Genomic DNA, 138,646 nt, shown 5'->3' with positions numbered 1-138,646 from the left:
TTGAACTGTACTTTCATGCCTCATACACTGAGGCTAGCTATGTTGGCTGAGGTGGATGGTGGGCAAGGGTTACCCCCTTTGGGTCTTGGTCCTAGTGGCACCAGGCGCCATGCCTCGGCAGCTGGGGGACCCCCTGGGAAGTCCCGTAAGGTCGACATCTTGGCAAACCAAGTGGATACGCTTTCGGATGAGGTTGCTCAGATTAAAGCCCTCCTACAGAACCTCAAACCAGCTCAGGGTGTACCAGCCGCGGCCCCTGCAGCTGCGCAACCTCCTTATCCAGAGGACGACATGCTGTCTACAACTGCGTCCTGTAGTCTCTTCACAGAGGAGGAAGAACGAGGGGTCGACGAGGTAGCGTCCATTTCCTCTCAGGCTTTCTCTCAAGGGTCTCTGGGCGGCTCGGCTAGAGGGTCAGTGTCCGGCCGCGACACTGTTAGACCAGCCGTGCGAATGGCCCTGGCAAGACTGGGGTTAGATGAAGCTCCTGTTTCATCTGCACCTGTGAATGCCTTTTTTCCACAGGCCACTCAACCTTCCGTTTTCTCTTTGCCCCCCTCTGAGCCGTACATCGCAGAGCTTCATAGATGCTGGCCAGATTCAAGGGCTCTCTCCCATCACACTAGAGTTCTGGCAACTATGGCCAGCGCTGATACATATGGCTTGGAGCGGTTAGCTCTGATTGAGCCTGCTATCGCATCCCTGATTGTCTCCCCAGACGAGGCTCTGAGAGCCGATGCGCCCTGCCCTCGGCCCCAGTGCCGGATTACAGATGACCTAATTACCAGGAGTTACAACATTGCTGCCCGTGTGGGACGTCTTGGGAATTTGCTTTCTCACATCGTTCTTGCACTGTCTCAAACTATATGGGGGTCAGGTGCTGATCCTCCAGCACAGACCCTCAGTGATGCTTCACTGCAGACTTTTGGGTACATGACTAGGGAAAATGTGCTGGAACTCCTTGTGGTGTTTTTAGCTCTCAGGCACTTCCTTCCAGTTCTGAGGAACCAACATGTTCTTGTACAGACAGACAACACCTCCACAGTCTACCACGTCAACCATCAGGGGGGCACCAGATCGAGGTAGAGCCTGCGGGTCACGCAAAGGCTCCTTACTCCTTTCTAAGCCTGAGGGCTGTCCATGTTCCAGGTGTCCGGAACACAGCGGTAGACCTTCTCTCTCGCCAAGGGCCACCCCCCGGAGAGTGGAGACTCCAACTGGAGGTGGTGGGCATGATTTGCGACAGGTATGGCAGGGCAGTGGCAGATCTCTTTGCTTCCGAAGAGACGACCCCCTGTCCCCTTTGGTTCTCCCTGACGGAGAGGGCCAGTCTCCTAGGACAGGACGCTCTGGCTCATGCTTGGCCAGACAGCCTGCTTTATGCATTTCCTCCAATTCCCCTTTTACTGGCAAAGCTGGACAGGGTCCAGCGTGGCAGTCACAGCCTACTTCTGGCGGCTCCACATTGGCCAGGAAGGCCATGGTTCCCACTATTGCTGAAACTCCTCAATGGAGAGCCTTGGTGCCTCCCAGAGAGACAGGACCTTCTGTCTCAGGTAGGCGGACGCATATGGCACACGAATCCGGTGCGCATGCGATTGTGCGTTTGGCCCCTGAGAGCCAGGACCCGCTGCTGACGTCTTGCGACCAGTCAGTGGTCCGTACCATTTGTAGTTCAAGGGCACCCTCCACTAGGTTGCTCTATGCAAACAGGTAGAAGTTGTTTTCACAGTGGTGCATGGCACGGGGCGAAGTCCCAGAGACTTGCTCAGTGGTAGTGATACTACACTTTCTGCAGTCTGTGTTGGACAACAGGAGAGCTGCTTCTACCCTGCCCATTTATATGGCCGCGATCTCGACCACACATGCAAGGGTTGATAACCAGATGGTAGGGTCCCACTACCTAGTCAGGCAGTTTCTGAAGGGAGCCCAGAGGCTTCAACCGCCACGGTCCCTGAGGGCACCATCATGGGACTTGCGAGTAGCTATGAGGTCCTTATGTCTACCCCCATTTGAGCCGCTAAGTCAGGCAGACCTGACACGGCTGTCCATGAAGACGGCATTCCTCCTTGCCATTGCGACTGCAAAACGGGTGGGTGAACTCCATGCCTTGTTAGTGAGCCAGGCGTGTTTGCACTGGCACGCAGATTGATCAGGAGTGCTGCTCTGGCCGAATCCATCCTTCCTACCCAAAAGATTGTCTCCCCATCATGCAAACCAATCAATCGAGTTGGCTGCTTTCAATCCCCCAGGCGCTCCAGGGGGTGCAGAGAGAATGTCAGACCTGTTGTGCCCGGTGCGGGCACTTAGGTTATATGTTGAAGCGACAACCAGCTTCAGCAAGACGGATAGCCTCTTTGTCTGTTACGGGGGCTGCAGGAAGAGGGCTGCCCTGTCAAAACAGAGGCTCTCCCACTGGATTGTGGATGTGGTCTTCAATGCATATAGAGCACAGGGGCTCCCTGTGCCCTTGGTCATTAAGTGCACTCTACCAGGAGTATGGCTACATCATGGGCTGCCTTGAAGGGGGTTCCACTTCAGGACATTAGCTCTGCGGCTACATGGTCCTCATCATGTTCGTTTGCCCGATTCTACAGGGTTAATGTTGCTGCTCCTCATCCTGTGGTGACGGCTGTCATGTCGACGGCTTCGAGCCCTTAATTGGTGAGCACTCTTCGTGACCTTTTTGGTATTAGTCATCCAGTGCTAAAGCACCGCCTCTGGCGGTCAGTAGGAATGAAATAGAACAATAGTTACGTATGTAACTACGGTTCAAAGAATTCCGGATGACCGCCAGAGCTCTCTGTCACTCAGACTTCTCAGATTCCGCGAAAAGATCCAGTTGGAACAGATCCTCGGGTGACTTCCGGAATATATAGACATTCTCGGGTCACCCAGGTGTCACAGTTGACTTTGTTGGTATAATTACTCGACCTGCGCATGTGCGAGATGGAACATCCAGTGCTAAAGCACCGCCTCTGGCAGTCATCCGGAATTCATAGAACCGTAGTTATATACGTAACTATCATTTTGTATTCAAGCCCTTGTCTTTCCTTTGTTCCTTGTTGTATCAGTGTGGTTTGTGGTGAGTTGTGTCCTGTCTGTTACCTGTGTTACCTGTGTTACCTGTGTTCTCAGTGTTCTCGGTGTTCCTTGCCTTTTTGCCTTTTTGGAGCTAATAAATTGTCCTTTACCTGAACTGTCTGCATTTTGGTCCTACCTGCCTGCCTGCACCCGCTAACTCCTAACTCTTTCACTGTTAAAAGATTATACAGAGAACACAGGAATCCATGCAACCCAAGAGACGTCTTCAAGATGGGTCTCCGCTGGTGTGTGTCTTTGTGTTACGATGTGTGTGTTATTGTGTCACAGCACCATTTGATCAAAGCAGGGATTCACGGTTCAATGACACTGCACCAACAATTGGTATAATAGAAAGTAGTCAATGACAATCAATTGCTGGTCTGAATTACAATAATGATAACCGTTAGAAAGAAAGGTCCTAGGCTGAGCCATTTCTTAAAGTGCATCAGATGAGTGTTTGATAGCTTTCAGTGGATGGTGAGAGCTCAACTGAACGCTTGATTCGCGTCTTGGTTCTACATCTTAGAGACAACTGACTGCATCTGGGAAACCAATGGAAACACATTAATTATGGAATGTACGAACACTTAAAACGCTCGGTACGCATTGTTCCGAACATATTTTTTCACCTCCTCTTGGCACCATGGAAGTGCCCCGAGAAAGGTTTCCACTCCGTGCTTTCTCCCCCCCCCTTCCAGCACAGCTGGAGCTGCGTCACCCCCTCTCGATGTGAAGGCCAGACAGGCACAATCCCATGAAGCCCACCACCGAAAGATCAGGGGTCAACCACACAATGTCCTCAACACTTGGCCCAAAGATCAGGGTCTTTGGTGGCACGTTGGTGATGTCAAAACATCCAGCCGGTCATCTGAGACTGCAGGAGATGGGAGTCCCTGGGGCATGCCCTGACACATCAAAGGTATGGTCCCCGGTTGTGTAGATGTCAGTAAATCCATAGAGCTACAGACCATACTAGATGTGTGCTTGTCAAATAATCAAACCAGGAAATGTTTCCAGTAAAGGCAAAAAAGACAAAAGAGAAAAGGTTTTTCCAGCATGGAAAAAAGTTACAAAATTAAAACGTGTAGCTCAGCAGAATAAATTCACATAACAATGAACCGGGGACAAAAGATGAGCTGGGCCTAATTAATTTGTGCTAATTTGCAATTTCAATACGGAGTGGAATAAGAAGATCAGGCCTGTTTAAAATACCTTTGTCCGACCCCCATAGCCCTCAATCCTTACGAGACCGCTAGCTTTGTGTGCTGGCCATTAGCTCCAGCGTGGGTGTCTAGACTGCGTGCATTAGATGGTTTGCCCCAATGTAATCCACCCCTGTCTTTATTCATTAGAGCCTCCTTCTCTCTTACCTCTAATAAGTGATGAGTCAGGATGGTTAGAGTGGAACGTGTTGTTTTTCTTATTGTCATTATAAATGCACCATCTCTTAAAATCGCCCCCCTTCCTGTTTTCCCCCAGTTGTCTTGTGATCTGCCTCCCCCTGACTGCCTCCTACACACACACTAACAGTGACACACACATACACCCCTGTTGAATAAGTAATTGAATAAGTAAACAAATATGTTTTTATATAGTATATAGTCCATTCAAATAACAATTGTTGTTGTTTTTCGTTAACTTAGAATGAACCAGTTTTGGAAGTACCTACTGGCTCATCACAGGCCAGTACAGGCCACTATAGCTTCTACTACATTTCTCGAAATGGAGGGGAGAGGGGAGGTAAGGGGGGTAGTAAGTTGCTAAATGCCATCCTACACAGTGCACCTTTAAAAAAATATGAAAGTCTTTGTTGTTCCCATCCCTCAGCGACGGGCACACAACAACCCGCTGAGGCAAAACAAGCTCTCTACCTCTCTGGACATAACATTTATATGGGCTACATGTTTCACCAGTATTTTCAAATACCAATCATTAAATATTAATTTATGACTATTATGTTTTCTATATCAAGTTCCATTTCTATATCAAGTTCCATTTTCAATTGCTATGTCTATGTTTGTCATTCTAGCCATACAGTGGCAAGTGCACGGTATAATTTTGTATTTCAGCATCAGTATATTATTAAATAGAAATCACTCAGAAGGACAACTGCTCATTCTGGTTCAGGACCACCCCATTGGGGGCCATTCCATAATAATAATGGCGTCGCTTCAACACGTCCCGGTCTGCTGGATGCATGCCTGCTGCCTGATCGTCACACAGATCAAAATATACAAGAATGTTTTCTTTTAAAAGCTCAGGGTATTTTAAGGTATTTTATCATTGCACCGCTCTGAAATTATTCACACATACATATCGAACAAAGCTTGTGAGGCTGGGAAGGAACAGGCATGGAGTCACAGTATGGTACGTGGGAGGGTATGTCGTCACGCCACTACTTATAGACGAAAGATCTTCACATTTCCCCCCCACCGCATAGCCAGTAGCTAGCTACACATGCAATAAAAGACACTTGTGTATGTGTGGCCTACATTGGCTTCTAGTGACGGCACTTGGAGCCTCATGTAATACATCACTACTCGTGTTTGTTCATTCAGTAGACACTTTTCTGTCCAAAAAGACTAACACTTGTGTTTTTTATAGATACATTGTAAAGTGCCTTGAAAAGCACTAAATAAATGCCATGAAAGGTAATGTACAAATGGCATGAATTATTATGATAATGATTCTTCAGAAGGTAAAGGGTGAGGCATCTTCCGAAGGGAAGCCTAGGGGTCATCTGCGTACACGGGTGATGGAACCCAGCACCCTTTCCAACGCCCGGAAATAGACCACTGAACAATAGTTTTGCATGAATACTGCCAGATTATTTCTTTCTCTCTTACTTCATAGAGGACCTTGCCCTGAAACAGTGTGTACTGTGATAACTCTGATAATCAAAGTTGTGACCTCGCCGGCGAGAACAACGGTGCTGCCATGCGCTTTTGGTAATAATCTTTGTTAAATAGCCTGGAAACATATTGCATTCAGAAGTATTTACTGCGACAAACCAAATGAAAACACACACAGGGCTGGGACCCCCCCCCCCCCCCCCACCAGACACCACAGCATTGTGTGGTGGCTGGCTTTTTTCATTATTTTGAGAAAAGCCAGGCCGAATGAGAGAAAACGGAAAGTTGGAAGTGAATAAAATAACTTTTATGAAATATGACACAGAATCATGCATCACTCTCGCTACTATAACGAGGGCGATTATGGGACAAAGGCCTCTGAAACCCCACTCCCAGCGGTCCGGAGGTGAACCAGCAACCCCTTGGATTGGGAAACAGTTAGAGTCCACCGCTGGGCCAAATGAGGGTTGGTGGACACGGTGATCTACAGGCGTCAGGGACGGACGTCCACCCGTCTATCTAATGAGTTCCCCCCTTCACTGTAAAGTGTCTTTGAGGGTCCGGAAAAGCGCTATATAAATTCATTCATTTATTATTATTATTACTACCCTGGAGGACACTCTGATACCAAACGCATGATCTGAGTTGGATTCACGGCTGCTAAATGCAGAATTATGCCATGAGTCTACTTACTACATGTATATAACTAAAAGGCTTTGTATGAAGTGGAAAAAGGGCTGCACGTGTCAATTGTTCATCTTTATATCTAGCAAAGTAGGCAGCTTAGTCAGTGTTGCCTTATGAATCTTGGCATTTCTCATACAGACCCTCAAAGCCATTTGCGTCATCCTCGTAGGGACTTGTGTGTGGCAATGTGACCACTTGTAGGATAACCAGAGCACTATAAATGTTCCCTTAGGCCCGTTGTATGTAAATCCAGTACTTATATAACACCCAAAACAAGTCAAGTGCCATTATAATGGCTGGTAACGTTTGGCAACACCACCCTCAAATCAGAGCCAGATCGTTTTGCGATGCGTCCTAAAGTGTCATCAGAGAAATGTTGGATGCATTGCATTTGTAAGCACTCCTCATAAATATGTATGAGTCTGTAAATGAGCAGAACATGTTTTCAGATAGTTAAATAAGGCATTAGTTTGGTTTCATAAACAACAGCAGTAGGAATGGGAATTAGGCAATATGAAAAAAAGATGAGGAAAGTTTTGCTTTGGTTTATCAAACTCTGAGTTGTGTACTCCTTTGTTACTGAGGTCAGAGCAGAGTTTGTTTAAAATCTGCATGTGTTTTAAAACAGTTTGAACATTTGTACCTATTTGTACATATTTGTCACCTGCTAAAAACTAGAGAGAAAAATATAAAGTATATAAAACGGTTTAATATTAGGTTAAACAGTAATATTCTGCCACAAGAGACGTCTAGCTTAGGGTGGTACTTGATAGGTTTCCCACAAGATAGTGAAGCTAGCCAGGGTACTACTGGGGCAATAGCGTAGCTAGCCAGGGTGCTACTGGCTAGAGAGTAGAGCTAGCCAAGGTGCTACTGTGTAGAGAGTAGAGCTAGTGTAGCTAGCCAGGGTGCTACTGGCTAGAGAGTAGAGCTAGCCAAGGTGCTACTGTGTAGAGAGTAGAGCTGGTGTAGCTAGCCAGGCTGCTACTGGGGAGTTAGTGGAGCTAGCCAGGGTGCTACTGGGGAGTTAGTTGAACTAGCCAGGCTGCTACTGGGAAGTAGTGGAGCTAGCCAGGGTGCTGATATTCCTGCTCTCTGAGGAAGCCCTTCTAGCCCAAACTCTATATATTCACCAGTGTCAAGGAAAAATAATACATGAGTGATACATGTTCACTGCATACTACTTATTTTTATCTGTTCCCTCGTGCAATAGATGAAATGGATGAATGCCAGTGTTGTGGGCTGATCCAACTCTGGCCTCTTGCATACTATTTCTTCCCCTCATCACCAAGAGCAATGTGAATACATTCTAAACATTTGCGTGGGGCCATATTTGCTTCCTTTTGAGGGAATCCGACTCCCCGGCTGGCAGCGATGGAGCCTAGCCATGCAGACGGTGAGGGGGGGGGGGAGGGGGGGGGGGGGGGGAGGGGGGGGGGGGGGGGGGGGGGTTGACAGAAAATCATGTCAACAGAGAACGCATTGATGTGTGTGCTCAGTCATGCTCAGTCGTCGTGCCCTTTGGCGGATTCTCCGGCTCCGACTCCGGGGAGTGGATTACCTATTCCTCAGCCATCTGGGTTTGTGAAGCCATCATCTGAGGCCACATTTGTGAAGGTATCGGTGGTGAGAGCGGCACATGCAGTAATAACCTCGACTAGAGAAAAGGGATGCTGCTCAACAAAGCTGTACAAACACACTGTGTACTGACTGAGATATGGACAAGATGTTAATTGTTTTTTTCCTGGGGGCAGCAGTCATTGCAACAAACAATGTGAGAATGGTTGATTAATAGCACAATTAGTGTCACCTCATTTCTTGTTTTGTGATTTGGGCCTTTTCTATGTTTTGTAATTTGGGCCTCTACTATAATCAAAGTAGTTTATATAACATTGCTGCTGTTTCAACCTCAAGGCAATCCCGAATCCCCCAGGCTTCAGGGTTTTCTCCAAGCCTCTCTCTGCTCCACTGACCGCCTGAGGGCTCTTACAAAAAAATCTAATTTCAGGGCCGTTATTCAGAAGTACTAATTTTGACCGTTTATTATTCCATCTAAGAACCCCATTAACTTTTTGGGAAATAGTTTGGATTTAAAGAGGCTGTTCAAAAGCCAGATGGCTTTTCAACTTGAAATAAAATCCACGCATTGATGCTTTCCATCTGGATTGAGATTTAGAAGCAATCTCAAAAGCATCAGTGTTTGGATTCCCTCTTCGAGGGAGGTGTCTTGGAAAGCACATTCAAAAGAAAAACCGAGTTGTCAAGTACGAAGTCCCAGTATTATTTTGAGAAAGGTAATGTCCACGAGCACAGCTAACTGAACTTCACCGAATGTGGAACAGAGCAGCTCTAGGAATTCTTTTCTGAATAGGCTTAATAGCGAGACTTTTGAAGTCAAGTGATAAAAGTGTACCATCCAGAATGCATTGCAGCGGCACTTTGCCAATGCTACACAGAAAATGAAACTTAAGGATTGCTGTCGAAGGGATTTTTGAGAAGTTTCCAAATCCCTTTCATCCCTTTAACCTCTCTTTTACCTTTTTCTTAATATATTTTCATAATATAGATACCATAGCCCTGTACACAAATTGCACTCCAATATTTGAATAAATTGAATGGGTTCACTGCTAATCCAAGAGACATATGCATGATTAATACAAATGAATAGATTTTAGCTTGAAATTCTAGCTACATTTTCAAAAGACGGTCTATTCCAAGAATACAGTCCATGAGTAAAAGTTAAACAAACAACATTACAGTTACGTTTGTTAATGGCAGCAAGGAGTCAGAGGTTTTTGAAAAACTTTCTACAGAGTTTGATGAAGAGACACATCACAGTGACAGTTCAGTGAGGAGGCCTTTTGTGTCCTTCAGAAAACAAAACATCCTCTGCCTGAGGTTTTCCCATTCAAATTATGATTTATGCAAAATCTGCAAACAATTATATGGTGAGGCATGGCGGTTTTGCCCCTCTTTGCCTGAGTCAGAGTCTAATTCATCACAGTGCCATTGTTCTGGTTGTTGGTTGTGTTGTTACTTTCTTGTCTTGCCAATTCTTAAAATAGAATAATAATACAGTAGTGTTGTTTATATGCCTCTGAAGGCTTTGTCTAGAAATAACATTTAATGGCACATTTATTTTAATCAGCCTCCGTTGAAAAGAGGTGGAAACGTAGGGCTGTAGGAGTGGGGAAGAGGGTTGGATGTGGGGTTGAATTTAGGATTGCAGACAATACCCACATTTAATGAAAATGCGTAGGCGGTATTCACGTCTGTGTCATCCACTATAGCCTTCTCAAAATATCTTGCAACATATCCAACCGGAGAGTACGCAAAGATTGTAATGACCGCATCAACGTTCACACACCTTCGCCATTGCCTAGGTTCCCAAACCTGCCGTTATGCATTCCCTGTTGTTCTTTACGTACTGGAGGGATTCTGTAAAACCATTAGAATAAGCCAGCCAAGAGTCCATTCCAGCCATGTCCCTGCGGTGTGTCATCTTTAATGCCTTTTCCCCCATACAAGGGCTGGGCTAGGGTGGAAGGGAGTTGAGATGTGTAACAAACTCGCCTCGTTGAGATCCATTAGGCTACCAAAACAGTGTGCTTCTGAAAATAGCTCCATGGGGAGTGGTTAGGATGGGGTATTTATATCAGATGGACACCACCGGATGCAAAAAGAATGAAAAGAGAAAAAATAGAATAACTGGAAGGTGGGATGGAGGTAACAGGGATATTGCGAACTGAGTCACTTTTATTTTTGTTCACGAGATTTCTTTACTGTACTGATCATATCACGGTCAGCATGTAGTTGATATGTGCGAGAGATCTGAGTACTGTTGAGTTATACAGTATGGTCAAGTTTAAGACCACAAGCGAATGTAAAAAAGTGTGATAATTAGTTTTGGGCAGTGTCACGGTATTGCAGTATTTAGAATAACCCAAGGTATGATTTTCAAGGCCGCCAAAAATACAGACGCTCCTCTCTCCATTAAACTTATTTACGACATCTTATGAATACATTTATGAATATGTTGGCATGAATTTTGACCATGTTGCGAAGCAGTGTTCATAATTAAATGGTTAAAAAAGTTTGTTTTGCACTAATCACTATCTTTATGTTTGGCAACGCCAAGACAAATGAGAAAGCTCTGGCATGCATGAACTGAAATATGGACTTCAACACATTCTTCATACATTCGTGGAAAACCTCTCATCATAAGGTGAATTGGCTAGAGAATAGCAGCACACAGTGTGAGGTTATGCTTTTGTTTCTTCCCAAACAGTGGTGCATCTCAAACACCTTTTTAAACCTGTTGATTTAGCTTTGATGACTTCGGGAGGTCCTAATTTTCTGAACATATGGCCTAGAATGGTTGACTTAATGCATGCAGCATAATTAATACAGAAAGGGCATATATGTCTCTGTATGACCTACTGTGGAGTGTGTGTGGATGATAGCTCGTGGTTTAAGCAGCCTCACCTGGCCCGAAACAGACTTAATGGACTGGGTGAGGCTGCACACCAGTGAGAAATCAAAGTGCACAGGTTAAACCCTCCTTTACCACGCACACTCGGGGAGATCTCCTGATTGGCAGCATGTTACACCATCCGTCAATATCATTATACTCAACTTCTACAATAAACCGGTTACCAACATCACCACCCTGCATCCTTGGTCTGAGGAGCCCAGGGAAGCCACCTATGTGGAGTGTGGCAGCAGGTGAGCCAACTAGGCCACCTATGTAACACGGACATTGTCACACCTATCATTTCTGCGACACCAATACGTTAGGCCATATGCAACACTGATAGGCTACGAGTAACACACCTCATGCTGCACACACAATATCTATCTTGATCCTGGCAACTTCTTGTTGCTTCAGGCGATGGTAGAGATATGCTGCATGTGCATTGCATTCCATTGAATGGAATCCAATCTATAATCAGTCCCCTTTTCAGTGTGGGTGATTATTAGCATGCATGTGAGTGGCGTAACCTGCTGTCTGTAAGGGCCCCTATAATGCAACGTTGATGTGTTATGGGGGAATGATTACATCCACGGTTGAAAACCACTCCGACTCACGCACAAACACATTTGGTCTGCCTGCTGATCCAGAGGACTAACTAACTAACTAAAGAAGAGAAGGTTCGGGGGGGGGGGGGGGGGGGGGAGGGAATGAGAGAAAGGAATTTCTAAATGGAAGACGAGAGAGTGTGCAGTGAGAGATAAGTCCATGATGAGATTCTGTCCTTAAACCCTAATAATCACCTCGAGTATCGCTTAAGTGAAGGCAGCTGAGGGAGACCAACCAGAGAGCGGGTTAGGCGAGAGTGCTCGAGAGTCAGAAAGGAGAGAGAGAGAGAGAGAGAGAGAAATGTAGAGAGAGAAGGAGAGAGAGAGTCAGGTAAGGAGTAGCCCACGGGCACGAGCGGACGTGGTGGGCGAGAGGAGATCTGTAGAGAGCGGAGAGACCCGGGGAGATAATATGGGTTGTATGAGAGAGAGAGGGAGAGATGCAGAGTACCACGTGGGGCAGCGGAACAAAGAGAGTATCAGGGACGAGTGATCAGCCTTTCAGGCGACGGGGCTTTACGCCGGGGCTGTCTCTGATCGGGCACCAAGGGTGGACTCACAATGCACATTTTTCCATATCCACTTGCTGCTGTCCAGGTCAATATCCAATGCAACACACACTACTTGTATGCATCGCAGAATGCAATGGGGAAACCTGACGAAGAAGCACTTAGGTACATAAAGGCATTGTTCTGAAACAACCTTGCATCGAAATTGGTTGATCTCCCCCTGAAAAGTCATGGCCCAACCTTTTTCAAAAAAACATCTTGGTTTGGACAAATTCGTAAAGGTTTCCTGTATTCTACTGATGGTTAGGGGAATAATGAACTGTAAATGAAGGAGATTGCATTGTTTCCAGGCTTGCAAGCATGTGTGCATGTATGCATGTGTAAATGCACGCATGCATGTGTAAATACATGTATGCATGTGTAAATACATGTATGCATGTAGGTATGTATTTGTATAATGCATATGTATAAATGCATATACGCATGCATGCATGTATGTATGCATTTATGCATGCATGCATGTAAGTATTTATGCATGCATGAATGTATGTTTGCATGCATGCGTGCATGTAGGTGAATGGATTAATGTAGTAGGTATGATGTCTGCTGTGTTTATGTTTACATGGTGGGCCGTTTGTATGTACTGTATGTATGGGATGCAAAAAGTCAAGCATATAGCCTGAGGGAGCTTTTGTTTCCTCGGTTTTTCTCTCTCATCCGTCCATCTTTTCTATTGCTCATATCCCTCCCAGATGATGCGGTTTCCACAGCGACAACAAGGGAGCACACTGGGGAGAGTGACGTCGTATTCTCAAGGACTCTGAATGAGCTGTGGGGTCTCTACTTCTGACAGCTTGACAGACCCTGGCAGGGGGAAGGGCTGCCCAAACAGGAGGGGGGAGAGAGAGAGAGAGAGAGAGAGAGAGAGAGAGAGAGAGAGAGAGAGAGCGAGAGAGAGAGAGAGAGAGAGAGAGAGAGAGAGAGAGCGAGAGAGAGAGAGAGAGACACACACACACACAGTAAAACAGAGAGATACAGAAAGAGAGAGATCAAGAGAGGGCAAGACAGGGTGCAACAAAAAATAACCTAGTTGATTGCCTGATGCTGAGTAAGTTCTTGAAGGAAGTCAACATATTTCCTGTGCCATAGCTTGTGACGGCAGCTGCCAGGCACTAAACCTCATGGAGTGAGATGACTGCTGCCTTCTATTTTAAAGCAGCCTGCCTAACAAGTGCGTGTTAAGTCCTGATTCATCAACAAAAGGTCATTCAATATGATAACATATTGGTACGGGGACAACGTTACCCTTCATTACAGGGTCCCAGGTGCAATATCCCCTGGTGGCTTGACCAGCCGATGTGCCTATGAGCCAAGCAAGATTTTTTTTCTTCGGGATTGGAATCTGAACAAATATCTGCCTTGGAGGTTGACCGTGAACTTTTCAGCATAGAATAATTTTCCAGCTGAATCAAAGCGCATGAAATTACTCTGGGTAAACAAGAGGGAAACATTGCCAGAAGGAGATAATTGTCAAGATATTGTAGAAATTAGTCGATGGTGTTCGTCATCTGCCTTTCATTTCTTCTTACCTCAAGGATGCTAATGAATGCGGTGGTACAGTGCTACTAGTCGATCAGACGAGACTGGGCTGATCTGACAAAACACTTTGCCTTTTACAAATATCTCCGCCTTACACTAACCCTACTGTCACCACCACCATCCTCTTATTTGAGTTTTACAGATGCACAATGTGCTCTGAATTGAATTGAGAAGTCAGAAGTGCAGTCGTACTGTGGAGAAATGTGTTGAGCTGGTGCCAGCACTCACCCATCTCTTTTCATCATCACAAATACACATAACTGAACTCTTCTACATTAGCATTGTACATTACCTATGTGATCAAACATAATGTTTTTTATCATGCCAAATCATTTTCCAGGGCAAACACTGTAGAGAAAACTATAACTGTGAAAGGTCATTTGATTCTCTAATGCATGCAGCCTAAGAAGGTGTTGAGTATGAAAAGAGGAAATCAATGATGAAGATACAATTCCTCTATGCACAGGAGGAAAACATGATGTTTGTTTAACGCTTTTGTATATCTTAAATCCGAGAGGGCCTTTAAGGCTAATGAAAGCTCAGGACTCAGCTCAGCTCAGGAGAAGTGCGGGTACATGTCTACCGCCCACCGGTGCCCCGCATTGCATGCAACATAAAAATGATTACAAAATAAATGATGGTTTCTGGATAGTTGGTTTTCATGGCCAAGGCTAGAGTCAACAGGCTATAAAAGCACAACACCATTAGTAAAAAATATACTCCAATTTAAAAGCCAAGGCTTATATTGGAGGTTTTCTCTCTTAAATGACTTCTTATCAGGGAAAACAGCCCGGTCTTTGAGGTAAATATGCTATTCAGGTTATTTTTTGCCCTGAAAATGTTAAACCGCACCAAATTGGCTTCATGGATAGTGCCAGGATAAATGTGGCACAATTGATTGTGTGCGGCAAATTGACATAGAAAGTGGTGCCCCTAATTCATGTATTATTTTGGAACAAGTCATCTTACCCAGAATATAGACACACAAAAACAATGATTTGTGGGAATTGGTAGCCTTCTGCAAATGGTAGAATACGCCTAATCTTGTTTTTCTTAGATGTTGTTATGTAATATATAATTTATAACGTAGACACATCTCACATTTAGTGTTTCATAAATTAACGATCAAGGCTTTTTCCAATTTTAGGCATACCATTGACATAATAACAGGAAAGCAGATCTTCAGAAATGTTATACTTTGAGGTTACTGCTATTACATTTACATTTAGGGCATTTAGACGCTTTTATCAAACACGAATAGCGAAAGAGAAACAACAATCTATCGCTACCAAGCGCTTACAATTGATAGGTTAACCATTCCCCCGTAGACAACAAAGATAGCTAGGATAAGGTGCTACACAATGCTAAGTACTATTTTTATGTGCCATTAATACAATATAACGTATACACCATGTTCAATAAAAAATGGCATATATATATATATATATATATATATATATATATATATATATAAATACTGTTTTCTCAACACACAGTGCAGTGACCAGTCACATCTTTTTCAGATTGTTAGACGGTTGATTACTTCTTTATGTCCTGAGAGGCAGTCAGTCAGTGCTGACAATTGTGTTTTTGTTTTTTTTTAGCAATGGCTATAGTTTATGAAGCTGGGCCTAACTCTGCTGATCGGGCCTAAATAAAACAATATTAATATTCTAAATTATAAGGCTTAAGCACAAAACTCAATATAGATTGCAGCCTATTTTTGACAACACAGTATTGCAGTGTCAATAATGTTGAATACCTAAGCAACACATACAATAAAATGTGTATATAATGCCAAAAGCAAAAAATCATTCTCATATACTGAATATGTTCATTTCAAATAATTCCAAGGGACAGAATTGATAAACAACCTATTCTTGAACCTAGTCGTCTAGGTCAGAGTTCACGTTGAGCATACCTACTCTTCTTCAACCTGCTCTTTTATCTGTGTTGTTTGCTTCCCAGTTCAGTCAAAGTTCAGTCTCAGTAGAGGACGTCTCTAATTGGAGCGTATAGTCACCAAACAATTAGGATAGCCAGCAGATGCTGCTGCCAGAACGCTATGCTCCACTGCCGCCTTTGTCTTTCCCTCAGCACACCGTCAGCTCACTCCTGCCTACTGACACAACACCCAGACTCCCAGATAATAACTTAACAGCCCCCTGTGCAACTTAACCCATTTCGGGGGCATGAACAGAGAAATCACACCTGTGACTTACCTCTAGGTACTCCAGTAATCTTTGTTTGTTAGGCATATAGTCTAGTTAGTTGATGGGGTGTTCAGCTCCCGGACAGAAGGTATTGGGTGTGATCCCCTTCAAAGGTCCAAAGGCTGGAAGCATCCTTCAGCAGGATTATTATCAACCTTACCAGTTCCTTAATAGCATGCCTTTTGGTTTACTGCAATTGGATTTGAATGACTAAAATGAAAATTAGTTGTCTTCAATGACTCATTTCCTGTAAGCTTAACATGACATTTACCTAACTTTTATTTAGCTGGTGTTTTGACCCAAAGCAACTTACAATGAGTGAGATAAACTAAGGGAATACCACCCAGAAATGCATTAGATTCAATAAATGAGCAAACTGATTCAAGTGCCAAAAACTGATATCAGTGCTCAAGAGAGGAGCTCAATTCAGTATTGTGGAACAAGACAGAAAGCAGTCTTGATTCTGTTAAGCGACAGCTGTCTGGGGCCCCCTAGAAGTAAGCGGTTAGCAAGCCATTTGGTAGTGTCAGACCGTTGTGGACGGGCTGGAATACATGGTTTGACAATGGTCTGGAAGTAAAATGGGCCTGAGCCATTTGCAGCCCGATGGGCAGGGATCAGTGACTTAAGTCTGATTAGAGCAGCCACCGGTAGCCAGTGAAGGATGGGGAGGGGAAGAGTAGAGTAGGAAACTTGGGTAGAGTGAGGGCCAGCTGTTGCAGTAGTCTAGACACGAGAGAACAAGAGCCTTTACCAGCAGTACCTGCGTGGCCTGCTGACGTATGGTCCTGATGTTGTGGCTCGTGCCTCTGCAGGAGTGGGTTGCCACGGTGATGTTGGCAGCAACTGACGACTGGTCATCTGGTTTCACGCCGGCTCCTCGCAGTCTGAGCCACAGACACCTGTTCATGTACATACATATTCTAACTGGTCTCGTAGCACTGGGGTGTGGCAATTGTATAAGAAACACTTTTTGCATCGGTGTCTACAGGAGAATGTTCCTTTTTCCAACACTTAAACACTTTCCTCCATGCATCGCATATTACTATGAATCAAAAGAGATCCTACGGCATGGCTTTGTCGTCCTTGAGAATGTAAGAGACGGGAGTCATGTGTTGTCCGGCTTGGATTGTATTGAAAATAAATCAATCAATGATTAAGTAAGTAAAGTTCAAATCTCAGGAAGCAGATGTCTTCGATGTTGTTGTCCATCTGTTTTGCTCCTGGCGAATGCCCAGGGGGTGCAGTCTGAGCGGACGCCTGATGTTCTCTCAATGTGTCAGAGCGTTAATAGCATGCCCTCGTCCGGATTAAGTGTGCAGCACTGGGGCATGAACGACTGGAGGGATGTCAGTCTTTTTAGAAAGACTTTAGGGCAATTTCTACAGAACACATAAACAGCCAAGGGACTAAGGTAGCCATGAGTTTCAGTTTATGCTGCACGCTTAAAAAGTATGATTTGCTTTTGAACATTGGAGAACATTCTGTCTCTGATCTGTGTTTGCGAGAGCTGAACTGGTGAAATACCCCGGTGAAACCTCTGAAGCCTTTTCAGCTGATCAGCCAGAGCCACGGATCTGCAGACTTTGTAAGCTCTGTACTGCCTCCTTCAGGTGAAGTTAACAACAGCAGCACTTCCGGTTGTCCTCAGTGTTCTCTTATTGCTCCTGATGGTCTCTCTCTCTCTCTCTCTCTCTCTCTCTCTCTCTCTCTGTCTCGCAATCAGCCGTGCAAAAACGTTTTTTGCTTGCTATTACTAATTATGTTGAGTAACCCAAATGCTATTTGCTATATGAAAAAATACATATATCATTGGTTCCCCCTACTGCACCCCCTCAATTCATACATTGCTATTTTCATTGGAGAAATATTATGGAGAAATACAGAAGTAAGGAGTAAACTACTGTGCATAGAAGAATAAGAAACATGATGATACATTAGCTTGTGATTGGTTTTAGAGTAACTATAGGAGGAATAACGGCAAAGTTACTTAATAATTAAAAGTGAGTTAATAATATAAAGTAGCCTTCATATTTGATTGTGTAGATGAGCAGCCAGAGTTTTATGATCCCAGACTATGTGATGGCTACAAATTGAAGACTGAAAACTATTATTTGCGATAACATTTCTGCAAAGCAAAATTGCAATGCTTGCATGCTATTTGTTCTTATGTTATGTTGTTATATCATTTCTGTTTTAATGAAGGCACCAGGGGACTACGGGTATTACACAGTGAAACCTCTCTGTGCCTGCACACATCAGCACCGTACCCGAGAACATCCAGATAGTGCTCTTCACAACTCAGCCCCATTGCTGAAAAAAACCCTCCTACCTGCCTCTCTCTCGCCGCAGCTTCCTCCAAATGAACCAAAATGAATGTCATTTTCCACTTGAGCATGACATTTGCATCGTCATTTTGAGTTAGTTTCTTTAGCTTTACGCCAACAGATTGAAGTCTGAGTATGTTTTAAACCTCCTCTGTCTTTTGTGTTGTAAAGTGTTGGAAATAAACTTTCAGAAGACTAAAGGTGTGGGCGCTCAGAGGCTCTGTCAGCATGCATCAAAGCATGCATCAAAGAATTCAGCCCCCCCCCCCCCCATTCAGTACTTCAGAGTGCATGTTCAACCTGTCCTACCAAATTTCACTTAAGGTGAACTTTCAAAGGACATAGTCAGCAGCTACTTATTTCTGTCCTTCCCATTGTAATTGGTTCTGTAAAATGTCATGAAAACTTCTTAAATTGAGTAAACAAAACAATTAAGAAGAGGGGGGGTAGTGGGGTGTGGGGTGCAGCTTTGGGGAGCGCAGAGGCATATTTCTGATGTCATGCAGGGCTATTGGGCTGCCAGGTTTTCTAATGGCTGGAAATACCAGCTCGGTTTGACATTTTTATTATAATGGAGATTCCCAGGCTGGTGGTTTCTGAGGCCATGTGCTCTACCTGGAGAAACGCCGCAGCACATAACCTGCCAGCCAGGGTCAGGGTTTGAGGCGGTGGGGGTAAAGTGGATCTTCTGAACGCTTTCTCTGCTAGTGACGTCTAAAGACTTGCCACACGTCAGAACCTCCCACGAGACTTCTCCGCCCTCCATGACTTTGCTTCACATGCTGGCCATTAGCACTACAACTTTCACTTTCACTGTATACGATGGTAGCCCACCCACAGAGTGACTCATAACACTGTTGTTATCTTAAAAACACATTCATACCCTGAACGTGAGTTTGCTTGCAACACCGCAGGATTTCTTGGGAATGGTGCACTTCTTAAGTTTCAGCACAAAAACACTAAAGCATCCATTTACTCAGAATAATGCGTGGTTTGTGCATCGTCTGTTGCGGTCACCTGCTTCTCTCTATACTGCCATGTTGGTGAAGAGAAAACCAAGTTGATTAGTAACTCACCGCACTCACTCCCCTTTCTTCTGCGGGGAGCCAGTCTCTTTATCCTAGCTCTATCTCCTAGACACTAGACCACCTCCTAGCTCTGTCTCCTAGACACTAGACCACCTCCTAGCTCTCTCTCTCCTAGACACTAGACCACCTCCTAGCTCTCTCTCCTAGACACTAGACCACCTCCTAGCTCACTCTCTCCTAGACACTAGACCACCTCCTAGCTCTCTCTCCTAGACACTAGACCACCTCCTAGCTCACTCTCTCCTAGACACTAGACCACCTCCTAGCTCACTCTCTCCTAGACACTAGACCACCTCCTAGCTCTCTCCTAGACACTAAACCACCTCCTAGCTCACTCTCTCCTAGACCACCTCCTAGCTCACTCTCTCCTAGACCACCTCCTAGCTCACTCTCTCCTAGACACTAGACCACCTCCTAGCTCACTCTCTCCTAGACACTAGACCACCTCCTAGCTCTCTCTCCTAGACACTAAACCACCTCCTAGCTCACTCTCTCCTAGACCACCTCCTAGCTCACTCTCTCCTAGACACTAGACCACCTCCTAGCTCACTCTCTCCTAGACACTAGACCACCTCCTAGCTCACTCTCTCCTAGACACTAGACCACCTCCTAGCTCTCTCTCCTAGACACTAGACCACCTCCTAGCTCTCTCCTAGACACTAGACCACCTCCTAGCTCACTCTCTCCTAGACACTAGACCACCTCCTAGCTCTCTCTCCTAGACACTAGACCACCTCCTAGCTCTCTCTTCTAGACACTAGACCACCTCCTAGCTCTATCTCCTAGACACTAGACCACCTCCTAGCTCACTCTCTCCTAGACACTAGACCACCTCCTAGCTCTCTCTCTCCTAGACACTAGACCACCTCCTAGCTCTCTCTCCTAGACACTAGACCACCTCCTAGCTCTCTCTCCTAGACACTAGACCACCTCCTAGCTCACTCTCTCCTAGACACTAGACCACCTCCTAGCTCACTCTCTCCTAGACACTAGACCACCTCCTAGCTCTCTCTCTCCTAGACACTAGACCACCTCCTAGCTCACTCTCTCCTAGACACTAGACCACCTCCTAGCTCTCTCTCTCCTAGACACTAGACCACCTCCTAGCTCTCTCTCTCTTTGACCGCTCCAGCTGCTTCACACTATCAAATTCTATACCTTGCAAACTCTGTTTTAGTTTGTTCATAACATAATCTTATTTTGTGAAGTAAAGCGGAGAGGCAAAAGCCTTATTAAGCACATCCTGAAAAGAAATAGAATGCTGAATATGATATAGTCTTGTTTATAAAGAGGTGTCGGCACGGATGAAAGTATTCTACTTTGAGGACACAAGCTTGTGCACTGTCCAGGTGATACCGGCCTCTACAGGCTGGTTGTTTTGTAGCCTGAAATGCTCCGCACTCCATGACTCAAGGGCAGAGCGCAAGTGGAAAGTGAACCTTTTTGCGCATTCGTTTCCAATACGGAGAATGATGAAATCCTGCCCAGACGCACCAATCAAGGTCATTTTATTTAATCAGCTGAACAATTAAGCATAAAAAGTGCCGGTTGATCCTCGAAAAACTTTGGCAACGTTTTGAAACATATATTCTTACATATACTCACCTGAAGATTGCTTATTAGCAACATAGGGCCGATAAACTTATGTTTTATACACATGCATATAAACAGATTACACACAAACATACAAATTAGTCTTTACAATACTTTTAGGGCCTGTGAACCCAAAAGAGTACAAATGATTGGTTTTAAACGTTGTGATACGTCGTATATAATCGTTAACACAGTAATTTATGCCATTTTGTCACAAAATAATAGCATCATTTGGCGAAGTAATATCTGGAGGCTTTCTTTTTGGGAAGTGCCTCTACCAAGGGAAAAACACTTAGACTCCACTAAACACTAAATTGAGGGTTAATCCTCTGTTAATTCTGAAAAAAATACACGATAGTGAGCGCCTCATTTGTAGGGTTTAACTTTAATCTTTCAGCAGATCTTATCAGCAGAGGACATGCATATAAAAGGATCCTAAGTTCTTTTCTCTACATTTAACGTCTTGAAAAGCCATACATGCTACCAACACACACCGTTTGCTCTATGGAGATGCGGGTGATTGCCCACTGGTAGATCATGAGAAAACAAGTTAAGGAAGTGTCAAAAAAGAAAAAGGGCTATGAAATCACTTCAAGTGCAGCGGAAACCCCTTCAAGTGCAGCCGAACACATTCTACGTGCAGCAGAACACACTTCATGTGCAGCGACACCGCAAAAAGCATCGGGGGGGCTTATCTGCCCCGTTGGTCATGTACCTCAGCCCCGGCGCCGCTCAGCTGAAGCAGATGATGATGGATAAATGGGAGCAGCCCCCTTCACCCTTCAGCCATACATTTTTGAGCCCCCAGTACGTCAGCCAGATCATCAAGGAGGACGTTGGGATGTCTGATTGAAGCCTGGTGTGCGTCCATACGAAATGAGTCTGATTAAAACTAAAAGACGGGGAGGTGGGGGGGAATGAATTATCCTGTACAGTTGAACCCGGTGAATTGAGTTGTTTAAAACACTTATTTTATTTTTCTCGTTGCTTCGTTTTCCATTGTTGAAGAACAATACCTATGATGGTCTATTATGAAAGCATGGGAACTGGCTTTACTTAAACAGTTAGCAATTTCAAATCCAAATCACTTTGTGGTGCCAATACTGCCTTAGACAGAATGGAATAGAGCCTTTCACATGACCCCTCCTGCCACAAAGGGAAACCAGTGCAGTAGCACTTTTGACTATGTGAGAAGACACTTTGTAGTGTCAAGCAAAAAAAAACCCAGTTTTTTCTTGTTCACAAACTCCACACTAATGTGACGTGCATGGATTCCTAAAGACAAAGCAGTACAAGGAGGCTATTTCGTCCAATAATATTGGTAATGGATGTTTAAGTGAACTCTTTGATTACTGACCATCCTTTGAGCACTTTTTCTTATATTTCCAAGACAAGGCTATTTCAATGTTGTTTTGCTGCTGGAAATGTGATGTAGCGGGAATTTAGCTTATATTGTCTGAAACCTATGTGTCTCAAAGTGCATCTGAAATGTAGACAACGGTTGTAGTAATAATTCCAAATTGTTCCCTTTCAGGCCTACAGTCTTGTAACCAATTTACCCTTGCAAATTTAATTCCGCCTTGAACTCAACCATTCATTGCTACAGGGATTTGGTTGTTATTGGGAAATCATTCCACTAGAACCTACCAATTTAACACAAGCAAAACACCTCAAACCTCTTCATGTAATTGGAGAAGATGGTGCAAGGAATGTACTGATTTAGGGAAATGATGTTGCACCTCATCTGGTCTGTCAGGGACAATGCATCATATGCCATGTGCATCACAACTGCTGTCCTCTTAAAAGTCAAATCAAAACGGATGAATATTTTACACTCACACACACATACTCACAAACACATACATACACGACACACACCTCAAGTGATTCACAGAAGAAGAAAACCCATAAGAACTTAAACAAAAAAAATAATGCTAGGCAGGTTAGATTCAAATTTTAAAGACACATCGGTTCAAAATATTAATATTGTAAATATCTACAGGTTGAATAAAGGTTTTTGATGGTTTAAATATGAAAGTTTAAGGTTGGTTTTAAATTCACTAAGTCCATAACCTCTGACTCACAGGTGACTAACAGCCATTTGACCAAATATAGATTACACTCATTGAATGGTACAGAGACTGAATCATACGTCAAAGGCTTTTGGGAGATGTAGTGTCAAGTGTCAATACTAGTATTGTAGACCCAAAGGAAGGGTACAACAATGCTGGCTTGATGCAACCAGGAACACAGTGTGTTCAGACTAGAGTCAGAGTTATTAAGCTAGATAACAGACTTATTATGAATCATAATGACATTGACACCCTGTAGCACATTCTCCAATTGGAGAATTTAACCTAATATCAATCAAACCACCATTTCCTATTTACTTTATCAAACAAGAGTCACAGCAGGTTTCACGACGTGCCTCTCAATGAATCTTGAATGATTTTATCCTCATTATAGTGGCATAAGCCAACAAGAGATGAGAAAGTGTTGCTTGGCTAACCACAGTAAGTAATTCAGCGAGCTCTGACGGCGCAATTCAGGACATTAATTACTGTTGACAGTCTCTGCGTGTTCTCCACAGCTTTCCAGAGAGTAGCAAATGTCAAAGTGGCACCAATTGCAGTGTTAAGACACAATATATCATTGATAAAATATATATCAATCAATGATGATATATCATCATTGATTGATATATATTTTTCAGGACACTGTGAGATGCCTTTGCACATGATGAGGGTCAGGACCAATAGGTGTGACAGGAGTGAGGCGGCCCCGTCAATGTGAGAACTTCAAGAAATGTTTGTCTTAAAGAAGGAGGAGCTACATGTTACCATACTGCTGGTGAAGCTAACTCAAACTTTTGTGTTTAGCATTTCAGGTGGCAGAGCTAATTATAACTCTCTGTTGTTAGAAGGTGGGCAATTAAACCAGTTTTGACCCCCATGTTTGGTCAGTATATTTGATTGTAGGAGCTGAGGCTGCCTGAGCTGTGCCTCTGCACTTTAAGGTAACATATTATACCACCAGGTGCGAGTGTGATTAGCTGTTACAAGCCGTTTTGAAAATGTGCCTCTTCTGACATCACAAGTGGGCGTGTCCACCTAGATGTCTGACGGAGAGATGAGCAACGACTTGTAACAGCTAAACAAACTCACACCTGGTGGTATAATATGTCACCTTTAAGGGCTTATCATTCTTAGTGTCAGCTGTAGCATCAGGCCCCTGCAAAGGAAGGACTTACTCCTCCCCCCTTTGCCCTGGGTCACCATTCCTGGGGCCTTACAGAGACTTGGATCCTGCCAGAGAACACTGTCACTCCAGCTTTCCTCTCAACCGCCTACTCGTTGTCACACACCCCTACCTCAAAAATGCTCAAGTGGTCCTACCAGGTCCTTCCCCTGGAGCACTTGACCAGATCTGCATTCAAACTCCACAATGTCGCTGTCACCCTTCCTATCAAGGTCTACATTACGGTGATCTATCGTCCACCAGGTCCCTTCCGCGACTTCTTCGATGAGATCCTCCTGCCTACCTTTAAGCTCGCCTGACACCGCCACTGCTAAGTTATATTGTTGTTTCTCTTTCTTCTGGTAAATGTACTTATTGTAAGACACTTTGGATAAAAGCGTCTGCTAAATGCCCTAAATGTAAATGTAAATTAGTACTCCCTGTTATCCCGACTGTGGTAGCGTTTGAACTCTGTGTCAAACGGTTTCAAAAATATAATGCTATGTCAATCATGTCAGGTGACATTGTGGTGTGTGTGTATGTGTGTGTGTGTGTGTGTGTGTGTGTGTGTGTGTGTGCGTCTGTGTGTGTGTGTGTCTGTGTGTGTATGTCTGTGTGTGTGAGACAACATTATACTGCATGTAGTTCATTAAATCAGCTGCGGTAATATACGAAGGGTGTTAAGGCCGCAGCTTAAAGCATTAACTTGTAGTGACTTGATGATTACTCTGTAAGAAAGCCTGTAAGAAGAGTTCTGTAGGAACTGTTCCTTGATGTCATTGGTCACAGACAAACAGACACAAGCTTGCTAAGTGGCAGGAAGTAGGTGGAGGAGATTTGGAAGTGTTGTTCAATTACCAGCACCTCTTTATTAACCAAGGAAACAATGATATACCACAGGGTGAGGCAAGGGAAACACACATCCAGATGAGGTTCTGAATAAACTTGTCGTAAAACTCAGTTAGCCTTTGAACAGAAACAAATATTTTTTTTTATCAGGTAGGTCATTCAAGGGTCTCTCACCTCTTCCAAAACAGAATACAACCTGTTGAGCCAAAATTGGGAACGTTCGTTTTGTTCAAACACAAAAACAAAAAAGAAAGTAAGAACAATATCCAGAGGTGCGGTAAACCCGAAGGTTACATGTTCAAACATATCTGCAGTTTGATACACAAGAGATTCATTCTCAAACTTCAACATGAATTGATGCCAATACATGTTGTACTGAATCTCCAAGTTCCACTTGTGAGTAATTTGGGCCACTTGGAGATGTCTGAGATGAAACTCCGACAAGCCATGTTCACAGAATAGGTAGCTAGGGAAAGATCTGTTCCTAAGCGTAGCATAAAAACAAACTAGTCAGAGTCTGTGACTCACAGTTTTCTATGGCCAGTTAGTTTTGAAACAAATTGTACTTCTTTGTAAGTGTAATTGTTAATTTTGGATCTTCAGTATAATGGGAGTGGGAGCAGACGTCATTGACCAAATAAAAAAGTAATCTTCCATACACCATGGGATAATAAGCAATATCAACTCCTCTTACACATACCCCCCAAACTTTGTTATACTGCAAGTGCCCGATAAAAATCACACCAATTGATAAATACTTTCCATTATTACACACACACACACACAAACACACACACACACACACACACACACACACACACACACACACACACACACACACACACACACACACACACACACACACCAGTTTCAGTACAGAGTGCAAACCCAAAAAATAGCTCTATGGCTGATCAATGATTAGATTATTCTCCAAAACCTTTTTTAATTACATTCATACTGAAAGTGCTTCAGTATTGTTCTCTGAATCAATACAACACCAGACTTGGAATGTGGCTGGTCATCTCTGCCAGTTAATAAACGTTGTGCCAGTAAATACATTTCAAAGAAGAACATGACTCTCCTGAACCAGATATTGTGGCAAATATCCTCTGTGATGATTTATCTTGGTCAATTATGTTTCAAAGCTATTACCTAAGCTATTACTGTATCTTGCATCTCATCTTAGGATCATAAATTCTGAAAAACACAAATTCAATTAATTATATTTTATTTTTACGTGAAAACAATGAATATTTGTTACAGCAAGAACACATAATCTGTGTCCACATTTTAATTCCTTTTGCTAACTATTGTTTTAAGATTCATTCATAATTACAATTCTGGTTACACATTTTTGATAGCCTCCTCACAAATCGACGAAATTGGTAACCAAGACCAAGTAAACTATTTAATTAAACGATGAATCAACAGCAAGCTCTGCAATTAAAACAGTGTATTATTAGAACCGCGCTGGTAGATGTGTTTATTTTTATACAGTACCTATAAGACCGAACAAAGACTTCTTGACGTCACTCACAAACGCTGCCGTCAATCGTCCGTGCCCTCCTACATGACCACATCTGTCACTCTGATTCAAACGGCTCTTGTCACCAAGTCACACTAGAAATCATCACACAATCCAGTGTGTGTGTGTGTGTGTGTGTGTGTGTGTATGTATCTTTTTCTGAATGACTTCTGAATCATCTTATAGCTATTCAAGGAATGTGGAGGAGGATGAAAAGCCTTGTGCGTTTTATGTGTGGGCCCAAATCTTTGGATTGTCATACGATTTACATTTGTAAACCGGGGATGAAGAGCGGGGGGTGGTATAAACAACACCGATTTTGTTTTGCACTGACTGTCAATCAGCTGGTGACCGAAAAGAGTCAAGTTGACGGACAGGGCATGGTGATGTTTGAGGATATTGAGGACAGGGCAGGGTGATGTTTGAGGATATTGAGGACAGGGCAGGGTGATGTTTGAGGATATTGAGGACATGGCAGGGTGATGTTTGAGGATATTGAGGACAGGGCATGGTGATGTTTGAGGATATTGAGGACAGGGCAGGGTGATGTTTGAGGATATTGAGGACAGGGCATGGTGATGTTTGAGGATATTGAGGACAGGGCATGGTGATGTTTGAGGATATTGAGGACAGGGCAGGGTGATGTTTGAGGATATTGAGGACAGGGCAGGGTGATGTTTGAGGATATTGAGGACAGGGCAGGGTGATGTTTGAGGATATTGAGGACAGGGCATGGTGATGTTTGAGGATATTGAGGACAGGGCATGGTGATGTTTGAGGATATTGAGGACAGGGCAGGGTGATGTTTGAGGATATTGAGGACAGGGCATGGTGATGTTTGAGGATATTGAGGACAGGGCATGGTGATGTTTGAGGATATTGAGGACAGGGCATGGTGATGTTTGAGGATATAGAGGACAGGGCAGGGTGATGTTTGAGGATATTGAGGACAGGGCAGGGTGATGTTTGAGGATATTGAGGACAGGGCAGGGTGATGTTTGAGGATATTGAGGACAGGGCAGGGTGATGTTTTAGGTTTTTGAGGACAGGGCAGGGTGATGTTTTAGGTTTTTGAGGACAGGGCAGGGTGATGTTGTAGGTTTATGAGGACAGGGCATTGTGAAGCTGAAGCCTGGCTGGTTGGGAGGGGAGTCAATATTTACTTACATTTTAAGATAAACAAATACATATATTGAGCACAGTTCGTTGGTGTTAAAGGAAAACTTTCAACCTTGATCCTATTTTCCAATCATTTTGTGTGGCATTATGCGGACAACCTTTTTTAAATTGGTCCAGTATTGAGCAAGAACGTTGCAGTCGTAAGCTGTGAAAACAGGCTGCAATGTAAGCCTTTTGGGCCATCGTCTGTGTCAGTGTACGTCCTCTATAAGGGCTTGTACTTGCCATTGACAGGCTAAGATTGCATTCCAACATTAGGGAAAGGATCCCTGCAGATAACTAAAACTTGTAGCTTTATCTTTTGCATAGTCATGATCAGTTTGCTATTGCATCTAACAAAGTCTGGTTGAATTGTATAGTTGTTGCAGGAAGGGAATGGTGGTTGAGTGAGGAGAGTTTGTTTTGAGGCGGGGTGGTTGATGGCTGACAATGGGTGTAGTTGATGGCAGGAATAAGCAGCCTCACTTGGCCTGAGTCAGACGATTGGAATCTGGGGCTGGGTCGGGCTGAACACCTGTTGCACTTTGAGTACTTATGTGCACAGGCAAGCAAGGCGGTGGCAGAGGCTGTAGTATTGTTTTCTCGCACTAGCTCGCCGCGCGGATCCACGAAGATAATGTTTCACAACAACTTGCCGATAGATCGTTTTCCACAGTGCCCGACGCAAACTGTTGATTTCTACACAGATCACAATCAATGTACAAAGAATTAGGTCATCATTTAGAGGGAAAGGGGTGAGTTGATTGAATTTGTTGATTCAATGCCTGCCAGTTTACCATCGAGAACGGCAGCTCTGAGATTTTGTAATGTAGCCGGAGCCAGACACCACTGGGGTGACGGAAATGTTTTCATTTGGTGGTTGTCGTGGTTTGCCAGTGCTTCCAAACCAAATTAAAAGTTGAACGAAGGCTTATCTATCGCAACACTTTATGGCTCAGCAGGAGCCGAGGGGTAAGGTCTTTTTCGAATTGTTCCACGTGTTCTCTGCTCTTTTACGCAACTGTGGGCGCACAATGGGGAATGTTGTTTTGAGTAATTGTGGGAAAGGATTGAAGAATAAACACTAAATCTGAATATCTCCCCAAACGCCAATCTTTAAATCAAAGATGTCTTGATTCTCTGCTGTCTGCCTCCTTTTTTATATTCCAGTTTAATTAGTTTAATTAAAGTTTCTTTAAAGGAACTTTAATCAGTCCCACACATACACACACACACACACACACACACACACACACACACTCACACACACTCACACTGGGTGAGTGGCTGGACTCATCTTGCACGCTGCATTGTACAGCGTAGGCAAACACAAAAAGGCTGAGGGGCACTAGATCAGTTATGTAAAGATGCCACTGCAGAGAGAACACAACACAGCAGCGATAGTAGAATTGTAAAAATGTTACAGGGAATACAGAGCCGAGGGTTCATTTACAACAAGTAATACTTCTTTGGCAGCAACAACAAAGGACCCTAAGGTATTCACGCACATGGCAAAGCAAAGACCGAGCGACAGACGTAAAAACCGCCCACACTCGCAGCCCGACCGACGTCAGCGCGTGGAAGGGGCCGAGATGCTCGAGGGGCCCTTCTCTTACTGCGTGACGCACACACCGCAGTGGGAGCCACGGGTAGAGGGCTTCTGCTGCCTCTTACCCGACACACCCGTCAAGAGGGGGAGCTATGGGTCACGGGCGACGCCGGTGAATCACCGGCCTCCCTCGTCATTAGCCTTTGAAAGTCAAGGGGAAGTGGATCGTTTGTTTGATGCCATTAAAAAGCATGGCCAATCGTTTGGTCTTTTTCCTCCAGGTTCAGTTTGTGGTCTGTGCTTTCTTTGTTTTTTCGGTTTCATCTTTTGGTTCCTCGGTGTCCCAGGCTTTTGTAATGGCTCCAGGCTTAGTGCTCAATGTGGGTGACACAGTATGTGTACACGCTTTCAAAAGCAACGCAGCTCTAATGACTAAGAGGTTATGCACAGAGGTTGCAAAACAAATGGTTGTACTATAAGTCAGACACAAACAGACATAGAGGGTGATATGATGATGTGAGGTGTATGTGAGGGATGATAAACTAGTCATGTACTTAGCCTCTTTGTTTTATCACACATGGTAAGTTTTCTACCTTTGATTGCTAATCACAAATACTCAATCACACTGAGGAAAATGAATCAGTACCTACCTTTTTCCTACTTCCTAACACATGATTAGCCACTGTGTTATTAGTATAGCATAGCTCTACAGCACATAATGATTGCCAAGCTTGGCTTATCATTTAAGACAACATTTAAGGAAATAATAATGGGCCTTTACTGAATTTTCCTTAATTTATATATTAAATAAAAAGAAACGATGAAGAAAGAAGAAGAAATCCTCTAATTTAGTTCCAATGTAGGGAAGGATAATCCGTGGACGTTAACATCTGCCTCCATCAGTGATACTAGCCAGATAATATCTACGCCTTCTACTTAAATCATAAATTAGTCATGATTAATGATCGTTCCTTAACTGGTATTCAGAACTGATTATTTATTGATAAGAATTACTTGTCTGAAGGAGGTTTCTTTCATAATACCAAATCACTTAAAATAACTGTCGGTTTCTAACCATGAGTAGACCTTGTAACGATGAATATGAATAAGAGCACAACTTATAACTCGTAAAGAACTTATAAAGAATAATGACTTATCCGATAATTTGTTACACGTTGTTTATAGCCAGTGCTGATGTAAGCTCTACATCCACGCCAAAAGCACACACAGTGCATATTTCACCTCATATTTGTAAGGCGTCCCAAAAAATAAATAGTCTTATTTTTTACATTTTCATTGAGGGGATTTTGCAGACGCTTTTATCAAAAGCGACTGACAACCATTCATTCACACAATCACAGGAGCAGTCGTGATGAGAGGTCTCGCTCAGGGACACCTCGACACTCATCTAGGAGGAGCCGGGGATCGAATGAGCAACCTTCCGGTCACCAGTAAACCCGCTGTACCTCCTGAGCTACTCCCTACCTGAGCGAAGTATGCAGCACGTGAATGTAGCAGGCTATATTTTCTCAGGGAATTACACTGGTATTCTCATTGCCGCAGGTTTAGTATTCTCAGAGTTATTTGCCCAAGTAATAAGATGTACAGACACACACACACCAGCCAACTGCAAAGCACATAGCACTCCTGCTCTAAACTTGTCCACAATAGACATAATGCAAAAGGAAAGCAAAACTAGAAATGTACAGTAAACTCTATTAAGACACCAGCAAATTATCCCTTATCAGTAAGCAACAGACGACATCACCCATACCACACTAATTGCATACACAGCGAGCAACATTTCAGAGCCAGGTTTTACATCGCCCACCAAAAAGCGGACAAACCCGGAGAACCCCTAACCCTAACTAAAGCATTAGTAGTAATTACCACCACCTACTGTTATACATCGTTCCTACGGCGTCCTATGGAACAATTACACAGGGCATGAACGTGCATCACTGTCACTCACGCACAGACATCCCATTTTATTTATATTCATATCTAATAGGGCTGTATATACAGTACGTCAACGTACTGACATCTGTCCGTCAGTTATCCCAGCAGATAAGAGGGCTGTGTGTATTCTACTAAAAAACAGTGTTCAGGGTGGTCTCTGATCCCTTTCCCACCTCTCATTCCTCCTTTACGTCCATATAACCGTCTCTGAGCACCACGAATTAGACATTTTTTGGGGTTGATTACTTCTAATTTATAAACTCTTCTCACCCTTCTCAATTAATTCTAAGTAATCAACCATTCAATGTCCTATTATTCATATTCATTCAGTACACATCGTACAATTATCCTGTGCAATTATATTTACATTAATACTGTGCAATTACCCTGTATCTTACGCAACTATCCTGTGCAAATCCTGCTTGTATCCTGTGCACGTTCAAAGGTGTATACAGTGTACATTTTTATCTTTATTTATTTTATTTATCTCATTATTTTCCTCTACTTTTAAGTCTTGAACAGCTGTAACAAATACATTTCCCTGTTGTTAGATTAATAACTTTTCTATTAAATTATTTTAGTCAATCTCGGAAACCATTGGCTATTGTCAGACAACGTTTTTCCTCTGGGGACACCGGGCCATATAGTTGGGTACCGTTGTGGCATGATAATTATTAGATATTCACGTATTCAAGTCTTTGTGGCAGTCTGACCTGCAACTTCAGATGCAAGAATGGAGTGGGAGTTGATGGACGACGACTACGATCACATTGTTTCACAAGTTTCAGGTCCAGACATTTAAACAGGTCCATTGAATTCACATTTCCTAATTTCCGGTTATATAACATACATATATAAGCCTATATTTCACTTTGGAGTACAGAATTGGCTAGGGGAAAAAATGGCCAGCGGTAGACCACTTTAATGGTACATTTGTGTCTAATCTCTACAAATGGTTGTACACATGGGTCAACAGAAGGCGTACCAGGGAAAGCTTCTAATCAACCGACCACAGAAAGAAGCAACACCATATAATGGCACGCTCGGGAGGTCAATGCATTACTCAATATCAACCGGTTCATTATGCATTGGAAAATATAACCATTGTTGGGATGAACAATGTTTTAGCAAATTCATCTGCTTAAATTCTCCCAGTAGGTTGTTCCATTTGTTTTACAATCATTTAATGATTGGCTCAATCACATACGCTTATGATGTGTCTGTGTCTATTGGGTTTCAACTGTCAGAATGAGAGAGAGAGGGGGAAAGAGAGAGAGAGAGAAAGGTTTGTTGAGTGCATTGTGGATGCACTCAACAAACCAACAAATCAAAACGAGAGAGAGAGGACACCTTTGTGTGTTTGCAAATGATTGTAATAGATGAATAAAGAGAGAACAGACAGAGAACGTGTGTTTGTTCGTGTGTGTGTGTGTGTGTGTGTGTGTGTGTGTGTGTGTGTGTGTGGTGTGTGGTGTGTGGTGTGTGTGTGTGTGTGTGGCCAAGGTCTTCCTCTGAGCCATATATACAGTAGATATACCCTGCAGGTGGCTCCGGCACAACACCTCCCCCCCATGGCAACGCCAACAGACTGGGTATGGTAGTGACGCACAGCGGCCTTCCCTGGCACCTTCCACAACATATTCATGCATTACTCCATTAATAATGTGACACATTATAAAAGCTCTTAGTCCACACGTTCAGAGGTACAGACTCCCGTCAGCATTATAATGTGTGCCATGGCAGCAGAGCATGTCAACAAACACATGAAACGCAGGGTTGAGTTAAGGGCATCTTATGATATAATACCAAAATGACTATTTTGCCGGATAAAAGTATAAATTCGAGCACATGCTATTGTAAAAGTATGCATTCGATTTGACACTATTGTGAGTGCAACTATTCCTGGATGGTGCCAGACAGTGGTCAGGCAACGCCCTGCTCTTCGAGTTGAGCTCTGGACCTACTGGCCCCTAATCTCATTTCCTATATACTTCCGTTCCACTGCTGGTAAAAATTGAAGGATTGTGTTTTTGGTGGCGGGGGAAGGAGCGGCGAGTTCAGAAGCACTAAATCATAGTTTCCACCGAACCCGGGGCCAGACCTGAATGCTAACTTGCTCACTGACGTCAGGCTCCAGGTTTCTGATGGCACTTGTCGGTTAAATTAATAACAGCTTTTCTTTAAGAAAAGAAGCACACAGTCTACACAAGACACAGGGGGTTTGTTGTTGATGTCGTATTTTACAATGTGAGTGGAATACCGAGAAGGCAAACTGAGACGATCTGTTTGTGTTGTCCCTGTGTAGCTCAGTCGGTATAGCAGCATGGCCTTGCAATCTTTGGGGATTAGTGGTTCGATTTCCTCTAGTGTCGCCCATGCTAAGAGAAAAGTATGCACTTCAGTCGTATGCATTTATTCGTGGCAAAACTTCAGAGAGAAAACACCAAATAGCAAATATTATTATCTTACTTCTCGCTTGCTGCCTACTTATCAAGGTGGTAGTTAGTATGTTAGTCACTCAGTGGGTAAGGTCATACAATTAGTTTTGTTATTCAGACTTCCTCTACCAAGCAGTGGCAAACTACAGTCTGGGGAGTGGGAGGGGGGCTTGGAAGAGAGATTATTTTGTGCCATTTCTCTATTGAGATTGAAGCACTCTGTCAATCACGCAGATTGAGTATTTTATGAAAGGCGTTAATCGAGTGATTCACAGATCTTTGTGACGGGAAACAGCCGTCCCACCCCTGTGAGACCGTCAGCTGTGACGGCTCTCAGAGGGGCTGTTTTCCCGGGGGAACATGTGATGATGGAGGGCTGACCTTTGTTAGTGGCTTATTGTAAACGACGCCTTGTTACATACGCGCACAGGAGCTCATCGGTCACAAGATGCATCGGCAGAGGTTTAGTCACAGACGGGCTCTTGTGTTGGCCTCTATTGTGCTGTTCATTTGAAGCACTGTGAAAGAGGATTACATACAGGATATTCAAATGCTGTAATCCCATCTGCTAAAGGCGGGTAAAGCTATAAAGGAACTTTCATTCAATTAATCCAACTGGAAAAAAAACTTTAATTACACTTTTGCACAAATTGCCACGAGAAGAGTGCAGAGTGTCTTCTGTGATCCTCGCAGAAGGTGAGCATCACATGACAGACAGACATGAAACACACTCAGGATGCACAGCCTTCACAGGCCTGCGGTGTGCTCCTCGTGGGAAACAGCGAGAACCGCAAAGCCCTACATGCAAGCCTCAACGCTAATCCCAGTCGCTTGTGATCCGCCGACGCCATCTCTTAGTCAAATCCCCTCTCCTCCGTCAGATCTTCAGCGCCCCGTCACGGCTAAGCTGCCGAGACGCATCGAGCCAGGGGGGTGCCGGAACCTTCCTGTCGTTCTCCCCGTTGCAGACAGGAAGCCACGGCTCTTTGGCTTTGCTGCTTGGGATGAATAAAGCCGGCGACGTTAGTGACGTCGAGGAGCACGCTGATCAAATAGTTCATGGAGGGACCCGACTGCTCATCTCTAACCCGAGGGAGGTTACAAAGCTCGGGTTTCAAAGAACTCACCTCGTGTATGCCGCAATAATCGATTTTAATCTAATGGAGTTCAAAGAAAGTGAGTTCAAGTGAGCTGTGGTCCATTGACACAGGGGTGAGTGATATGTGGGCTTTGAGCCAAAACATATATACAAGTAGGCAATCAGATATCCTTAATCGTTATTTAACATTAAGTGTATTGTACATTATATTATAGACCCAAGGCAGCGACGTGTGTTGGATTTGAAGTTGCTCCTAATTGCAGTCTGTCTAGACTAGGATACCGAACACAACATTCAATACTCAACTATATGAAGGCCAACAGTCAGTTTACAGGCTCCCTTACAAAACAGAATCTCATCAGCCAGGTTCCACGTGCATGTCTCAAGTGAAGCGAGAAAGCCTCGTGTGCTAGACCAGTGTGTTTGTGTGTGTGTGGCAAAAGCTGCAAGTCACCACTCAGAGTAGTGTCTGCTCCCTCTAGGGGAGCCGGGCAGAGAAGTCTTCAGAGGAGATTAAATCAAAACCGGAAGGTTCTTCCGAGCTCGCCTCATTTGCAGGGAGAGAGGGAGGGAGGGAGGGAAGGAGAAGGATAGAGGGAGAGAGCGAAAACAAATCACCATCTTTATTCCATTACAGCAGTGTTTCCGCTCTACCTGCGACGGGGATTACAGGTTCTCTTCTCCATCTAGTTAGTGTCCTGCATCAATCCTAGTATCTGGTATCGCATCTAGTAGTTAAGTCACATGCATTACACACATTAGAGGGGTGGATTCATCACGTGTTGCAGCCAAGTAAACGCATCTATAGATTTTCACACAACTGCAAGAGACGTGCACCATGACAGCCGGCACCTGGCCCTGCAATCATGCAAGGTTCCTACAACGCTAAGAGGCTCTGGGGGTTTGTGATGGGATGGTAGAATACGTTTGCATCCTGCAGCAGTCATGAATGGAGGGTTGGCTGAGGTTGAGGTCTGCAAGGAGAAAGAGGATTCTCTAAACCTACCCAGGCACTTCCTGTGGCCATGAAAGCCTTCACTGAATTACAATTGAAGAAAATATGTAATTTTCCTAGGTGTCGGGCCGTTCAGCCCCACGTCAAAGTGGTGGGGGTGAGCTGGCATTTTAGTGATTACCGTAGGTGTTAATTTCCAGTGGTTTTCGTCTCATTGACGTCAGCAAATGTGAAATATATAAATAAATAAATAGCCCTGATGCATCTCAGACCCTTTTCATTCCATTTCTCAGATCCAGATAAGCTATGCGCACTCACACACACACACATAAACATGCAAAAGAAATGACAGCGAGAGGGATGATTGCTTTTATTGAACTTGTTGGCAATTGAATGACAGCACTTTTAACAGTGGGCTAAATCACACGTCAGTGACCATCAAGGAGGAAAAAGGCTAGACTGGTGAAGAGGATGAGAGAGCGAAAGAGAGAGAGAGAGAGAGAGAGAGAGAGAGAGAGAGAGAGAGAGAGAGAGAGAGAGAGAGAGAGAGAGAGAGAGAGAGAGAGAGAGAGAGAGCGAGATGCAGCTGTGTGTGATGGAGGAACACAATACAACTAGCATAAGCATGGACGGAGAGAAGAGAACAGCATCACAAAGAGCTGGCCATCAACAGATGTGTTGTGTGTAACATTCATTCACTCTCATGGGATGAAATTATCCCATGGGATGAAATTCAATCAAGCAGCGATTGCTGATTAAAACCATTCACTGCTTACTAGCACCTGCATAATGTAACATGTTTGACTGCACCTTTGATCAAATTCACTGAAAACGATGTATGAACACGCTCATCCCTATGCTAAGGGGAAAGAAACCACTAGCAGTCCTTCTGCTGAGTTTTTAGACATTCTCCTACTCCTTCTCTACTCGTTTTGATATGTCGTAAGACACTCTCCTTCTTCTCTCTTCTCTTTTTGAAAAGCACTTTGAGCCTGCCTCGTGTATGAAAAGTGCTATACAAATAAAGTTGCATTGCCTTGCCTTCTCTTTCTCTTCTCTTTTTGCTGTGTACTAAGACATTCTTGCTTATTCTCTCCTCTTTTTCTTAATATTTCCAGGATTTGCCTGTCACCAAATCAATTCCATCAAAGGTTTTGTTTAAGCCTGCTGTGCGTCTATTACAAGTCATTTGTGTTAGGACTGAGATGCTTCACAGCACCACACCAGTCCCTCTCCATCATCTGTGCTCTTAAAACAAAACAGCTGATGATATTATTAGATGCAAGAAATTGTTGCTTGACCATTGCATAATCATTCATTGCATAATGTCAACTGACAAATCAAACCACAAACAACCAAAAACACCCTGTTTGGAGAGGCAAAGGCCTGCCTCACACACTACAGCCAGCATCTCATGAGGAACCCTGATTATTCACTACAACAAAAATCTTCCTCTCCTGCCTGCAGGAGCCAGAGGAGAACATTAGCAGAGGGTGTGATGCAGTCGTTTTACTGTAGTGACGATTGTGGTCTTAAATGATCTGTGACACTCCTTGTTCCTCCCTGGGGTTTAATGTACCGTGTGTCACGATGATCATCTTTAACGACTTTAATCGAGTTCTGACTCAACTGCGGTCCCAGGCTAGGTGGCAGCCATACGCACACCCAACAGTGGGAGCCAATAAGAAGCCGGCAAAGCATCCCTCTGCTCTGCTCCCCCCTCCCACTGAACGGAACAATTAACACTAATTACGTTATTGTTGTCGTTGTTTTAATATGGTCCAACTGACAAGAGTCCCCCTCCCCGTCACACACCCCACTGAAGACAAACATTCAAGTTCTGCAGACTGATACTGACTCATCCCAGTCAATATTTGGAGAATATTTTTTGATTAGAAAGAGAGATGAGAGAGAGAGAGAGTGGGGAGTAGAGTCTTATATGTATTTCTTTTGGCGTGAGTTACCTGGTATATGAAAGGAAAGTCGAAAAGAAAGGTGGAGTCAGAAGCAAGTCAAGGATCTAGTGTAGTTTAAACATGGGCCTGGGCGATATGAAAAATCCATATCATTATTTTCATACAAACAAACAATGGCACAATATGACAATATATGAATTTTATACTCATGGCCAAACATCTTGAACTTTAAGTGGAAATCTCAAAGATATCCGTTTCATTCTCTTTGGCGGCACCGATTGCAGACATAAAAGCTGTATGGCGCTACACACACGGGTTGAAGAGAGAGTCTGTTGCAGTGGCTCAGCCTCACCCTCTCTGGCGGAACCAGCACTGCTGGGTGATGGAAAACGCGTTGCTCAATGGGCGCCGGTTGTGACTTGGATGCATGTCGTTAATGTCGCCACCAAGTTTATCAATACTGTAAATGCAAGGGCTTTCATCAATGAAATAGTCTCAATCATCATTGCGTTGCCTCATTCGACGATCAATAGTCCCTGAACTGACCATTATTTCAATAAAATCTTTGACGATCTTCCAGATTGCCGCTTTAATCATTCAAAAGGAGACTAAATAATTCAAAAGGAGAGGTGATATGAATCACTGAATCAGTTCCCCACTCGCGTCATGACTGCATCGCGTTTACATATCCGCTTCTTGTCTGCATTGCTCCCCGTCCTTATGTCACCATGAAAGACCACCGGAAGTTCACCCTCCCATCCCTCCCCTGGGTCTCTGATCAGACCTGTGAACAGTGGTCACCACAGAAGCCCCTTTGGTTTCAGCTTCTCATTGAGAGGCTGCCTGAGTCATCACTTCTCTGTACCTCATAAATGAAATCTTTGGACTGCAGCCCGCACAGCTCTGCAGGTGTGAACACAAACTAGCGATTCCTGCTTTTGCTGTTGTTGTCGTTGACAACTAGCGACAACAGCAACGCCCCCCACCAACAACGGCCCACCACCAACATCCACTCTTCAGTGTTATCAGTTGATCAGCACTCAGCAAGGGGTGTGTGGGGCGCGGGGGTGAAAGCTGAGAAAGGGTCAGGGGTCAATCAGACACAAACAATGGACTTTGAGATCAGCACAGTGAATAATACGATTAAATGTCTGGTAGCCCTGGTGGACGAGAAACACACACAGATACAGAACCTCGACGCTCTGCACTGGCAGGTCAAGGAGAACGCAGCCTGCACAGATCCCCTGCTTCATTCATTGTGCAGCATAGAGCTCCTCTGGTTTCTTCAAACGCTGCCAACCCCTACTGACTCTGCAGGAGCCTCATAAACTCATAAACACTCATACCAAAGACAATCTGCAGGCATGTTCACGTTGCGCAAATGCACACACACACACACACACACACACACACACACACACACACACACACACACACACACACACACACACACACACACACACACACCTAACCACCCACACACACAAACACACAGTCCTGCAGGCATGTGGTGACCCCCACACACACACACACACATACACATTGGCACACACAAAAACACAAATACGAGCTCACACACACAAAACAAACACAAACACACACACAAACACACACACACACATATACAGAACGTTGTATCCGTCCTTCACATTCAGAATAATGATTGTCACATGAGAGCCCACTGTTAATTGCCTTCAATTGTATTAGCAGAGTTGGCCTGCGTTTAGACGCAGAGAGCTCCTCGCTTCATCAACACGCCGCAGGAACGCTTTGCTGTGAGACATGTTGTCAGGGTAACGGCTAGCCAGACCCCATAGGAGGGGTGGAGGAGAGGAGGGGGGTCACTGCTCACGTTGCCGTAGTAATGCCATTGATGTACTTGATGTACTATTCAGTAGTGCTGCATAACATATTACATGTAGAATAAACCAAGTTTCTAAATCTCCATGACCAGTGACATGGCCTTGACCTGCAACTATCACATGTTTGCTCAGTGATTTTTGATTGAAAGCCATTGTGCTATAGTAGACGATGGTTAGTAGCACTATTCATATTTGCATTGGGAAATGTGTCTTGCTAAGATGAGTGACAAAAGCCAGCTTCGCTACACATTGTGTATGCTTCACTGCACAGTGTGTATGCTTCACTCCACAGTGTGTATGCTTCACTGCACTTGTCACTTCACACACTTTTGTTCAAACTACGGTGCATACATTTCAATGTAAAATGCATAATTTTCTTTATGTCTGGCCCTAGCAGCTACCTAATCTTGGTCATGTAATACCATGCTTTAAGAATTGAGATAGAAAACACTGCATTACCCACGTATAAAGGAAAACACCTGTTTAGAGTTCACATTGTTTACACTGCTTTTAAAATTGACATATCAACCAGTGGCTGTTATACATAACATGTATACAACCCCGGCTGACAGGTGTTTAATTCTTTCAATGACAAGTTGATTGGCTTGCAAGTAAATAGACCACAACATTGTTTCTAGTCCTTGTAATTAGAAGGAACACAATCCATACAGAGCGATTACACCAGACCTTCGTTTGTGCAGGGGAGCGTGTCTTTGTCTGTTTGAGTCATTCAATATGGCGGTACATTACAGAAATACAAAACAAAAACTTTATTTTTCTGTACATTCACGGCCTTGCTAAATAATTTATGATTAAAATATTGTACTGCAATTACCAGTTCTAACAATCAGAGGTGAAACTTCTCAAAACCCAAAGCCTGATTCAAACTATACTCCCAAACACAGCACATTTACATAAAGCTCTGCTCCCTTCTCCTGCGTGTGTGTGGCACATCTCTCTAGTCTAACAGGTGTCACCGCTCTCAGGTCACGTCATAACAAGCGGGACATTTCCTTCATCGCCTAATGGAGAATTTCCGTTACCGTCGGCCAGCCACTCCACTGAAGATGCAGCGCAGTGAACGTGTCACATCCTGACCCCAGGGCTCGTCTCCAAAGTGCAACAGGTGTGTGATTAGCCAGCAACCTAAAAGAGGAAATGGGCTCTGCTGCTGCTTAGTTTCTGGTTAGGCCGGTTAGGGTGAGAAGTCAGGGTCTCCGCGGTGCAACCGCCGTCAAGGCATGTTAGTCGAGTGTGGAATACCAATCGCACTATTAATGCTCACTGCGCAGACGGAAGTCGGCTGCCCTTAAGGGGAGCTCGGAGGGCGGGGGAACGAGGGAGAGAGCAAATTGAATGGCCCGGCCTTGGTGCAGGCCCTCTCTCTCTCTCTCTCTCTCTCTCTCTCTCTCTCTCTCTCTCTCTCTCTCTCTCTCTCTCTCTCTCTCTCTCTCTCTCTCTCTCTCTCTCTCTCTCTCTCTCTCTCTCTCTCTCTCTCTCTCTCTCTCTCTCTCTCTCTCTCTCTCTCTCTCTGATCAAGAGATCATGGAAGAAATATAAAGAGAGAGACTCAGAACAGGGGAGAAAGTCAAAGAGAGAGACAAAGAACAGGGGTAAAAGAAAGAGAGAGAGAAAGAGGGAGGGAGAGAGGGAGAGAGAGCGTGTTCATTTCAATCTATTCCAAAATCACATCGCAGGCTCTTCCAATGGACAATGTTGAATCCAATACGTTCCCACCCTTTCTCAACTCTATTAGCACCGTGATAGGGGGTGGCTGACTCCACCCTCTCTACTCAGAGTATTTAGCCTGGTTAAATGTATCAAAAAAAAATGCAAACTGGAGGAAGATGGAGGAATGTTAGATATTTCGGGCGGCATATGTTGCAGAGAGGAAAATCAACCGAATGCACAGAATACATGTTATCATGTTTTGACTTTCAAAAAGCAGACAATCAGTGACAAGCATCTGTTACAGCTTTTTCAAAAACCCTACATTTTATCAGCGATAAGTTCCCTGCTGAGCAGCTGGCGTCACCGTTACCGACGTGTGATTCATCTTTCATACGGATTCATACGGATTTATGGGCTTTCGTCTCATCTAATAGACAATTAAGAAATGTTGCGAGACAGAGCATGCGATATCCTCCTCTTTATGAGATTGTCGACTGCATGGAGGCACTTCTTTTCGGTAATGGATGCTCTGCAGCGACTGCCATCTGAACCACATGCCTGTACTCCAAGTCTACCTACGGGGCTGTAAGATGGTGTGTCACTGCATTCTGATGACCCTGTAGCTATGGAAACGCTCTCCTCCGCCTCCTGGGGCCTTCCTTCACCATTGAACACAACTCCCGGATTCTTTGTGCGACTTTAGCAAAAGTGCTGTTCTCAACTTGACTTTCGCAGCATGATGGATTATTTCTGGCCTTTGGAGAATTTTCTTTAATGGAAACTCACATTTCATTCATTGGGTGATCTCACCTGAAGCCTATAATTCCCGCAGTGCTCCTCATTCGGCTCCCTGGAAACAAAGGACTAAGCAGAAGCAATGCAAAGGAGAGTTCTACTGCCAGCTGTGAAAAACATGAACATCACCATCATCCCTAGGCCTGAAGCTCTCTCTCTCTTTCCCTCAGAGAGGACAGCAATGATTATAATGCTATTCAACTCATGCTCATTTGCAGGTGAAAGACAATATGTGTCTTGCACAGGTTTAAGTAAATATTCCTCGACAGCAACAAATCAGTGCATAACAGACTTTTTTGCAATAGGATCGGATGTGCATGTTTAGAAAGGAAACTTGGTGGGACTTAGACTGCTAGATGACAACCAACTATATTACAAACAATACACTCTAATAAAGCTAGCATAATAGCCTTTTATCCAATAACAATCAGAAGTGAGGCTGAGAAGAATCAAAGAAAAACAATGAATATTGGAGCAAGTACAACCAATCTGCACAAACAAGTTCCTAAAAACAGAGAATAGCTATGGGAATCTGAAGCATTATTTCCTTATTATTGTATAAGTTGAAAGTGGAGTAGGAGTTGGTTGATCACAGAAAATCTTTATGAAGTACTGAAAGTGAAAGAGAAGTGTGCAACTAATAGATACATTAATGATACATAGTGAAAAATAATAAAATAAAGATCTGAATTACATGAACGCTTTTGTAAAAACAAACAGTTGCAAGGCGAATCTCCTGGACTGTTCCTGAGGCAATGAATTTATTGTCCGACGAGGCGGGGGAGGGGGGCTGGGGGGTACATATTTGCAAGGAACATGTTCTTCGCAATAGCAGGTCATGCATCTGGATATTTTCATCCCTTGTGGCATCCGGAAATTCTCACCCTGAGATCCATTTTGGTGGAGGAGCCAAACAAGGTTATGGTGCCCCAGGAATATTGGTACATCTAAATGTAGCATTAACTCATCACGGTTGCCTCAGTCAAGCTGCGTTTGTTAAAAAGGACTAAATGTTACATGGAGCAATGTCCCTGAGCGTGACCATTGCCGAGCCACACGGTGATGGAGTTCTGATTAAATATTCCCTCGATATCGTGCAACGGAAGCCAGACTCCCTCCAAGGTTACACTGAAAGTCGGATGCAGTTGTTTCATTTTAACTACTATACATAGAGTTACTACGTTGCACCCCCAAATAGACGCTATTGTCGTAAAATTGGCACCACAAATATACGTTCATTAGCACCATCTGTTTCGGAATGGGCTACTGAGTAGCCCCACCGTCACAGAGGTGCTCTACATTTAAAGACAAGACTCAAATTTGTCTCTGCATGACAATTATCCCTAAGGCTGGGAGCTCGGTTACCAGCCACTCTGGTCTTATCTTAAAGCCGATTATGACACACTGCACACATTCTTCCGCCTTACCAGGACGCCCCTGGATGTAGGACAAACAACCCGTCGGTGTCATGGGAGGGCTATTTGGGGTCTTTTTTTGCGGCACCAATTGGAGCCTTCCAAAAACCAACCTTTTATTCATGACCTTGCCACATGCAGCAGACGGTGACACGCACGCACGCACGCACGCACGCACGCACGCACATGCACACACACACACACACATACATCCGATGAAATCGGTGAGCCATTCACGGCACTGTGGAACATCGGGAAACAGGGCCGCAGAGCCTGAGCCGCCCAAAAGACCAGGGCACGATCTCCTGGTGACGATGAGGCTACATGTGGTTATCTCAAGCTCTTTGGTTTATTAACATACCCCTTGCACTCTACAACCACTGCTTCACTCGTTCCACAGCCAACCAGATGCCTTTGAGAAAAGAACGCAAAAGGAGTTGACCTTGTGTTTATATGGTAACATCCTCGGCATGAATGAGGTTTCCTGGCCAGAGGGGAGGGGGGTGAGCGATGTCATTGGAAGATAGAAAGGGTTGAGTCACGCCTTATTGTCCTGCAGCTCCCTTTTCACTTCGCAAACCCAGACAGTTTGCACACCACCACACTGGTACAGAAAAGATCTCCAGGGTGAGGGCTCATGCAGAGCGATGATGCTCAGCGGTGGGACGCATCACACTTGCGATCCACTTGCGTCATCGGGATACAGGAGGTGAGTCACTCCCGGACACTTGATGCGGTTACAGGTGAAACATTGTGTTCCGAACACCTGAAGGTATTCCCCTTTAGTAGAATAGAATATTGCAAATAAACGGAATGTCTCCTTTGAGAGACTGAGAGCCCAGGATCCAGCTTTGCGGAGCTGTTGTGAAAAGTTTCTCTCTTTGTATTTTCTTTTTTTGTGAATGAAAAATCGGTTTTAGCAGAAAACCTGCAAAACTTTCGTGACGTCATCATCCGTCTCTCTCTCTCTCTCCTCCCTCCGTCTCAAAGGAAATCCGTTTATGGAGCTCATGCGGACAGGAAGCTTGTTACCATGGGGACGCAGTGTTTCCCCTCCATGCATCCAGCAGTGGTGCAGCACCGCCGCTGGATCACTGGTGCCCCTTCATCAGACATAGCAAAAAACGAAAAGTGTATAACAATATTGTAGGGGGAATTTGCTCTTGTATGGCAGTGTGCACTAAAGGTAGGAAGCACAAAGAGAAAAGGTAACACAAGGGACGTAATAATAGACAGTAGCCTTGATATTCGAATGAGTAGAACAGAAGCTACAGTGTTATAAATGGCTACAAATTGTAGACTGAATACTGTCTTGTGTGAACATAAATGCTTGCAAAAACTGCACGTGCACATAAACACATTGTACCTCACACACACCTCAGCACCACTGCCAGAAAGTCTAAGAGGTAACACTGGGGTGTCTGTCTGCCTCACCTGACCTTTTGAATAAAAGACAGGAAAGTTCTCCTATTCATGTAGGTGCATTGTTGCATCGTTGTTGTGTTTAAAGGAGTTGAATAGGGCATGGACCAATTAGTCGCAGGAATTGTACTTCAGTGAATCAATCTACATAAGATGTTATAGTAATGCATGCGTGCCAGATTCAATGCATGTATGATGCAATGCAACATACAGACTGCAATGAACAAATTGACCACTTTAACTCTTGCATGCGGTGTTAAGTTACACATGGGTGTGGTTGTAAAGAATTGTACTTTGAGAACAAATTAACACACTTTTTAAATTCACGGCAAAGAAGACATTATGCATACAGCAATCACATATATGACAATGTTTCATTCTTATGCAATCATTTACATTTAAATCCTCCTTAATTATGTTAAATAGGTTAGTTCTTCTAGTTTGGAATGAGCTTTTCTGAATGCATGCTGCCACCTAGTGTATGCTACATGCTACTTCAGGTTGTTGCAAGGACCCAACCTTGACAACCTTGACTCTGGGTTCAAAATGATGTGTACCTTTAGCATGTCTAGTTTGAGGTCTGAAATAAAGGGAAGGGTCATATATCCTTTATTATACATATATACTGTATATACTCCCTAACTTTAATTTATTCAGCCACACTGATGCCTCACACATCAAATGTATTCTGAATTGGCTTATGTCCAAGATGTTGATTGAGTGTGTGATGATGATAAATTTGTGACCATTATTTATGCGTTCACATCATTAAAAAAAGAAGAAAAAAAAGGCCAAAATAAATAAATACCTTTCAAAACAATATGTCTTAATGAGCTTATTTTCTCATGCAACTTAGAGAAAATTATTATTTGATGCCACGTCAAAACAAATAATTGAACTGTCAGGGACACAGCACTTATTTGAGATGTCTTTGACTCACATTTTCCGCGGTTGTACACCCTCAAAACCCAGAGAAACACATACAGAAAGCCAAGCCGCCGAGACCTTTGTCTCCATCATTCAAAGACGAAAATAGCAAATGAACATCAACAAAGTCCAGAGTTTCCATGTAGCAAAAGGAAAGCTTAAAAAGGTCTTTACTCTGACATCAATCACTGTTTATTGGGCCCCCTTTGATTTATGTCCCGCTTCGTTTAGTGTGCCCTAGCTTAGGGCACACTAACAAACAGACACTAGCTTGTCTGTTTGTCCTCCAGGCCTGATACATCTAAACATACAACCTTGCTCTGAGGCAATTTGATGCTTGACACAAATACCCAGAAGAAAATGGTTGCTTCCAGTCAAAATTACCAATTAGCCCTGAAAGGTGGTTTTGCTTTTCTGAAAAATAGAGACAGGGAAATGTTCTGAGTAACAGTAGGTTGACTTTGATCCCCAGTCCTCATGCCTTATAAATGCAAATTGTCCAATTTCAACCCCTTTTGTGTTCAAGCTGTGAACTGGAGTTAAATAAGCTACTTCCTGTCCGCATGATGCCGGTGAGTTTCTCGCCGTGTCTGGATGCAGTTCTGTGTCGTGACGTTCACATTCAGGAGTTCTGTGAAAAGCAGCCATCAACACCAATGCATGATGTGTGATAGCCTAGGTAAATTCTGTTTTCAGAAATATTTTCCTTCCTTTCATTAAGTGGACGGAACACTGAAAGACCACTGAGGACAAACCGTGTGTGTGTGTGTGGGGGGGGGGTAGGTTATTTTCAAACCTATATGAATAGGTTTGAAATGACAAAACCTCATTAGTATCAGCCAACCTATGCATGTAGAAGACCAGACGTGGGAGTGGGGGATAACTGGGCGATTATACATCTCTCTTCAGTTTGCCTCAATGGTACGTTAACAGTCCTGCTCTGAGTAATGTTCTTTGTCTGCACATCCACTTCAGACACATGGTATTCACATGTGGGGCTGCGATGACTTCAGCAACAGTCACAGACTTCGGCACTTCAGTGCATCAACATGTTCAAGGGTCTCCTTCTCATCTCGCCTCCTTGTCTACTTTGCACACAAATACAAACAAGCAGGTCTGGCTGTGATGAAACCACAGCCAGATCAGATCAACGACTCGCCACTCACAAATAAGACTTAAGATGAACGTCTGAAGTCTGATGGCAGATGAGCTCAAATATGGGTGTACGGGGCATTTCCCTTTCTTTCACTTCATATTTCTTTCGACCAATCATGTTGCTTGAGGCGAGGCATGAATCTGTAAGCATGTAATTGACAAAGACGGACTCGGCGAGCAGTAGTAAACTGTAAAAAAGTGTATGAAAATTCTCTTATGAAGGCATTGTAGTGCCGGAGGAAAAGCAGGATGTAGGCAACGTAATAATAACCATATCCATAAACGACAGCAGAACACTCACTCGCAGTGCATGGCTAGACTTGTGCAACCCCCTAAACCCTCCCTAGACCCCCGTGTCTCATAGCCAGTTCCCTCCCACTCGATCACTCACAGTAAGAGGGGAACACAAACCCATAATGTTGTCACTACACCAGCCCCCCCAGTGTTCACCTCAATATTCAAAATCCCCGCGGCGAGGAGGGCGAATGGCCCGGCCCCTACGACTGTAGGCAAAGTCAGGAGGTGCGGGAGGAGGCGTGACATCGTCCATCACATCCTCTTGTTGGGCGGGGCGGGGGGCAGCGACGACCGGAGGGCCGCAAGCTGTGGGGGCTTGTAGGGGGGGACGGCCACGACGTGGCAGGGGGGGGTCGGACGGGCGGGCGGCCCCTGCGCGGTGGCAGCATGACCCACGGCAGTTTGTCGAGCTAGTTGCTGTCCGTGAGGCTGGCTCGAAGGGCGGCCTTCATAGAGCGATGAAAGCGCTCAACAAGTCCGTTAGCCTGCGGGTGGTAGACGGTAGTGCGGTGGAGCTTGACCCCCAGATTCTCCGCCACCGTCGCCCACAGCTCTGACTTAAACTGCGGGCCACGGTCAGAGGAGAGGTCAGCAGGAGTGCCGTAGTGGGAGACCCACACCGCGATGAACGCCCGAGCCAGGTCGGGGGCTGTCGTTGAGGAGAGCGAGACTGCCTCCGGCAAGTGCGTCGTCCTGTCCACCATGGTAAAGAGGTAGGTGAAGCCGTGCGAGGGGGGCAGGGGTCCCACCAGGTCAACGTTGACATGGTCGAACCTCCGGTCGGGCACCGAGAACTGTTCCAGGGGGGCCTTGACATGGCGATGCACCTTGGCGCGTTGACAGGCAGTGTAAGTGTCGACCCAGGCCCTCACATCTCTCTTGAGCCCGTGCCAGACGAACTTCTCTGACACCAGCCGTGAGGACGGTTTCCTACCTGGGTAAGATAAGCTGTGTACCGCCTCGAAGACATGGCGTCTCCAGTTGGCGGGGACTACCGGCCTTGGCTGACCTGTGGAAACGTCGCACAGGAGCTTGGCCCCTATATCACTAAAGAGCACCTCCTCCAGGCGCAGCCCCGTGTTCGACGACTTTAGAGCTTGCTGGTCCGCTGGACCGCACTCACCACCACCCTGGAGAGACAATCCGCGACCACGTTGGACTTCCTAGCCACGTGCTGGATGTCTGTGGTGAACTCGGAGATGTACGAGAGTTGGTTCTGCTGGCGGTTGGACCACGGCTCTGCTTTCTTGGACATGGCGTGTGTGAGTGGCTTGTGGTCCACGTAGGCCGTAAACTCATGGCCTTCCAGTAAAAAACGGAAGTGTCTGACCTCGAGCCACAGCCCGAGGAGCTCTCTGTTGAAGGTGCTGTACTTGCACTCGCTGGGAGACAGCTGGCGGCTGAAGAATGCGAGTGGCTGCCAGGCATCCCCAATCCACTGCTCGTACACCGCCCCCACGGCAAAGTCTGATCCGTCCGTGGTGAGAGCCTAGGGCGCAGGGGGTGAGGGGTCGGCCAACATGGCTGCGCGGGCCAGGGCCGCCTTGGTGTCCTGGAAGGCCTTGACACGTTCCGCAGTCCAGTCGACCGGTTGCTTCAGAGCCTTGCCCTTCTGGGCCTCGGACAGCGGCTGCAGGATGTGAGCTATGTGGGGGAGGAAGCGATAGTAGAAAGTCACCATCCTGATGAACCCCTTCAGCTCGCTGACTGTGCAGGGGCGTGGGAAGGCTGCAACAGCTTCCACCTTCGAGGGGAGGGGGATCACACCCTCCGCGGAAACCTGATGCCCGAGAAAGTCAAGGGTGTCCCGTCCGAACTCACACTTTGCCGGATTGACAATCAGCCCATGTTGGCTGAGCCGCGTGAAGAGGGTCCGGAGGTGGGACAGGTGCTCCTCTTCCGTGGTGCTCGCGATGAGGATGTCATCCAAGTAGACGAAGAGGAAGAGCAGGTCCTGGAGCACCGAGTGCATGAGGCGTTGGAAGGTCTGCACCATGTTCCTCAGGCCGAAGGGCATCCACAGAAACTTGAAGAGACCGAAGGGGGTGACGACGGCTGTCTTAGGGACGTCCTCTGGGTGCACCGGCACCTGATGGTACCCCCGTACCAGGTCCACCTTGGAGAAGAAACGTTTACCCGCCAGGTGCGCTGAAAAGTCCTGGATATGCGGGACCGGGTAGCGGTCAGGCTTGGACGCGTCGTTGAGGCGGCGGTAGTCCCCACATGGGCGCCACCCACCGTCTGGCTTAGGGACGATGTGCAGGGGAGATGCCCAGGGGCTGTTCGAGCGTCGAACGATGCCCACCTGCTCCATGTGCGCGAACTCCGCCCTGGCAACAGACAGCTTCTAAGGGTTGAGGCACCTGGCCCTGGCTTGGAGGGGAGGCCCATTAGTCTCGATGTGGTGCTCCACTCTGTGCTTCACCATGGGCACGGAGAAGGTGGGCTTAGTAAGTTCAGGGAATTCGGCGAGCAGCCGAAGGTACTGGTCGCTTTCGGCGAGTGTGTTGGACAACCCGCTGTAGACCGCCTCCCCCTGCGTGCAGGCGAAGGAAGCGAAAGTCTGTGAGTTGACCAGGCACCCGTTCCCCACATCCGCCAACAGGTTATGGGCGCACAGAAAATCTGCGCCAAGGAGGGGAAATGTGACAGCTGCGACGACAAAATCCCAGGTAAAGCGTTGTCCTCCGAAGCACACGTCCACCGCCCTAGTGCCATAGGAACGGATAGGCGTGCCGTCCGCACCCACCAACTGCGGACCGTGCTCTCCCTTCGCCACCTCTGATCTCCCTGACGGAATGATGCTCTAATGGGCACCTGTGTCACAAAGGAATCTGCGACCGGAGACGGTGTCTTATATGAAGAGCAGCCTGTTGGTGACACCAGCGCTCAGGGCTACTACTGAGCGCCGGCCCTGCCGTTTCCCGTCGGTCCAAAGGAGCAGGGCGAGCATCACCGTTTGGCCTTGGCGCCAAAAGTGGCGTGGTTGTGGAAACAATGGCCCGCAGCGTTACTCTGCTGGCCAGAGGGTCTGGCGTCGTCCTGCGCTCTCTTGCGACGGTCCGGTGGCGGGGCAGACGCGGGAGCAAGCAGGTCGGGGGACCGTTGAGGCATGGCCAAGACGAACTGGTCCGCCTCCCTGGCCAGGGCGCAGGGTCCCACGATGGTGGTGTTAGCCAGCGCCATCCTGACCTGAGCTGGCAGTGTGCGCATGAACAGCTCTGTGAAGAGGATCATGGGGTCCTCTGTACCGAGCAGGTTTAGCATCCTCTCCATACATGCAGAGGGCCTCTCGTCTCCCAAGTCCGACATGTCAAATAAGCGGCAAACCCTCTCCTCGGTGGACAGCTCAAATGTCTCCAGGAGCAGGGCCTTGAGGCGCTCATATTTGTTTGTCGTCGGGGGGGGCGGACAGAAACCCCACCACACGCGCTGCGGTGGAGCTGCCCAACATAGCCACAGCATGGTTGTACCGGTCGTCGTCGTCGGTAACGTTGCTTTTGCTGAAATGTGCCTCTACTATAGCGAACCATGCAGCAGGCGCTGAGTCCCAGAACTCTGGCAGCTTAAGAGTGGGGGTGCGCACGTCCTGCGTCACCCTGACAGGAGACGGTGATGTCTGCCGCTGTGAACGTCTTCCTCGGGCGGACATTTTGCAGAATCGCAATGTTCGCTCGCGCAGTTTTTGTCAACAAATAAAAAACAAAAACAAACGTTGGGGTCACCAGTGTAGAGCCGGAGGAAAAGGAGGACGTAGGCAACGTAATAATAACTGTTTTAATCCAAAAACGACAGCAGAACAATCACTCGCAGTGCATGGCTAGAACAACTCGTGCAACCCCCTAAACCCTCCCTAGACCCCCTTGTCTCATAGCCAGTTCTCTCCCACTCGATCACTCACAGTAAGAGGGGAACACAAACCCATAATGTAGTCACTACAGCATTATACAAACTAATCCACTTCACAGATAGTATCTCTGTAATAAAACAGGAAACAAACTGTTACCTGCCTGTCACCCCACAGAAGTTCTGCTTTAACATAGTAGGACGGCTGGATCCAGATAAGTTGTAAAAACAGATGGTTGAATTATGCCCATATCCTGATCATTAAGATAAGGAAAAAACTAACACAGAAACAAACTAGAAAATGCCTCTCTTGCAAAACAAGCCTTGGTCATCAGATAGCAACGTTTCACAGGCCTTTTGAATAGACATTTAGATAATTTTTGTTTGCCAAACCAGAATGGAGGAAGTCAATGAAACCACAGCCATCATCGGAAATACGTGTGCATAAGGCGGTAAGATAATATAACAGATCTGCACAGTGGGAGAAGGAAATTAATAAAATGTGGTTAACGCTAATGCAGTGTGGTTAGAGGTGGGACATGGAGACCCATATCAGTTTGAAAGCTAAAGCGTTTTCTGTCAAAAGTCCCCAGGGAGGCAGCGAGAGAGGGGGAGAGAGGCTGTGAGAGAGAGAGGGATGGAAAGGCTGTGAGAGAGAAGGAGGGAGAGAGTGAGATAAATTTGTCAGATACAATATATCATGTGCTGCAACAACGACCAAAGTGTTTATTTGGCCTGAAAGAAGGAAAAGAACAGACTTGGCTGCAGGCTTATAGAAAACATTTCAGTTGAATGATACTGAAATAATAATATTTGAATCACAGGCCTTTATGAGACCTTCCAAACTTTTTCAAGGATTTTTAACACCAGAAAGATATTGAAGTATTATCCACCCCTGATTAAAGAAATATGGCTGTACGATGGCCTTATAATCAATTTTTAAAAAGGCCATCGTAGAAGTAAGCGTACCCAGCTCTGAATTGACAAACCATACTGCCACTAAATGGGCTAGCCGCTAGATGTTATTCTATGAATTAAATGGATCAGCCCCTTTCATCTAAGGAAAAACGTTGGAAGACACTGCTTAAAATAAAACTCCTGAAGATGGAGATCTCGTTCCAGCAAAGGATTTGTTTGAAACACTGCATAAATATGCAGTGTTAAAAACAAAACAAGGTAAAAAGCCGAAGCCAGGCTAAAATTAAATGGCCAACAACCGGTAATCAAAAGCTTCATGCAATAAAAAGCATTAAAAATAATAATTCTAAGCCAATGTATAAACGTATATCGAAAAAATACAAAAAAAGATGTTGATAACGTGGAGCCTGTCTGAACGTACTCAACGATCAGCTGTTCGACGCTTGCGTGACGTCATTTCCGGACTCGATTGGCCCGTCTCTTTCTACTTATAGCTTACAAGACGACGGGCAAACATGGACAAGACGACGAGTCATTGTCAAAATACTGTCTGACAACACGTCCGCCCCCTTTCCACCAAATATAACCTGTTGCTCTGGCTGAGGTAAGCGGATGTGCATGTTATGGACCGTAACTGTTTGTTATCGATTTACCTCGGGTTAGCCGAGTTGGCTAACAACTTTTGCTGTAGCAGTTATAAGCTGTCAAGGTAGGATGCTTACTTCATGCCTGCTGATCTAGAGGTGTTATGTCTTGCTTAAGCGAGGATGTCTCCTTAAAACGCCTCACGTTTTCTGGTTGCAGACGTTTGCATATTAATGCATATTCTACAGGTCAACGACATCTCTCTGTATGCACACTTCCATGCTTAGTTGTAGTCTAGCGAACCTAAACGTGAATACCTGAAGTGACCCTAGACGCAGCCTTGTCTTAATAATTTAATAATTTAGTAATTTAGTTTTTGTCTTGTTACTCTATCCACCAGGCCTATCATCGTGGTCTCCACTCACTGGTGACATATTTTTGGGGGGCTCCATTGGATAGATCCGCCTGGGACGGTGGGACACGGGTTTATTTTTGGTCGTCTTCGCACAAGAGGGAAACAGGCCAACAGGGCCATGATATGGACACTTAAGATTCATATTTAATCTGAAGACGAATGGTTTTGCCGAATGGATCCAGGTGTTGTAGACATCCCGGTGATTCTTGTCATCAAGGCACCGAACCAGAAGTACACCGACCAGAGAATTAATTGTTTCGAGAACTGGACAGTGGAGAAGCTGAAAGCCCACCTCACTGATGTTTACCCCAGTAAACCTGTGAGTATTCAATGTCCGATCATTTTTCTGTTTACATGAGACCATGGGACCTTGAACCTATTACTGCCAGAGTATAGTCGTATTATGTTGCTCTGTGAAGAAGTGGAAAGGACGGTATCTGTATGTTTTACAGATAAGCGTATTGCAACATATTTACAGATTCTCGTTTACATTTCAAGAAATGTGGTCATTTATCTATGGTTGATTTTAATATTCTGTTGGGGAAGTGGGAGTGTTGCTGGTTCGATCCTTGGCCCATTTACAACTGCGTGCTTGTGGTTCTATGTGCTCGAACCTCGAGCTGTTAAAAGCCTGCAGTATGGTGTTTGCCATGGGTCAAGTTCCGGCTTGACTTCTTCATGATATCTATACCAGAGGCTTTTTATACCCAAAGTCCCTTAACCACTGCTACAGTATGTCCTTCCATCATACATGGTAGCTTTTATGATCAAACTCTTTTATTTTATTTCAATCATAGGCCAGAATTTGCTGGTTAGCCTAAACAAATATTTTGGAATGCATCAATTAATTGAATATGCAGCCAAGAAATGATTGACTTCCTCCAGTGCCCTGGCCTATGAAAAGCCAGGTGCTTTAGGATAGCATTAAGCATTCTCTACAGCGAACCCTGCTTTGTTTTTTTGTTACCAAATTGGGACAGTTATGACTGCTTTTCTGAATAGGAAGGAAAGGTGCTTGACATCTCCCAGTCATCTTTTTGCATCCCAGTCATCTTTTTGTAGTACGGCTGCCACTCTGCCATGTTTCTTCTCTAAATTGTATTTTTCTAAAGCAATTGCGACCCGTCCCAGCATGGCTCACACGTTGCATCGTAAGCTTTTATGATCAAACATCCTTTTATTTCTATGACCGGCCACTTCATTCCGAAAACTCTCTATGTAAAGTCATGTTCATCATAATCCAACCGTCCCCCATTCACAACACCCCTTTATGCAGGAAAAACAGAAAAACAATGGGGGAAAGGAAATGCATGTTGTCAAGGGATAATTGTAATTGATATGTAGCAGTAAAGCCATGATATAAGCCAAACTTCTTTCTAGAAAGGCTACAATTACGATAAGCGCCTGCTTAAGTTAGTAATAGACATTAATGTGCAAGTTTAATCTGAATTGCTGTCCTTTTATTATTTTTTTTATTGTATCGTTCTGTGATATTTTATCAGAGCTCAAAAGACCAAAGGCTGGTGTATTCTGGGAAGCTCCTTTTGGATCACCTTACCTTGAAAGATGTGCTGAGAACGGTATGTCCTGGCTCTGTGGCACCCCTTGTATTTTCCCTGTTTCCTTGGAGAAGGAGAATTATAAGGATAAAATATTTCATGTTTTCCCTCTCAAACAGCTACCTTACAGCTTAGCGCTGCAATTATATTATGTGTTCGAAAAACTAAAAGATAGTTGACAAATTAAAACAGTTTTTTTAATAAATGCCTGACGGGGACTAAAAATATAAGCATTTGAATTCCAGACATTCCACTTTGATTTCCAGACTAGAAGAAGTGCTGTGATTACAACTTTGTTATTTGATGTCACAATCATTGAGTGTCAATCAATCTCTCTCCCCCCCCCCTTCGTTTGCATCATGCGTGATGCAATACGTGGCCCTCCTCTGCTAACGACGCGGGTCTGTGTCTCACAGCAGGACGAGTACCACATGCTCCATCTGGTGTGTGCGTCCCGCACCCCCCCGCCCTCCCCGAAGGCCCACGGCAGCAGTAATAAGGCCCCGCCGGGCCCCTCCGCCGGCCCCACGGTGCGCTTGCCACTAACTGCTCAGCGGTTGCCCTTCATTTCATCAGCGTTCTCATTAGCACCACCACAGCAGGGCTGGGGGGCAATTTAAGCTTATTCTCATGGTCCATTATTATTTAGATTGATCATTTAGTCCATCCACTGTCATAAATAGCAAATGCCATCACAAATGACCAGAACCCATGGTAATGTCTACTAACTAATTTATTTTATGATGATCCATGGACCGAATATTGCCATTTAACTACAAAAATAATTAGCAATTATTTGTTGTTTATACTTGATGCATCAATGAAACGATAAATCTATTATTGAAATGAGATTCTACCCATTTATTGTCGATCGATTAACCAACTGTTCCATCGATTTATCGTTGCAGCCTAACGCCACAGCACACCATACTCTTTAGTTTCTGTAACTGTTCACATTTGGTGTGCCTGATTATATTGTTTTGTGTAAAAAACACCTCATGGCTGAAACCCGACCCCACCCCCTCCCTCCCTTTTTTTCGTGTCCCATCAGAGTTTTGCCAACCCGTCCACGTCTCAGAGCGGCCAATCGCAGAGCAGCGATGGGGTCCAGCATCGAACGCATGGCCCTTACTACCCCATGCATCCAGCCTTCATGCATGGGTAAACCTTCCTTAAAACACTAAGCCCACGACTCATGATCCATTATGGGATTAAAGGATTGTTTGTTTCTCTGCTTCTTTGTTTAAACTTAAACTCTGTTTGGCAGTTTACCATGGAACCAGTATTCGCCACAGCCAGTTCCTCCAACCAACCCGACAGAAAGTCCCACGTACAACACCATGACCCTGATGTGGTGGCAGCAGCAATACTTCCGTCAGTACTACATGCACTAGTAAGTACATTCTGTCTTTAAATCAGAATCATACTCATTAGCACTCAGCAGGGCTCAAGACTAACATTTTATAATACTGGTGGCACTTGTGCCACTAACTATTTTGAGTTGGTCGCACCCCTTTTTTCGCCACTCATTTCTCACGTACCATACATCCTGTGTACATTCATTTTCAAAGAATCAGTAACTTTAAATACATTGTAGAATGTTTCTACAGCATAGGATGTCCTTTTATCTTATACCGCCCACGCCTTTATCTCTTTCCTCTCGATGATAACAGGCTGATCATATCCGGTTAAGATATATTTCTTATCTTTTCTGCTCCCTCATCTTCAATAGTGTATTTCTTTGCATGCTCTTGAATAGTGCTGAGGTGAAATTTCATTGAAACTTTGCAAAATGTACAAACCACCTTTTTCGTTTTATGATCATTTGAAGTACCCCCATACATTGAAAGCAGTGTCTTCATTGGGTCGTCAGTGAAAGCACTCACACCGGCGCCGCCGTACAGCCACACTATAAATTCCAGCCCTGCTCAATACCTTGGCGCACAGCATCGTTCTTTACCACTCAATATATTGAACGCAAAACAAGACGTAAAATCGAAGCTGCCCAACTGGGCGCTCGTGTGGTGTCAACCAGCCGCTTTACATCAACGCTCTGCTGTAACCGAGTCGGAGTCGGACAAAGAGTAGATCTGAAGCCACTTACTTGCTACAAATAGCACTTCTGTGATATTGCAGTTTTGCTTTGTTATTCCAATAAAATGTGTTGAATCAATTAGAATATATTTTTTTATTATATGATATAATTGCGTTCTTTTTTACTGGCACCCACATAATAAATGGTTGGCAGTCTTGAGCCCTGCTGAGTGGGGGGGCTTTTATTTTCTTAATCCATGACTGTTATGAGCCAGGCCTACCACAATCGTTATTCATCTGGGTAGACAGCCCGTAACCTCATGTCTGTCCCTACGTGGCGCGTCGAACTTGAAGTATGTTCCTGTACTTCCCTGGGTGAGTCCAATCTCACCTACCTAGGGGGTAAGCTGCGAGGTACTCACCGCAGGTCCACAGCCGCTGTAGGCGATCAGCTCTCTCCATGACACGCCGCAACGGCACCTCGTCTCCAGGTGACCAGCCTGCGCTTTGAATCCCGTCGTTCAGTTTCCCCAGTGTAGTGTTGCAACCCAAAAGTTCTCTCATGGAAGTCTTCAACAAAACCGTGCATCCTTTGTTTTAATCCTATAAACTCGAGTCTCGCCTGCAGAGAGCCACCGCCAGAGACCCTCAACTCAGTCTCACTTCCTGAGTCTCCCCTGAAGCCTCACCTGTTGCTATTTACGGCTAATGGGTACCTCAACAGCGCCCCCCTCTGTGTGATGTCAGTACTGACCCTAACCATAAGCACCCTAAAGCTAACCCTATCCCTGATATTGTAACAATGACCTTTTTAAATTGAACTCCACGCCCTCCTTGCCCTCCCAGTCAGGCGTGGAACGCTTCAGCGCAGCAGCACTGGCGGAACCAGCCCGCTGGCACCGGGCGGCCAATGGACGCCTCCCAGCCCCCTCGGGGGTATCGCCACGGCAACAACGTCAACAACAACAACGTGGAGGGGGCCCAGGCAGCCGCTCGTCTGGCTGACGCCGCCAACGAGGAGGAGGAGGAGAACCGCGACTGGCTGGACTGGGTGTACACCATGTCGCGCACCGCCATCCTGATCAGCATCGTGTACTTCTACTCATCCTTCAGCCGCTTCGTCCTGGTGATGGGCGCCATCCTGGTCCTCAACCTGTGAGTCTTTTCCCCTCCGCCCCCGCCCCAGCGGGTCAGATCACCCTTTGTTGGTGGTCTGTGTTTTCCTGGGTCCCTTTTAGTCAACAGTTCCAATGCTTGAAAGGTAGGCCGCTAGGCAATCTCTCGTTTTTGAAGGTATCCAACTGAGAAATTGCTCCCCCTCCCATCAGGCCACACTTCAAAGCCACTCCTCCATACCTGTGACTATCTCGCTAGCTTTAGCAATAGGTCTGCCTAGCCTTGTATAAGACTCCTGTCATGCTCAGTGAGTACACGGCGGGCAGAGTGCAGGCAGGTAGGGAGAAGGACAGGTAAACCAGGCTAATATATATATTAAAATGATATCCCATCCTAAGCATATACAACTCCCAAACCTGTTTAATTTTGTGATTAAATCTATGTGTAACATTACATACTTGATTGGAGTCCTTGCGCTGTGTTGTTCTTCAAGCCGACTGCTGTGTTGTTCCTCCCCATCCAGGCACCAGGCCGGCTGGTTCCCATTCAACCTGGAGAACGATGCCCAGGCAGGGGAGGACGAGGACAACGCAGACCCCCAGGTAACCCCCCCCCCCACCACAAGGAACACCAAACTCTCATTAAGACTGGGGCTTGCATCTGCCAGGGAGGGGAAGGCATCCTCACATATGTATATTTACCAGGTCAATATTTGCAGGAATACAAGCAAACTAGTTTGTTGGCTTAAATGGTCCCCTATCTTTCTGTGTGCTGGCACTAGATGGTGGATTGGGAAGTGGCTTGTAATGGCTTATTAACATGACCGTTGGTGGTTAGAAAAGGGGACCTTTAATGTTTGACTTTGATTTTAAATGCAACTTGCGCCTCGCTTTAGGCCGTAAGAAGTGCCTATCCTAACCTAGACCATGTCCACCCTGTTTAGGAGGGAGCGACGGATGACTCGCTGGACGAAGACGACGATGACCCTGATGAAGATAATGGGCCTGGTGCTGATACTGGGGTTAGCGGTGATGAGGATAATGATGGTAGTGGTGCAGAAGGAGAAGGAGCGGAGGACACGGATGTTGCCCCCCAGGCCAACTTCCTGTCCACCACCTGGTCGTTCATCGTAACATTCTTCATGTCGCTCATCCCGGAGGGCCCGCAGAACGCTGCGAACTGAGGCCCAGGTGGGCCCCTAACCACTGGCATCTCAACACAGCCAAACGGGACAGGCGAACCTCATCCAGTATTTTCCACTGAACTGTGGCCAAGTCCCTTATTCAAACCACCCTGAAACTCAAGACGCAGTTCAACGCATATGATTCACATGACTGCTACAGTAAAGCTACAACAGCTATTCAAGTGTCGGAAAAAATATTTTTTCATTTTTTTTTACTTCTAGGAGTGTGAGTTGCCTGTTGGTGTGGTAAAGTGATTGTGTAGTTCTTTTTAAATTCATGTAATAACAGGAACGTCGCCTTTGTCATATTGTCTCTTGGCCATTGAATTTTTCTGTCACACAAAATGTAGATATTGTCTTTGTATGGTATACGATATTTGTAGTTTTATTATAATTATCAGCATTGTCCACATCGTAAACAGACTCTAGACAATCTGTCCAAAAGAGGCACAGTCCCAAGTTATACTATTCGACTATGCAATTACAGATTTGTGTTATAAAATGCTACCATCCCTGATTTCAGGGATGGATTAAGATGTGCTTTAGTTTTGATGAATAGTTTTTCCCTGTACTTATCTTTTATGAAATGTAGGCCTTTATATTTTGTTCTTAAAAAAAGAATGCAGTGGCATTTAATATATTATAATTGTAAGTAGAAAGTAATGACTCCAATATAATGCTACTCGGCATAGCTTGTTGACTACACGTTCAACCAAATGTTCTGAAAGGTAAGATCTTTTTGAAAATGAATATCCTCGACACAATGGCAGTGTAATCTTCTATAACATTTAAGGCCTAAATAATTTAATTTAGATGAATAGCCATCTGAGGTCAAGCATCACCCAAATGTTCACTGGGTTGATAATCACTGCATCTGTCACCCCTTTCACTCATCTCAATAAATTAATCGAGGCCCTCGTTACAACGGCTTCATTTGATTGCGTTGACAGGTTTGCCGAGTACCCTTCAGACATCAACGTCGTGACACGCCAATCTACACACAAGGTCATGTCTTTAACTCTCTCTGACAATCATGCACAGTCTAGCGAATCAGACCCTTGACGGATTTGGGCAGTGGGCTTTTGTGAGCACCTTTTGCCTGGAAAGAGTTTATTTTGCTGTTCTGTCGCTCATTTTAGAACGTTTTCAGCAAAGCTCCCGTTAAAATCTGTCTGAACCGGAAGTTACCTGACTTGATCATCGTGATGGCATCTCACATTGCCTGCCGCTACTTTGGACGCATAGAAAATGGTAGTAATGTTTGTCATTGTTTGGTATTAAATCATGACATTACTTTTCATTGTGGGGGAGACGTTGTTTGAATCTGCCACAGCGTTTCTAATTCGAGCACATTAGGATTTTACATTACTAGAAACTCGAGACATCACAAAATGGTGCCAACCAAAGTAATATTGAATTAAACATTTTATCGGGTCCAACTGTTTACTATAGTCTTGGCAAAGATTACACTTGTGTGCAGTCTTGTATTCAACCAGGTTCACAATCATTAAACAGAATCCACATATTTAAAGGTTTTTTTATTGCCTTCTATTACAAAAAAATAATGTTTGTTTAAAGTCATAATTACAGTAGAAGTACAAGTTGATCTGGTGTATCAATGGTATTTCCAAACATTAATTGTTTTAACCAGAATGTGTTGAATGTCAAGTGCCTAAGAGATTCTAAGCCACTTGTTCATTTGAGGAGTAGGTTTTGAAGTTGACTGAAATGTAGATTTTGACCTTGTGTGTGTCACAGTCAATTGTAATAACCAACATTAGAGAGAAAAATATATATATATTTCTGTATATATTTGTAGTCTTTTTCCATCAAGGTAATCACTGCCAGGTGATTGTTTAACAATGGTTGAAAACAGGGGCGTAGGAATGAGTTTAACATTGGGGGGGACACATATCGGAAACTGACAGATCCGGTATAATTTTTAGGTGGGACAAATGCGCCTGTCTCCGATATTGGAGGGGACACGTCCCCTCCGTCCCCCCCGGTTCCTACGCCCTTGGTTGAAGCTACCTACTGTGTTTTTGTGTGTCGGGTAGGTGTTGAATATCGTTCACATGGAAACACTTAAATTCTAGCGAACGCCGGCAGCGACTGCTTTCCGTTTCAGCAAGATCATTATTAATTTTAGAAAATGGTACAATTGTTTTTTGACATTCACAAAAGTTCAAACAACAGTACCTCTACAATTGATTTCAAAAGCATTTAGTTTGTGAACAAAACCACAACGGCTATGACACTATAGTACACTGTATTCTCTTTTTTCAGATATATTATTAAAACAGGAGACGAGACCAGCAGCGAATCAGGGCCGCTGTGTGCCCCCGGCTCAGACTTAGTTTACATCAAACACCTGGCGTGAGCGTTGACATATAAGCCACAGTACAGTTCAACTAAGGAAAACGGCCCTGGCTGTTCTTTGGCAGTATGTGGGCCACCGTGTACCAATGAGTTTTTTTAACACTTGAAATGTCGAGACATGCACATGAAAAGCTTTCACAAAAGGCACATAAGCGTTTTGCCCATACAGGTAAGAGAGTACAGACACAAATAGACACAAGATCAATACCCACTGCTGGCTGTTGGATAATGATCCATACATTTTATGGGATTGAAAACTTATTGCTAAAACAGGACTGCGCTGAGCCAAATGAGAACTACTTTCTCTCGTACAGCAAATGTTTTATCTTTCAAGATTACTGTGGAAAGTATTTTCTGTGCATTAAATTACAGTTGTAATACTGGTTTTACCAAGGTATCTTTACAACACGTATTACACAACGAGTATCGACATTGAAAACACAGTTCAGGTGACCTACTTCTCAATATACTCTCCTGCACCTCAAAATTGTAGAAACTATATTCATTAAAATGATTGCTTTTCCAGCCCTGCAAAAAGTATACTGACAAAATAAGAGACATTGGAGCAACAGCTCAGCGTACATTTTCGACAGATACACTTAGTACACAACAAACTATCGGGTGACAAAACTAAAACCTACTGGCATATGCATCTAAAGTGCTTGCTGTACAGTACAATTAAGAGATCTGGCCTCTGAAATGTTTTTCATATGTTACAAGTTATGCATCGTTGGACCAACTAGCGAGCAGCAATACCAACACTGAGGTCAGAAAAGACCTTCGACATAAAGGAGTAGTTTGAATACTCTGGAAATATCTAGGGTAAGAGTCCTGGTATCAATGTTTCTCTGACTCAGCAGACACCGGACAAGGCTTACTTACGACAGAGGGAGGCTTCGGGAGAGTGTTGGCACTGCCGGAACCCTGAAATGCTTTTGACTCAAAAAAACGTTTTGAAGCTGGTTTATCGATTGACTTATTGTAGTGAATATACAAGATACAAACAAAAATGAAGCAACTCAACAAAGAAAACAAATGAAAATTTTTAGATCAGAAGCGAAACCAGTGCAGTTGAAATGAGACGGCTATAAACTAACAATGAAAATTGAAATTCAAATAATAAACATCTATTAAGAACTTAAAATGGCCATCGTCCTTTGGTGTGTATGTGTGTGTGTGTGTGTGTGTGTGTGTGTGTGTGTGTGTGTGTGTGTGTGTGTGTGTGTGTGTGTGTGTGTGTGTGTGTGTGTGTGTGTGTGTGGGGGTTCTACAATGTATATCTATATGTGTCTGTTTTTTTTGTGTTACTTTACATTTAAAACACTCCAAATCTTTGGGCAAATTCATGAGCAGTAGCCGCAGAGGTACATTTGTGTTGGCCGGTCAATGTGCACTCTTTCCTTCATACACAGTCAACCAGGCGTGCATGTGAGAGCACCCCACTCTTCCCTCACCTGACAAGATAAGCCCTGACCTGGGAACATGTGTGTGTGGAGAGGGGGGTCTCACATGGCTAGGGAGGGGGTGAGGGGGGGGAGGGAGAGGTTTGAGGAGTGGCAGTATTGGGGTGAGGGGGGGGAGGGAGAGGTTTGAGGAGTGGCAGTATTGGGGTGAGGGGGGGGAGGGAGAGGTTTGAGGAGTGGCAGTATTGGGGTGAGGCGGGAGGAGGGAGAGGTTTGAGGAGTGGCAGTATTGGGGTGAGGCGGGAGGAGGGAGAGGTTTGAGGAGTGGCAGTATTGGGGTGAGGCGGGAGGAGGGAGAGTGTCATGCTCCCCTTCGTCACAAGAAGGTCTCGGACGACGAGGTTTCCCCGGGCGAGCGAGGCTCGTCTGGGTTGACTTCCACTCTAACACACGCCACCTTCTCCTGGCTGAAAGAGAGAGAGAGTGAGTCAGAGAGAAAGAGAGAGTGAGACAGACAGTGGAATGTGGATGCAGGTCACTCCAGGCATTGTATTTGAAGAACTCTCCTACTCTCTGGGATGCCTTTTATAGAGTGATGCAGTAACACACACAAGAGTTGCAGGCCATGGGCAAGACTATAAAAAAAAGTCACCAGGCTTTTTTTCTCGCATCAGTTAAAGCCGAATCGATTTGTTTGCTGTGGTTGATTAAAATTGATTAGTAATACAATGACAGATTAATTATTCGAAAGAAGATTAGAAATAAAGCAAATGACATTGGTTTCTTACTCATGCAGATCCCAAATACCAGATGGCTAAATTGCAATCATGAGAACCCAAGTTGAGTACTGTGCCAATCAGGGCGGCCACGGTGAGGGTTGTCATAGCTACCTGTCGCTACGATGCACATGTTGGGTACACGAGTATGCGCCCACGTTCACCGCTTTCCACGCACCGCTTTTGTCCATTTCATCAGAGATATTAACAACCGAGGGGTCGCAATCAGAGCTACATGCCCGAATGCAAGACACACACGCACACACAAAGACACACACACACACACACACACAAACACAAACACACAGAGAAGGGACAACAAACGGCAGATCGGTGAGAGGGGTTAGTACAGGACGGTTAACACAAGCAGACTCAGACGTGCGTGTAAACCAGTGGATTAACCATTCAAGGGACAGAACTCAAGACAGGACAGGGTTGGTTGTCTTTGTCAACGTCACCCGACACTAACCCACAACACACAAACACTGTCATTCTGTTCCCTGCTGTCACTTTGAATGAGTCACGAGGCTACTGTTGGTTAGTCATGGTAAGATTCACTAGGAGAATACAAATGTAAAAACAGCCCTTTGTTTTTATTTCTACTCCGGCACGATAAAAATGTGACACACACTTTTATCAACAACCATTTTCCCCGTCGAGTAGCAAACTGCCACAACACAACACAAAGCACCGTTGGGTGCGAGTGTGTGTATGTGTGGGTGCTTTTCAACCAAAATGGTCGAGGGTTGTGGCCATGCGCACACTGTCACCGACAAACTGTTACAGAGCTTTACTATGTTTGTTTAACTAGTGGGTAACGTGGGTCAGATGGTTTGCATCAGACACCCACCCCTGGAGCATCTTCTTCCATGGTGTGGGTCACTAGTCCTATTCTGTACGATCTGTTCAGGACAAACACAACAGAGAACTGACAGCTGGTCCACGCCACCGCTAACACACTCCATGACGAGGCATCATGCATTGACATGAGCTTTAGGAATTGTGTTTTTTTTTTCTCGATTGGTCTAACTTGGTGCCACATGACTTCATCACCTGGTACCAATTTAGGCCAACACTTAACCAGAGAGAGTGCGGCCCCTGTAGTGTCATTTCTAATGTTTGGCTATTCTTTGAGTGCACCGTTTTGGTACTGCATACAATCTACTGTAAAATGAACAAGGAAGTGCCGTCCAGGACCTCAGCCTTTGGTTTAGACAAACGCTATGACACCGTCGATTTTGCATTACGGGCGCAGAGAGTTTAGCCTTTTTGGCTTAATGTGGGCAGGAATTGGTGTCTTCCTTGCCACAGTCTATATTGCCAAAAGTCATGAATATTTCATACTTAACAACTTGGCCCACTGACAATAGATAGGATAGAGATGAACCACTTAGATACTAACCGAAGGCAGAAAACAAATTTGCTTTGCATTACAAGACTGAAATCACATTTTTCTCATTGACTTAGAATGAGGGCTGGTCTTTGCAACCAACCCCCACGTTAGTCACTTCCGCCAGGGCTTCACAAAGAGGTGGTCATGCCACTCACCTTCCCGACAGTGTCTTCACAGGAACACTGAGGTGATTAGCGTCGCCGTAACATATCTTCAACCCTGTGTCCACATCTTCCTGCAGTCTGGCCTCAGCCTCCTGTCAGACAATAAAAATATATCCAATCAATCACGGGCCGCCGGGGGAGGTGCAGTCCCTCATGTGGAAAACATTGGCTCACAATGGACCTGTCTACAAAAGAACGTGGAGAGCTATTGACTTTCTCTTCTAGAGGCCACTGTCTGTCTGTTAAAAGAAGAAGTACTTTATTATTGATTGATTTTTTACTATGATTACTATGGTACTATGAATAATATATATAACATTAGTGGAAACCTTTAGTCTGTCTCGCTGTAAATTATGCTTTCCTTCTCTTGACACAAAGCTCTGTTAACCATCTCCCCAGGAAAGGGACATCACAAACGCTTTGCTCTCCAGAAACAATAGTGAAATACATTGTGAATGAAGAAGTACAGCGTCATAGTGGAGCCATTACCCGTTTCTGCCGCTCTCGTTTCTTCTTGTCGTCCTCCTTCTTCTTCTTGCTCTCGGGTATCAGGTCATCCAGCCAGCTCAACTCTCTCTTGGTGAAGAAGAAGTCCAGAAGCTTCCGGATGAAGACCAGCGCCAACACCTGTGGGAGAACCAGCCAGCACCCGAGTCAAGAAAAGAAATGACCCGAAAAAACAAAGCAAGGTTGTAGTGATATTCACTTTAAAATGTTAACAACAAAAAATGCTTTTCTGGACAGTGTTGTGTTCAGCAGTGCATACGTTTAAATGTTTTTCAATGTTCACAGAGTCTAAATGTAACAGAATCACGATACATATCGGCCCTAAAACATCCTAACATCGCACTGGGAGGTCCTTGCCGATTCCCGTCCCTATTGCTAAGTGAGGGTTGGGCGTGACCCGCGTCAGAGAGGTGCCACTATACTCCACATCGGGGCGTTCTTTACCATCATGGGGAAGACCACGGCGGCGGACGAGGCCTTGATGACCCACAGCAGCACCAGGCAGGTGAGCTGCACCAGGGTGAACACGTGCACTTTCCAGAGGGGCACGTAGCGCAGGTAGATCAGGTCGGGCTGGTGCTTGGCGGGCATGCCAAACAGCTTGATGCGGTCGAAGAACTGTGGCAACACAAAGAACGTGAGCGGCTGGTTAAATATCTCCGGTTCCATGGGAATAGTGCACAGTGTCGGGGTGTGTGTGTGCATGGTGCTGATGTGCGAGTGCACGGTGCTGTTCAAAATGCCAGCTTCAGTTTCATCATGCATTTTTTATTTTATATGACAGAGCACTATTTTCTCAGTACTTTTACTGGATATTTCTCTAATATATATATAATGTTAAATAATTTTATACATTTACATTTTTATTTTGCATGGCTGATTGCAGTCGCCCATGTGATCAAGTGGCATGGCTGCTTCGATGCACGGAGGGGAAACCCTTTATGTTCCATTGTCCCACAATTTCAAATGATCAAAGGGTGAGCTTTGTAAAAGGGAAGCTTTTCATTGTTATCAGCCGATGCACAATGAGTGTTTTGAAGAGAGGGAACAAAGATATCGCTGTGTGATCTTTAGTCGAGCAACGGAGAGCGGCCTTACTTGGATGCCCTTCAGCGACGAGACGCCCATGTAGAGGAACACTCCATACAGCACGGGCATGGGAATGAACTGAGGAGAAATTAAGCACACAAGAGTCAATGCAGTTTATAAAAACAGGACCAGCATATGAGAATATCCAGTCCATCAAACAATAGGTATTATCATATGGAGCCATGGACATGCAATGGTTTTTATTTTCATCAAACAGTGCATTTATTCAACCTGTTTGTTTGCAATAAAATGCAAACGTATGCAACAATTGCTGGACGCAACCATCTGTATACCTGACCATTAAACGTTGGGTTAGTGCCCTGCAAAGCCCTTGAGATCATAACTACGATGAAAAAGCCAAATTGATAAACGCAACACAAATCCTAGATTAATTAATTGTAATTAGTTAGAAACCAAAGCCATCACCCATTCATCTATTAGAAGATCTGCTAGTGGGAGAAGTGAGGGAAGAGGAGAGCAGAGAGGAAGGGGACTTTATTTTAATGGTGTTAAGTTCCAAAATCTTCTGCTCACTCTCTCACTTTACAACTCCCGAATCTCCCCTGAAGCCCCTTCAAGAGATGAGACCCACCCAGGCAGGCTTCCCTTAAAGATCCACTAGACACGAACGGCGCGCCCTCACCTTGAGCACCGAGGTCATGAAGACCGAGCAGCCCATGAGCATGAAGATCATGAAGCCGGTGACGCGCTGCTCCCGGATGCCCAGGAACTTGGGCTGCTCGCCGGGCGCGGAGCAGCCCGACTCCACCTTGAGGCTGTTGACGTGGGAGATGGAGAGCACGGTGGCTGCCACGAACCACGGCAGGCCCATGATGGAGCACACGCCCAGCATGATGGCCACGATTGTCAGGTCCAGGTGGTAGCCGCAGCCTTTCTGCAGGGGGGGGGGCACAGGGGGAGGGGAGTGGTGAGCGGTGGAGCCTGTGGAGTACGCACTTTTCTGTTTTGTTTTCGTTATGGATGAAGAAGATGAACAGGAATTGACTAAATGGTTGGCACAATCTATTTTGAAAACGCGTGACCATTTTCTGTTATGATTTATTTTTGTGGTTGGTAATTTTAGGGAAATAAACATTGAAAATGTGTCATCCTGAATTAATGAAGAATAATAAAAAAAAGTTATAATTGTGTTACAATTAAAATTGGCATTTTTGCACAAGCTGTCAAACTTTGACAGCTACATATAATTTTGTCAGGGTACAAAAAAGTCACTGCGGGGGCTGTTAAATGACGCCAGGAGTGTACCACCAACTCTGAGTTCTTGTTGTCCCTGCTTGTCATAAAAGTATGAATCAACCATCCCAAACACAGCAAGTCCTCCGTTGAACTGGCTCACCTCGAAATAAACGGCGTGGAACCTCTATAGGGTACGGATACACAATATTTACAGATACCAGGCACTGGTAGGCCGCTGGGTACTGGGGGGGCTGTGGCAAAAGTAAGACCCAAGTCAATGGGGTGCATTGTTTTTACCTGCAAAACGTCTGTCACACACCGTATATCGATTTGGTTTCGTAAGTATATCAGATTAGATAAAGACACAGTATTGACCCCCTAGCACCCTTCCTGTTCCCAGCAGGGGTCAGGGGTCAGGGGTCCGAGGAGGCGTGCCCACCTTGAGCTTGTGCTCCTTGCGGTTGATGATGACGGCGGTGATCTGCTGGTCCATGAAGATGAGGATGGTGCAGAGCAGGGCGGGCAGCACGGCCACCAGCAGCGTCCACCACGGGTTGTCGCCCAGCGGGTCCATCAGCCAGCCGCGGTTCTTGGAGGTGGGCTGCCGGGGAGCAGACCATCACGGTGTTGAGTTAATGTGTGGCCTTTAAAAAGGTGCCTGGACATGGCCCCAACAAACACCAAGACCCAACTATGGAACGCTGGCCGAGGTTGGCTAACGGGGACAGGTTTTATATTCCAATTCATTAATATATAGTCCTGTTATTATTTCATGTTGAAGTGAGTGGGTATTTTTTTGTGGTACATCATGGGAGATATTCATGGGAATCTGGATCGAAGTGAGAGAGTGTTTGTACTAAAGTGTACCAACATGCTGGAAAATACTAATGAGTTCTACTGAGCGAGGCTGATCCGTTATGTGTTGCGATGCCTACCTCAAAGCGGTCAGGAACGTTGAGTTTAGGAGAGGGGATGCCCATCAGATAGTCCACCAACACCATGACCATGATGGTGATGAACACAGCAAAGTCACTGATGGTGGAGCGCACCTACATAAAACAATCACAACCGATGAAATAAGAAGATCAATATTTTATTGCCACATTTCACAACGATTTTTGTGAACCCCAGAGCTATACTTAAACCATAAAGATAGTGAGCAGAGTTATACCTCTGCAAAGACCTAATGTTGGCTAGCCTGGTGCGTGCAAGCTTGGCTGTATAACATGTGTAGCCATAGTTTAGCGTAGCAAGCTAAAGCATGAGGAGTAGTTTAGAAATATGATGCAGCACCCACAACAAGGGTTTTGTCTTCACCTTTAAAAACAACCTTTTTACAACCAATCAGTATTCGCTTCATCAACAACAACTTACCATGGTGGGGAAATATCTCTCCGTCTTGAACTGTTTAAGGAAGGAGGAGAGGAAGAAGGTGGTGAAGAAGAGGATAATTGACCAGAAGAGCACGTCGGGGATGAAGGGTCCGTGGTGACCGCAGGCCTCGCCCGTGAACTCCCCGTGGAGCAGGTTACACATCTGGGATAAAGAGGACACCGTGTTACCCTCACACACTATTCATTCATGAATATTAACGCCCTGAAGCAGTGAATTTTCACTACCTTTTGTTCACTAGTTTCTGTTTTTCCCAATTTACGCTGATATTTAAGTAGCTTAGAGACTGCTATTGCTAGATCATAGGAGACATTCTAACATGTTTAAAACTAAAATGTTGGATTCACTGGCACTTCAAGAACGCCTGCTCTGAAGATGAGTTAAGGTTTTCCTATTGTATTGATCATTGCAGGACCTATTGAAGAGCCTGAAGGTCGCTACAATAGTATACGGGCCATTTGAACTCTTTGTAACACCTATGATCTTTATGACCCTCTATTTTTAATGGCCATAGTCCTCATCATCCCCCTTTCTCCATTGTGTCCTTACAGTCCTTCTCCCTGCAATTAGTTGGTTATAACCTGACACATCATGTGTTTCTAAAAGATAAGATTACAAGGAGAGGACATTTTCTCTTGACCTCAACGGAGGTCAAATGAAAATGTAATGTAAAATAATCTGCATCCTGTTTAAGGGTTTAACCAAATTTTATTGCGATGTATCCATTTGTGAATTATTATATAGCTCTCATGAAGCAGTTAGTGTATGTTTTTTATTTTATCACTTGCTAGTTCCTTGATGTTTTATGTTTTTAGCTTTTTATTATCTTTCCATATTTATCCTGCGTTTTTGTCGTGCCACTTGCGTGTACCCAAAGCCTCATTAAAAAAAAAAAGTCTGGAGTCTTAGTGGAACTTTATCTGTATAAATAAAAGGTTGATGAAAGGAATAAATTCAAACATTTTAACTTGTTTGTAGTCATCTGTGTACCTATCTTTTCCAGTCTCTGTGAACCCATTTTGGTGTAATCCATCCGTTTTTCATGAACTAGTCTCATAAATCATACTTTAGATCAATATCTCACACAAATTTGTTTTCTTTGGTAGTAAATTTTCTGTAATGAAACAAGTCATAAAACTCCTGGATCAGAAATTAGACATTAACTGACTGTTCCAGGGTATCCGGGAACCCAGAAAAGATAAAGTAAGCTATAGTAGTGACCCTAAGAAATGGTGTTTGAGCACTGAGCGTTTATGGTGGAATAGTCAGCAGCACACAGACTGGTGAGTTTGGGGGTCACTTTTGTGTCTTGGCCTCACCGAGACGTTGAGCTTGTCCCAGGGGACATTGTCTGGGGTGTAGCCCGTCTGGTTCCATATCTCCACCGTGCTGGCCGAAGCGTTGACTGGTTGGCTGCACTGACACCTGAAGTCATGGGGAGGATCAAGCATACGTTCATTTCATCTTCGATGTAGCTTTCAATCTTAATCCTTAATTTGCCTGCATCTTTGTGGTAGGTTAACACTTTTGATAATTTGCTCCCAATTGCCTTCTATTCTTTATAATGGTCGTATTTCTGGTTAGCAGTGCAAAAGAGAACATAGAGCCTTTCCATACGTATGATTAGAAGTTGCTTGTTATGAGAATGCTGCTGCTGCTACATAATGTTAGTTTTGGTGTTGAATTGCCATTTATGCAGGATTTATCTTCAAAAAGATGAGAAAATATTGTTTGTACACGTGAAATTGTTACACAATTGAAAATCTTTCAGCAAAAAAAAGTAATAGAAAGCAGTGAGTGGGACTCGACATTTGCATTAACCAACGAACCAATGCTGGCGGTGGCTCAGCGCGTGACTCACGAGTACAGGGTGAGGTTGTCCAGGGTGTTGTGCGTGTTGACCGGGAAGTGCTCCCCCAGGTGGAAGAGCTTCTCCAGGGCCTCGTAGATGAAGATGATGCAGATGAGCGCCGCGAAGGCCTCCTCCGTGAAGCGTGTGATGTAGCACACCAGCGAGCTGGCGTCCGTGGCCACCAGCACCAGGCAGAGGAAGGCCGTCCACAGCCCGATGCTGGTCCGCAGCGAGAGGTAGGACAGGCCGTAGTCCCTGGAGGGCAGAAGGAGAGAGAGAGATGGATGGAACGGGGCTTGAGTGTATTATGAACAATCAATATTGACCCAACCGCTTAAGGCTCCCAGACAAAAATTCAGAGAATCAGCACTTGATTATTATGCATACAGGACGCAATTTGAAAAGGTAAAATGTTGCCCTTCATTCTGCTAAGGTGTTCTGTAGATATATTTGCAAATGACATGTGCCTTTTTACAAACAAACAAACACCAACCTTACATACACACGCAAATTATTTTAATAAAAATACAAAATTCACAGGGAAATATTTACAGAGACTGGTAATTATGCGTATTTAAATGTGTGACGGCTTGAGGCAACCACTGAGTAGCAGCAGCAGGACTCGTAATGTCCTTCCACACATCTACCACTAGATGGACTCGTAGCACAGGAGGAGACTGGAGGTGGAGGACTCACGTGCAGAACTTGAAGAGGATCTTCTCAAAGACCAACACAGGCCCTGTGCTGCCCAGGATGGTGAGCGGCTGGCCGGCAAACAGAGAGTAGGCCACCCCGGTCAGGGAGGCCCCGAACAGAGACTCTATAGCACTCTGCAGGAGGGAGAGACACAGTGGAGAGGAGGGGGAATGAGAGAGAGAGGACCAATGAGGACAGTGGAGGAATGGATATCGTGTGTACAGCCCCCCCCCCCGACCCACCATTACACACACCCCCCTACGACACAGAGTCTTGATCAACAGACCTTCTGAAGCCAGCTTGGGAGTAACTAGATAATGCTGGTGGGTTCCATCTGCCTGACACACACACACACACACACACACACACACACACACACACACACACACACAACACACACACACGAGGTGGGGGGGAGAATATAATTATCCCACTATAATGGGACAGACGTCAGAAATTGCAAACTGAATAATAATTTAGGGAGATTTGAACAGAACTATCCCTAACAAGAGAACGTTTCGTGCGGTCTAATGTATACCCGGCTGCCTCGTCCATACTTGTATATACAGTGGGGCAAAAAAGTATTTAGTCAGCCACCAATTGTGCAAGTTCTCCCACCTAAAAAGACGAGAGAGGCCTGTAATTTTCATCATAGGTAAACCTCAGCTATGAGAGACAAAATGAAAAAAAAAAATCCAGAAAATCACATTGTCTGATTTTTTAAGAATTTATTTGCAAATTATGGTGGAAAATAAGTATTTGGTCACCTACAAACCAGCAAGATTTCTGACTGTCACAGACCTGTAACTTCTTCTTCTTTAAGAGGCTGTTTACCTGTATTAATGGCACCTGTTTGAACTCCTTATCAGTATAAAAGACACCTGTCCACAACCTCAAACAGTCACACTCCAAACTCCACTATGGCCAAGACCAAAGAGCTGTCAAAGGACACCAGAAACACAATTGTAGACCTGCACCAGGCTGAGAAGTCTGAATCTGCAATAGGTAAGCAGCTTGGTGTGAAGAAATCAACTGTGGGAGCAATTATTAGGAAATGGAATACATACAAGACCACTGATAATCTCCCTTGATCTGGGGCTCCACGCAAGATCTCACCCAGTGGGGTCAAAATGATCACAAGAACGGTGAACAAAAATCCCAGAACCACACGGGGGGACCTAGTGAATGACCTCCAGAGAGCTGGGACCAAAGTAACAAAGGCTACCATCACTAACACACTGCGCCGCCAGGGACTCAAATCCTGCAGTGCCAGACGTGTCCCCCTGCTAAAGCCAGTGCATGTCCAGGCCCGTTTGAAGTTTGCTAGAGAGCATTTGGATGATCCAGAACAGGATTGGGAGAATGTCATATGGTCAGATGAAACCAAAATAGAACTTTTTGGTAAAAACTCAACTCGTCGTGTTTGGAGGAGAAAGAATGCTGAGTTGCATCCAAAGAACACCATACCTACAGTGAAGCATGGGGGTGGAAACATCATCATGGAGTGGCCTAGCCAGTCTCCAGATCTCAACCCCATAGAAAATCTTTGGAGGGAGTTGAAAGTCTGTGTTGCCCAGCGAAGGCCCAAAAACATCACTGCTCTAGAGGAGATCTGCATGGAGGAATGGGCCAAAATACCAGCAGCAGTGTGTGAAAACCTTGTAAAGACTTACAGAAAACGTTTGACCTCTGTCATTGCCAACAAAGGGCATGTAACAAAGTATTGAGATGACCTTTTGTTATTGACCAAATACTTATTTTCCACCATAATTTGCAAATAAATTCTTTAAAAATCAGACAATGTGATTTTCTCGATTTTTTTTTTTCATTTTGTCTCTCATAGCTGAGGTATACCTATGATGAAAATTACAGGCCTCTCTCATCTTTTTAAGTGGGAGAACTTGCACAATTGGTGGCTGACTAAATACTTTTTTGCCCCACTGTAAACTCAGGGTAGGCAGTTGGTTGTAAGAAGCATTTTTTTCAATATTTGTTGAAATTCTATTTGTGTGCCGACAGCAAACAATAAATCTAATGTGTAAACCATAGAACTCTGTCTCTGTGTCTGTCGCAGGCCTGTAATAAGCCTGCCCAATCATTTAATTCAGCCCAAAGTCCCTCTTTGGGCTTCAGTACAAGGCATAGTCCTTTGTTTTTCCCCAGTGACGAGGGCATGTCCACTCAAAAAATAGGTCTATACACTCTTCACATATGTATTTGCACAACCTTTCTCAGGAAGTGGGATTCCAATTCCAATAAGTGTGGTCCTTTAAAGCTGTGAATGTCTATCCACTGTACAACCCTGACGTCAATCATAGATACAACTAGCAGAACTAGGAAAATACATATATGAAGGACATTTAATGATGTTGAATCAAACAAAGAAGCAAGAAAAAGTACCAGAGGGTATTGTATCAGGAAGTATGCACAGCTTTACAGCTTTCAAACCTATTAGATTGAAATTACTAGAAAAATATGCTCTGAACTCTGCTGATGAAGTTCAATTTGTCGGCCAGGCAATCGTTTTAACCTGAAATTACCAAAACGATCAGCCATGGGCGGGTGGCAGGTGTTTATTCTGGGCACCCACACATACACACACACACACACAGCAGAAACTGTACACTCACGATGTTGCCTTTGGTGGCCTCCCCTAGTAGACCCCCAAAGGTGATGACAGGAGACATGCAGGCGCAGTAGAGGAAGAGGACGGAGGCCAGGCACTGCAGGCTGAGGGCGTCCCGCAGGTCACTCCAGTAGAACGGCAGTTTCCTCTTGATGTCCCATACAAGGCCCCCGAATATCCTGAGGACAGACACACAAGAGCAATGAAGGTCTGGTGGATACCCCGTGGGTCTGTATTGATCTGGGTTCTCTGTGTTGCTATGGTCATGCAGAGCAATATGATGGTCAACGTGGAATCATTCATTCATTGGGATTTGGAGTCAATTAGGTTGTGGAATAGACATGACATAAGTCATTGAATCCATGGGGCTTACGGGTGTGTTTCACATCTACCATCAACACAAGATCCACAACGTTGTGCTTAATAGTCCTTTATCACACGCAACTCACTAGCTGCCACTTAAGATAGGACCAAACATTGTTGGCCAAACTCATTGTATGGGGGGACTCTGCTGATCCAGGCAACAGGGTGACTACACTACCAAGGAATTTTTGATTTTGGTCATTTTAATTGATCTGACACCTAAAAATAGGTGCATTGTGTAGCGTTTTAGCATAGCTATCTTTGTTGTATACGGGGGATGGGTTAACCGAGCAATTTTAAGTGTTTTGTTTCTATAAACATCCCTACTGATTTATTGCCTATATATTTACAGATATATTGTTGTTTCTCTTTCTTCTGACAAATGTACTTATTCTATCTCACCTTGGATAAAAGTGTCCGCTAAATTCCCTAAATGTCTACGTAAATGTCATCATCCTAGACCAAAGTAAGAGACGGGTGATGTCATATCCACACGCATCCATTAGGGTTCACTGTTGTCAATATGCCTCAACTAAAGAACACCAACGGGTACATTTGGTTAAAACCATTCATGTGAGGGAAAGAGGGCGGCATGGCCAACAGAAACCACAGTGTGCTGTAGGAGTTGACGTTCGCCTCTATATGCACGTGAGAGCAGCCAGGGAGATCTGTGCTGCGGTAGTGCAGCGTAGGAACCCCCAGGGGAGGAGAGACCTGCCCAGGCCTGCCCACAAGGGACCCCCTTCACACCCAACGTATCCACCCTCCAGGCAACACCGGGGAAGTCTCCTGCTGCAGCTCGATGGGAAATGGTACTAGCTGCGTGTGCGTGTGTGTGTGTGTGTGTGTGTGTGTCAATGTTGAACCCAACCACTTCCTGCTCAGGTTGTTTAAAGACGACCGCTAATCTATCTTATAAATACACACACAGTGGGTTTATGTTTTAAATATAGCTGTGTCGTTCCACCTCACCTCTCTCTCTCTTACTCTCTCTCTCACCACAACCCTCAGCTCCTCCCATCAATTTGTTTTTTACCCGGTAACCAACTGCCCTCCACACACTGCTTTCTCAGACATTTCCTACTCTCCCCCCCTCCCTCCCCCCCACACACCCCCTCCCTTTCGTACCGTCTGTGTGCCTTTTATAGAAGTCTGCTGGAGTCTGTAAATAATGCAACACACACACTTTATGCGTATGCTCAAGTGTGACATTTCTGGGTTTCAAATGACTTTCTACGGCTGTAAAAGCCTCGTCTTCGGCTGAATGTCAGCAGGGCTAGCCGAGGAAAACAATAGTGGGTAATTAACTCTGGCAAGGTCTCAAACCTACAATCAGTCTGAAATACCACGGGTATTAACAGCAACACAACAACACGGATGTCCCATCGTGATTGCTTTGGATTTATGGGTGTAAGGAAACAAGTGAATCCATGAGGTAATTGTAGACAAACATATGCAATTAAAAGACTTATGTCATGGACGACTGCTAAGCCCACTTTAACCCAGGTGCAGCAATACTTCCTGGGCAGCGGCCCATTGGCTTACGATAAAAAGAGCCTTCAGAACACTTATGTTTGGATAGCTCTGCCAAGAGTATGGAAATGCCTCTCAGAGGAGGATTTAAATATCTCTGCAGGAGTAGCTGTGCTTTTAACCCTATGCCTTTTTTATAGATGCACTTTCAACTCACAACTCGCAACTCACACTGTGTGTGTGTGTGTGGGGGGGGGGGGGGGGGTGAGTGAGCCCTCCCTGCTCAGCTCATTTAAGGTTTGAAAGGTGTTGTCCTGCTGACTGACCTGTAATTAACATGAGACGTATACGTGATGTTATTCGCAAACCAATAAAGAAAAACAAATGTCTCTTTAATAGTTTTACAGTTTTCTCAATTAATTCTATAGTTATAACATTATTCCTTTCTCGCAAATAGCCGCGATAGAATAATTTGCGTCCAGGGATTAATAAAGTCCCTGTCTGCCTTTTGTCTAGGACCTGAGAAATACCATCTCAAAAATACCATGACACACAGAGAGACTCTGCCAGTGGTCGGGGTCGATGAACTCAAATAAAAACCATGAAATGAGAAAAGGCTTCTAACCTTAGTCGCTGCTATCCCTTGTTAGCTCATTTCCACAGACATATTATTCTCCTATTCCAATAAAGTACACCCGAAGGAAATCCACATTCCACTACAGATGAGCAAAGGATGACGTCAACGTGTGGGCCTGTGAAGGCGTAGGGTTTCAGACACATCATCCTCATCATAGCTCCCTCGTAAAAAGCCTGCAACGGCTCAACACACACAGCTGGACAACATGTTTTATCCCTTGTGCGTGACCCAATCCAATACTGAGGGATCCAATCATTTAGCTCAGATGTTGTTGGTCAAAAGACAGAATTACATTCAAATTACTTAATTAAAGTCTTGCATTTAACAAAAATGGATGCAAAGATCCCAAAAGAGAAGATGTATATTTTATAGGTAGCATCGTGGTCAGAATTGTGAGCCCATCCTGATCTCGCATAGAGTTCACCTTCTGGTTCTCTCTGCAGTCTGGCGTCGAGATTGTTGAAAGAAAAAAATAACAGGACTGTACAGCGCTTAGGGATAAGAGTTTGTTTACGAAGAAGCAAGGGGCCCCACAGTCTACAGAATTGAAAAAAACAATAGGGGCACCAAACAATAGGAAAGGGTAGCAATCATTGGCACATTCATGGAATATCTAAACAACACTGAATAACGATGTTCGACTTAGAAAGGGAACAGCAATTTGCATGGATGGCTTTGCGCAGTAGATGTTTTCACCAGATTCGAAAAAGAGCAAGTAGAGCAAGAGTGTCACTTGGATACTCTGATTGGCTGGATTATTATTTTTTTTCATTCAATTGCTGCCCAGCCAAGGCCAGACTGATTACGATTGTGAAACGCAAAGTTGAATATCTGGATGGTCTCACAAAGCTTTAATATTGGGAGGCACAATTTCCCATAATTTGCCACCAGATGGTAGCCAGTTCAAAGGCCTAAGTTAATCTGTACACAGCTCACCTGCCGGTCCTCTGCAGCTCTGGTCCGGAGTGCTCTTCCTCCTCCTTCTCCATGTCCCCCGGGGACGGGGACGCCAGTCCGTTGGGCTGGGACGGCTGCTTCCTCTTCATCTGCAGGTCAGAGGTCATTGGATGTCAACACGCAGACAAACATGAACTTAGTCTTCTAAGCGAAGTAACTGGCTGTATGGCTCCATACTATACACATAAAGTATAACGACCTAGCTACGGGATCAATAGTAAACACATCCGAAACCCAGGATTCAAAACAACTTTCCCGGGCCAACCACGACATTGAAAATAGTCCAGATATAAATAAACTTCCAATAGCGGTTGGCATGAATACGTGCGATCATAGCAGGAAAATATTTTTACATAAAGACAGTAAGCAAGTCAATTTAAGCTATGTGTATGTTAAAAGCTTTTGCAATTATTGTTGCACATTACATACACATTTATGGATTGATTGATTGATCAAAATAATGATATTTTGTTATGCATTCCTATCATAATGTTTTGGATTATTTAGTTAGTTTGATTCCCATGAAAACCAAGCTTTTTGGGGTAAATTCATTTGAAAGAGAGCGAGACAGAGGGACAGAGAGAGACAATGAGAGAGAGAGACAGAGACACTGGTAGGGACCGAGACAGACGGAGAGAGAGACAGACTGAGACAGAAAGAGAGTGAGAAGGCCTGACCTGAGAGGGGACGTTCTTTGGGGGCTCGATGCGTATAGTGGGGTCCCACTCTCCAGGAGGCAGGACTGTGACCTGGTCCAGGAACTCATCGATACCAGAGAGGAGATCTGTCCGGTCCTTGGCCTTATAGGCTACGTCATGGAAAATCTACGGAGCAGTCGTCAACATTAGCAGAGATCAGTGAGAGTAAATGCAAGAACACATATTTGTAGTGTGAGAGAATGTACTGTATCGAGATATAAATATCCATGATTGCAGTTAACCAGTAAAGTTCCAACAAGCTAATCCAGTTCCCATCCTAGCATACAATCTTGGTCTTAAAATGTAAGATCAAGTAAACTCGATGAGAGCTCTCATTAATATTAAACAGGGATCTCTTAGTTCAAATACTACGATAATAAACATGTGAATATGCATTTACATTACTCGTCACTGTTCTCACCTCATCTGTCATGAGAGTGGCCATAGACCTGCCAATCTCATGGTACTGGGGGCCTTTTCCATGAGGTCCCAGAAGCAAGAACAGAAACCTGCAATGACACACAGGTCGTCATGCCAACAAGTAACCCCACCATACTGACGAATGGAACGCGTTTCTTTCCCCCACCACCTAATCCGAATATTGATTTCATGCCGGCTAGAATCTGTGTGTACTGCTAAATGTATGTATGTAGACAATATGGCAGCTGGATGAAAATGTGTGTGCTTCAATTCTGCAGTGGTACCCATATAACAGAAAATGTCCCATTGTTTTACCCTTTGCAGGCAAAATAATTGGTAAAACATGAGTGGTATTTAATTAAAAGACCAAATGTAATTAAATAAGAGTCTCAAGTTCCTAGGGAGCTAGTTAATCACAACAAAGGCATGTGTACACAAATGAAGGCAGGGTTATGCAAGATTGTTTTAGGATTAGCACAATTAAAGTGAGGATCTACATAGAGAACATTATTTGAGATGGTAGAACAGCACTACTGAATGGGATATTCAATTAGGCATTTTTATACACCAAACAATGTATTAAGCCACAAATCTTAATAAAATAATCAATTGACTCCGCTAAGGATTCATTGATCGGCCTGGTTATTTGTATTGCTTGGTCAAGTTGTCTAAATGGTTCCCAACAGCAAATGTGTCATACACATTTTGGTTCACAATCAGAGTGTGATTCAAAAAGGTGGAAGAGTAAAGCTCACAGAGCACCAATGTAGCGGCCCTTTTCAGGCACTTTGTATAGGATTCACGTCCATTTCACACGTGAATATTCCCGTCTGAACATGGTCCTGCTTCTGTCCCGACCCTGTGGTTTGCTCTGGGCTCAGGGGGGCTAACCTGGTGGGCACCGGCACCTCTGTGAGGCCCGTGATGAGGACGGCGGGTGAGAGGCGCACAAAGGCGATGATGGGCTTCTCCAGGAAGTCCACCTCGCCCACCAGCACGTTGGAGGCCTCCGCGCCCGGAGGGATCTTCTTCATGAAGTTCATGTCCACCTGGAGCGCAGCCAGAGAGAGAGTTCAGACAGCATCGCCGATGAAGCGGTGGAGAGCAGGCAAGCAAAAGGTCACAGACGGGTAACGAGGCGGCTTTCAGTGGGGGATACGGACTAGGAATGCAGCCATAGTCTTACCTATAGAAATCAAAACATGTCCAAATGAATCGTTACTCTATTTGGAGAGTAATTTTGCATGTTTCTTTAGGAAGACATGTACACTTTTTAAGTATTGACCAGTGCATTATAAAACTAGAAAACTGGTCATTTATGCAGCAAAATAGGGAATGAAGGAAGGCCAGGAATTGGGGTGTCCAAGAATTCATGGTTTCTAAGAATTGAGGGGCACGGGGCTACTAACAAGGAAAGATAGCATCTACAAGGAGAACTAACCAGTACTGAGCAAGGGCAGCCAGGATGACTATCTTCGCTTATATGGACAAGAAAAGTGACATAAGCATTGATTTATCAGCGCATCACTCATACCTGCTTTAGAGGTATCAGGCGCCATGCTTAGTTTCTCAATTCAAACTATATTTGATGGATGAGGGCATTGTGCAATGCAGTGATAGATGGGTTACCATCTTTTGTAGGCAAAAACGAAAACATCAAAACCCAAGTCACACGATGCTTAAATCATCTGAGCGTTTAAGTGCTCGCTCAGAGGACCAGAAAGGTTTCCTGGCTTCAGTCCACGATCAATGAAGAGCATGAGCGATGATGTGGCGCTCTCCAGCAGAATGGAGTTGGATGGGGATCGGAGCAGACCCTCTGTGCTCTGTACCGGGGGGGCCAGGGGAGTTAGGTTACCTTGCTAAGGTCGAAACCGCTGCTTTCTCTACTGACCCCTGCTTTGGACGACCTCCTCTCCGCTGCCTTGGTGTCCAGGTTGGGGCAGGAGCTGGGCGACACAAGAGGTCCTGGGGGAGATATGGGGCCGGGGGGTTGGGGGGGTGGATGGGAGAGGGGTAGGGGGGACAGAGGCGGGGGTTGTCAGTCATTGGTTTTGGGGAGAGGTCAGGCGCTTGGGAGGGGGGGGGGGATTTAGGAAGGCGAAACGCAGAATGATTATTTTGCTGAATTTCTAAATTGTGGTTGTTCGTTTTATTGAATTAAGAAAACATAATGACCCTTATTGTTTTGAAAAATAGACTAGATAGACCTGGTTGCAAATATAGTGTCCATGTTTTTTCGGCCTTGTTTTCTGTAGTTTTGTTTTAATGCTTGGTTACCCTTCAAAATGATGTTGAGGCTAGAGACATTGAATATGCGCGACCGTACGCCGTCTGGGGACTTGGGCAGGGACAGGTGTTGAAGCCCTTTCTCTGCATAATTGGCCACACACATCAATACGGCCCACAAGACGCGAAGCAATACACGACAGGAAACGCTAGCACTTAATAGTGGGAGATGAAATGAAAGGGTAATGTATGTAAACCCATAGCAGAAGCAAATGCCCTCCTTCTCTCTCTTGCTCACCCCTATGTGCACGCGCTTCAACACATACGAGCAACCCCGTCCACACTTCATCAGCTGCCCCCTCTTCACAGACACGCCACGTTTCCAGCTCAATAATTTATCAACCAAAAAGGTTAAACCGAGCTCGTTTAAAACTGCTGATGCGTTTGTGAATCACTAGTTCATGGCGCAGTAATGATCCACCGAATCCGCGAGACACGGTGTCAGCATGGGGCCGGCTTGGTGATCCGTTCCCCTTGACTTCGTATTCCCGGGGGCTGACCCGACTGGATGAGGCCCTGGTATTCACCACAGGTGGCGAGCATGGACCCCATCGCTAGCATTCCCAACAAAGCTACTTGGAATACGGGGGCTGGGATAAGGGGGGGGGTGGGGGTGTAAATTGGCTTAGGCCGCATCCGGCAACGCATGCCAGTCAAGAATGCGCCAGAATGTGTATCCATGCCAGCATGGCAATAGGGTTACGTCATATTGTTGGCGTCTTTCATATGTGGAAGTCACGAGTAAATAAGAATATGAAAATAACAATAATATATAACTTTAAACATTCTTTGTGGAGCAAACCCACATAGATTTCTGAATGAAAGGCAAAATAAATATATCAATTTGTTCAAATATATTTAAAACAGATCACGTGAATTGGTTTTGGTGAAAGAAACATTTTGGCGTTCGGTATCGGACGTGATTTAGAGGACCACGTCAACAGTTTAACAGAGTTAAAAAGACAGATGTCGGTTAAAGATAACCAACACCATTAGGAAAATAGTCACCCTTGCTCCGCTTTACAAAGATTAATATTTAGATATTTTCTGTTCCCAAGAATGATTAACCATTTAGTAACTTCCCTAAAAACGAATCCACTCAGCTGTATTAGGCACGACCCAACATGTTGGGTCAATATACATACACAACGGTCACATCCCTAAGCAATATGCTGTGCCGTTTCAAAACCCCCATCCAAAACGCTGTGCTGTAGTCCATGAATTCCCTAACCCTCTATGAATAACCCACGTCCTTAAACTGTGTGCTCGTGGGTGTCCCTCACAGGCATGAGCGGAGATGAGGTGGTCTTCCTCGTGGGGAGTAGAATTACAGAGGTAGCGGTTGATCTATAATAAGACCACCCCAACCTTTCAGTATCCCCTACGGCCCTGTTGTCACCTCTACACGGGACCCGTACCTCGCAGTTCAACCACCATGAGCGTAATCACACATGGGGGGGGGGCACACAAAGTTGTGTGCAGGTAGCTCACAGGGACACACACAAACACACACACACACACACACACACACACACACACACACACACACACACACACACACACACACACACACACACACACACACACACACACACACACACACACACAGATTTTGTAAGGACGAACAGTGACTGTCGGTTGGCCCACGAACGGTACGTGGAAACACAGCCACCCTGCTCTGGCCGGGTCTTATATTTAGGCAGGCTGCTGGCACGCGGTGATCTCGCCCGTGTCTTAATGAGGAAGCATCTTGGAGCCTTACGCTCCCACGTTGGAGGAGGAAACCAAATAGGGGTTTGCGTGTGCCGAGATTTGCAATGGAAAAGCCGGACCGAGATATTGATTGGTGGAGTTAAAGCTTTGGCTAGAGATTTGGACGAAGAGAACCTGCGTCGAGTCCCCAATGGGAGTCTCCTGGCTGGAAGTTGTTTTACCAAAATGGAAGAGTATAGAGGGAGGAGAGGGGCTTGTTCTGGAGGTGTACACATTTCTTAAGCCGTTTGAGCTGAAAAGAGCGTGGGGTGGATGTGTGAGTGGGTGAGGGTGGCTGTCGTGCAAGAGCACGCACACACACACACCACGCGGTAATTGGATCGGTATGGCAGGCTGAGCAGTGGCACACAGGACCAGACTAACTGGAGGACGGCCATGCAGTGCCAACGAGTTAAGTATGGATTGGGACAGGGCCAAGCAACGCACACACACACACACACACACACACACACACACACACACACACACACACACACACACACACACACACACACACACACACACACACACACACACACACACACACACACACACACACACACTATGTTTGACTTGGGATCACAAACAAAAAGGTAGGTGAGGGGGAATAAATTAATTCAAGAGGCAGAGAAGCAGAGCTTGTGAGTGCAGTCTTTAGGTTTGTGATGACAACATGGCTGGTGGTGGTGTGGGGGATGGGGTGGGTTGGGGGCTGTGTGAGCGGGGGGGAGAAGAGCCAGCATGCCCAGTGCTAGTTTTTCTCTGTTCAAGCAGTGACTCACACTGGCGGGCAACACAGATATTTGCCTTCTAAGGGCAGTGGTCTCCCCCCGTCCGTGGGGGTCTGCGGTGGCTCATCCTCTGGGGGGGACACCACCACCTCGGGGATGCCCCGGCCGCCGTGGCCCTGGTGCTGCTGGGACTGGGAGACGCATCGGTCGGGAGGGGGCGTGTTATGGGGCGTGGTCATAGGAGAGGCGCCTGTGGCGGCTGCTGCGGTCGAGGACAGGGAGGAGGGCAGCAGGTGGTTGAGGAGAATGGCCACCCGCGACTCGCGCCTTTGGGAAGGGCTGCCGATGGCGGCGCACGGGCCGGGCTTCTGGAGGGAGAGGCGAGAGGAGGACAGGCCCTCTCCTAACGGGAGACAACAGGGAGGAAGAGGAGAACGGACAAGGGGAAAGGGGGAAGGGGTTGGAGAGAGGAAGAGATGTGGAGAGAGAGGAAAAGAGGAGGTACGAGAAGGGAGGAACAAGAGGAAAGATGGAGCAAAGGGGAGAACTCGATGAGGGAGGAGAACACAGAGGACAATGACTTCAGGAGGAGACGTCGGGGGGGGGGGGGGGGGGTGAAGCAACAGGAGGGGTGCAGTCAGAAGTTGTGCGGGGAGAGGACCGGGTCGAGTGCGATGCAGAGGGACGTGTAGGGGGAAGCATCCAGAAAAGACCAATGGCCCCTCTAGTGAGCTTCAAACCAATCAACCGATCACAGCACTCAACAGGTGGCTGGCACCATTGCATACTTCAAAGAGGCAGGCATGCAGTAGGTAGCGCAAACGAAGGTGCACTGTATGCATACGTACATACTATAAGGACAGGCACTACTGTGGGCAAGATTAAACACTCATTACATGATATAGAACAGACGTAAACAATTTATACAAATGGCATTCAAATACTTCACATTTAAAAATAGGCTACACTTTTGCATTTAAAATGCAGGGGCATGTTCCAAGATAAGATCCTAATTGCCAAATCATTCCTAGAAGCACAGCCCAGCGAACAGTGAACATGAATGCACACCCGACAACCATACTACTTACTACAGTCAACAAAAAGAAAATACTAAAACAAACACACTCAAAACACAGACACACACATTGGTGATTCCAGTTGACAAAACGCTAATCACTCGGGAGCATTACCTCTTGCATAATCCCTGGGAACCGAAGACATCGTTCAAGAAACCCTGAAGCCAGGCCAAGACGATCATGCCAGCATAATGATTACCCCCCCCCCATGTTTCTCTGTCGCTAACGTATGACCCCCCAACTAAAGACTGTCCCCTGCATTCTACTCACTTTCAACCTTCCACCTTTTATGCTGGCATGGGCGGCGGGGGGATGGGGGGGTGAACATAGGGGATTTGAAAATTGTCGTTTTGGCCGGAAAAGTTCAAATCAATTCTGGTGAATAGGTAACGGGAGTGCAGTCGCGTGGTTTCTCACCGTTTCGGTCGAGCAAATGCGGATCGGAGTGTTTCTTGCCGATGTCGGCGATGGATCGCACCAGCGGGATGCGGTTGCTAAGCTTGCGTTCGTTCTGGTGGTGGTGCCTCTTGAGCATGGCCTCCCGCACCTTGAAGCGCAGCTCCTCCTTCAGCTGGCCCGACGCCACCATGCTGTCGATCAGCATGTCTGGGGAGACGGACCCACAGACACGATTTGGAAGGTATTTGCACCAAAGGATTTACTGATATTTGCACCAAAGGCTTTTCTCAGATTATAATCATCTTGAATTTCAATCAGCAACAGAGAAGAGCGTCACTCTGATTGACTGTGCCTATATTTAGAAATCAATTACTGCCCAGCTAATGCCTGACTGATATTCATTGCATGTTTCAAGTGAATAGATGGATGGTCTCACAAGGCATAAACCCAGCACAACATTAATAATTATAAACCCTGCTTCTAAACACTTTGATTAAAAAAGAAAACATGTTTATCCAAACACCTTATTGAACATATGAATGTCATGTCCCACCAACAGAGGACAGCATTGTGAATGTACTTTGTGCGTACCTGCGATGTCCTCTATGGCATTGGCCCTCATGTCCAGCATGACGGTGCCGTTGAGGATGCAGCTCCGCAGCTCGAACAGGCTGTGGAGGGACAGCGTGGCCACGTAGGGCTTGCTCCACCTCTCCCCACCGTCCTCCACGTCCTCCTCAAACTTCAGCCACCTGCCTCACACAAAACCACACATGCAGAGAGAGACGCACAACCACAAACAAACACACACATACGCAGAGATGCACACACACACACACACACACACACACTTCTCGTTTATCCCAGTCGGAACATGTACAACTGTCACAGCTTTACTAACACTGCAGTATTATGACCAGATGGACCGGCCATCATGTCTATTTGCAGCCGTAGTGGATGCTTGTTTGTTGTTCTTGGTCTCGTTTGGAAGGCTCTGGGTTCTGTAGGACTGTGTTGTTCCCCCCTTGTACATACTAATGTTTGTTTGAATCTGTTAATTTCACCACGGGTAGTTCCGACCAAACAACCAGATTGGTAAACAAAACGTTTTGATAGTGATCAAAAAGGCAAAACCGCAGACTTAACTATGCTCTAATTTTCAATGCTTTATCGCTATGAATATTACTCCCCCAGTGATTAGAACCAAAACACAGTTCTACGAGTTTAGTAGTGGCCAAATGTCGAAAAGAATAAGCTAGCAAAGCTTTCAGTGATCAGTACGGGAAATCCCTTGATCTCTAGAAAGCATTAACTCAAGTTGGCTGGCTGACTACACACCAGGGACGAGGAAGCCCCTCCGTTGCTAGGTCAGTTGTAAATTAGGTACTTCCTACTTGCTGGAGCAGTAAACTCACGTTCGAGTTTCAAAGGAGCTTACACATGCGACTAAATGTATTCCGGGTATAGGTCAGACCCCATGTATTTCCAGGGAAAACAGATTGAAAGATATTTTGAGAGCACATTGCACCCACGATATGAGAAAATATAGATTATATTTTCTACAAAAAGGAGGAAATATAGATTATATTTTCTACAAAAAGGAGGAAATATAGATTATATTTTGTACTTTTTCGTGGGCAACAGTTATGTACTCCAACTCCGAATCGTGCTTCACCATCATGAATGGCGGCCCCCTGGTGGAAGATTGCCTCAATAAGATATGTGGGAGGAGGAGCTGGGTGCTCTCTGACCTGGCCGTCTCCTTCCACTCCGTGTGGCTGCCGTGCCTGAAGGACAGCTCGTCCAGCTCGGTGAAAAGGTCGTGGGGCACATGTTCCGCGTCGTCGTCCTCCGTGCCCAGGATGAACTGTACCCGCTGGGACGGGGTGTCTGCACGCACCAGCAGGGGGGGAAAAGGGAATCATTCAAGGAAATGGTGTGTGTGTGCGTGCGTTTAGCGTGCGTGCATGCGGTCAGCATCTCAACATCAACCTCTGAAGTCATGGAGGAGGAAACATTAATGCAAGGTTTGCCTTTCAACCCAAATGACAACCTGTTGTAGGCTGGTACCACTTAGTTGTCCTACTCCGTTATTAAAAAGGTTAGCGCCAGGCTAATAACCAATCAAAAGACCCTGGCCTTTCCCTTTAACATTTGTGCCGTTGATTAACAGTGACACATTAGTCTGTCGGCTCCTCTCGCTCTCTTATCGTGTCTGAAATGTCAACGACCTCAACCAGTGTTGGGGCTGTTTGGCTGTGCCCTTTATTGCCCCTCAGAGCTTCATGTAAAATCCCCTCAACGCCTCTCTTAGATAGTGCAGGAGTGTGCCTTGCTTACCCATTATTAATGTGAATAGAAACCATGGCAATGGGGCAAAATATAAGGACTCAGGAAAGGCCAACTGCCATTGTAGTTATAAATAGACATGGAGGACACGTAATCACTGAAAAAACAAAAGTATTGTCCTCTGAAATTGACAATACTGGCGTGTTCCTTCACATATTGGATCTAGGAACTGTGTCTCTCTGTGTGTGTGTGTGTGTGTGTGTGTGTGTGTGTGTGTGTGTGTGTGTGTGTGTGTGTGTGTGTGTGTGTGTGTGTGTGTGTGTGTGTGTGTGTGTGTGTGTGTGTGTGTGTGTGTGTGTGTGTGTTTGTGTGTAAATCAAGTGTTATAAAGAGGGAGTCACATACCTAAACAGTGACGGACAGTCAAGACTAAGGGCTACTTCGGGGGGGGGGGGGTTGCTGTGTGTGTGTTGATATAGGTTGCCCCTGGTTACCAACCATAAGACGGCGACTCCCTGCCGTCCTCTTTCCCCTCCTCGGCGTCCCTGTCCCGTTTCTTGCGGTGGTGTCGATGTCCGCGGTGGCGGTGCCTGCCTCTCCTCTCTCGACCCAGGGGGACGTGGACGCCGACGTACACCGCCCTGTGACCTGGTCGAGTGTGGGGGAACTTATTTAATAAAGAACACACACTTGGGCTGCCTTTGTGGAGGTTGTATGGCGATACAGGAGGAACATGTTCACAAGCAGATCAGACGAGTCTCTGAACTAAAGATTTGGCGTGTAGTGAGACAGTTGGTTAGGTAAATATTTTGGACACCGGTGGCAATTGTTCACTTTATGTCCATTGTCTTTTTTCTTGTTACCAGTCCATAGTTGACAACAAGATATATGGATGTGAGGATATAAGTAAAACCAGCCTTGTTATCTTGGCGGTTATCTTCTGGGAAACATTGTATGGTTCCATCTTATGGCCAACCTTGACCACAAGCGTTTGACCCACCCACTAAAAATGTGTGTGTGTGTGGGGGGGGGGTTACATTCTAATCCATTAGAATGTAACGCAATACATTCTAAAGGATTAACTACGACATTCATTTTAACACATGTTAATATTTCCATTACACAAAACAACAAAGTCATTGTTGTGTTGAGGAAGCCTGACCCCTATTAGCCTAATGCTGCAATACGCCCTAATGACCAACTGTTGGAAGGAAGGTCGACCAGAACTACTTATGGAAAAGCAGTCACTTTTTTCCACTTGATGATCCACGTCTAACGTATATTGCCTGCTACATTATTCTTTCAAACCTACATATGCCCAATATCCACTTCTTATAATGCTTTCTTTGGCGATCACTTAATTAGGCTGGAGGTAACTTGAGATGCATGTTGTTGCCAATAGGGCAGTTACAATCTGGAGCGGGTCAGCGAAGACGTTGTGGTACACATCCCTCAGATTACATCCAATTTGGTCAGTGCGTTTAAACAATTCCTTATCGAGGTACTTGACCCCAGTCAGTGTAGGACACAGCAACAGCGATAACTACAGCAAGTCAGAAAGGAAATTCCCAACTGCTTACAGGGGAGACACCCGTTCGTTGGAAGTCACATAACCAAAACTGTGTTGGGTGCGAGAGCCGGTTTCCAGGGAAACGGTAACAAATCTCCCGCTGGTACGGGGAGCCAGGAACCGGGCCTTCCCCTGGACAATCAGTCCGAGACATGAAACATAAGCCGATAGCGCCCATGAAAAAAGGGATCTGATCCTGTTCTCCAAAGAAAATTATTTTTCAACACTTTCTGATTGCGCCCTCCTCAACCCACCTGACGTGGATGAGGAAGGTAGGTTGGGGTATTCCCTCAAGCATATTTAGCACCACGCCACCTCCGTCAGAGTAGACTATCGCCTACCACCATCAAGGCTGGCTCTGAACACAGACGGATATCATCATTATGATAGAAGGTGATCCACTTCCACCGTCACCGGTGTTGGTAAACAGCCCATTGGAGCACTGGGGGATGCAAATGCTCTCATTCTTCTTTCTCTGCCAATAGACGTTTCCTCTTTTCTTTCCCTGGATGAGTCATAGTCTAGGCGACTGAGAGAGGCCCCAGGAGGAGCATAAAATAAAATGCATGCGCATGACCCGTGGGAGAGGATGAAAACACAAGGTGAGAGTATGGGGGGACACACACACACACACACACACAAACAAAGAGAGAGAAACAAGATGAAAGGGTAAAAAGAGGAAAGGCACCGGCTTGTTGACACAAAAAAATTATATATAAATCTAAAAAAAGTGGGGGTGCAGTCTTTCAAAGAGGGAGCGAGAGGGAGAGAGACACATACCGAGAGAGACAAACAGAGAGAGAGAGAGACAGGCTTGAATGAACGCCACTCGTCTGTCTGTCCCCCCAGGCGGTGGATGTGAGATCACAGGGGATTGATTGGTCCACACCGGATGGAAACAATCCAGCCGCTGTCTGATCCACCTCGCAGCAATTCAACTATCTACAGAGGAACCCGGTCGATTTAACCATCACCACTCACACACGAAGAAGCTAGAGCACAAAATCCATTTAACACCTTTTCAATATTGGTGTTAAAAACGCTGGGGTTGTCCAGCCTTGTCCAATCATACCAGTTACTATCTATTTGACCTATCTTTATACAGGTTACGTCTCATTGAGGCACTTATTACTTTCAAAGAGAGCTGTCCTCACTACTGTCCAGTATCTCTTCCTTAACCGTGTGGGTGCTGCTAGATATTGACGGGAAGGGGCTGGAGGCAAGCTTGGCCACGTAGCCTTGTGACAGCACACCGACATAACACGGATGCCTGAAGCGTGACACCAATGCCTGCTTAGACACCCACACAAGGTGAGCAAACGCCCACTGCAGGTTTATTTCTGTACTTGTAGAGCTCCAGCAGCAGCAACAACCCCCGCTATAGGTTATTAGGACGCTAGGCAGACACGCGCCCCTTAATGGACCAACCATGTTGCCTTGTCATGCAATGTCACCTGGAACATGCAAAACACAATATACATTTGGGAAGGGTGATGGAAATTTAGTCCTAGTGGAGTTAATCTCGGCTCCAGCGGTCCTACTATGTCTAAGGAGACTTAAGATATACTTTAGAATAGTGGTTATAGATCGTAATCTAATGTCTGCTTTGTGAGACTGGAGTGAACTTACTTTCCAGCTCTTCAGTCTCATAGTTGGTGTTGGTGGTGGAGCTGGTCTTCCCAAGGTCCACGATAGCCTCCTCGTCTAGACCCTGTCAAGACAATGGTAGAAGGTTAGTGGGGGGAGGAGGGCGGCGTCAAAGAGGCCAAAAGTGGACGAGTAACCCAAGAATGCGGAGGTCAAACTGGACAAAATGCACTAAGTTAACAATGACTGTGAGATCTAGTGGAGCCATAGAAAAGGATGCATTGTAAAGAAGAAACTCGATATGCTACTACGTTTTCTATTGACAAGCGACTGATCACATGCTGCTCCGCTTCCTGTTTCGCTTCCCAGTTCATCATCCCTAACAGCTTGGCCACATCCCTAGGTGCCATATGGCACTAGGATCTCTGGGCCAATGCCTCTGAGCGGTGGCTATGAAACTCCACAGGTACTACAAAACAAGAGCACCATCGTGACTGCAGAAAAATTACACAAGAGGAAAATAGAGTGCACTTCAATATGAGGTTGATCTTCCTTAAGAGTTCAGCCCTCACAATGACCTCCTCTGAAGGTTATATGTTATAATGTTCTGTCCACTCTAACTGGCTGTGTGTCTTTGTGGTGCCAACTAGCATTGCTTGGCTGGCAGGGTTGGGTGTGTGGGAGGGATTTTGAGAGTGTTGAGAGTGAAAGTAAGATGGACTGGATGGCCACCATTTAGCATTTGTAGAATACATCAGTTGTAGGATGAGATTTTATGGATAACATTATTGAAACCACTATCGATCAGAATTGACTAAATGTAGTATGTCCAAGTTGCAACTTTAATCAATTATCTTCTCAGAGAATACCATTTTTGTGCATCCCTTTCAAGCTAAATCCACAATATCATTTGAAAAGAGGAATTCATGTACTTTAGGACAAGTTAAAAGATAAGGCCCAAGATTAAACTTAACTGGACAGCTATTCTTTCTTAAGAACTGCATCTCTTGAAAACAATTTGGTGCTTTTATAACGGGCAACTGTTTTTCTACTTGTCACAAATGAAAGAAGTGGTTAAAGCCTATTCGTTATTATGGGACACGGGGAACTTTTCTTACCAATGTCAACGTCCTGCTAAGAACAGTTAATAAAAAAAGGATCATAAATGACCTCGCCGGAAATGAAGAGCTTGATAACGTTACCATGGCAACATACCCAAGAACCAATTATAGGGGAGCTTAAGTCTGTCATAATCAAAAGGAATCCTGGAGATATGAAAGGCACTTTGTGTGTTTGTATCACAATCATCCCTGAAATGCAGAAAAAGAGATTCAATGTTGACAGCCCTGCAACCTCCCCTACAGCCACTTCCCCCGTCGTCACTCCATGACCTCATAGTGACACAACAACACTTCCCAAGGAGATGGTGTCTGCAATTACTGTCACCCTTTGACCAGAATCAAATACGATGGGGAACTTCACTAGAGTCCACGGATGACAGACCAGTTAGAACTAATGAGGATGGCGCACGGCCTAACATGGGAAAAAGACTGAATTCTTTGCGGTTTTGAAGCCAACTTATTGATACATTTTTTTACCTGGTACCATCGTTTTGTTTGAACGATGTTGTGCCTGAAATGAGCCACACATCTTGGCGTTATACCATCAGTGTCTGAGAAGCCTAGCCCTTTCTCGGAGGCGGCCATAAATATTATCCCCCGTCACCAATAGAATGTGACTTGAGGTTGAGGCAGAGTAGACATAGACAACCGTTTTCTTTAAATGCCAGCCTTATTTGAGAACGATGAAGATCCTTGGTTGAAGATCCTATAAGACTTATTACCATGTTCAAAACAAACGAATACAATTTTGGGTTCACTACCCCAATAATAATAGATTTTTCTCTATGGAGGCAAATGGTTAATTCTTTACACTCAACATTAACTGGCAGAGAACATAGACCCAAATACATTACCCATTGACAAGGGCAAAGCGAGATAGATGATCAGCATTTTTGATTTAATAAGGTTAGCCATTAATCTCCTTAAAACTACTTGAAAATTACTTGAGTGATTAGTACATTGTTATGTTGTTTGTTGTACTGTGGCCAGTCTGAAAGGGTTAAAGGCAGAGGAGTTTAGGTTTTGTTTCGATCACAAAGGCCAAACTCCCTTGCAGAATATATTAGATGGAAAGCCGGTAGGGATGTTTGAATACCTTGAAGCTAATGTGGGCATTAGGTCCGCCCGGCTCACTGGCAGAATGGACTGGATTAGTGGTCCACGTTTGTTGGTGGCTGATTGGCCAAGAGCAGGGGGCTGGACTGCAACACAAACTGCAGTTGTACCACAGCTTAGAATCTAGCTTGAAGGGTATCAGACCACAGTTCATGTGCAAAGCCTGGCTTTGGTTCATGGCTGCTGATAAGTAAGAATTTTGTTATGTGTTTATGTTTCAGACAGTGAGAGAGAATGCACACATAAAACCAATACACTGTAGTAAGATGTGTTTCAAAATGTTCAAACCTTCATGTCAATCATTGCACAGCAGTTTGTATGCGGCAAGTGTTCGGAGACCTAGGCTGATGCTCTATAATTCAACCAACATCCATTTTAAATGGATGACTCCGATTGCTCCAACCAATCGCAAAACAGCATTGCATAGCAAATCAGATCAAGGGCAAAGCAATGGATGACAGAGATGTGTTATAATTTGTTGTACTCGTCATTGCTAAGACAAAATAACGCAGATGCCTACAGGATAACTGGCTGACATCAGGCGACACTTTGCTTCCACTGCATCCACTGAGGCATGTAAACCACCTTCTCTGAGCAGACACACTGCCGGTGCATTGTGATTGGGATCACATACTCAACCCCCTTCGTCTAAGCCCTCCCACCACAAAAGGTGTGCATGCACACACTGCATCGGTCCCCCAAGAGACTCTATCCAGAAGAAGGGGGAAGCGTGCTGCGGTGTATAAATATAGCAGACACAAATACAGCCCCCACATCCTCCTAAAGCCTTTAGGAGGGCCAAAATAGGAGCCTTTACACTGATGTTGTAAACAGGCTCCATCACATATTTGTATTGGTCCATAACATGCCGCCCAGCGGTTAATGTATTCATTAGAAAACAGGTTGGAGAGACAACAGGTTGTCGAAGTCATACTGAAAAAAAACATGCATTCAATATTAAACTACTGAACGCTAATAAATAATCGATATTCTCACTATTAATATCGATATAATAAGTTCCATAGCATAACATCAATTAAATCCAATTATATCATAAGAAACAGCAGTGTTTAGAGGACACTGTTTCTCTGAATGACAGATATCCACACATATAACGATAATAATGATAGCTCCACTGCTTTAGTCACACCCTTTCAACATTGTTATGCTAGGGGCAATCATGTGCTTGTTCGGACATGTATTCAAATGTAAATCATTGCATTCATGTTAAGCAAGAACTTATAATGCGTGTGCGGGCGTGCGCGTCTGTCTGTTTCTGTGTGTAAAGCGTCTCCCATACATTTGCATGACACTAGTGTGTCTTATTTGTATAACGGTTCGTACCCCTCTAAAGACACTTCTATTTATTACCTCAAATTATTTGTTTGAGTCCCTAGGTTAATAACCAAAAGAAAGAATTTAGCCAATTTAAACCAAACTTTGAATCACAATATGACGACATACTTCATGCTAACATAAACAAAAAGGTCATAATATAATCATAATAAATGTAGGTTTTGGCTACTTGTATTCTGAAGATTACAGAACATTACTTTTAAATCCCAGAAGTGCCGTGTCCCCAGCACTGCTAAATGTTTCCACCACAATGCAACTTAGCCAGCCTGTGGTACTTTCCTCCAACTCTCCAGCCGTCACATGAGCATACATCTCCAACCAATGTTGTTATTGTGATTGGTGAGCAGCTTAAGATACCACGGGGTCACATTGCAAATTGTAACCATGCGTGTATTATTACGACTGCTTTAAGTGATATAACCCTTCCGTTTCATCAGTTGTGTACACAAGTTTTTTGTCACCTCTACTGGAAACATTCGCCAGGCCCTCGACGCAACCTGTCAAAGAGCTTTGTACAAAAATAACCCTGTGAGCTGCCCACCCATGGCCACCCCCGGTTGACCATTGTGCCCAGAGAACACAGCTGTGGCCGGGCTAAAAGGATCTCTGCGCCAGGGCGGGGGGCTGGGGGAATAAGGAGTGTCCATGAGGCAGCCAACCAAGCGGGGGTCGCAGGCCCACACAAGATGACATCACCGGTCATGCTGGTAGTAATGTTGTTGACCTGGCATGACTAATGGTGTTGATCCGGGTCTACAGTAGGGATGGAGTGTACGGAAATCTATATACTCCTGATATCTGTTTAAATCTTGTAAGATTCTGCATCACATCCCAAAAAAATAATATCACTTTCTATATAATACGGTATTGTACTGAGGTTTTGCAGCGCTATAATATTGTATGCAACGATTTTATTTGCATTTCTCGATAGTTACACACAACATCATCAACATTTTGTAATAAGATGACCATTTTTAAACAAAGACGCTGACATTTAAGAAGAAAACTTGTTTTTGGGGTTCTAAAAAGGTGTTGAGATTTGTTATTCACAGCCTTACTAGCCTGCTTCCAATTTGACACCTTAACAACGCTTAATGTCAAACGTCTTTCAGAAGGCATTTTCGAATGGTCTCGGGAAGAGTGAAACATCGTGGTGATAAAGCTAATCTTTTAATTTGAATTAGTAATGCCCATGGGGTAATGCCTCCGTTAGTTATTGGATGACGAAGGGTATCATGGTGATAACACCATACAAATAATATTCTACATTCATTTTAAAGATGGTTGCAAACATTGACGTCATTGGTGATGCATCTGTGTCCCATACATATTACCTTCCACACAATCTAGAAGGGGGGGCGGCTATACCATACCCTTACAGGTCTGAGGCTAGAGTGACAAAAGATTGACATTGACAAGATATTCGGTAGGTGTGTAGTGGATACATCCACTGAGATGCAACATTCTCAGCGAAGACATTTGAGACACACTGGGTCACACGTTTGGTGAATTACTTTTAGACCGTACTAGCCCGTCCTGCAAGCCCAGCGAGCAAGGCGAGGAATGTGGTGAGTGAAGGGTGCGTTTGATTCCCAGTAGCACTGCCAGGGAACATGACGACCGCCCAAGTGTGAGGAGAGCAGAGACGGAAGCACTCGACGGATTTAAGACTTCCTTTCCCTGTGGTGGACTGTAGTGGTCCCCCATTTGGACCTTGCAAAGTCCAAACCCCTAGGTCTCCTGACATTTACATGGTTAAATGAGCCATGAGCAACATGTTGGAAAATGAGAAATAAACCAACATCACAATTCGACCTTGCCCTGTTTATGTTGCCGACCGTGTACAACTCTAGACAAATGATGAAAAATGTTGTTAAAAATGACAACTGCCTTGAATATCCAACAGTGGTCCATTGGAGTAGGCACTGACCGCCCTAATAGTTAAACATTTAGGACCTTAAAATATAAAAATAAGGAGATGGATGGATGGAGGAAGGCTAGGCTTTAAGTCCAGCACTGGCAGACATGGTAGGCGTACCCATCATTTTACTCTGCCATACCCATCAGGGACCTCTTCAGCCTGTTGACAGCCTTGCAAAAGGAAAACAAGTGAAAGTCATTGATGCTTCACACTGCCAAGGAGTCACCCTCCACCAATTAGAAGGTGATATTCAGAGTTTCCAAGCTGCACTAGCGTTTAGATTGTGTCAGCAAAGGGTTGAATTTCGAAAGTGGTGACACGTCCATTTCATCTTATAACATTTACAGACTACACACCTCAACAAAAAGACATTGCAGATGATTTACCGATAATGGTTTTCTGATCCAGAATGCGCTGATTGAGTGCTGACGTACAGCCGATCTGCATGATACAAAACCAAAGGCTGCTTCCTTGACAAGCGGTGCACTACTTTGTGCATTCAACCAAGAGAATGCCAAGCTCAATAATTAATAGGTCTCCCGGTGTGGATAGACACACTGCCCTCGAGAATGCAACTACACAGTTTGCCTGTTTCCTTGTTGTGTCCATTCTATATTGTGCGTTGAGCCGGTAAGCCAAGGGCTCCTCTGGAGAGTGAATACAGTCTGGTCCATCCGTCTCCCAAAAGAAACATTGGGCAAAGCATTGAGCAAAGCTTCTAGCTGCTGGGCCACATAAACAACAGTATCATGTCAGTAATGCTCTGTGTCATGTTGCATTCGGAGGAGTTTAAGTAATTAAATGCCCAATTTGGTGGATTTTTCCCAAGGGATTTAGCTTTCCCAAGAATCTGTAAATAAACAGAAGGCTAAACCATAGATGTAATCCATATAAGACATGCACTCGAATCACTGCACTGCAAAGAAAAACACAAATACAATTGATCCTTTTAAAAGATCCTGGGCCAAAACAAAGCAGACCAAGCACATTTACAGATTTAAAACTAACATTTAATTAGTTATTACACATTTCATTTTCGGTCAAGGTCAGGATCTCCTCCATATACATTACTGGTTGCTAATTGTCCTATTCACACCCAAATAAATAGTTAAAAATACCAATCCTTTCCATCTCTGTGAAAATATTAGAGATATTTCTCCCCAGCTGCCATCTTTGTTTTGATCACGTCATAGCAGTCTTCATCAGAAGCTTGTAAGTATTAAGTGTAACTCCATAACTACGATTAGGGGATAAATCACAGTTTGACACAGCACTATAGCATGGATTATTTCTGCCAATAAGATCTAAAGTAAAGTCTCTCTAGAATATTGTTTATTGATACTACCTGAACTTCTTGATGTATTTGACATGACTAAACTCAATAGGTAGATATAGCCTAGTAAAAAAAAAAGGAACAAACAAAAACGGTTAAAAGCATGCTCATAAAGATCTCAGAAAATACCAGCGATCTTTCCATGGTGAGGTATATTTCAGTCCCTCAACATGCATGCCTGATAACAAAAGAAAGTGATTTGATGGTAAAGAATAAGGCACACAGCTGAGCAGCTCTCTTTTAGTCTTGGGAACCGGTCATTTCTCTCACTCCACCTGCTTTTTAGGCATCCCCCGCTCCCTTGCCATCTTCCTTCTTCTATTTCTCCTTCCCTAGCCCTGAGAACCGCCATATCCGTGTCTCGGTCGAGGTGCCCCTAGTTGGACCTCCTCTGGTGGTTCTAGGAGAAAAAGACAGGCTACTCCGTTTCGAGAGGCATATGGCGTTGGTGTATTGTGGTGGGTTGTTATGGTCTGCTCCGTCACAACTCCCACCTCTACCTCTCTCTTCTCTCCAAATCTACCAGTGTCCTCTAAATGAGCCATCACCGCAGCAAAGTCAGAACGCGGACCCAATTTTACACACTTACACACACACACACAAACACACACACTTGTTTGAATGCATGTCCACAAACAAACACAGCATGGCAGTAGGATAAAAACAGGATATACACACCGTGAGCACGTGCTCCCCTTCTCTCTGTCCCTCCATTTGGGTTAAATCATGAGCGAGACTACGGCAACTGCAGTAGGATCCAGTACCCTTCTCTCTCTCTGTTCTTTTCTTCTATTTAAAGGATGCGTGAGCACAAGTTGAAATGAATGTGTGCACTTGTATGTGTGTGAGCCAAGAGATACAACAGCACCAGTCTGCTCCCTCTTGCTCTGCTCATCTGTTTATACTCAGAAATAGAGCGAGAAAGGGGGGTGGGAGAAAAAAGGGAGAGAGAGAGAGCCTTGCTACACTCCACCCTGACAGGCATACGCTTGCTGCTCAGCCAATCCGAAGACTGCAGCCATGAATGTTTTATTCACGCCGCCAAGGAGTGCAAACACAAGACCCACAGACGACACGCACACTCGAACACAGGACACATTAACCGCTCACCCATCAAGGTATTCAGGTCACATATAGCCCTCCCACACCAACACACCCACCGTCACAAATAGAAATAGTGGGGAATAGGCCCGAGTGCAGTGTTTTGGGCTGGGGGAGTGGCGGGTGTGGGGAGGTGGGGTAAATTCACTTTCACACAGGCTCAAGGTCACCGATGGCTTTCATCGCCTTCTAATTCACCGGAGGGCTCTGACTCTCCTCTGTGCTCATCCACAATATGAGCAGGGGAAGGTAATCTGTTTACGCAGAGGAGCACACAATACCCCAAAACCCGCCTCCTCTAACTGAACAAAGGAGAGATACATATTTGTTTGCTTCAGCACAAGGCATGACAATGTGTTTGGGAATCACTTTTCGTGTCCATCCATGAGTACAAGACTATATGAATGCACAAACTTAACCCTGTAAGCAATGCTACTTGGAATTTGCCCGCTACTAGGTATTTAAAGATCTTAGAAACCCAGCAATAAATGACTGCCTTGACTAGCATGAGGATTCATATTCTAAAAAGATGTGAATGAGAGGGGTGCCATCTAATGGCTGAAACGACATTCAGCAAAACCGACTAGAAACCTGACTAGTAGGAAGTTAAGCAAGGAAGCTTGTTAAACTTCTGTTAAACTAAAATTGTCTGAACCATTGCCATGTTGTAAAAAACTATATGCATATCTGAATGAAGGCTACACCATTAAAACTACTGATAATTCTGCATTCTGTGCCCTCCGATGATCAATGGATATAATGTGTTTAGGGCCGTAACTTAATAAAAAAGGGCAAAGAACATAAACAGAGTAAGCATTCCTGGGGTTATTCCAATGAAAAGCAAAGATAGTAGCAGCAGGACATTGCACTACTAGTAGGGGTGTAACGGATCGCTATTTATTTAATTATTTATTTATTTATTTTACTGAACACAGCCTGCATGACGGTGAACTAAATATAACTTCACACGGTGTGTCTTTTTACAATTTCTATGTTACCAGCATTCGTAGTGTTGATCAGCAGAGAAATAGTCCGCCAAAGACGTTGACGTCGCTTAGCAACCGAGGACGCTATTCACCACCGGAAGTTGTGAAGGCCCATGCAAGTCAACGGAGCGTTCAACAGCATTGAGAAGCGCCGTGTATTAAATAGCGATAGTCAAATTCATTATTCGATATTCTACGTGACTCCAACTATTCGACTATCGTTGCCCGCTATGTACGCCACATTTCCGTACCGCGGTACACCTCTGTAACCGCTCCGAAGTGCCTGTACCGTGACGGTTCGGTACAAATACGTGTACCCTTACACCCCTAACTACTAGGTACTACGCTCTTGGCTGGTTCTTAAGATCCCAGCTCCACGGGATCTGCGTGACTGTACTGGATCAGAAGTTGTGGTTTGGACTGTTGTCCAGAGTGAAGGAAGGCAACTCCAGAGACTTTCATGTCAAAAGAGTCTAAGCCTATTTATCAGAGATAATTGGATTACTCGAGTAAAGACGGTTTAAGCTTTTATTTAAACAACGCAGGTGGAAGTCAAATGGAGCCCAAGATAGCAAGATGATTAGCCTTTCCAAAGGATATGCACTTGTGGGATTGTGTGAATGCGCCACAAAGAATTACAGTAATCCTCAAATAATCTTGAGTTGACATTAGGATCCTAAGAAAAACATTTTAACCCCTTTTTACCTTTCTAGAAAACAGATAAAGCATAATTTTGTAGTCTCTAAGATGCCATGGTTTGCAATGTGTGTTTGTATAACCTGTCAAATTAATATATTGATTAGGCTAGTAAGCAAGGTGAATGACCAAGACCATTTAAGATAGTTAAATAATAATCATTTTACATACATAACATATGGGCAGTAGAATAAAAATGATATGCAGATCAGCAGGTAAAAAGATCATGGAAATGTTGAATCTGGACACAAATATCATATAACTTCACAAAGCCAATCATCCAGTCAACATGCAAGGCTTATGGCCCTGACCGAGGTTCAAAAGGTTAGCCCTTTAATTGGATAAACATTACTAATCCAGTGTTATGCAATACCAATACTAGCAGGGAAAGCTCTGAAGCAAAAGGGAACCCACACTTTTGCCTTCTCTGTCCGACCAGTGACACTAATATAACAGTTAAGGATTTGCTGCCCTAACCTCTAGGTGTAATTGGCCAAGAAAGATGCATAATGCCCATACAATGAAAACAACTAGCCTCTTAGGGTTATTATCAGTGATGTTACATAGGGGCATAACAGTGAGCCATAAACCAATTCTAAAACTGGTGTTTAGCACTTTTCCTTTATACGTGGAAGGTTTGTCTTTGAGAATATGAATCAGGTTTGCTATCGCATTAACCACATTTAAAACACATCTGATGCATGTATCTTCTGATGAACATACATCTATTTATACAAAGAGGCCAAAGAGGCAAGGAAACTGAAGCAAAAAATGAAAACATTACTAATCTATTTTACTACCGCACATGTCACACTAAGGGGTGGTGATATACAAAACCGATCTGAGCATACAACTGCTGATTAGAGTAGCTGTATGAAAATATTTGACACTCCCCAACCCACCACTAGAACACTATTTGGCATCAAGTACAAATAAGGGCAATTGCATTGCATTTATTTTTCATATATATATATATATATATATATATATATATATATATATATATATATATATATATATATATATATATATATATGAAAGAAAAACATTGGACTTTCTTGACAACTTGTTTACTTGGTGGTGTATTTGCTTCTTTTCTTTGGCAATGCATAGCCTCCAAAGAGAATAAGCTCATGGATCTCTGTTCACAGAGCAGTTTTGCTGGCCCTTAGCCTACTTGGTGAAAGTACACTTCATTCCACAGAGGGTGGTTCGCATTACAAGAATATTAACAAATAGACTCCCATTGTGTACAACACATTAAGCCAGATGTCTGTATGAATTGTACATTGTTTAAAAGGTAAACACCTAGATTCAAACATTGAGTTGGCTGGGTAACCTTGGCTCAGTCCATCAACAGGGTGTCTTGATCATTTCCACCATTTTTGGATGATGGCACTAGGTAAATGGCAAAAAACCTATTCCAAGCCAAAGGGGCCTTGTCGTCCATGGACAATTCAAATCCTCTGTTATGCACTTAACACATCAAGACCTTAACGTGATTATGCCCTGAGACCCTCCCTTTGGGAAAAACACACATACAGGAGACCAGCATGGTATTGTACAGCCACCTGTGTAACCCACGCGCCTAAATTTTGTTCTCAATTTTATACCACCAGGCCCAGGAAAACGCATCCAATTCCAAATCGTGCCCTGCTTGGATCCAACAAATCACTCATGTTTTACTGGCAGTAGTAGCCAATTCACTAAGCATTTAATAGCCAAGCCATGAACCTTTAATAGGTTCAACAACTCTGCACGCGCTGAACCGATTCTCTAGTTCAGGCATTAGTGCTGTTTGACAGCGGGACACAAAAAGCTTTCTGGCACGGTGCTTCTTCTGGCTGGCAAGCATCTAAGGGTGAAATCCCATGGCAAAGGAAAACTACCAACTGTTGAGCCAAGTTGGTACCATTAGTAAACAGCGGTCAGGGTGTGAATGATGTAAGCTTAAGGGACAGACAAAAAAAAGGTGGTAATTGGGAGAAGAGTGGCAATTGAAATTGTGAATCACAGAGTTCGCTGTTCTTTTTTTAATTCTCAGTGTGGAGAGATGTGACTGGTGAAAACGTGCCAATACTAGTTTCTTGCATTTTTGCCTTAGCCAAGTGTTATTATCATGAGATTTCTATAAAGAGATCTTGAAGCCTTAAAAATGTGCTATCAAAGATTTATAAATGTTATGTTATTGAAGCTTAATCTCAGACACTCTTTCCAGGTCGGCAGGGTGAGTTGGTTGGGGGGGGGGCTGGCTGTAATTCTGCAGGTTCGACACCATCTGGGGCCTATCTTTATGGAATTTGCACAATATCCCAATGTTCAGGGTGTTCTGGGACTGGTATGTAGCAATGCTCTCCTTAAAAAAAAAAAAAAAAAAGGATTTGACAAACAAAGAGCATACCCTGATTAAATAGAGTTTGCATAAAATTGCCTTGAACTAATTTTACATTTGTAACAAAGCTGGTGTATATATCTAATGTAGAATCAATATTAATCCGTTATTCAATGCAAATATAATGAGTACTATGGCAAGGAAATGGTCGCCCCGCAGTTATGCTGAGCTGTGCTAAAGCATTGGAAGACGTGGTGTATACAATTGGCATATTGATTATGCACAGAACATATTGACACTAGAGATCAGGTTTAAATAATACAGGGTGGTTTCTCCGCCTACGAGGTCACCTATTAAAGAACAGAGAGGTTGAGCAACCAGATGCCAGACAAACAATGAACGAACACATGAAGTATGTGAAAATTGCCCGGGGCTAGAGAAAGGCTCTATTGAGCAGACATACAAGTCTGTCGTCAAAGAACAAGAATATGATGGACACAAAAAATATATTTTGTTGATGAGGTATATGATAGTTTCTTGGTTTAACCCGGAGGAGAGTTGAGCAGGACAGTAATTGAACGCTGTGTGTTGCCCAAAAAATAATTTTGGTTGAAAAAAATAAAATGGCAAGCAAAAAAAATAAAACAAAGACCATAATTTAGTTCTGACAATTTTTAAAACTGCAAAATGTTCCTTTCCAGCAAGAAAATGTCTTATTTCAAAAGATCAGGATTGTTAATGTACTGCTGAACAATAGTGCTTTCTTTGGGACAAAGGTTGATCCATGGAAGTTGATCGGGCATCCAACAGGTGATTTTTCTATAGTCTCCTCTGAAGAGAGTGAGAGCTGAAATGCTTACTTTGCAACTAGTATACAATACTTTGAATGAACAGAAATATGGCATTTTACCTTGGTTCAGACGGAAGATGATTTGTTATGTTACACTCTTTGTTTAACCCCCTCCCCCTGCCCTTCGTAGTTCCCCATAAATCATCGGATCATAATGTGAAGTAAGAGGTGAACAAATAATGATTGTATACCTCGCAGTTGAACACGTTTTCTGTTTACATCTGACACGGTCCCCAAGACGTTCAAATAAAGCTGTTGGTCTCTGTATTCTCTATCGTTGGACAAGCTTAACAGTCCAATGTGCAGCGAGTCCTCACTTGGAAATGTCACTAGTAGTTGCCGATGTTATTATACTCATACCGCATTTGTAAACCATATTTTAACTGAAAAATACAACTGTTAACCCAAGACATAACGACCCGCTAACGCAGACTTTTCCTCAGTGACAAGATATAAGTATAAATAAATAAATAAAGGTCCTATAACGTTACCTTTATTTACGGGGAGAGAAAAACAGACCAACTCTGCATCCTTTATCACCATGAATACTGACATGCATGTTTAGGTTTAAGTTTAACGTGGAGGAAACGTCCAGTGGTTCTCACGATGCAGTCGTTATCTAGACGGCTTTGGAGGCGATAACGTTATTGAACGTTACTGACTATGTGGTGGACTCGCGGCTACTCCATTAGCTAGCAGGACCGAGACATACAATGCTGTGTATTGTATGTACAGCACATTTTTCCTTTTAAAAAGGACGGAGCTGACACAGACTGTAGTTATACAGATACATAACTTTGCTTTTAGGACTAGAAAACATTGGCTTCGCCACGTGTTAAAAGTAAAGAGCCAGCTAACAATAGCAGTGGCCGGGTGCTCAGTGTGGGTCTCCAGCATCCCCCTGCTCAGCGGTTGTTGGGCAGGAAGATGCTAAACTACCGCATAAGAGTGTGTATACTATTTGTACGAAGTCCTGGGCTTGGACGGGTACTTACGCTTCTAAGCAGGGGCCGCATTTGCTCCGTGTGTTCTTCCATTTCACCTGTTGCCGTTTGCCTCTTTCTACCAGGTCATGAGTCGGGGTACCGACTGTCTCTTCCTCGTCGAGACTCCGTTTGTGGTTGTGAAGTTATCCGAGGGGACGTCCTACAATTGATTGACAGCGTCTTTCGACCAATACACTTGCCAAATGTTCTAACGAAGGCCAATTAAAGCGAAGGACCACTGAGTGGGCGGGGCAAAGTCTTTGTCAGTAAATCTCTCAAGCGGGCTTTTTTTTTTCTCGTAACGAACGTACAGTGTTGGGAATGATTAACGCGCTATGTAGCTTAATTGTCCACTGATAAATGAAAACAATGGCACTTTAATAAAACACAGTTACACGCGCAAGATCAATTACTTAGCCAACAAGGAAGTCTCACTATTATCAAGAAGTGGCTGTAGTTTACAACAAAATGATCCATGCCGACTATGTAATGATCATTACATACCAGCAGATGGCGATATAGTCTCAATCCATTTTCCTAGATCATTTTTAGGCATCCCAAACTAGTTTGATACATTGACTTAAATGATCAGGTTTCTCTAAAGCTTTTACTAGATGGTCGGGAAAACAAATATACAACTTTGCTTATATCGCATTGTAGGAACACATACATTTCAACATATAGGCTCAGGTCTGTGTATGTTGACACGTTGTTCCAGTGTACTTGTGTGTTTCCTTAAATTCTGCTGTCCTACGACTTCCAAATACTTGCATGTTGTTAATCAGTGATCCTGCATTAGTGATTAGTTTTGATTAGTGTGTGTGTGTGTGTGTGTGTGTGCGTGCGTGTGTGTGCGTGTGCGTGCGTGTGCGTGCGTGTGTGTGTGTGTGTATGTGTGTGTGTGTGTGCGTGCGTGTGTGTTTGTGTCTGTGTTTGTGTGTGTGATTCTGTGTGGTGCCGTCCTGAGTGTACACGAGCAAATGGCCAGACAAGAGCACTATATATATATATATATGTATGGGTGCAGAAGAATATACATATATATACAGAGACATAGATAACAGAGTGAACAGAGAGTAAAAGAGAGAGAGAGCGGGTTACATGTATGCTGCAAAATAGTTTTCTAAAGAGTTTTCTAAAATGAGTTAATAGCCATCTTTCTTTAAATAGCCCAACCCCCTCCCGGGCATAATCACGCGGCTGAGCTGAAATAGAACTTCTAGGTGGGAGATCAAACTGTCACCTCTTAATTGTACCCCAAGTCTTAAAGACGCAGAGAACCCATTAGCACACAGAGAAGCGTGGTGCAGAAGAATAGCGATCCTGCAGTAGGCATCCGCTACCGTAGGCTACAGCTGCTGGATGAGTCACAAGTTGCAAACAAGTGCAAGGAAGGAGTCACTTCAAAGTAAGAAAGGGAGAGCGTCGATGCGTCAGCAGAGTTGCATTACGTGCCTCCGGGGGCCCACCGTATGGATATTGACTAACATCTGGCTTTGTGACAAAGTCGAAGGGAACCCATTTTCTACCCTTCTTCTTGCGGTTATGTATTTTATTTTTCCCCTTGCTCTCCGAAAGGTGCCAGGGGAAAATCAACGGGAATGTGAAATTCCCAAATCTGTCGCAGCACTCCTCCAAAGTGCCAATGCATTGATTTTGACCACAGGTCATTTCCAGATGACCGCCCCCGCAGCCATTTTCCACCCGCAAAACCCCCCTGCTTGAACCTCAACAAGCTCTGGTGGGGGTGTGGTGGTCCTGAGCCCCCTCGAACATCCCCGGAGACTCCCTTACTCGCTTTAGGGTGTGTGTCCGTGTGTGTGTGTGTTCATGATGAGACGGGTGTACTGTACCAAACTCTGCACAGGGGGAAATGGGGCGGTGGTGGATGAGGGAGGGGCCATGGGTTTAAGCATGTAGAGGTGAATCCCATTGCCCCAAACCCCCTCCTCCCCCAGAGGGTCTTGAAATCAATGCAACTGTTAAGTGCAGCTTAGCCGCGGGATACTGTGTCTCGGCCTCGGACATTAGTAACGCATCGCAGAGTTATGCCGAGTTGTGTGTGTGTGTGTGTGTGTGTGTGCGTGCATGTGTGTGTTTGTGTTTATGTGTGTGTGTGTGTGTGTGTGTGTGTTTGTGTACATTTGTGTGTGTATGTGTGTGTATACATGTGTGTGTATACACACGTGTGTGTGTGTGTGTTTCTTGCGTGTGTGTGTGTGTGTGTGTGTGTGTTTCTTGTGTGTGTCTACGTGTGTGCATGTGTGCGTGTCCGTACGTGTGTGTGTGTGTGTGTGTGTGTGTGTGTGTGTGTGTGTGTGTGTGTGAGTGTTTGTGTGTGTGTGTAGGCTGAGGGGTGGGAGGGGGGGTTGTCTGTGGTCTGTCCCTCATGCCATGGTTCCCACATGGTCCCGGGGTCAAGGCTGACTCCAGAGAGGCCTGAGCTACACCTTGACACCTGGGCTTGATTTAGATCATCCCTCTATCATCATCCCACGCTTCCTGTTTTGGTTCCAGAAATATTTCCTCTATAGGTTTCAACTGTCGAATAGCTGAAGCTGTTCCACAAGGTCCCCAAAATCCCGGAGGGGCCTGAGGGCCCCTATTCCACGTTGCTCTGTTATCAGGGAACGGCTGGGTCTCCTAGCTCAAGTCATAAAGCCAGGGTTAAGCATTAAGGAGGAGTATTGAGACGGACCATTGGTTTACAACAGGTTCTCCCTCTGATGCCCTGTTGAAGATGCAGGCCATAGCTGAGGCCTGTGTAACTACCCACGGTTAATTTAGCTCCTGGCTTAATGAATCCTCTCATCTGTGATGCAATGCATATCACACTTCACATTCAATACTTACAAAATAATAATTAAAAAAAACAATGATCTAGTATGTAAATGGGAAAGGATTACAAAACTGTCAATTATTACGTTTTGTTCAAATATTGAATATGTACACATCTCTGTTAGTACCCACGTGAAACCAGCCACCACACAACATAACAACGACAACAATACGTTGGGCTGCCATGTTTTCGATGGCCTTTGAGTGTGTAAATGCTTGCAGGCTTTATGAGGCTCTATGCACGATTCTCTTACTGACTGTCGATCTGAGTTAGAGACACCCAAAGCAAAGCGTGACTTCCGTTCCAGCCTATTCTCGACATCCGCGCTGCAGAGCAACAGAATGGCACGTTGCCCACCGCCCGTTTTAAACACACGGATCGGTTGACATTTATCTACATGTCAAAAGAGGAAGCACAGTGTGAAGAGAAAACATAGGAACCATAATATAGCCACTAACTCGCCCGAGCCTGTCATTTGTTCTTTTTTAATATATTTTTTATGAAGAGGTGGTGGGGGGGATGGTTTAAAATCTTGACCCAGAAAGAAAAGATGTCTGCCTGTGGCCGTATTTGCCAGTGAGACCGGTGATAGTGTGTGACTGAAGGTGAGGAAGTAGCCCCGGGCCTCCCATCTGCGTTTGAATGTCAGCCCTCCTTGGCTGCAGTGTCTCCACTGCCTCCTCCTTAACCTTTCTTAGCTTCTTCGCTCGGTCATCAACACAGAGCTTAAGGGAAGGGCAGGGAGACAAGTACGTTCACACACGCACACACGCACACTGTCACACATGCCCCTCCCATACCCACTCACACGCACACACACACACACACACACACACACACACACACACACACACACACACACACACACACACACACACACACACACACACATGCCAACCCCCACATACAGTCTCACACACACATACTCACACACAAAACACACACACACGCGTGCATGCAAGGACACACACATACACAACACACGCACATTGACTCAAAATGGAAAATATAATCAGTATTGTGTGAAAAAACAAAGAAAAATAAATACATTGGGAAATGTACAGATGCTACAGAATTGAATTGCATAATTAAGTGTGTTTAACGTTTTTGTAAACTTGACATCAAGCTGTATTCTAACCACCCCCCACCCACCATCTCAAGGCCCTTCAGTGGAAGCCTCTAGGTTCTAGACTTATCTAGCATACTGCTAGTAAATCCACCACTGAGACTGTAGCCAGAGAGGAGAATGTTAACACAGACAGCAGCACCCGGGTCAATTGTTCACTTTGAGGCAACAAGCCTCGACCTTACATATGCATGATGCGTCCTATCAAGTATACATGGCCCTGGGTTTGTACCGCAGCATGCTGGGGAGGTGTCTATTGATTGCTGCACCTCTTGCATGAACGGTTAGAGGAACGGCCTGTCTCCATATCGACCTGTTGCTGCAGTTGGAAGATGTTGCAGCCTCCCAGGAATGGGCCTCTCGTTGCGAGCACAAGCGATCCATAGTGCACATGATCACCATGCAGGGCCTTGCCTACCGTCTCCGATATGTGTATGCTGCGGTGAGGCATCCATCTCAACAAAAGAAGAGGCCGTTTGCCTCATAGTCCTCCCCCCCCCCCCCCCCCCCCCCCCCCCCCCACAAACACACACAAGCCTCTACGTGGGATGAAAGCGTGGGTTTATATAAATCTTTCTCCAGCTTGGTACTGTGTGTACATTGCTGTGTAACATCGCAATCTGTCAATATTTCCCCTGTCCCTTCCCCTAGAGATGTAGTCCTCTACACAAGAGTTACTGGTCAATCCCCCCCCCCCCCGCCCCCCATCACCCCCTGCCCACAGCGCGCTGACAGAAGGGTATGTAGGTCTACGACTGTTATTATGGCAGGTGATGCACAAACATTGCTGCCCCACTCTGATACCAGAGCAGCCGGGAGTATATGGGATCAGGAATGGTACTCCCGACTTGATGGAGCAGGTAGGGGTTAGGGGGTAGGGGTTATTTGTAGGCTTATGGATTTCATGGCATACCTGGTATTCATTGGGGCGACACTGGTATAAATGTAAATGTAATTATTTCTATTGCATAAATAATAATTATGCTTGTATTCATTCATATTGATTCAAGTAATGATCCTGGTATCAACTGTGGCTTGGTAATATCACAACAAACATTTTAAGGAAATGCATGTATAGAGGTTTGTACGTGTCACACGTTTATTGAATAATAGGTTTCCTTTTTAAGTGCAAAACCTCACACAGCTCACAGTCCTTGTAAGAACGCGTCAGAGTAACAGAGGTTACTCTGGTTAAGGTTAAGGAGGAGGCAGTGGAGACGCTGCAGCCAAGGAGGGCTGACAGTAAAGTAAAATTTGAAATTTTCAGCATCAACAGTATTTTGATGGGAGGTTTCTTTGAGCTCTACTGACTAGTTTACTGATTTAAATGGCTTCAATCTGCAATCCATCGTATCTGTCCATACTATACATGCGTATTGGCCTGTATTTATTGTGTATGGCTGTTCTACAGGGGGTTATAAATGCGTGATGCTACCAATCAAGTCCCTCTTGAAAACGAGGTGCTCAATGAGACAAACCTGTATGTATATAAAGGTTGCTGTGAACTTTCAGCTGTGGTAGTCCACTCGGACACAATCACGGCTGTTGTTGTAAACATGAACCCCCCACCAATGAGCACAAGTCAAAGTACCACGATGAGCCATCACTTCAACAACAGCAAACTGTGCTTTTTTCCTTTCTTCTGTGTTGTCTGCTAAAGTCCCTGCGTAGCACTTGGTACAGCTCCCCTGCAGAGGCCCCGGCCAACCAGGCACTCTACCTTGTTAGGAGGTGTTGATTGGAGTTCTAGTCTGACTCTCCCACTTTGTCAACGACAACAGAATTAATTAGGATTCTGGAGCGAGCCTATTTAGAAGTCCATTTACACAGGGACCGTTTGGTGCGTTTCACTCTGAATGATGAAACCAGTTGTCTGAGGCTTTGAGGCTTAAAAGGTCAACGCCTTTGGCCGACGCCTGTCGTACGCACTGCGCCGTTTAGCGTACAACGTGTTGAGCCGTCGACCTATCGGCTGAAAGTGGTTGTTGAATGGATCTGACTTTTCCCTGGGTTTGATGTGGTCGCTTTAGTTTCTAGACTTACAATTTAGAAGGCACGTTTGTTTTCTGATTGATTCATCATAACACGTAAGGTTAAAAATCTTAGGAAAATGTCTTTCCTTTTTGTATTATTGTGCAGACGTAGAAAAGCCTTAAGAGCCCTAACTTTATAAACATGATGCCATGTCATACACGTAAGGGCCTAAAAAAGGCCTCATTTCAAATGGGCAAAGTATGTAGAAGTTGTTTATATCCTTGGTGCAAACATTAAATCAATAAAAAACTACAACAACAGCGTACATCCAAACACATTTGGATAATGCTTCATGAAAAGCTGTTTATTACCCATTTTATACCACCTCAATGAAGACACTTTGTACAAGATACATCACATTCTAAAGTGCACAAATACTGTACATCAAAAAGGACCTTTAAATAGCCTTAATTTAAATAAAGAAATAACAAAAATTACAGTTGTAAAAAATTAAATAAAAGGGGTGTGCGTGCGTGTGCGGGAGAAAGGGGGGGGGGGGTCGCATGCTTCGAAACAGAATAAAACTAAATTGTTTTCAGGTACGGGGATCTGGCCTGGGAAAATAACCATGTGCTTTTTGTTTTGAGGGAAAACAAGAGAAGAAATGGTATCAGGGATAAAAAAATAAAAAAAAGAAGAATTAAAAAAAAAAGAAATGCTTTAGCCTATAATTCGGGTTCGGTACACAACAGTCTTAGGGGCTCGTGTAGAACGCATAGTAGCCCATGCCTTTCGGGTTGTCCTTGTTGTACTCGTCCGTGGTCAAGTCCTCGCACTTAATGCTAGGGGAGTTCTCCGTGCTGGAGCCCCCGGGGGACATCCGGCGCCTCTTGCAGACCATGGAGTACACCCCAGAGTCCGTCGAGTCCACCGACTTCAGCGAGTGCGACGTCTCCAGCCAGTTCGAAGCTGACGACGGCGGCGCGCTCTCCTCTGGCAGCTTGTCCTTCGTGGGGGCACCCAGCTGCTCCTCGGGGAAGGCGGGGGGGCTGGGCCGCGGGGACCAGGGCAGGCCCGTGGTCACCTTGCGCTGGTAAGTGCTGCGGCTGCCCCAGCCCGCCGCCATGGAGGCGAAGGCCGAGTCGGGGTAGTAGCTGAGGGCGTGGGACGTCTGCAGGGGCAGCGGCTTGATGCCGTACGACAGCAGGCTGCCGGCGGAGTAGTCGTTCTCATAGGACAGGTCCAGTTTGTTGGAGCCCGCTTGTTGCACGGGCGTGACGAACCAGCGCTGCGCGGAGGCGCCGGCGCCCGCGTCCTCGCCCTGCGGGGACAGGAGGCTGTTGGTCTGTGGCACGGCGCGCTCGCTGGCGTAGAAGCGGTTCTGGGGCAGCTGGTTGACGAACTGGTCCTGGAAGAAGGGCTGCATGGCGTAGCGAGCGCCCGGGACGATCTGGTGGGAGCGCGGCGAGTCGGTGGGGGACGGGGTCAACCTGTCGCTCTCCGGGGCCGTGTACATCCTGCTTAAAAAGCGAAGAAAAAGGGAGGACAAGATAAATCGGTGGGAAAAGGACAGCAAAACGATGAGATATTGTGCAATGCAAATCAAAAACACCCTTTGTGTGCAAGCAGGCAGGTTAAATATGAAACTCACGAGTCATAATTGTCCCGGAAACCTTTCGCGAAGGGGTTGTGGTCTATCTTAAGTTGTGTGATCTGCAAAGTAAGACAAATATATACATACATATAAACGTAAACATGAAAGCCATGAAGTCCGAGGCCATGATTACAATAGAGCAAAGACATGCTGGGTCGGTTTAGAGTCACTCCAGATGGACACTTGTGGTTCAAATGAGCCCCATGGCTGTGCATTGTAAGTCAGGTTCAGTCTTACGTCTGTGTTTTGGTAGGCGGTCACGGCGATGAACTGGTTCTCCGGAAAGGTGAAGGTCTGCGTCTTGGCCTCGTTGCTCATGTCCTCCACGCCTTCCTCGGTCACCTCCACGATGTGCAGCCGGGGCTGGTACTTGTGGAGGGACTGTAGCACGATCATCTGGGGAGAGAAGAGATCGATTAATTGATTGAAATAACGGAACCTTTTTTTCTTTTCTTTCATGTAATGATTATGGCTATAGACCTTTTTGATTTTTACATTTCACTTAATAAATAAAAATTATAAAGCAGGTCCACCAACTTTTAAATGATATATTATCTAAATTAAAAAATACTAAACAAATGCATTCTAAAATATAATTACAAATATTAAAAGGCCCATCCTTTTTTTAAAGAGCATTTTATCATCCAAACGAAATGAAATAGGCCTACCTGTGTGTTATTATTGTTGGCACCCTTGTTATTGGTCAGCTTCAGTTTGCCAAAAGAGATTTCTTGTCTCATCCAGTGCGCCCCGGTATTGGGGGATTCAGGGTGGACGTACATCTTGTTCCCTGACAACAAAAAAAAAAATCAGGGATTGAAACAAATAAAAATAATGAAGATGACCGAAAATGGCCCTAAATAGGAGTGCAATAAAAGTATATACACAAGTGTTAAGTGCAAAACATTCCTATGACAGTTCCCGTAAAACCCCCAAAATATAGGCCTATAGATTTTTATTAATAGGCCTCAAGTTAATGTACTTTTTAATTATTTAATCATATTGGCTTGCGATAGGATTTATGTGCATTTTCATTATTGTGTGTACGATAAATATAAACACACATCTTCAGATTTTCATTATGCGTCAAATGCTTTTGTGATGCATGCACTTTCAAGCACAAATCAGATAACCCATCAGATAAAAAAAATACAATAAATGTACATTAAAAATGTACTCCTTCAGCTTAATATTTTTTTTAACTGACGACAACGAGCATATGATTAAACACTGTTTGTGAACACAATGTTCAGATCACTTTCTGAACTCACCCTGCATGTTATTGTCCGCTTTCCCACAGGTGACCCATTTGCCTCCCTGAAAGCGCCAGTGATTGGGGTCTGCCAGGATGACTTCTACAAACACGTTGTAATGAGCTGTCAGGTTGAGCCCGGTGATGTTGAAACTGAGGAATGGGAACATTCGCCTGGAAACACAAGAGAGGAACTTCTATCACAACAGTTCTGGCGATACTACAAAAATAACGCAGTTTAAAACCACTTGCATGCAACATTAAATACAAATTTCAAAGCTGGCCAGGTTATACTTTCATGTTTAAATATTTTGAAACACAATATTTACAGGCCTAGACAATGCTGCGTAAAACGTTCTATACTCGCACGCGTGTTATACTCAACTAGGCCTACTGCTCATAAACCTCACAGAAGGCCAACAGTTATTTTAAAGTCCTTCAATCATTTCAAAAAACTCGGTTGGAGGAGGAATGCCAACTCACCGCCCCTGTTTGGTGATGATCATCTCCGTCTGGTGCCGGTGAAACTTGAGCCAGAGGGGCCGGTTGCACAGATAAACCTGCGCCCTGGCTCCCGCCGCGGACCCGGGCAGCGACATGGAGCCGATGCTGGATCCCGTCGCCGGGTAAGAAGGGTACAGACAGCCCGGACCCTGGCCGAACTGGTATCCTCCGCCGGCAAACTGGCTGCGACCGGAGCACACAGAGGACGAGAAGCCCGCGGGGGGCAGCACGGATCCGTAGTGCAGAGACGCCGAATACCTGGAGCCGTTGGAGGCGCTGTACACCGAGCCGGTCTGTCCCGCGTAGGGGAACAGGGAGCACGGGTTGGCCATGTCGGAACCCGCCTGAGAGGACGAGATAAAGTATCTGTCGGAGCCCAGATCGTCTATGTTGTATCGCCGGCCACTTGTCAGGTCGTCCTCTGCAACACCAACACCAACACCAACACCAACACCACCGAGAACCGGTGAGCCTTTCCTCCCATCGGTGGCGGTCTTAGTCCCAGAGAAAGTGTCCCCTTCCCCCTCTCCCATCATCCCCGCTCCGCTCAGGTACTTCTTAGGGGCGTTCGTGGATTCCGTCTCCGTTCGCTCCACTTCTTGATACTCGATCTGTGAGGAGCCGGGGCTGTTATTGGCGCTGTCGGACGACGAGAGGTTATAAAACGTCTTGGGTAGGTTGATGCTCGAGCTAGGAAGGATGTTCTCCAACTGCATCGTTTAACCTTTGGAGTAACCAAAAAAAGACTCGGGACCCCAAAAGTAAGGTATAAGCCCAGGATTGACACTGTACGAGTGTCGCCTCGGTTGGTAGATCTGCGGTGCGCGTCCTCCCGTTCCTGGTCCTCACTTCAGGACTTGGCCTTCTCTTCCTCACCCAGAGATGTGCAACTCCGATTATGATCTGGTCAGGGCTTGCTCAATGGCTCTTATAAGACGCTGTTCTCAACACACACAGACTCTCTCACACACACACGCTCAGTCACACACACACACGACTCGCTGCAAGCGACATGGGAGGGGCTTTCTGGATCCTTGGAATTGGTTCCAGTCCTCTGCACCTCCGATGGTCATATTTCTTCAAATCAATTAGTCGAACTAAATGCACTTGCCTTATTGACATAGCACTAAATTACACATGTTTTATAAGAAGGACGTCACACTTACCCCGATCCTGTACAGGCATATCGAGAGCAAGTGTTTAGTCTACATTTATTTACAGATTGAAATCCACAAAGCAATTCCATTAAATTGTTTCATATAAATAGGATTCTCGGAAGATTTAATCAATCCTACATAATTAGTAGATATATTAAAACGTAAAACTTAAAAAAGAGACAATACCAGTAGTATAGTTCAGCCATTTCGGTGCAGTCACATACAATGATCAGATGTTCATGCAGCGACGCAATTAGACAACACATGTGCAAGACTTGCGACAAGGAATGTGGAACTTTCTAATTGGCCTCCTCATGTCGCTGAACGCGCCCACCTCTGCACCCCAGGTGACCGGTGTGCCTACCCACTTTAGAATAAACAACCTGAAACCTTATGATATTTTATTATTAGGACAGGTTGTGGGGCATTTAGTTCATAATTTAAATCACTTGGACCAGTTTTACTTTTTTGAATTAAATTTAATATCGGAAGCCGGTAGGGCCTATAGGCCTATCAAATCTACCTAATCAAATTTTTAAATAAAATAAATATTATAAGGCCAGAAAGGAGCATTGCATTCACATCATTAGTCAACCAACGAAAGAAAATAAGAAAAAATAAAATAGCATGTTTATATTTTTTGTAAAATTATTTTTTAGCAAATGACTATAACTAGGCACATGTACAGTGCAATTATTGAAAATGTAGGCATACTTATAAATGCTCAGGGTATTAAAATGTTAACAGAAGATGCATAAATAATATTTCTATATTCTCAGCTAATTAGTAGCGGAATTCCAATTATATTCCAGTTCTTATTTTCGATAGAGCCTGTTATTTATAGATGCCTGTATGATTTTCCTCCTTGACAGGTCCACTACGTTTGGTCTATATCTTACTATTTTCTTATTAGAGTGGCCTATTTTTACTTCGTTTCGACACGAATGAAAGTACTAGACAAAAATGATAACAATAAAATAATAATAAAAATAATAATAGTATATTTTCCCTCATGAAAAACGTTAATTTTTACAGTCTTCAGTAACCAAAACGTAAAAAAACAATAATGGAGATATAAAGAGATTACTTTAATGACAAATCAATCATGTAAAGCTAACAACAATTTAATCAAAATATACCTATGCATTCAATCATAATAAATATTGTCCATATAAACGAAATAAAGACGCTCCACGTACAGCTCGATGCTGTGCTTGCGCGCGTGAACAAACAACACACACACAAAGACAGACACACACACACACACACACACACACACACACACACACACACACACACACATACAAACACACACAAACACATACAAACACACACAAACACATACACAATCACAGAGTCACACATTCGCTCACACACGCTTAAGCCGCCTGCACCCCAGTACCGTACACATGCAAGACAGGAGAGTTTCTGATGTGCGCGGTGTGTGCAGTGGTGGCATCGCGAGACTGCGTACTACAGACCGGTCAGCGAACTGTCTTGTTCATGCTCTTTAAACGGTTGGTCTGCTTACTTGTTATCTTGCCGGGCAAATTAAGGCAGAGAGAAATGAATGTATAGGTCACCAATCGAATCTTTTGAGGTGGATTTGGAGTTCGGGTGTGCAGCTTCCTGCTTGTATGCATGTGTATGCATACCATACAAATATACTGTGTCCGTGTATTTGTGTATGTGTTTATGTGTGAATGTTTGTGTGAGTCTGTGTGTGTGTGTGTGTGTGTGTGTGTGTGTGTGTGTGTGTGTGTGTGTGTGTGTGTGTGTGCGTGTGTGTGCGTGTGTGTGCGTGCGTGTGTGTTAGTGCATGCGTGTGTGCACGTGTTTATGTGCTAATGTTTCTTTGAGTGGGCATGTGTGTTTGTATGTGTGTGCATACGTTTGCGTGTGTATGTGTGCGTGCATATGTGTGCATGGCTCGGGCTTGTGCGCGTGTGTGTGTGTGTGTGCGTCTGTGTCAGTCTGAGGAGATGAATTTGGGGAGAGTAGTCTCAAATCTGTGTGAAGCTGAGCGAGAGTCACAGCTGGAGGCAGATTGGCTGGTGACACAAATAGGCTGGCAGATTGGGTTATTGGGCCGCCAGGGGACCCAACCTCTGCACAACAACCGCTGTCAATCAAGACCGAGACGTCTCCCGCCCTTCTCTCAAACCTCGAATCCTTCTGAGACAACATATGCTTGTTGAGATTGTACACATTGTAAGTGTACACTTTTTCTTCCCTTCCAATTCTCCTAGTTATAGGGATGAGTAGGAGTATCAATAGATACAGTTAAAGATTACTTTATTGATCCCGGAGGAAATTTAGATAGGACTTGGATTTGTGTGGAGAAAGCAGTTAAACAGCCTTACTGGCATCCTCCTTCTAGCATGCCATCCAGAAGACTCAAATCATATCATAAGCACTGACTGAAAACAGGCATACAAGAGTGTGGATTATGGTTATCGCTATGAGCCTGTACAGAGATATAACCATGTCATTTTCTCCTTACTAGTGCTACTTATCTGTTGCTATTGCCAGTCAGAACTCTCAACTCTCTCTGTTCTCTATCTCCCTCACTTCTCTCGCTTTCTCTCTTTCTCTCCCTTCCTCTCTTTTAGTAATAGCTCACACTCCCTTCCATGCATCAGAGGCCATGCAGCACATCAAACATTACACAGAAGTCACACGCTATTATACACAAATCCTTTTACAGCCATAACTTCATAGTTTAAGATAAGTCAAGTAAGCCGTTTCGCAGCAAAGCTGTCATCACCTCATTAGTATTTTTTCCTCCATAGGCTTTAGATGTTTAACCGGCGGTTGTGTAATCAGACAACTGATTTATGCTTAACCAATGGTAACACTGGAAACACTTTATTCAGTGCCCATATTAACTGTCAGCCAGTTCACCTGCATCGCTATTCTACAATAGAACATTTGCGAAACATGAGGAATTGAAGGGCCGTTTTTGATCACTAAGGCAGTCTTACTAGCTATGCTTAACCAATTTCCATAAATCTTCATAAAACCATCAAAATAAAAGCTGACTGTAAAACTGTTAAAACTGTAAAAGCAAAAATACTACTATCCGTGTTCTGCCCCAGGGGTGAACCCCCCCCCCCCCTAACCACCACCAAAAGTAACCTCTGTTGCAAGCCTTTAAGAAAAGTTAAAAAAAACAACAATATAAATGTGATTTACACGACGCCTATAAATAAACTAATTCCAAATGAGGTGGATGTCGGGGTTCCACTCGTAAAGGGGGCTCCCGCCTATGACCTGTCAGCATGTTGCCATGACCACCCATAAAAGTCCAAGTGTGTCTGAGATGACCCTCTGTGGCCCCGGGCCAGGGCCCGCGCGACAGGGGAAGGGAAGTCCCAGCGTATCGTTGTCAAGAGTAGATCATCAACAGCACGCAGATGAAAGGGGCCACATTCCGTGTTTTATGGGGCAAGGTGGCTGTCGGAGCCTTTGCTGGCCAGTTAATTCATGTGGTCCATTGCGAGGATTAATAACGCGAGTCTCATTAGGGGATCCCTGCCACCTAGACCCCTGGAGCTGCGGAGAGAGCCTCTGAGAGGGAAAGAAAAAAGCCTGGTCCAGGAGCCCCCCCCCCCTCCCCCCGTCGTCTCGCCCGCTACCGCCCTCACGCAAATCACCGTCCTCACCAACGTTTTTATCACGAAGAATTTATCCCTCCGCCGAATCAGGGATGTCCGACAGTATATTTCACCCCGCGTCGTCGAGATTGCAAACATTGAATCAAGGTAGCCGCAGCCGGGGCCACTGAAGCTTATGTTACAAACCCGTCGCTGTCTTCAAAGATAAAGAGGTGACAGCTTTCATGAATTTCCATCGGCGGTGCATATTGCTTTCATCAATATATTTTTTTCTTTTCCGCTGTTCTCCTTCAGTGATTGTCCCTGTTGTGTTGTCTGCCTGATTTATACGGCACATCCTTTAGAGAAAACAGTTTTAAGTTACATTCACACACACGGCACACATTTGGTTTTAGAACCAACGGTGTGGCTTCCATCTCTCGTTCTCATCTCGTTCTCCTTTTTCCATACTCAGAGAGCATTAGAATATGTAAAAATTCCTATTAGGCCATTTCAGATGTCATTCCGGCGGAGTAAATTATCATGAAATGGGAATGTAACTCATTCTGCGATCCAGAGAGTGAGTGGGCCCCCTGGGGAATTCTCTGTGGCTGCGGCGTGTTTGAATTTGTGAAACTGCATTAACAATACAGAGGAATGTATAGGAGAGGGCCGGCGTTATTGTATCTGTAGATAAGCCCCCTCGTCAACATGATGCCGGCGCTACACTGAGCATGCACGGGCTTGTGTGTGTGTGTGTGTGTGTGTGTGCGTGTGTGCGTGTGTGTGTGTACATAATGTAAATACGTTTCTACTTGTGTGTGTGTGTGTGTTTGTGTGTGTGTGAGTGTGTGTGTGTGCGTGTGTGTGTGTGTGTGTACATAATGTAAATACGTTTCTACTTGTGTGTGTGTGTGTGTGTGTGTTTGTGTGTGTGTGTGTGTGTGTGTGTAGCTGTGTGTATGTGTGTGTGTGTGTGTGTGTGTGTGTGTGTCTGCGCGCGTGTGCTGTGCATCCACTGAATGGGGGGAACGGATTATTTTAGAATTGCATCCTGGTCTCCATGTAAGCTCACTGCTAGCCTGATAGACGGGAGGCTTCCAGGGGGCAATGATAATCCACTGTGTTAGGATCAATCTAGGGAACATCAGATGTCCTGACTGGGTTCTCAGAGATATAGGATTGAAGGCATAGACAGTGTGTTTGATCCCCAAAGGCATGCTAACATGATTTCTGGATTACTGCATTATAGAAAGTCTCACCTTGCCCCATAGGGAGACAACCAGAACATTACTAATATGGACCTGGCCGCGAGTTCGATAGCCCTTCTGAGCAGCCTTTCTGAATCCTTTCACCCTCTTGCAGACGAGTGCTTTAGGGGGCCCACTGTCACAAACCTCTTAGACCCAAATCTAAGCGCTTCAACATTCACTACCATATGCACAACATGTATCACCATACATTTTTTTCTCAATAGCCCCTCTAATGTCTGTTCTGTGTTATAATGTATATTCTCATATAAAATTCTTACAAATTTATCGCTCAACTCATTGTCCTGAAAATAATTTTTTGGTATTCTATTAGGATTTTTGTCCCATGACGTGCACTCGTGGTAAGGACACTACATATATCAGCTATAACTTTAAATATTACATTACATTTCTTAAGCTGACACTTTTATCAAAAGCGACTTACGATGAGTGCATTCCATTACGCTTCAACACAGATATTTAAAGAATCATGTCTGTGTCATACAATTTATTAAATGATCCATGTGGTACTTCCATGTTCTGGACTACAAAATGTTGTCCTGTATCTTGTATCTTAATGTCTCACAAAAATAAATAAAACTGAAAAGCTTTTCAGTTATATCCCATTTATGGATATGCAATTAAAAACAAAAAACAAAGAAGTTATTTTTCATATCATTTAATAAAAAAATTGAACATAACAGACGAATAGTCCCAGTTGAACCAAAAAGCAGAACGAAGCAACCGCAAAATCAAGTTGCATCATTTTTTCATCGACTCTCAGGGCCACAACATGGCAACCCTTTGACACCAACATGGCCGCTAGTGATTTGGCCTCCATCTCACCTTTGCCCCCCCCCCAACGCTGACCCACTTCTGCCTCCCGACCACCTCCCTCGTACTGCTCTCCAAAACACTGGAGGGATCGTCGCGAGAGGGCCCGGAGGAAAACAAAATGGCAGGTGCTAAAAGTTTGACAGCGTGGACTGAATGCGGGGCTCTCTCTCCCCCCCCCACCCTCCTCTCTGGAACCTGAGGCGGAAGGGAGCGAGGGTGGCAGAGTTGTATCGACCCCGCTTCCCCCCGCGGCCGACTGTAACACCACTCTCCCGGCCTGGGTGGGGGTGAGGGTGGTGGAGGATGATGCAGGGGGGGGGCGGGATTGGTTCGGGCCGGGTCAGGAGGGGGCCTCGCACTTTGAGTCAGCGCACTGTCCGCCTTGGCGTCGGGCGTTTCCCCGTTACGCCGCGACCACCGAAAACACGGAAGCTTTTATCACGTCGCTCGGCCCGACTCAGAAGCTGCACTTTCCGGACGACTCTTCCGTCCTCTTTCTATGTCCCTTCTTTTTTTCTTTGGGGGGTGGACAAGGCACACACACAGATTTTACACAGCCCCGAGTATCCTGGAGCCGCTGCTGTGGGAAACGGCCGCTGCCTCCGATGTGGTTAAATCAGTGAGTCAGAAGTGAGAATGTCGGGTTTTAACACTTCCATCCCCTGGCAGGGGGGCTTCTGGAGGGGACGAGCAGCAGAGGATCCCGGGTTCTGGGCGACCAGGGGCCGTGGGCAGCAGGGAGGCTGCTCTTCCCTCCACACATGTTTAATGGGTGGACAGAGGGGAAAAAGAAAAGGTGTTGTTGTCTTCCAGGCCCCTTCAGTCCACTCCGGGGACCGCCGGCCCGAGCACTCAGTCGGTCGGGAATGGGCGGGTTATTATCGGAAGCGGATCGCATTATTGTTGAGTAGTTCTGCTGGAGTACATTTTGAGATGCACCGTGTTGTTCAACTGCTTGACCAAACGGGGTCAATAGCAATGGAAGATTCTCTGTTTTTCTTCCCCCCTCTAGAGGAATGCGTCCAGCAACCATTAGATGCAATTAGGCGACCACAGAATGCTATTGTATTAAAATATTTGCTGCAATTTGGCAGCTGTATAATTAAGACGTACTGGATCAAGCCATGAACACACACACATGAGCCTCAACACACATACGCGTGTGCACGTAAACAACACATATGGACGGGCAGGCGCACACACACGCACACACACACAGACAAATGTACCCCCCTCACCCTCAGCCTGTCCCCACCCACACACACACACTCATATGTGCACACACAGAAGGACCTGTGTGCAGGGGACGCCTTCAATATTGATCCCGGACCCCGGCCCGGTTCTCCGTATTTACATGCAAATGGTCGGCCACAATCTGCACCCCCCCCCCCCACACACCCCTCCTCCTCCAGCCGTCTGCGCCCCGGGAAGGGGAGCTGCTCATCAGATGGGTGGATGGATGGTTGGGTGGGGGGGGGGGGGGGGGTGGGGGTGGAGGGGGTGCAGGGCGGGGTGGTGGACCACATCAGATGGGCTCCTACGGCGCTGGAGCCAAGCGCTCTCCGAAAGAGGAGAGCATTCTGCCCGCCTGGCAGCCACTGAGACAGCAGGGACTCCCACATAGCATGGAAGAGGTCCATGGCTGGCTTTCTATCCATGTATCCATCTATCACTCTGTCTATCCATCCATCACTCCATCATCTATCTATCCACCTATTTATCTATCTATCTATCACTGTGTCCATCTATATATCCATCTATCAATCTGTCTGTCTGTCTGTCTGTCTGTCTGTCTTTCTGTCTGTCTGTCTGTCTGTCTGTCTGTCTGTCTATCTATGTATCTATCTATGTATCTATGTATCTATGTATCTATGTATCTATCTATCTATCTATCTATCTATCTATCTATCTATCTATCTATCTATCTATCTATCTATCTATCACTCTGTCTATCCATCTATCTATAACTCTGTCACTCTCTCTATGTATATATATATATATATATATATATATATATATATATATATCTCCCTCTTTCTTTCTATCTATCAATATTTCTATCCGTCTCTACCTCTCTGCCTTGTGTATTATGGATGATCAATGATCAAAAAGGACCAGATAGAGGCTGGTGTGCAAAAGCGAGACCTTTGTGTTTTTAAAGAAGAACCCAAGCAGCCACAGTCCCTTAGCGATAAGAGAGAGAGAACAGGTGAGCTGAGGAGTTCAGTTCTGCCAGAGGGAAAGAGCTCGGCAGTTGGTGATGTCAGGCACCGTGCACACACACACACACACAGATCATATAGAGATCTGCTGGTCCTCCTCTTGTTTGTAGGTGTGTAGATGCGTCACAGCTGACAGGTGTGCATGTGGGTGGGTTGGTGTGTGTGTGTGTGTGTGTGTGTGTGTGTGTGTGTGTGTGTGTGTGTGTGTGTGTGTTTGTGTGTGTGTGTGCGTGCGTGTGTTTGTTGGGGGGGAGTGGGTGTGTGGTGGTGGTGGTGGTGGTAAGGGGGGCGGTTGTCTCCGATCAAAGAAGGAAAGCGATTAAACGAACTTGGAGCTCACCACGTCCCAGCCACATGCCACGCAAGGGATTGGAGCCTGTGTGTGTGTGTGTGTGTGTGTGTGTGTGTGTGTGTATGTGTGTGTGCGTGTGTGTCTGTCTGTCTGTCTGTTGTGCTCTGTACCCCCCCATAGTCGTCTGTCGAGTGTTTGCGTGTCCTTCTGTGCTAACAGGTCAGACGTGGTGGAGGTCTAGACACATGGACACACCATTCTGCCTGGTGGGGGCGGCTGCGTTGGTTTGGAGGGTTCACGTGCCGGTCTTGGACATGGACGGAACAGGAACAGCCGAGTCTGTCTTGGAGCCATCCGCGGTGCTAATCATCCAAAGTCCCTTTCAAAAATCTGTTGTTTGGCAAACTATGTGCAAAAGCCTGGTCTTCTACTTGTGCGTGTGCCTATACGCCAGGAGGAGACCGCCAGCGAGTTTGGACAAGGAGTGACTGCATGTTTCCGTTTCTGCCTCACCAATACACATTGAAAAGGGTCTTTCTATTTTCAGTCCACCTTTATTGATCCAGGGTACACTCAACACAGTCTTTGATTCTGCAGTCTCTTGCTGTGTTTCTCGGGGCACGCCTGTGCACCAAGTGGAAAGCAATGTGGTTAGAGCATGCCACCCCCGCCCCCATACGTTGCCACTCTCCTCCAGGTTGTGAGACAACAGAATACCCGTATGTCTCAACTCTCCTCCAGGTTCTGAGACAACAGAATACCCGTATGTCTCAACTCTCCTCCAGGTTCTGAGACAACAGAATACCCGTATGTCTCAACTGTCCTCCAGGTTCTGAGACAACAGAACACCCGTGTGTCTCTCCTCCAGGTTGTGAGACAACAGAACACCCGTATGTCTCAACTCTCCTCCAGGTTGTGAGACAACAGAACACCCGTATGTCTCTCCTCCAGGTTGGGAGACAACAGAACACTGGTCTGTCTCACCTCTCTTCCTGGTTGTGGGACAGGATACATCCAGAGCGTTCCTGGTTTGGAGACAACAGAACAGTCCCGACCACACACCTGTCTTTACCTCGCTGTCGTCAATTGTAGCGCAATCCTGAGATAGGCTCTGCATAACTCTTACTCAACCCTTACTTGTGGGTGAGTTTTGTTTATGACACTTCGCTGTGTTAAGGCCAAGAGTCACGGCTAGCCAGGAAGGAGCAGAGCGGCAATGGAACAAAAGGTGTGAGGTCGTGATACGTCTTCACTCGCAGAGCGCCTTTGAAAGATTTAAACTTTAGAGCGTTCTCATGAGAACGTGGAGGGGATCCCCTGTGTGGGTTGAGAGGGGGCCAACCTCCCAGCAGAGAAGTGATTCAGAAGGTGCTGGGGGTGGTGGGAGGGGTGGGGGGGGGTGGGGGTGGGTTGCGGGAGCTGCCTCCCCCCACCGCCCCCCTTCCCCCCTCCGTCGCTAACTCCCTCCACACCAGCACCCAAAAAAAAGTGATCACACCTCTGAGTGGAGAGGTAGACAACAGGGGAGCCCCGGGCTTGTGGTTTGAGTGTGTGTGTGTGTGTGTGTGTGCGTGTGTGTGCGTGCGTGCGTGCGTGTGTGTGTGCGTGCGTGCGTGCGTGTGTGTGTGTGTGTGCAGGAGGGAGGGGTGGGGGGGGGGGGGGGGGGGGGTGGGGGGGGGGCAGTAACAATGCAACATGTTCTATCGGTGTGGGAGGTGTGAGGACGCAGGGAACGGCCTGCTGCAGTCCAAGTGAACAAAAACGAAAAACTGGCTCAGATTTTCGTTTTTACTTATTTATTTAATTTCCTTTCGGTTCCATCTTTAAGACACTCAGATGAATTAATTGCTCATTTGGAGGATTCTGACACTTTTGTATTATTTTATCCGTTGCACTTTTTATTGTGTGATAGACACCGTGATCTTGTTAGTGTGAACCTTTAGAGCGCTATTATTATTCCTCATTATAAATCAGTTGATATCGTGCGCCTGTACAAGAGCTTTCATAGCACGATGAACTGATATGAGCTCCACGCAATACAGAGGATTACACCTGTGTGTGGGGGTGTACGTCTGCATGTGTGCGCGTGTGTGTTTGTGTGTGCATGCATGTGCATGAGTGTGTGTGTGTATGTGTCTCCCCTTTCCAGAATCTCCTTTTTTAATTGCCCTTTGACATTTCATCTGAGAGTAACGAGGTGTCCTCCTTGCGACGCATCACCCCCTATGTGGTTAGCTTTGAGTCACCCGTGCTAGCTAGGCGATGAGGGGGTGGATGTTAAACACCGTTTTTGGTTTCAACTTTGTGATACACCTCAGTCTGTAACTGAATCTGAATGTCACACCAGAGCTGGATCGCCACCACCGTCCTTCTCTTTAGCCGTAGCCCCTTGCCAGCCCTGGCAGCCCGCGCCTTGGCTTGAGGGTCAGTGCAAGGGTAAAGGCGGGCTATCATGGTCGCGATGTCCGGTCCGTGCCAGGTACCCCCGCCCTGGTGCCCGCTCTGTGCTCTTGCTGCATTAAACGCGGGCTACCCGTTATTTCCACTGAAGGGCGGGAGTGAGAATGGGAACGTTTGTTTTTGCGTCTGTGTGTGCGTGAGAGAGAGAGAGAGAGAGAGAGGGAGGGAGTGGGAGTGGGAGAGAGAGAGAGAGAGGGAGAGAAAGAGAGACAGAGAGAGAGAGGGAGAGGGAGAGAAAGAGAGAGAGGGAGAGAGAGAGAGAGGGAGAGAAAGAGAGACGGAGAGAAAGAGAGAGAGGGAGAGAGAGAGAGAGAGGGAGAGAGAGAGAGAGAGAGGGAGGGAGAGAGAGAGAGAGAGAAAGAGGGGAAAGAGTGAGAGAAAGGAGAGAGAGAGTGCAAGAGAGTAAGAGAGAGGGAGAGAGAGAAAGAATTCGCCTGTGTGTGCACGTATGTGCTGGCAAGCACACATGTGTTTTTGTGTGTGTGTGTGTGTGTGTGTGTGTGTGTGTGTGTGTGTGTGTGTGTGTGTGTGTGTGTGACCCTCATCCTCCCCCCAAACCACGGCCAGAAGGCTTGCTCCCGGAGCCCTGCCAGTGTGTGCTCGGCCCGGGGCCACTGATGTCATCGAGGCTGGGGCCCGTGGGCGGCCCGCACCGGTTGGTGAGTCCTAATCACACCGGATCCCAGAGTTGCATCAGCCACTCAGGCGACTTGTTTACTGGGCACACAAGGGGTTAGGGTGGGGGTTTGGGGGGGGGGGGGGGGGGCGTGCTGCTACGCGTGTGTGTGACATGGTACACGTACTTGTATAGTGGGAGTGGGAGAGAGGTGTCAGGGTGGGGGAGTGGGTGGGAAGGATTTCCTGGGCTCTGCTTCGTGACGTTAAAGCAGCGCTCCGGCCGAGTCGCCGAGGTGTAGGATTCGGTCGGAGGTCCGCGAGGTCTTCAAGGTCAATTGGTACAAACAGCTGCCCACCCTATGTCGACTCTTATGGTTTGGTCCGGTCCTCTGTAGAGAGCAGCAGCAGGGGGCGAACCATCAGGTACGGTGCACAGCGCTGGTGGGTTGGGGGGCGCTCGATGAGCCGTCACGCTTCCGACTATCCCATGGAGCTTCTCTTCTGTCTTTTCTGCAATCTCAACTCACCCTCATTTGCATCTGCTAATTAGATCCTGTTAGCATAATTCATACACATGACACCCTTTTGAAGCTAATGAATAGATACATCTCTAGACAAGTCGCAAAGAGCATTTAATGAGGATGAAGTTACTTATGAATACACATTTCAGCGGAGGTAGGTATTACATTATCTACCTGAGAATCACCAAGCAGACTATAAATGCTATTCAAAGAAGATACCGGCGTTCTTTCTCGCGTCTCTAATGAATGTTCTTCTTCTTACCAGTCGGGCTAGAGTGCTCTTACATAGTCTTTAATTAAATACAAAGATAATAAAAAAACACAATCCACAGATGGCGAGACATCGTTTCTGTGGTCCTCAACCCACCTTTTGTAGGATGGAGAACATATATGCACTCGTGAATATTCATACGTAAAGAAACGATAGGGTGATTCATCCTACAGCTGGATGTTAATTCACAGAGGCATCGGGTGTAACATGCAGTCCTGCGGGCAAGCGGTTAAAAGTAGCTCTCCGTGGGGGATGAGACCGGTGCAGCTGTTTTTCCTTCAGGTACTCAGCTCCCACTTGTACTCAAAAGTACAAGTGTTGAGAACATGTGGTTCTCCGCTAGGAGCAGATCTACCCTGTAAGATCGATTTCGATTTTTTTCGGAAAGTATCAAGAGACCGAGGGCACGATGGGACCCTGGCTAGAAAAACTTGAAAACTTGAACTCTTGAAAACTTCAAGATGGATCCCTGCTGGAGGTCGACATGCCCTGAAAGATTCACATGTATCAGTTCCCGCCATTTTTCAAAGTGGCGGGAACATAAAGGCTTTTTAAACGTATGCAATTTGGCAGTTGTAATGGGGGGACCGGTTTGAGATCGGTGTAGATTATTAAGTAGTTTTTTACATACACATAAAATGCACGACAAAAAAAGAAGAAGAAAAACAACATAAGCTATTTTTTTCAGAAATGTCTTCACTTTAAAAAGTGATGGGGACGTCATCTGCTGTTTCAAAGAGGGCTTGGAACAACCTCCCGGCAACCCCGAGTGAAAGGTTAGAGCGAAACCTTTGGCCTCTAAGATACCAGGAGAAGGGACCACAAAAATATACATTCACTTGCTGTCACTTATAACCTCCACTCTCACAAATACATGTGTTATATAATGAGCCGTGTTAGAGAACCATAAACCTTCCTCTGTTTGACATTGAGTCTGAATTAAAAGTTATTCTTCTACGTGTTATTAAGCTTCAAATTTAATTTGTGTGAAAAAATGTAATAATAGATGAGAATTCAAATCACGCAAGGGAGGTTTAGACTATATTTAATCCTGCTATCCTAGAAACGGTGAGACAAAATTGAATATATTAGAATTTAGTTTTTGTCTGTTGTGACAGTTTGTTGCAATGTCTAGGAGTGTTTTCCTTTTCTTTCTTTGTATTTTCCAGAGAGCACCTGTGCTCTGTTATAGAAACTATAAAGCTGAAGTGTACACCTCTCTTGCTGTGAATAAATTAAGCGCAAATGTTTAGAGATATGTATTACCCATATGCCACGGCTATAACTAAGACAAAACAGATGAATAGTCCCCGATTTTATTCAATGCATATTCCTTGTGACATCCCATCGTCACACATTTCATGACACTTTCTTTGTTTTCTGATTGTCAAATCGAGACACAGCTTGAACATGTCCCCCTCAGAAGTATTTATATATATTCGCTCCAAAGGATCCAAATAGTGAGAATGATCCCCAAAACTCTCTATTAAAGTAAGCGTAGCGAGGTAAATCATAGTAGGGCAGGACAAAGTTCCTTTGCAGACACTCTGAATCCCTCACTATGTATGCGTGCACGTCTGCGTGTGTGTGCATGCGTGCGCGCCTTAGTGTGTGTGTTTATATGTGTGTGTGACTTAAGGCCCAGTGGGATGTCTTGAATCACTTCAGGTCTCATGGCTTGGCCTGTCTGCAAGCCCTCATGACGTGGTGAGGGTGAGCCAGTGTGTGTGCGCGCACGTGTGTGTGTGTGTGTGTGTGTGTGTGTGTGTGTGTGTGTGTGTGTGTGTGTGTGTGCATGCGTCTGCTCCCTTCTGCTCCCTCCAACCGGTTGATCTTTCACATTTGGCTTGGGCAGGAGGGCCGGCGGGCTGCCAGCCTGCTCCCGGAGTCTGGGTACAGTACGCTTAGCAGCGCCCGGCATTCATTAGCACCTCCCGAGCTGTCTGCACTCTCACCAAACGCTCGCTCACTAGCTAGCACGAGCTAACGTGCGCTGGCTCTCCTTTAGCTCTCCCCCAGCTCTCCCCTTGCTCTCTTCTAGCTTTCCCCTTAGCTCTCCCTCTAGCTCTCTCCAAGCTCTCCTCTAGCTCTCCCCTAGCTCTTCCCCTAGCTCTCCTCTAGCTCTCTCCAAGCTCTCCCCTAGCTCTCCCCTAGCTCTTCCCCTAGCTCTCCTCTAGCTCTCTCCAAGCTCTCCTCTAGCTCTCCCCTAGCTCTTCCCCTAGCTCTCCTCTAGCTCTCTCCAAGCTCTCCTCTAGCTCTCCCCTAGCTCTTCCCCTAGCTCTCCTCTAGCTCTCTCCAAGCTCTTCTCTAGCTCTCCCCTAGCTCTCCTCTAGCTCTCCCCTAGCTGTTCCCCTAGCTCTCCTCTAGTTCTCTCCAAGCTCTCCTCTAGCTCTCCCCTAGCTCTCCTCTAGCTCTCCCTTAGCTCTACCCTAGCTCTCCTCTAGCTCTCCCTTAGCTCTACCCTAGCTCTCCTCTAGCTCTCCCTTAGCTCTACCCTAGCTCTTCCCCTAGCTCTCCTCTAGCTGTCCCCTAGCTCTCCCCTATCCCTCCCCTAGCTCTCCCCTAGCTGTCCCGTTAGCTCTCCCCTAGCTCTCTCCTAGCTTCCCCCTAGCTCTCCCCTAGCTTTCCTTGCTCTCATAGCTCTACCTTAGCACTTTTCTAGCTCTCCCCTAGCTCTTCCGACACTCTAGCTCTCCTCGTTCTCTACCTCATCCTTAGCTCTACTCTATCTCTAGCTCTGCCCTAGCTCTCAACTGGCTCGTCCCTCACTTTCCTCTAGCTTCTCTCTAGCTCTCTCCTAGCTTTCCTTTAGCTTGACTCTAGTTCTCTCCTAGCTTTCCTTTAGCTTGACTCTGGCTCTCTTCTAGCTGGCCTTTAGCCCGTCTCTAGCTCTCTCTTAGCTTTCCTTTAGCCCGTCTCTGTCTCTCTCCTCGCTATCCCCTAGCTCTCTCCTAGCTTTCCCCTAGCTCTCTCCTAGCTTTTCTCTAGCTCGTCCCTAGCTCTCTCCTTGCTCTCCTAAAGCTCTCCCTGTCGCCCTGGTAAAGGTCTTGTTCATCACCACGCGTTGGCTCTGCCCCACCACAGCTGAGGCCTCCAGATTGGACTTGGCTCCTCCTCATCGTGGCCCACAGCAAAACTTTGTTGGTTTGGAGTTCAGTGACACCAGCCCTGCGATGCTAACAGACTGTTGTCAATGTGTAGTTTGTGTATGTGTGGAACCTTTTTAAATATACATACTTTCAAATGACCATATGTATCCTTGAATGAAACACACCTTAACATACCGTTACATACCTTTAAGTGTTTGCGTGTGTGTGTGTGTGTGTGTGTGTGTGTGTATGTGTGTGTGTGTGTGTGTGTGTGTGTGTGTGTCTATTAAAACTATACAAATATCTACCTAAATATGTTGTTCCTTACTGGTATATAATCACTTCTAATGGATTATTACAATATGGAAGCCATTTTACATTTATAAATAAAAATAAAATTGAAGGAATTCCACATGTTCAATGTTATACCAATCACAGATAAACATCAATAATTAGACATGGATATAAACTGGGTGATTTTTCACAGAACTTTCCTGGATTGCACATGTAGTATTATGTATGTTTTATTGAAAAACAATTCTTATAACAATTTTTAGAAATAGCACTATTTCAACTTAATCAATACAGGCTAATACAACTGTGCTTTGTAAATATACTGCTCTATACAACACACACACACACACACACACACACACACACACACACACACACACACACACACAAAACACACACTGGTGATGAGGGTAGTCCTGATTCTCAATTTACTTGGGCTCAACAACACTCGTGCTCTCTCTCCGTTCTCTCTCTCTCTGTTTCTGTCTTTCTATCTCGCTCTCTCGTTCACACATAGTTACATAAGGGCTGCATGTGAGCGGCATGGCATTGAATTTCCTGGGCCGTATAATAGAAAAATGCTAACACTATCGCTTGGTTTTTATCGACTCTGATGCCTTGCTCACAGCCACATGTTATTTTCTCACCTGTGGTTCAAGGGTTCGAGGTGTGGTATGACAAGTTGTAGCACAACCAGTGAATAGCTTTTTCTCTCTGTCATTAATGCATTCATACTGTATGTTCTTAGAGATTGCCCTAATATAAAACATGTGTTCATATGTAGAATACCAAATCATGTATGCATATTATTATCTTAGAATATCTTCCAGAAAAAATGGGCCCTTAAAAATCAAAAATGGAAAATTTTATAATAACACCTATAATACGTTTCCACACGTAAGCTTAAAAACAGCAATGTACGACCGGCATTTCATAGATATTCCATCGTCAATGTATCATTGTGGACCTAGACCAATCAATTATGTTTTGCACTACCTTAAAACGGTGTCCACCGAAAAAGCATTGAATAAATTGTGTTTCTTTATATTTGTATATACTCATGTCTAATAATATGACAGAACAAGATGAGCTTTACGCTCATAATTGAAAGGATTATGAGTTTCGGCTAATATGAAGTGCTTGTTCTTTTTTTTTTTTACTGGCATAGGGTTTATTGGACCACAAATACAATCGGAATCTCTACTGAGCTTTAGTTATTTTCTTACTTTGAATTTTGAAAGTATATTTTTGTAAGATCTTTGTAATTATTCCAATTGTTGCGTGCATTTTTTATTCAAATGTAATCAGCCCACAGATGCACTTCTCTCAAGCGTCGCACCGGTGCGATTACTAACCAAGAATGGCGTCTAAATTTAGTGCGCCTACTAAGTTAAAATGCTGCTTGCACGACAGTACACAAAATCAAACCAAATATGAGGACAGCTGTAGAAGACATAAAGCCTCAGCCAATTTCAGTGATGGCCTCCTTCCTATCTAGCTCTCTGCTCCTCGTTCCTCTGTGAGAAGGAGAATATAGAGGAGGTGGAGCTGGTCTTTGATCCACGGAGGTCAACGTACTCCTCAGAGTAGTCAAACGCCGCTGCTCCAGCAGCAACAATACTGTATTATAATTGTGAACTGTTATGTTGTACATATGATGGATAGACAGGCATGGAGAGATCTACAAATTCGTACAGAAAAACCGCACCCCGCACCCAACTAACTAATTAACACTCCCCTCCCTGGCAGGTCTGCCATCTCTTCGTCACGTCAGGGATTTTTTTTTTCTTCCTCTCCTTTTCATTTTTTCCTCTCTCGCTCTCGCTCTCTCCTCCCCCCCCCCCCCACCCCCCCCTCTCCCTTCTCCACGATAGTGTTTGACGTTTACCACCCAGGGTGGAACACAAGTGAAAGGTGTTTATCCATACTGTCGCTCTTCTGCGGTGGCATGCATGTGTCTCTTGTTTGTGAGTGTGTGTGTGTGTGTGTGTGTGTGTGTGTGTGTGTGTGTGTGTGTGTGTGTGTGGATGCCTTATTATCAGAAGAAGAAGCAGAAGAAGCAGAAGAAGGAGGAGGAGAAGAAGTAGAAGAAGCTGCAAAGGGGCCACCGCTGATTCCAGGACTAATTTTAGGCGCGTGCCATGCGCCTGCGGACAGCATGCTGGGCCCTCGAGATGGGCCTCAGCCGTGGCACCGGCAAACAAGTGGTGGGCGACGGGAGAGGAGCCGAGAAACACGGATGAAGGGGGGGGGGGGGTTGATACAAGAGGCTGCCCACACCGGTGTCTTCGTCGTCGTTGACGACGTTGTCGTTGTTTGTTTTCCAAAAGGAACAATGTCGCTATTGTTCAGCGGGGGGCCTCTGGCAATGGCTGCCACGCGGCGCCGGTGGTTGATTGTTTTAGTGGAATAATAAAAAAGAACTTGGAGAAGGGAAATGTATTTATTTATTTATGATTAATTGTCGTATTATTTAGATTCCTGGCAGCCGGCAAACAACGGAATAATAGGGCCTATTCATGGGTGTCTAGGGCACACCTTCTTGAGCCACATTTATTGAAAAAGCGTTGGAAATAACTTTGCCTGCAATGGATGAAAAGTAAAACCACAGAAGCTGCCGCTGTGTGTTTTTACTCCTCCTCCCCACCCAGGGAGAGTGTCTGTGAGGAGCCCCCTGCATCTGCACCCCTTCAGGCTCCATCAACCCCCCCCCACACACACACACAGACACACACTCCCTAACCCTCACCCTCCGACCCATTCCCTCTTTCTTTTTATTGCTCTCCTCTCCTCTCCCCCCTCTCCGACCAACTCTTCTCCTCTCCTCTCCTCCCCACTTCACCTTCCCTCTCCTCTCTTCTCCTCCCTGCTCCTCTCCTCCCCTCTTCTCCCTACTCCTCTCTTCCCTTCTCTCCTCTCCTCTCCTTTCCACTCCTTTCCACTCCTCTATTCTCTTCTCTGCTCTTCTCCACCCTGCTCCTCTTCTCCTCCCCTCCTCTCTCCCCACCACCTCTCCTCTCCTCTCCTCTCCTCTCCTTCCCTGCCCTCTCCTCCCCTCTCCCCTCCCCTCCCCTCTCCTCCCCTCTCCTCCCCTCCCCTCTCCCCCCTCCTCTCCTCTCCCCTCTTCTCCTCCCCGCCCCTCTCCCCCTCTCCTCCCCTCTCCTCTCCTCCCCTCCCCTCTCCCCCCTCCTCTCCTCTCCTCCCCTCCCCCTCTCCCCCTCTCCTCTCCCCTCTTCTCCTCCCCTCCCCTCTCCCCCTCCTCTCCTCTCCCCCCCTCCCCCCTCCTCTCCTCTCCTCTCCTCTCCTCTCCACATGAGCTGCTCCAGCAGATGCTAAATGCAAAGCCCCATACACCCCTGTGTACCACCCAGTACCGTCCCCGCCCACACCCAGTCCTCACCCTCCATGCCACATTCACGGAGCGGCCCATTGTGCTCTTTAATTGAACCACCCCCACCCTCTCCACTTTATTTAGTGGTCTATTTAATACTTATTGAAACAGAACGGGGGCCGCAGGTTTAATACATCTTAATGCGCTAATCCCTCCATTAAAAGGAGACGGAGCGAAAGGCCCAGGGGCCGGCGAGGTGGCCTCTGTTAATTGGTTGCGGTGGTGGCGGTGGTGGCGGTGGTGGCGGTGGTGGCGGTGGTGGTGGTTGGGTCAGCGTCGGCGGTGGTGGTGGCGGTGGTGGCGGTGGTGGCGGTGGTGGCGGTGATGGCGGTGGTGGCGCTGGAGGTGGGGATGGTGAGGGAGGAGTTAATGTGGGAGTGGGGAGGTGGGAGTGCTTCTGTATGAGGCTCTGGTCGGACAGGTCGCTGTGTCAGCGCTCTGATTGGTGGGAGAGAGTGACCGAAAAGTGAGATAAAGGCTTCAGGAGAGACAGAGACATATAGCAACAGACAGGCAGACAGACAGATATACATGCAGATATATATATAGATAGGTAGATGGATAGAAACGGATAGAAGAGAGAGCATGAGAGAGAATGAGAGAGAGACAGAGAGAGAGAGAGAGAGAGAGAGAGAGAGAGAGAGTAAGCAAAAGGGGAATAGTTCAATTGATAGAGAGGGAGAGAGAAGGAAAGAGAGACATAAACATACAGACGATAGATAGATAGATAGATAGATAGATAGATAGATAGATAGATAGATAGATAGATAGATAGATAGATAGATAGATAGATAGGAGAATTTGGACACTACGCTGAACATTTCTAAATGTCATTTGCCTCAGTAAATGACGTTTAGAAATGAAATGAAATTTTGGGCTTTTTAAGTGCACTATGTAGTGCATGAAATTAATCACTGAGAATTCGAACACCACTACAAAATGGCGAGCACCCTATATAGTGCACTATAGCCGTGATAGGGAACGATTTCGAACACGGCTATAGATAGATAGATAGATAGAAGAATGGATGTAGATAGATGATAGATGGATAGACAGACAGGTGTATCGCATTAAGTTAATTATGCAACTGTATTAAATGCCAGTGCCTACAATTAACGTCATGAGGCGCACCTGTGTTAAGGCCTACAGTAGTTTCATCAAATGAGAACTACAAGACAAGAACATATCACAAGTGTACTTCTGTCTCTGATGAAGCATGGCAGCATCTGTGTCATGGACTTCTTTAAGACCCTCCCCATCACCCCCTACCAGCATGGCAAGCAGACACTGCTGGAAGGTGTGTGTGTGTGTGTGTGTGTGTGTGTGTGTGTTTGGTAGTGGGGAGGGCTTGGGGGAGTGGTGGGGGGGGGCTTGTCTGGGCCGGGAGCCACGCTCCACGGGTGAGGGCGTGTGGTGGTCACAAAACTCCACTACCACCACCTCCCCCCACCCCTTGGCCTGCACCCTCCCAACCCACCACACCTCCACCTCCACCTCCACTCCAGGCCTATGCAACGCTAAACACACACACACACACACACACACACACACACACACACACACACGTTACACGCACACACACACACACACATTACACACACACACACACACACACACACACACACACATTACACACACACACACACATACACGTTACACGCACACACACACACACACACACACACACACACACACACACACACACACACGTTACACGCACACACACACACACACACACATTACACACACACACACACACACACTCAACTCACACATTCACGTTACACGCACACACACACACACACACACACACACACACACACACATTACACACACACACACACACACGCACACACATTACACACACACACACACATACACGTTACACGCACACACACACACACACACACATTACACACACACACACACACACTCACACATTCACGTTACACACACACACACACACATACACACACACACAGAGACATACATACACACAAACACACACATACTGCAGGAAAACCCACACACAATCACAAACATGCAACAGCACACATACATACACACACCCACACACACACACACATAGGCAAAATCACACTCTCTCACACACACACACAGACACACACACACACACACACACACACACACACACACACACCTCCACATTGTGCACTCTGCTGCTTTTTTGCCTGTGTTGATAGAGACCATCGTCAGCCATCCCCCATGTTTGGTGAGTCACAAAGCCTCCCCTCACCTCCTCCTCTCCTGATGCAGGTTGTTCCTGCTGCTATGCCCACAACCCCTCCCCCACAGCCCCCCCACACACACACCAACACACACCAACACTCACCCCAACACACACCAACACACACCAACACTCACCCCAACACACACCAACATACACCGACACTCACACCAACACACACCAACATACACCGACACTCACACCAACACACACCAACACTCACCCCAACACACACCAACACACACCAACACTCACCCCAACACACACCAACATACACCAACACTCACTCCAACACACACACCAACACTCACCCCAACACACACCAACACACACCAACACTCACCCCAACACACACTAACATACACCGACACTCACACCAACACACACCAACACTCACCAACACTCACCCCAACACACACCAACACTCACTCCAACACACACCAACATACACCAACACTCACCCCAACACACACCAACACACACCAACACACACCAACACTCACCCCAACACACACCAACATACACCGACACACACCAACACTCACTCCAACACACACCAACACACGCCAACACTCACCCCAACACACACCAACATACACCAACACTCACTCCAACACAAACAACAACACTCACCCCAACACACACCAACATACACCAACACTCACTCCAACACACGCAACAACACTCACCACAACACACACCAACACACAACACACAGCGAAACCCTCACCCAAACACACACCCCAACATGCACCGACATACAGCGAAAAACTCACCCCAACACACACAACAACACACATCCAAACACACACCAACACATACACCAACATGAACACCGACATACACCAACACACACCGAAACACTCACCCCAACACACAAACCAACACACACACCAACAAACACTAACACACACCAAAACAATCACCCCCAACACACACCAACGCACACACATGCACACAAACTAACCAACACCCAACACTAACCCTTACACACTCACACACCAACAGACACCTCAACACTCCCCCCAACATACACATCAAGACACATCAACACACACACAAAAACCAACACCAACAAACCCCAACACTCACCCCAACACACAAACACACACACCAACACACACACAGAGAGGCAGTCGAGGCCGCGCTCGACCACTACCAGGTATTCACCAGGGCTCTGGTGATGTCACAGCCTGAGCCCTCGTGCACTCTCCTCCTCACCAGCGCTCCTCCACCCACCTCTACCACCACCACCACCACCAGCACCACCACCACCACTCAGCCTCACCCGCCCCCCCCAACACAGCATCTCCCCCTCCCGAAGGACCATGGATAAGCAGATTGCGATCATCTTGAACGCCTTTCCTCCTCCTCCTCCTCCTCCTCCTCCTCCCCCACCTCCCCCCAACCCTCCCCTACACACTCTCGCTGCTGCGCTCCTCTTTCATTTCCCCGACACTTTGAAAGCTTTTCTCACTGTATATTTTATCACTTCCTCTTAAGACTTGCGCTCAGTTACGCCTCAGCTCCCTTAAACACACAGAGCCAAAAAAAAACATGCGCCCGAGATTTTATCTTTCTCTCTCTTTCTTTCTCTTTCCCTCTCTCTCTAGACTTCAATCCCCTGGCTCGCTCTATCTTTCTTTCTTCATGTCTCCCTCTGTCCCGCTCTTGTTTTCTCTCTCTCTTCATTTCTGTATTCCCCTTCAGCATGTTCTATCTATCTATCTATCTATCTATCTATCTATCTATCTATCTATCTATCTATCTATCTATCTATCTATCTATCTATCTATCTATCTATCTATCTATATATATATCCATCTATCTATCTATCTATCTATCTATCTATCTATCTATCTATCTATCTATCTATCTATCTATCTATCTATCTGGGTATCTGTCTTTCTGTCTGTCTGTCTGTCTGTCTGTCTGTCTGTCTGTCTGTCTGTCTGTCTGTCTGTCTGTCTGTCTGTCTGTCTGTCTGTCTATCCATCTATCTAGCTATTGCCTGTATGTTTCTGTCTCTCTTTCCTTCTCTTTCCCTCTATCTATCCATTGAACTATTCCCCTTTTACTTACCCTCTCTCTCTTTCTCTCTCTCTCTCTCTCTCTCTCTTCTATCCGTTTGGACAGGCTGATAGGAGAGCGCACGTTTCACAGAAGAACTTCGCGCTGTATTAGTAAAATGTATAATCTTTTCACACCTGTAAATATCTCGTTGGAGCGTCTCGGGGAGGCAGGTCCTCTACTAGGTAGAAAAACGTGGTGTTTGGTAGGCCGAAGGGACCTGTCCTGTCACAATTAAACATACAGTGTTAATCTTTAAGAATGAAACATGAAAGAGATTTGGGTCCGTCTTTATTGGCTTTGTGTGGTGATGGTGAGGGAAAGACCTCCTTTAGATGAAGCCCAAGTGAGTTATTGCTATGTCCATTGGAAATATAATTACATATGAAATTATGTGAAAGTATATGAAATTTAAAGTTTCTTAATTAATTAAATGACTTAGAAATGTGAATCTTCAAGGGATCAGTGATAACATTACATTGTGTTGATGTGAAGGCAGAAAGCTGGGCTTTGTAGTTTGAGAATACTTGGGTTTAGTCATAATCTTGCTTC

General features: G+C 45.3%; 3 protein-coding genes across 7 annotated transcripts; 1 reads left to right on the top strand and 2 right to left on the bottom strand.

Annotated features, from left to right (window-relative positions):
* The first annotated feature begins 52,492 nt into the window (after window positions 1-52,492).
* LOC307084650 (homocysteine-responsive endoplasmic reticulum-resident ubiquitin-like domain member 2 protein) lies at window positions 52,493-60,216 on the top strand. Of its 3 annotated transcripts, none has more exons than XM_079749118.1 (9): window positions 52,493-52,628; window positions 53,010-53,343; window positions 54,527-54,604; window positions 55,003-55,113; window positions 55,635-55,744; window positions 55,851-55,976; window positions 57,464-57,772; window positions 58,257-58,335; window positions 58,677-60,216. In XM_079749118.1, the coding sequence occupies exons 2-9, from the start codon at window positions 53,197-53,199 to the stop codon at window positions 58,914-58,916; spliced, it is 1,200 nt and encodes a 399-aa protein (XP_079605244.1). In that variant the 5' UTR covers window positions 52,493-52,628; window positions 53,010-53,196; the 3' UTR covers window positions 58,917-60,216. The 3 variants fall into 3 exon arrangements, with proteins under 3 accessions (XP_079605244.1, XP_079605242.1, XP_079605243.1); XM_079749116.1 differs by having other exon boundaries at window positions 55,000-55,113; XM_079749117.1 differs by lacking the exon at window positions 52,493-52,628 and adding an exon at window positions 52,665-52,733 and having other exon boundaries at window positions 55,000-55,113.
* A 283-nt stretch (window positions 60,217-60,499) lies between these two features.
* LOC307084616 (sodium bicarbonate cotransporter 3-like) lies at window positions 60,500-104,537 on the bottom strand. 2 transcript variants are annotated; one of them, XM_079749064.1, is made up of 25 exons: window positions 104,439-104,537; window positions 90,674-90,755; window positions 87,973-88,122; window positions 86,937-87,075; window positions 85,777-85,937; window positions 85,204-85,392; window positions 80,833-80,906; window positions 79,830-79,987; window positions 78,940-79,027; window positions 78,498-78,644; window positions 77,800-77,909; window positions 74,395-74,569; window positions 71,765-71,898; window positions 71,078-71,323; window positions 70,536-70,641; window positions 69,199-69,360; window positions 68,760-68,873; window positions 68,264-68,425; window positions 67,271-67,522; window positions 66,637-66,705; window positions 65,983-66,156; window positions 65,521-65,658; window positions 65,023-65,123; window positions 63,589-63,705; window positions 60,500-63,165 (listed from the first exon to the last, which is right to left on the bottom strand). In XM_079749064.1, the coding sequence occupies exons 1-25, from the start codon at window positions 104,478-104,480 to the stop codon at window positions 63,075-63,077; spliced, it is 3,381 nt and encodes a 1,126-aa protein (XP_079605190.1). In that variant the 5' UTR covers window positions 104,481-104,537; the 3' UTR covers window positions 60,500-63,074. The 2 variants fall into 2 exon arrangements, with proteins under 2 accessions (XP_079605190.1, XP_079605191.1); XM_079749065.1 differs by lacking the exon at window positions 63,589-63,705.
* Window positions 104,538-110,759: 6,222 nt separating this feature from the next.
* On the bottom strand, window positions 110,760-114,654 carry eomesa (eomesodermin homolog a). Of its 2 annotated transcripts, none has more exons than XM_079750139.1 (6): window positions 113,758-114,654; window positions 113,294-113,448; window positions 112,691-112,812; window positions 112,260-112,418; window positions 112,020-112,081; window positions 110,760-111,888 (listed from the first exon to the last, which is right to left on the bottom strand). In XM_079750139.1, exons 1-6 carry the CDS (start codon window positions 114,492-114,494, stop codon window positions 111,123-111,125), a joined length of 2,001 nt encoding a protein of 666 aa, XP_079606265.1. In that variant the 5' UTR covers window positions 114,495-114,654; the 3' UTR covers window positions 110,760-111,122. The 2 variants fall into 2 exon arrangements, with proteins under 2 accessions (XP_079606265.1, XP_079606266.1); XM_079750140.1 differs by having other exon boundaries at window positions 110,760-111,885.
* Between the last annotated feature and the right edge of the window lie 23,992 nt (window positions 114,655-138,646).

The sequence above is a fragment of the Pollachius pollachius genome (genome assembly GCF_949987615.1).
Source record: "Pollachius pollachius genome assembly, chromosome: 13".
Lineage (NCBI taxonomy): Eukaryota > Metazoa > Chordata > Actinopteri > Gadiformes > Gadidae > Pollachius > Pollachius pollachius.
This window is presented reverse-complemented; position numbering and strand designations above follow the sequence as displayed.

What these genes read in the sequence shown, in the direction of transcription:
- LOC307084650 (XM_079749116.1), top strand. Translation starts at nt 53,197, where the DNA reads ATGGATCCAGGTGTTGTAGACATCCCGGTGATTCTTGTCATCAAGGCA. An exon ending in ATGTTTACCCCAGTAAACCT is followed by an intron (nt 53,344 to 54,526) that starts GTGAGTATTCAA and finishes ATATTTTATCAG; the next exon opens with AGCTCAAAAGACCAAAGGCT. An exon ending in TGAAAGATGTGCTGAGAACG is followed by an intron (nt 54,605 to 54,999) that starts GTATGTCCTGGC and finishes TGTGTCTCACAG; the next exon opens with CAGGACGAGTACCACATGCT.
- LOC307084616 (XM_079749064.1), bottom strand. Translation starts at nt 104,480, where the DNA reads ATGGAAGAACACACGGAGCAAATGCGGCCCCTGCTTAGAAGC. An exon ending in GGAGGTCGTCCAAAGCAGGG is followed by an intron (nt 79,988 to 80,832) that starts GTCAGTAGAGAA and finishes GCTGCGCTCCAG; the next exon opens with GTGGACATGAACTTCATGAA. An exon ending in GACAACCTCACCCTGTACTC is followed by an intron (nt 70,642 to 71,077) that starts GTGAGTCACGCG and finishes CCATGACTTCAG; the next exon opens with GTGTCAGTGCAGCCAACCAG.
- eomesa (XM_079750139.1), bottom strand. Translation starts at nt 114,494, where the DNA reads ATGCAGTTGGAGAACATCCTTCCTAGCTCGAGCATCAACCTACCCAAG. An exon ending in ATCATCACCAAACAGGGGCG is followed by an intron (nt 113,449 to 113,757) that starts GTGAGTTGGCAT and finishes TTGTGTTTCCAG; the next exon opens with GCGAATGTTCCCATTCCTCA. An exon ending in TTCCGGGACAATTATGACTC is followed by an intron (nt 111,889 to 112,019) that starts GTGAGTTTCATA and finishes TCGCTTTTTAAG; the next exon opens with CAGGATGTACACGGCCCCGG.